Source organism: Cygnus atratus, chromosome 1 (genome assembly GCF_013377495.2).
Source record: "Cygnus atratus isolate AKBS03 ecotype Queensland, Australia chromosome 1, CAtr_DNAZoo_HiC_assembly, whole genome shotgun sequence".
Classification (NCBI taxonomy): domain Eukaryota; kingdom Metazoa; phylum Chordata; class Aves; order Anseriformes; family Anatidae; genus Cygnus; species Cygnus atratus.
In genome coordinates, this window is record NC_066362.1 from 34,303,493 (window position 1) to 34,447,671 (window position 144,179).

At 36.8% G+C, this 144,179-nt stretch overlaps 1 protein-coding gene across 5 annotated transcripts; it reads left to right on the top strand.

The window, feature by feature from the left end:
* The first annotated feature begins 17,364 nt into the window (after window positions 1-17,364).
* SLC16A7 (solute carrier family 16 member 7) lies at window positions 17,365-104,093 on the top strand. Of its 5 annotated transcripts, none has more exons than XM_035544064.2 (6): window positions 17,365-17,593; window positions 32,489-32,518; window positions 66,187-66,429; window positions 91,079-91,222; window positions 92,790-93,602; window positions 96,185-104,093. In XM_035544064.2, the coding sequence occupies exons 3-6, from the start codon at window positions 66,216-66,218 to the stop codon at window positions 96,454-96,456; spliced, it is 1,443 nt and encodes a 480-aa protein (XP_035399957.1). In that variant the 5' UTR covers window positions 17,365-17,593; window positions 32,489-32,518; window positions 66,187-66,215; the 3' UTR covers window positions 96,457-104,093. The 5 variants fall into 5 exon arrangements, with proteins under 5 accessions (XP_035399957.1, XP_035399955.1, XP_035399956.1 ...); XM_035544063.2 differs by lacking the exon at window positions 32,489-32,518 and adding an exon at window positions 53,173-53,357 and having other exon boundaries at window positions 17,376-17,593; XM_035544065.2 differs by lacking the exons at window positions 17,365-17,593; window positions 32,489-32,518 and adding exons at window positions 29,417-29,520; window positions 53,173-53,357.
* The last annotated feature ends 40,086 nt before the right edge of the window (window positions 104,094-144,179 follow it).

Consider the following 144,179-nt stretch of genomic DNA (forward strand, 5'->3'; position numbering starts at 1 on the left):
AAATCATAGTTTCCTTCAGCTGCAAAGGGGAAAAGCAAATATTTTCTGGTACCTTTGTTCATTCCATGTTATTGAAACCAAACTGATGTTATCTTCCTCTGTCTTCTTATCTAGTCATGTTTGAACATTTTTTTGGATTAGGAGAAAATGAGCCCAGCGGTAAAATCTTATCTCAATTGGCTACGTCTACAGTGCTAAAAATACAGGACTACAGAGCAAGCTCAAACTCTGAACCCAGCCGCTCATAATACTTAATTATTAACATAATCTCTGGCATGGTTTTCACCTGTACTAACCAGCACTCCTAGAAAATGCTTGGGATTGCATGAGCCAAGAGCCATTCTCAGCCCCAGAGCTTTCTCTACCCTGCTATCCCTTACTAACCTAATTCTCATCCCTCCCATCTCCTGCACTATTCCAGCAAGTCTTGTACCTCAAACAGAGCCACATGCCCTGACACTCCAGAACCTGTAGCAGGTGCCCTCAGTAACATGGTCAAAAAAAAAAAAAAAAAAAAAAGATGCTGATGGGTTGCAATATTTTTTTCATTTTTTTCATCATTTAAAAAAATGTACATGAAAAGACATTATTGTATCTGTGTATCCAAAGACACCATCCCAGGCACAGAACCAAGGTCAAGAACATGGTGTGGGTGTGGCTAGTCTATGTCAGTTGGCCTTAGAGCTGATGACTGCTCTGCTGGTGTTTTCGGGTTTACCTGTTTTCAAGTGCAGATGCCACCAGTTGTTGCCAGGCTGGGGATGTAGGTCAGTGGTATTGGTTATGCAGAAAGTCACTGAACTTGGCAGGGTTTAGCTATTCATGGGCCACACATTCTGAATATGGAGTCTAGAAACAGGTTAACGGGAAATGCTGAAGGAAAGTATGTAAGACTTATCACTTTTTTTTTTTTCCCCCCAGGTTTGGAATCTAAAGAGGTTTGGAATCTAAAAAGGTTCTCTAACCATTGGATTCAGGTGCTAAATCCTTTCCCTAGACTAAACACATAAACACATAAGCATTCAAATAGGGCTCACCTTCTTTCCTTCTTTAAAACACACCACATGCCATCTACCCTATGAATGTAGCCTATTTTGTAAATATATTCCGGGGAATTACTTACTTTCCTTCAAATCCAACAAACTTAATTCCATAGTTTCCACATCTCAGTAAAGTGCCCTAACCATAAGGCTATAGCTTAGCCTGGGGCTCAAAGTGGTACCCAAAGCACGCAGCTAGAAAGGTTAGTTTTGCATCTACTCCGTACTAGGTGGGTAATTTGTGCTGTTGTTGTTAATATTTTTGTTTTAACCCTAAAACTAATGTAATCTCTACTAATCATCTAGGGAGCAATGATTAAACTCCATGTATAATTTCTTTCCATCAGAATGTTCCAGCTATTTTGTAAAGTGTACACACCACCATAATAACATCTCTTTCCTCAGGCACTGTTTCTGAAGGAACAGGTTCTGGCTTGGCTTAGGTTGAACTCTGCTGCCAATTCATGAGACTGTCCGATGTACAGTTACTACAGTAGGTTCTTTTGGCAGCAAACTTTAGATTTCTAAATCATAATGGAATTCAGATGCAGAGAAGGTAATGCTGCTCTGAACAATGTAATTTTGTAGTAAAAGTACAAAGCTTTAGACTGAAAGGGAGGGGCTAATTGAATAAGACATTTCCAGAGTTAGAAGTCACTCAAGTATATGTACGTTCTGATACATGGGTATTTTAATCTGTTTCAGGTGCCTAAAGCAGGGAACCTGAAATTCAGTATAAGAGCATGATAAAAAAATAATTTCTAAAAGTCATAGCAAAAGACACCCTTCCATCAGAATAGTAAAGGCTATTATTTGTATTCAAATAGCTGCAGACAATGGGGAATTCAGTCCTGAAGGAGATCAGAAATCTATTCTTGGTTTGTACAGGAAGCTGAAGGAAAAAAAGTAGTGCTGGGATGGAATCTGCCTGGCATCTGCAAATGCCATAAAAGTTTAACGATTTTGAAGGTAATAACTCTGGTTTTTGGCATAATTTTTATGGTGTGCTTCAGAAATAGTTTTCTGCATTAATCACCCTAAGACTATTATATCAGTGGTTGACTGCCATTGTAAACAGCCTCAATCAAAAACCAGCATAAACACTATACATTAATGAAGTTATTTGTATTAATTAATAGGCAGCTTGATAGCTTGATCTAACTATATAGTGCAGCAAAGAAAAATACTTCACTCTCAAAGGTGTATCTTGAGTTCTTTGAATAAATAAGATTTATCCTTTCTTGAGCCAATAAGTAGCTAATAGGTCATTAATTAATTACAAGAAACAGCTTATAGCTTGGGAAAAAAAAAAAAAAGAAAAAAAAAGTCATTCTTATCTCCAAAAGTAAGTTTAATTTAAAAAGATCAGTGTCAAAATAAGGTAAATATGTGAATAGGAATAGACCAAACTGGCTGTGAACCTCAGAGGTGGTTGATATTTTACCCCATTTAAATAAAAAGAAATCACAGACTTATCAGAGAGAAGTTCTGAAATGTATCCATATGAAGTGAGGAATTGTGGGAAGTAAATATTGAGGAATTCTGGGAAGAAAAGTTTATTTTATAACAACATAGACAGCAATAGCAGGAGATCAAACTTGATTGCCTAAGATACCCTTTCATATCCTGTTTCTGAGATCTATAAAGAACAAACCTCTAGTGGTGCTGTGAATGCACACTTCCTCTAAACAAAATTTTAAGTTCTCACTAAGGCACTTTTATGACTTCCCTAGAAACCCTGAAACTGCATAATCAACTGTTCTTTTAGTTTAAACAAATATCTTTATATAACATTATAGATGGAAATGAACTCTTAATACCTCTTACTCATTTTGATCTAAACCAGGCTCTAATTCCATCTACAAAGTTCTAAACCATCAGGTTATGCAAAAATGCCTATCCTTAATTTTCTCTCTGTGTGTGTGTGTGTGTGTAGGTGGGACAGAGAGAAGGGAGAGTTTTGTATTGAGTAAGTATTAATGTGGTAGGGAACAGAACCTGTTGGAATTCTGACTGAGATCTCTTAACTCAGTCTATGAAATACACAGAGACATGACATGGAAATAACAGTCAGGGAAGTCACTAAACCTCATGAACAGAAGAATGGATGACGGCCATGTTGTCAAATTGTCCTTGTTTATACAGTCATGTTTCAAATTTGCAATGCAACAGCATCTTAATTTTTTTTTTTTTTTAAATCTTCATATAAGCACGTTAATTCTTTAAGAAAACAAACAAACAAACAAACAAACTGTATTTCCAGCATTTGGTAAATTTGAGAAACAAGAAATAGCTCCTCTCCCCCCTCCTGTAACTGCAGTAATTTAGTAACACAATGCAAAATTAAACCTGTCCTATACTGAACATATCCATTGTGCCAAGTTTTCCCAATAGTATCCCTTAATTCTGTTCCATTCTTATCCATTGAAAGACTGCAGCTAAAGCTGTTGTCATATGAGCAGAGGTGAGGAGAGATGATGGCAATGTTGATGACAAAAGTGTAAATTCCTCAATAAATGCATTTCCAGTCACTTCAAAATGATGTAAGTGCTAGACAAATGTGTACATTACCAGAATTTTGAAAATTTAGTTACACATAAATGTAGAGCTATCATTATAGGTGTTCAAACTAATGCTCCTGACATTTATACAAGATTTGGAAGTCCCTGCTTACATTCCCAACTTTCTCCTAGATCCTAGGTTAGCAGCCCAACTTCAAGAGGAAGCAGAATTATAATATAAAGCAGAAATGGGAGGTCATATTTAACTTTCACTGAGCTGTTTTATATTAGTGCTTATAAATCCAGTGGCTCCTGAAAGGTTCCCTGAACCCAAAACAAGCAATTGCTCTCTCTGTCTCAGTAATGAAAGCTTACACAAAACAGAGTGTCTCCAACATACAGATACCTTAGCCATAGATTTTCCACCCTTAGCATGCTCCACACCTATTACGGTACTTTTTGAACTCAGATCTGTTCCTTTTCCATTTGAGGGCAGGAATCTGAATCAGTTTCTTTCATATTTTAAATGAATTCATCCTCCCAAGGTTATAGATATTCTGAGGGTAATGCAGACAAGAGGGAAGATGACAATTAAGTTACTTCTGCCAGAATTGTTCTAGTCCTTATAAAATCATTTATAATGGCAGTTAAGATAAGAGAAATTTAAGATTTAATTCCTCTGAGGTTAACTGAAAAGTAAACTGAAGGTACACAGCACAGCTGGACATTCTAACACTCCAGTAGAAAGAAATACTTGACTTTCTCAGCAGGCTCGTCTCGACTGGCCCATCTCCTTTACTTTTTCTTACCTGTGTTCTAAGAAAATTGTTTGTGCAAGGCCACACAATACTTCGATCTCCAACAAATTGATTTTTTTTTCTATTGGTCCAGAACCTAAATTACAAAACAAAACAACACAAAAAACACTGCCTTTTCAGAATAAAAAATATTTCTGCTGCTTAATTCAGAAGCAAAATTGAAAAATCAATTCTTTGCAAAGCTTTAAAACATAATCAGTCATAATCATTGACCTAAATGTGCTGAAGTACACAAGTGAATTGAAACTATATTCCTCTATTATTGCTGAGATCTGTCACAAGTGATTTTAGAATCACTTATTGATCCTTCATTATTAAGATTTAGAAAAGCACTCATTTGTAAATCTGGATGCTTCTGATTACATTCACAATAAAAATATTAGGATACCACCAAAATGAAATCCTCAGACAAACATGAATAAATTATCCCAAATATGATATAAATATAAAGAGAATTTTCCCCATCAGAAATAATAATTATTAATAATTATAATATAATTATAATATTAATATACATATAATTGCTTATTTTAGCCACTCTAACTTCATCCCTTTCATTCAGATTGACAAACTGCATGCCAAAGAACTAATCAAACACAGTTCTCTGAAGATGCAAAACTAATCATATAGTCATATGTATATAATAGAACATGACTGTTCATTTATAATAAATAAATCAGTCTCATTGTGCATGCTGCATACAGATGAGTATAATTTTTACATCTTTCTCTCCTTTAAAAATTCTCATTGAGAAATAAATGGAAATTGAATACATTATATATATATCCAATTTGGTCTGCTTTGAAAATCATGCCTTATTGCATTTGATAATTGAAAATGATCAGTATCACTAGAAGAAGACTGGTAGATTTTTTTTTAATGGATATTATTTTCTTTTCTTTTTTTGTAATGTGAGAAAATCTTTAAACAGTGTAAATTCATTAACACCAGAAAACTCCAAAAATTTTCCTTTTCACCTTCTAAGAACCTTTAGACCTTATCATTAGACACCAGGAAGATGGACACAGATTTCACTTGTGTGTAAGAAAAAGCTAAAGCCAGCATATCCTGAAGAGCAATCAGAGCTAACCATGGCTAGCTATTTGATGAAGGCTGTAAGAAACACAGAATATAGTTTTCATACATGGGAAGGAAAACAAACAAACAAACAAACAAAAAAAAAAACATGACCAAACATCAACATTTCCTTTCAACGTAGAAAATAGCTGGGCATCAAATATTTCTACCTGTGCCAAGTCTGAATACACTTGGCAAAGGAATGTTGCATGCAGGAGAGAAAAATATCTGCTCCACGAATATCACAGAACAGCTACCAACTATGTGCAGCTCTATGGCAGCTGCGTTGTTGGCCTGGGTTCATCAGCCATATCTTTGGACTTGTCAATCCATAATCCTGCTTCTGCAGACCATTATGTTGTTGAAGACATCTGTAAGTAGTTTTGTTATCCCTTATAAAAATGAGAGTGCAGTAAAATTGTGCCTTTTTTCCCTATTGGCTATTACTGCCAAACTATTCCGTTCAAAGCCCACTCTTCAAGTAGTAGTCAATATACATTAAAGTATAGTTAAGTGACAAAGAGAAGTTTTGAGACTTTTTAGGGGTATATGTTGATGGGCATGTAGTAATAAGGATGAAATTTCTGTTAATATATCTAAAGTAAAACCAAGGAAGACAATATAACTTGTGTCTTCTCAGTTCTTACCATTCTGTGTTGAAGACTACAGCAGAAAGACCTGTCTGGAAATTCATAAATTCTCATCAATAACAATGATTTCTCTCTCTCTCTCTTTTTTTTTTCTTTTTCTTCAACTTAACAAATAATGTGCTTATCTAGTGCAGAACTATCAGCTAAAATTGGAAGCCTGTGGTAAGTCATTATACGACAGGACACAGAGTGAATATAATGAACTACTGAGTAATCAAAAATCAGCTAAGGGTGGTATGATAAATCTGTTACGAGTCCACTGCTCAAATTTTCCCTGAAAAAGGATGGCAATATGCAAACAAGGCAAAAGTTAGGACGGAAGCCATTTCACTTAACTTTAGATATTTAGACCACAGACGTCTATCTCTGTACAAACACCCTGGACTGTCTTTGTAGTCAATGGAGGCAAATGGGCTGTTCCATAACACAATTCATCTATTGTGTTTAATTCACCCATTTTAGACCTTTCCAATGAAAGTATCTGTGTCCTTGAGGTGCCTGTTTCTACCACTGAAAATAAGGGTAGTCTAGAAGCTTTTCTCAGATATAGCTGTTAAATTGCAAAGGTTCCATTTGGTCATACAAATCTCACAAAAAATAGCTGAAATCCAAAATGTGCCTGGCAGGGGAAGCCTTTCCCAACCAAACGTTTTTATGTGTAGTGTTTAGGATCTTCCTGCACATGCAGAACACTACAAGCCCTTTGGAAGGAACTACTGTATCTTGCTGAATCTGTCACTGCATCTGTCATTGCAAGTGATCGATATTTAAAAGATAAAGGATTGCAAGTGTCTTTCAATCCCAGAAGACAGGTCATCTTGCCCTCAGGTAAGACCAAGCATATTTTCTGTGAGGTATATCAAAATGCATGTTTACAGGAAAGTCATTATGTGGTTTCATGAATTATTACTGAGAAAAAAATGTCCATATTATATAACCCACATTTGTATTGTTCTGCTGCCTCAGGTCTGTCAATAGGTAGGCCTTTGAGAATAAAAACCCTGACAAAACTGTATTCAAAACCTTTGGCCATGCTAACTGCAGTAATTGTAAAATGTTCTTGCATTCCATTTTATGGGCATGCGGATTTTATATAAAGCCCATGTCCATTGTTCCAGTGATTTGTGTGGGACAGAAATATCTGCAGATCTATCTGGCTAATGTCCAGGCTAATGGGAGCTACAGAGTAATGGTCTGCCCCCGTAATTCACTGACTTCTTTCAGAGATCCAGTTCTCTGTACTTCCTATTAATCTACTAATGAGTCAAACCTTTTCTGAAGTATACAGGCGCCACTTCCAGACTTGTTAGAATTTGTTTGTATCTCCCTGGTTTTCATCAATGTCAAAGTACAATCCACAGAATCAAGCTATTCTATTTTAAGAAGTACTTTGAGAAAGGATGCCCTTATCAGGATTCTTTTTTTTCAAATTTGATAGGGAAAAAATATCCATAGCACATAACACACAACTTAATAAAAAGTAATTCTATTGACATTGACACACACTAAAAGAAAAAAAGTATAAGGGGCTGTCTCATATCTGATACCACAGTTTCATAATGGAAAGTTGAAAAGGTTTAGAAGACAGTATTCCGAGTATCCATGGCTAACACAAACTACCATACCAGAGTATACCCCACAGACAACATTGGGCAGTGTCACAGACAGTTATAGGCTTTATGAAGAGAACTCTACTGCACTTCTTTTTGAGCATTTTTTTTTAGTAGGCTTTTGTATTAGGTTATGTAACAATTTTTGTAAATCATTAATACACTTCATAAATAAGATAGACAAAGTAACCTTTTCAAACTTTCTGCAGTTGTGCATAGCTTGTAGATATCTGTGAATACATTTTCATTTTCAGAGAGAAATGGGGCTTTCATAAATTCTTTTTGTTCAAAAAACAATTAAGTACATAAAATAGTGTACCATCATGAAGAAGTTGAGATACTAAAAGAATTATACCTATAGATAACCCAGCCACAGAAGGACAGCTTGGATTATCTTTGCATAACTGAGATGTGCCTCTGAAGCCATGGCCTTTTTAATGACTCACTAATATTTGATGGCAAAGTTTGTTTATCATATACCTAGCATAAATCATTTTCAGAACTAAGTATGTCTCAAAAGCTAATATTTTTAAATACTTTGTTTATGATAATTTCTATTTTAAAAGCTACACAAGCTCCAAAGGGAGCTTCCAAGTTTGTTTCCAACTAGCTGTTGTAATTCTTGTCACAGTATGTAAGGTTCCTACATAGCTTGTTTGTTCTATATTAGAGCAGCTAATGTCTGAGATTTAAGTCCTCCTCCTTTTGGCCTCATCTTTATCTGTTCAGGAACACTGGCTGGCTGCCACTGCTCTGCAGCTGTCTAGGCTCTGTCTCTATAGCCGTCCTGGGTCTGTAGCCACCCTCTGTAACCTTAGTCCTACCATAACTTGTGGATTGCGTCCTTTGCAATTGCTTTCCATTTTTATTTGATGGTTGGATTCAAACCTGCTTTATGGTATAATAGCTGCTGACCCTTCAGATCAACCCAATGCTCTAAAACAAAACAGGTTGGAGGTGCTATGTGAAACAGAAATCTTTAGACAAAGGGACAAATGGCTTCCCCTGATATATACATAATATAATCATTAATTATGAATATAAATATATATTTGTAAAAAAAGTATTTCATTCACATGGAACAGGTATGAAAGACACTTGAACACAGAATTCAAAGCAACCTTCTGCATCAACAAATGTAGCCTCCTGTTATCACAGACTATCAACTCAAATAATCCTGTTAATATCTTAATGCTTTGAAACAGTCCAAGAAATTCCAGAACTGACTTCATTAAATTGATAGATATTTTCAGGATACAGGCATGCTGAAGATTACCAAAGACTGCATTTATTTGGTGTATTCAGTTTACAGTATTCTGGTGTACAATGTGCACAAACCACAGAAAATGACAAAAGATTTGATAACTTCATGGAATCCCAATTTACCTTGGAAAAAAAATCTAGAGAGATATTTTATTACTTTTCTCAGAAATTTAATGATTACAGTGGAATATTTTTCAGTGTCTGGGTGCATCCAGATGCAAAAGATGCAAGATGCAAAACTGTCAGTATATTTTCACAAGATGTCATATTTTTTCTCTGTGTTGAGATGGAGCCTAGAGCACAACCCAGTTCACTCTGAAACATATACAAGGCAGTTCACCAGCTGACAAGGCACTGACTAGGCTCTGTGGATTGGATTAACTCTGTTGTCTAGAACAGGAGTTTACATGCATAGTTTACACTTAAGCACTTCCACACAGATGCCTAGAGGTGTCTTAACCTCCACTGGAATCTTACCCTAGCCCACTGTAAACTGCTGCAGAATTCATTATTTGATGGGAAGTAAAGATTTCAATACAAGATACCATAGTTTTGTATTCTGGCAGTAAGACAATGACTGACAAAAAAATCGTAATATGAAGAGAGCAATTTTTATTACTGATTTTTTGACATAGCAGTACAGTCCCCCAGTTCATAAGTACAGCGACTCACTACCAACAGGAAAAAAAAATATATTTTTTACTCCTATACAGGCTGATGCACACGAATGACTGGACGTACCTGGAGACAGTAAAGACAGCACAACAGAGAGAAAGCAGTTTACTTAAACAAAATGAAGGCCAAGGACTTAGACCTTTCCCAGGACTGCAAAGTAAAGGGTAAAAATACAGAGTGGAAAAATGAAAACAGAACAGGGTGACGCCAAAAGAACAGCAGAAGCTCCAGCACAGGCCCTTACAAGATAAGAGAGTCACCAAAAAGAATACGAGAACACCTGCAAACATACAGCTGTCATACCATCCATTGCTTATGGACAAGAGGGTTTAATTAGCAATCTGAGGCCTTCCCAAAAGGAGAGTTGAATTTTGCTTCCTCATACTTCCCTACAGAGCCATACACAAAGTATCATGTGGTTCCTTGTTCCAAAGTCTCCTGGTGTTGACTTGTATGTTGAGAGAAGGACTTGTTGGGAATGTAGCCCTCAAAACTTAAACACACTACTACATCTGAAATCTTCCATCATTCCTTCAAATTGCAAAACTACATTTTTGATCTAATCAGTAAAGAAAGAAAATACTTCATATCCTGGGGAGTTTTATTTTTGAAGCATGCAAAACATTAACAAAAACACACTTTTTTGTTAGGTTTGTCACTATTGCAGAGGATAGTTGCAAAGAAAACCTTTGTTTTACCAAGAAGACATAAAGACAAGAAGCAAAAGCTCTTCACGTATGATTCTGAACATATAGTCCAGTGCTTTCAACACAATGAACAATAAAGGATAGTACTGAAGATTAACTGTACATTAAATAGGTCCACAGTATTCAAGATGTTCATGGTATTCTGTAGACCAAATTACAGTCAACTCAGGAGTCGGCTTTTTATTTCACCTTGAGTGAAGAATGTGATCCCATCAGGGTACACTTATTGAGGCTTAATGTTTCTGCAAACCAATCTACACTAAAGGGCCATATTCAGACTATAGTAGCTGCCAGCGTGCTAACATCTACATAGTAGGATGATTCAGATATCTTCCCTTGGGTAACCCAGCTCTTATGCAGTCAGTGGGTTAAATGGTTCCAAGAGGAAGTTCAGAAAGCTCAAGTAGGTTGTCTTTACCTTTCAGCTGGCAGTACAGAAAGTGTCTTTGGGTACACTAAACCATGATGTTTGTTTGAACAGTTAGATAACTCATGTATCTATGCAGAACAGGTACCTCCATCCCTTGAGATTCAGAGCACTGAATTCACTTTTTGAGCACAACCAGATAATGAAGGATGCCTCTCTTTATTCACATTTAGGGAATGTCACCAGAAAAAGGTTCTAGGACCCAACTTTGTTTATACCTCCCACATGAATGCCTCCGTAACAGAGAGTTATGTGGCTGGATACTGAGCTGAACAAGCTATTCTTCATTTTTCTTGTTAAATCTGGATCACAGCATAGAAAAAGACTGAAATATTCAAAGAATTAATGAGATAGAGAAAAAAGTTAAAAAGACCTGTTTATATTTTAACAATACAGATCATTCCCTGGGAGTGATACTTTCTTAGTTCTAGCTTCGTATATTCCCTGTGTATTATTTGCACTGTTTAGGACAACATGTCAACATCTTGTTAGCTGATAATTCCTCATATATTGGAATTTTATATGAAAAAAATTAGGTACATTCTAGAATTTTATCGAGTAAGTTATTTTTGACTATTTCTCTGTCATCTGCTTAAAATAAGTCAGAAAGAAAAGTCTCCCGCTACTTAAAAAGTTTCGTAATCTAATGAAGTTAGGTATAGCTTGTAACACAATGATAGTAACTTACATTTCTATAACAGTTGAACTAAGTAAGTGATATAAAAAATGGATTTAGACTGGCCCAAAGTCTATCTCTAGGATTATATTCCTACAACTACAAGACCAATCAAGTTTCAAACTAATATCTCACGGTCATTTTAGACTTGTAACGTGTGTAAGCTTTGAAAATTTGGTCTGTTATTATTTTCTTATTTTAGCAGTCATCAGATAAGATATGAAAGGAAAATATCCTAAGCAATCACCACTCAGAGTTGGAACTTACAGAGGCACACAATTAATTCACATTCAGTGGCATAGTAAAACACATTAAAACAAGACATTAAAAATAAAAACACTTATTGCAGTTACTTTTAAAGAATTACAGAGAAGACTGTTCAAAGGACTCATTATTTAAATAACCAGCAACATGGACACATCCAAATTTTGTTAAGGGGTTTTGTGAATATAATATGCTGCATTCATAACGAAAGTTAGGATTTTACTTAATAGTGGTAGCTAACATCTAAAAAAACATTTGATGCATGTCTTGTTTTTTGCTCTTTCAGTGTAAAAGCATAGAATGATTTATAATTCCTGTTATACAGACAGTTTTTTTAAAGCATATTTCTAAGCAAATAGGGCAAAAGCCTCCCCCCAGCCCCACCCCATGTGTGTTCACTTGCATAAGAATTCACATTTCACTGACATCAGCTGCTTTATGTGACCCACCTAAGTGTGTTAACAAATCGAGAAAGATGTCGTTCTAACACTTTTTTTTTGGTAGAAAGATGCCACTAACAGATTTCTATTCTGTGGCCACCTTGACAGATCAACATCTGATGCTATCTCCCTACCACCATTTTTCAATGACACCTCAGAAAACAGCAAGAGAAGATCATATGGTATCATTTTCCTTGTGTGTTCATGCAGGATTTCACGCTTTCCATAGGTATGAATTTGGGAACTATAAAGTGACTTGAAGCAAAAGATTTTTTGTAGACTATTTTAATTACAGCTACTAAGAATGCCTTATTCTTCTCCTACTCATAGAGATGGACTCTCTCTTCTCTGTGCTCATATTAAGGAAAATATAATGGTTCAACTATTTTTAGAGAACCAGAAATTACTCACAAGAAAAAAAATAAAATCATGTTCTTCACAGAGAACCATGATCAATGACAGGAACATTATGTAATGGTTGCACTTGCAGTATAGACACAACAGCATGTAGAACACGAAGTGGGTGTAAGTATCTTTCTGTTTTGGCAAGCATAATTTAATACAGGGTCATGGTGTCCCTGGGATTGTGGTCAGCTGCTTTTCAGCAGCATGATCTATCTTCACTTAACTGTGATAGCAACTTCTATAAATGAATATATCAAACTGTGTTTCCAACAACATCCTAAATACTACTTCAGACCTGACAGGCACAAACAGTAAACTGCTGCTGTATTTTCAGCAGTATTAGATGCAGCACTGATCTGGGAGTTGAGTTCATCAGTGACCTGAGTTGTTACCTCCCCTCTAGAACAGAGGTTTATTATATCTCCCAGGTTTCCAGATTGCTTTTCTATTATCTATTTATCTTCTACACTTCTACTGACTACCTGTTTCAGCTGATAACTGCCAGCTGCCTCAAATTCTCTCTGATGTGTGATAGAGATCTTTCGCAGCTGAGTCTGTTGCTGTTGTTACGATGTGCTGTGTTCTCTGTTCCCAGGAGCTGTAAAAGACAAGAATTTCATTAGGCCTGGAACAAGTGTGGTTGATGCTTGTAGAGAAAACTGACCTCAATAGAAAGACACCCATTGGCTGTATTTTATCATTAGAAATTTTACAGTCTAATCGTAATCATATGAATTTTATCACACACACAAAAAAAGTGTACATATCTGTTTCACTAACAAAACTAGGTTGAAAGTTTTTTGTTAGTGCCTGGGCTTTCTGCGTGCACGAGTGAAGGTGCAGTGGGACACAGGCTGACAATTAGTCAGAAAGTGGCTGAGGTGAATTACCGATATGATTTTAATGATAACACTGAATATTTGCTGGAAATGGGGAGCACGCAGACCACAGCAGCTTACATATGTACATGACAGAAGTATGAGCAGTGTGTGTGTGGAACAGGAATCAGTCCAGAAAAAATGTAATCAGAATGTAATCTTATGTATGCTGTAGGCCAGAATGATGCATAGATCCTTTAGATACAGATTCTGTGATTAGAAGACATAATATGTAATGTAGCAGAGGAAAGTGAAAAATTTTGCATTCAAATGAAACTGCAGTACAAGTGGTGGTGGGGAATATGGCCTAATTCAGTAGGAGACTTACCCAAACTGTCAGTGGACACAGAAATACCTTTAGTTATTCAACATTTGAAGCATTTTCTTTTTTCTCTGATGAAGAAAAAATACGTAAAAACATTTTCCATTAAAATCACTAAAAAGACCTCAAACTGTTATGAACCCAAAGGGGAAAGTGTATAACATGCAGCCTCCCCAAAATCTATCTCACTATCAAATGGATGTGGAATGAATAACCAAATGCTTAGTGATATGGTTTCGTGGAGGACTTGTTAGTGTTAGGTCAGAGGTTGGACTCAGTGATCTTGGAGGTCTCTTCCAACCTGGATGATTCTGTGATTCTGTGATTCTGTGAAATGTGTAACTTCTTTTCACACATACACTAGATGGGTAAGTTTGTTTAATTTCTTCAATTATATCACTGAAAAGTACACAATTCCCCCTCCCCCTTGACACATACACACGTGCACACACAGCTCTGAACCTTTGCTAGCTTCTTGAAATTCACATGTAAATTATTAATCACTATCACTAATACATTTTTTATTCTTACCCTTCGAGGGTGGCTGTGAACATTTTTACTTTGAATAATGGGCTTCCTACACTGAAGGTGCTCAGAAGCTGGAAGGATGTAGGATGATGACAGCTGTACCTGGATCAGGGACCTGACTCACTCCTGAGCCCTTGTTCTGCAGCACTCACAAAGGAGTTCATTTGCTTTAAAAAAATGGTGCCACTGAAACCAGGGTCTGCATAAAAAATAAAACCATATGCCAACTTTTAATCTAAGGGCAAATCATAGCTTTTTGTCACTTTAAGCAGGACACTAAGCTGTATCAAAACTTGTGCAGACTGTAGGCCAGAATCACAGCTATAATTGCAGGTAGCTTATGTTCAATTTCTGCCTCAGATTAGAAAATTCAAAATGTGATGAAGCAGACAGAAACAGTAAGTCAATTAAGATGCACACACATTTCCTAGAGAAGCTGTTCTGAAAAGAAGTGTAGAACGAAACTGCATGGGGCATATATGTATATACAGAATATGTGTATATCTATATAATGGTTAACAGGTTATCATCTACTATTTCTGTATAACTATGGTAATGTATAAATATTTATTATATATACACACAAAGTATAGCTATTTGTACTGCATGTGGCATTGTACTGTATAGTGAGTTGTATGTACTATGCACAGCAAATACTATACATGATTTATTACATACATCACTGTAAAATTTATTGTCTGTAATATGTATTGTATACATTTATAAATGAAGAAATTCTATAATGACATTCATTGAAGTTAAGGCACATCAGTGATGGAAATAGAACTATGCAATGAAAAAACAGTATCATTTATATCTTCATGCATCTATTGTTTCAGCTCTCCTTTTGAACTTTTGACATTCTACATAACAGTATGTGAACTGTGAATATTTCACTGTAAAAGACAATTCACCCATGTTCTTCTGCATTTTACATGAACCATCTGAGATCCTCTATGGCCTATGATTTTCTTCAGGGCACACAAAGTGTTTCAATATTGAAGACAGCTTACCACTGCTATAATGCCAAGCATAAAGATTTCAGCAACAGCAGCTTGAAAGACCCTAATTTAAACAATTGCAGTCCTGTAATTGTGGGCCTGCCTGGAAGTGACCATCAGTTTGACCATGGGCATTTGTACCAAAGTCCCCTTTGCTCGTAGACCCAAGAGTCACTGCTTGGTGTTCACTCTCCCCTCTGCTTGGTGTAGTGGGCCTCTCTCAATTGCTTTTTGGTCTTCCAAAGCCTGCAGTGCAACCCGATGCCGGGACAGACACTGTGACTGGGGATTCTGGGCACAGGCTCCCTTCCCACAGTTGCACAAGAGATGACTGACACCGCTACCTACATCAAAGCAACTGTGACTTTCACAAGCTGCCCTGGCAGTCACCGTGGATGTTTGCCTCTAAAAACGTCCATGGACTCAGGGAAGTAGCTCAGGTACTACTCAGCTTATGCGATGCCACAAAAATGGCTTGTAATTTTGTGGTCTGTTTTTTGGTCAACACAGCAACGAAAGTGTTTGCTGTGTCACCCAGAGAACTACTTACTACTCCTTATATGACTACCGTGCCAGGATCTGCCTGGAGACTGGAGTGTACTGGCTGCTTTACAAGCACATGACAAATTACTCTCTCCTTCTGAATCTAAAGAACTGGCAGTGGAAGCTGATGATGCATTATAACAATAATATCTTAGAGAAAGAAGGAAATGATAAAATATTACATTACTGAGCTTTTTGAGTCTGTCTTCTGGTTTAATGTTTGGTTAAAATAGAAAAATTCCTCACATTTCTCACATAAAAGCAAACAAAGCAAATAAGCAATGGACCCAAAGAAACCTGATTTTTATGAACTTGTGTGCTTCAAGATGGCAGTCCTCTGTGCTTGGATTCTTTGACATGTAATAGGCATCGCCGTTCATGCTGCAGCCTTTTCTGGGGTGCCATGCTCCTTTGCAGATTATTTTCCAAACTTCTTTGTTCATTTTGGCTGATGCTATCAAAGGGATGCAAATGTTATTACCGGAAAATAGACTAGCCTATCAAGTCCTTGCCCTGTTCAACAGCTGTTCAGCAAACTGGAATATTCCCAACCCCAGTTCTCTCTCTTCCTTCCTAGATGTAGCCTCAGTTCCTGGTAAGCCTGTAAAGATCCTATTCATAAAGCTCACACCAAACAATGCACATGCAATAAAGTTATATATATATATATAAAAGAATCCTGATAACCATATTTACTTTTGCAACACCACATCAACAACTCTAATTACTCTCTATGCTTCGTAGACTACTTTAAACGTTCCGCATAACATGCAACCCCTACCTGTGTGAGTAGGCATTATGGTAAAGGTTCTAATTATGTAATTATGTCGTTATGTTCTGCAGATTTCCCCATAAGACTTTTAGCCTCAAGGATAGGATTTTCAGAGAATTTAGTGGCCACTCTCATTAATATGTTCATGACATACACAAAAAAGTTCTTGTAACTTTTTCGGGGGGGGAAAGAGAAGAGAGGATTGACTTTTGGAGGGGAGGAAGAAAAGAAAAGGGGATTGAAGGGAGAGATGACAAAGATTTTCATCAAGAACTCATTGTTGACTGGCCCGTTTGATAAGATGAAGTTCCCATATTTTGGACAAAAAGCTCGCTGAGATTTATTCTTTTTTAACATACAAACTGAGTGCTCCTTTCTGCAACCTCCGCGTGGAACAGCAAGCGATCTCAAACAGCCCCATAACGCAAACTCCTCGGCACCCCGCGCCCCGGAGGGGCGGAGGACGGGGTGGTGCCGGCCGCGGGGGGGCCGGACCCGACTCGCCGTGCACAGCGAGGTGCACAGCGCGGTACGCGGCCGCCTGGGGCGCGCGTGGTGCCGCGGCCGCCACCCGCGGCGAGGTCGGAGGGGGCGACTCCGCGACCCAGCGTGGGCAGGTGGCGGCGGCGGGGGGGATGATGCTGTCGGGCGGGGGCCGGGCGCTGGCTCGGTGTCGCCGGGCTGGGCGCCGCGCCCCCGCCGGCCCCGCGGAGCCGGGTTGGGCAGCCCGGGAGGCGTCTCCTCGGTAGCCCCCGCCCCGCCGCGCCGGTGCCGAACCGCCTCGGCCGCTCCCCCGCGGCACCCCCGGGATAGCGGCGCCCCGTCGGCCCCGCAGCAGCAGCAGCACCCGGGCCTCCCTCCCCGCGGCTGTGCTGCCGAGGACGCCTCATGGGGGAATAAATAAATTAATAGCCCCGCTCACCCCCCACCCCCCCGCGGCAGCGCGAAAGGGAGCCGGCGGCCGCGGGATTAGATCCAGCCCGAGCTAGAGAGCAGGTAACGTAACCTACCCGCCAGGAGGGAGGAGGAGCAGCGAGGCCGCTGAGGTTGCCCCCGCCGGGGAGGGCTGCGGGGGACGGAGACGGGGCTGCCGCAGCCGGGGGGCGCCGGCGTTGTCGTCGTCGTCCCCCCTCCCAGCCCCCCGGTTGCCCCGCCGCAGTGTCAGTCACACACACGCCCACGAGCCGCCGCCCACGCAGGGACGGACGGATGGACAGACAGACAGAAGGACGGACGGATGCGCTGCCTCCCACCCCCCACCCCGCGGTACCGAAGCATCTGCTGCCAGAGAGACGCCCCGGCGGGCTCTGGGCTCTGACAGCGGTGCCGAGGCCGCGGCTGCGGGGGTGGGGAGCGTGGCCCCGTCCCTCCCCGGCTCCGCCAGGCGCGGGGGGCAGCGCGGGCGGGGAGTGAGGGGGGGGGGAGTGCCGGCGGTGGGGCTGCCCCGTGTGGCGTCATCAGCGCCGTGAGTGAGGGGCCGTGACGTCACAGCGCGGCGGTCGGGGTGACCTTGGGCAGGGAGATCCCGGCGGACCCCGGTGGAGGCCCCCGGTGGCCCCGGGCCGGGCAGCTCCGAGCCGCGCAGCGCTGGTGGTGACATCCCCAAAGGCTGCTGGGTCTGGTTGGGGGCCGTGCGGCGAGCTGCCTGCGAGGCTGGTGCTGGAGCAGGGAGAGTGCCCTTTCTTCATCGTTATTTCTACTTGGCCTCTGTAGCACAGAGGGGACTCTGGCCAGGGGCAGTCGTAGGCTTGTCCCGAGAGAAAAGCATTTTTCCATGCCCACAGTGATTTCTGTGCCCTGGCTTTGTGGTTGCTGAAGTGTCCCCAACAAGACACTAGAAACAATCATACAACAGCCCAAGAAGCTATGCTGTTCGCACTTTGAAGACCAAAGTGCCCCCCAGTGCTCCTGGGAGGGCAGGTTGCCACGCAGTCCTGAAGGCCCACAGCATTCATGCGGATTCCCCACTGCTTCTCAAGTCAGAGGTGCACAAGAAAATAAACCAAAGTAAAATAACATTTAGAGAGAGCAGTTTTTTTCAGGCACCAGCCTGAGCTTTCAGCAAAGAAGAAATGTTATTGAAATTATTCTTGCTTTTCCCCAAAACAGCCTTCAATAATCTGAGGGATGCTGATGCCTCATGGAAGAGTCCATTCCTGTTTTGTTGGTGTCTATAATAATCACTCATGTTTCCATAGTGACATCCACCTGTGGGCCTCAAGTTACTTATCAAATAGTAATGAAAGAGGTGCTTGCAGCTTCCATTGCACGAATGGGGCCATAAACTTAACTGCACACCAATCGCGCCAACAAAATATTGCCTCAGCTCTGTCCAGATGAATCATGATAAGAAAGTTAGTCTTCAAGACAGAGGGAGGTAGACTGATATCTAAAGGAAACAGAAAACTGACAAGTAGTTCAGTAAAGCTTGCAAATGCTTTTATGTATACATTTTAAATCTGGGAATAAAGTATAAATGATTCCCTTCTTATTTTTAAAGACAGCACTCTCCTCTCTCCTTCCATGATTGCCTACTTCGAATATTTTATGTGAGAATGGGTTCTGAATATCTGCTCCTTCCACACAGAGGAAGAAATTATATTCCAATATTTTTATTATTTGTGCAAGTTATTACAGAACTGCACATATCTGTAATCACTCAGCTAACTTAGTTTGGAACACAGTCCTTTAATGTAAGTGGCTTCAGAGCACATCAGCTAATTGTTTTGAGTAGGGCAGAGAGTGGTAGCTGGAGGTTATGTTTTTGTTTTGTTTTGTTTTTCCTTTTCTTGTGGTTGCACTGAGTGATTTTGGTTGATGAATTCAGCATTATTTTTTGAATGTGATAGAAATGTGGGTCTTAATGGATTGCAGAAAACTGAATTCCTACATTTTATGGATAAGAAGACTCTGGATTGCATACTGATACAACTGATCTGAAGAGGTATTTTACATGCAAAGTGATAAAGGAACAGTAGATAGAAACTTTTTGGGGAGATTTTTTTTTTAAATATCCTCTTCAGTATTCCTTGTTTCTTAAGTAAATTATCTTGTCTTCTTTTTATGACAAGCAGGTGGTTTTACTTCCAGTAACTCTGATTATTATTGGGCCCTTTCCAGTTTAAGGAAAGATATTACAGCTCACCTGATTTTTTTCCTATTGCAACATCAGGGGATACTTGTGAAGAATTGAATTTTTCTTGAGTAGATTCCCGCTTTAGCAAATACAGTGTCTGTACACAATTCTGAATTATCTCTATCCCTTAAACTCTTTGCTAGAGTTAATGCTGTTCATTTTATTATTTGAAGATCAAGAAAAAGAAGAATAGTATTTGGTTATGCTAATTATCTGTGATGTTAAATGAATTTCATGTTTCAAAAAAAAAAGGGTTAGGTCATTGCCATTAATCACTGATAGAGAATGTTACTAGTTTCTGTTCCTGATCATGTAATACATATGTGGCCTAAAGTTTGCACAACACCAAGGAGTAGATTACATAGGAAAATAGGACCTCACTGACCAACTGTTTTATGTATCAAGTGAGAAACAGGCTGCGTTCCACATATGCATCCCAGTCCAAACCTTCATTCCTTGGCTTGTATGTATTTGCGAGCCATTGTGCCAACTTTCATAATTTTATTGCGAACCTTGGAACAGTCAAACGAAAGTAATGGGGTTATAGGAGTAAGGGGATAATATCCATGACTTCAGGAGTACAGGCTGTTGAACTTACTGACTGGGGAACACTGCTTAGCTTTACAATCTATTGTGTGCTTCCAAGAGTTCTTATAGCTGTTGTTCTTAAAGTTAAAAAGTTAAGTGATCAAAACAGCCTTAAGCTTTGAAGAACAAAATGTTAGCTCACCAGATCATGGTGGCTGACAAACACTTTCTCTCTCTCATTTATGTCTGGAGGGAGGTGATTCATCATCTCCTTCTTTTGTTGATTATATTTTTGATTTTAGTTTATACAGTAGTGCTAAATAGTTCCTTTATTTGTTATCATCAAGGTCAAGTCACCAGTTACTTCCTAATATTTTTTTATTTTCAGGAGATGGAGCTTTCCTGTCTTGTGACAGTTGCAGTAACATGTAATCAGGCACGTGCATGAAGAGTGTTTGCTGGGGGTGAAAAAAAAAAAAAAAGAATAACAATTTCCCAAAGGATATTGACATAATAACTAGGGCAATTAAAAAAGTTCCCCCAAAAGAAAGCGGAAAACTGTTGGAAAAGAATGGGACCTTAGCTTGACACTTCATGGTATACTCTTCCCCTTGGTGGCTGTAAGACATAAGATCTTAAGAAATGAAATTGATCTTAATTCACGAAATCAGGAAGCACTAGAGAATAAACTTAAGCCTGAAATTATTATTTATATATATATATATATTTAAGTTTAGCTGCTGATGTGTTCTGTTTTAACTTGGCGTCATGGTTATTCAACGTGAAGTGCTGAATGCATTTCAGTCCTACCCAACAAGAAAGTGGTGTTCTGAATAATGGTGGAAAACATACAGAATTGGCGAATAACTTTATACAGCAGGAAACTTGTACTGCAAGCCAACTATTGACAAACTGTAGAAAGCCCAAACATTGCATGAACAGGAATATTTCAGAGTAGGTGGATGTGACATTCCGTTCATATGGTTACCATGAAAGATAATGACAGTGTGTGATTTGAACAGTTAAAGTATAAACCTCTGCAGACTAGAGTTGCCCAAACACATGCAGGGTTATTTAAATGGTGCTTGCTTTCCTTCATTCTGAATACCCCTCAAAAGAACACTTTCCAGTTGTTTTGACAGGAAGATCAGTAGTTATTTCACTTTTAGTTCTCTTTCAGGTTTTCTTACGGAGGACTCAGCTGTAGGTGATGATCAAGGTGATGATCAATGTGGTAACATTCAGAAAGCACATGCTACGCAGAACACAGCTCAGAACATCTCCTGTATTCGTGGTTTCTCTTATCTTTCTCTATATTTTTAAGGTGTTCTGATCCTTTAGAATAGCTTCCCACACCTGCTAGCAGACTCCTGCTGTTCCTTCAGGCATGTGCATGTCCCTCCCATCCTGTGGCCTCAGTGGTAGCAGACTGTTGGCAGCATTCCCGGTTTTGGCACACAGGGATAACAAGTATAACACAGAGTTGTAATTGTGTTCAAAGTGTATTCAGCATCAAAGAACTTTTACCATTTGCTGTCACTATGATGGTGATAATGATAGTACGATGATGTATGTTGCCTCATGCATGTGGTCCATGCAACAGAAATTGGTAAAATGAGTCAGAAAACAGCACTACATAATCCCTAAGCATAGAAGTGATTTTATTTTCAAATAAATATATTTTTAATTTATATTTTCACATTCATGCTTAACAACATGCTTCCAAGTATAAGAAGCTACCAATCATTTAGATATTCTTGAAGTCTATGGAACAAGCAAAAAGGAGAAAATAAAGGATGAAATCTCAAATTGTTTCAACATCATACTGTCAACTTTCAGGCTTATACTTCTCAGTGCTTGTTTTCCAAATTAAAAAAATATTGAAAACAAATGCGTACATTACAGTACTAGAAGAAACAAGCCAAAAAGAATTTACCATTGCTTAGAAAAAAGCACACATGCAACATGCATATTTTATTTTTTTAAACAAAACTGGTTTCTCTTATATCTTATTTGGTTAGTATTGCAGATAGAAAAAATGTATTAGAACTTTTTTAACACTAGAAATGAAGTATCTTGTTGCCTTTTTTCTATTCTCTGGGATAATTATATAAATATTTGGCAGTGAGGGTTAGAATTTTTGAAGTGACAGGGCTGTGTTAGAACTACCAGTTCTAACAACTTGGTTTCTTAGACACTGCTGCTTTTCTCTGCTGACCACATTGGGAGACAGAAATTGAAAGCCTTAACATGAAGGACATTTAATGTTTTGCAACACTATTGAATTAAAATGCCATAGGAGTTGCAGTTACTAAATTGGGCTCCTATAGTTTGCATTCTTAATGTGGCCCTCAGGACAAATTTCAAACAGAAGGGAAAAAAAAACAACTTGATGCAGATAAGCTCCCCATGGGAATGTAGGTGTCTGATTTCTTAACAATTGGAATTGTACGTGCTAAATTCTTTGATGATTCTCCTATTGGTGTGTAAGTTCTCCACTGAACGGGTCTCTTCTAGAAGTCGACTGCTTTTGCATGCTATGCCAGGGCTGGATTTGAGTCTGAAACTTGATGCTGGACCCTGTGTTTTCAGCATCTAAGAATGCCTTCTGCTGATGTTAGAAAGAGACCAAGGAGACATAAACTGCAGCCTAGAACTGATGACTGATTTAAAGGTCAGAAAAAAATATGCCTGAGACAGAGACTCAAGCTGGCTCAGCAAGGAGATTGCATCTGAGAGCAGGTGGAGAGAACAGAATGGACTGTAGAGGGAAGTTGGTGCTGGAGTCTGAAGAAGGCAATGAGCCTATCAACCCATTACCAAACACTTTTAAAGATATACATCTTTGTAGTAATTTGTACATACTATTAAACTAAGGCCTTCCTTTCTGCGCTGAGGAATATATGAGATCTCTGCTCATTGTATCACACAGAGGTCCTAACTGGCTGTCTTCCATTAGGCATCCTCTTTCTCTTCCTCTCATCAGCACTATAAAAGGGGACTCAGTAGGCCATGATTAGAAGTCACAACACCAGGTTTTAGCAAGGAGTGACAAAAGCTTGTATATTTTGCGACCTCTGGGTTGTATATTTCAGGAAAATGCATAGAAGAGAATATGCCATAATGGCCTCTATGTATAAAGCATGAAGTATGCATTGTGTTGGTGAAGAATAATGGGAAAAGACATCCTTTTCTCTTGTTCTTGTGCAGATATAATTATGTTGGCTAGAGGCGTATGGGCTTTTGTTCTCATGTTTTTCTGCTATAGTTATCCAAAAAGAGATGTTTTGATATGGTTATGCTGGATACGAGAGTATTATTTCAATTTAGCTTATTTTCTCATTCATACACAATACTACATCATTATGAGTGCCGTACATGGCCCGTTTCGCTTTTAGCTATATTAGAATAGTGGAAGAGGTTTATAAGCAAAGCTGATGAATGTAAGGGCCAAACTGACATGAGGCTGAAAAATCAAGGAAGGGCATTTAAAATTGACACCTAAACACACTGTGGTATTTTCTGTCAATTATGTTTAGAGATGCACTCAAACAATTCAACAGTACTGCTAAATTGGCAATTCCTCTGTTTCTGTGACTCCAGTTCTGAATCTTGATCTGCATTCCTTGGTGCTGTTGCACTGTGTTACTCTTGGTTTGCACACAGTAAGGGTTAAGAGACTCTTCTGATTTCTTCTGAAGACTCAGCCTTTTGGATCACTTGCTTTGACTTGCCTTATTTTTTTAAATAAAAAATATTTCTTGTAATTATTACCAAAATCATAGAATCATAGAATTGGAAGGGACCTTAAAAAACATCTAATTCCAGCCCTCCTCCCATGGGCAGAGACACCTCCCACCAGACCAGGTTGCTGAAAGCCCCATACAATCTGACCTTCAGCAGTTCCAGGAATGGGGCATCCACAACTTGTCTGAGCAACCTGTTCCACTGCCTCACCACCCTCTTGAGTGAAAAATTTCTTCCTAAAATCTAATCTAAATCTACCCTCATTTAGTTTAAAGCCATTACTCCTTATCCTAGCACTATACTCCCTGGCAAAGAGTCATTCCCCAGTTTTCTTGTAGGCTCCCTTTAGGTATTGAAAGGCTGCTCTAAGGTCTCCCCGGAGCCTTTTCTTCTCCAGGCTGAACAACCCCAACTCCCTCAGCCTGTCTTCATAGGAGAGGTGCTCCAGCCCCTTGATCAGCTTCGTGGCCCTCCTCTGAACTTGTTCTAATACTTCCATGTCCTTCTTGTGCTGGGGGCCCCAGAGCTGAACACAGCACCCCAGGTGGGGTCTCACAAGAGCAGAGCAGAGGGCGAGAATCACCTCCCTCGACCTGCTGGCCACTTTTCTTTTGATGCAGCCCAGGATACAGTTGGCTTTCTGGGCTGCAAACACACATTGCTGGCTTGTGTTGAGTTTCTCATCAACCAACACCCCCAGGTCCTTCTCCTCAGGGCTGCTCTCAATCCATTCTCCACCCAGCCTGTGTTTGTGCTTGGGATTGCCCCAGTCCATGTGCAGGACTTGCACTTCTTCAACTTCCTGAGGTTTGCACAGGCCCACTGCTGAAGCCTGTCCAGGTCCCTCTAGATGACATCCTTTCCATCCAGTGTGTTGACCCCACCACACAGCCTGGTGTCATCAGCAAACCCAACCCCGCTGTCCCTGTCACCGACAAAGAAGTTAAACAGCACTGGTCCCAATGCTGAACCCTAGGAACGCTGCTTGTTACTTATTTCCACCTGCACATTGAGTGGTTGACTGCAACTCTTTGAGTGCAACCATCCAGCTAATTCCTTACCCACCGAGTGGTCCGTCTGTCAAATCCATGTCTCCAGTTTAGAGACATGGATATCATGGGGGACAGTGTTAAGTGCTTTGCACAAGTCCAGGTAGATGATGTCAGTTGCTCTTCCCCTATCCATCAATGCTGTAAATCTGTCGTAGAAGGCCACCAGATTTGTCAGGCATGACCAAAGGTATTGACTACCCTTGGTGAAGCCATGTTGGCTGTCACCAGTCACCTCCTTGTTTTCTGTGTCCCTTAGCATAGTTTCCAGGAGGATCTGCTCCATGATCTTGCCAGGCACAGAGGTGAGACTGACTGGCCTGTAGTTTCCTGGGTCTTATTTTTTTCCTTTTTTAAAAATGAGAGTTATGTTTCCCCTCTTCAGTCAGTAGGAACTTCACTGGACTGCCATAACTTCTCAAATATGATGGATAGTGGCTTAGCAATGACATCCCCCAGTTCCCTCAGGACCCTTGGATGTATGTCTTGGATGTATCCCATGGTGGTTACATCCACCTGTGGATGTATCCCATGGACTTGTGCATCTTTAGGTTCCTTAGCTGGTCTCGAACCTGATCTCCTACAGTGGGCCTGTAGCGTCCCTCCTATCATTCTTTCAGTCCTTGCCTTTGCCTTCTTGGGCCCAGGCTATGTGGCTTGAGCTCTTGCCAGTGAAGACTGAGGCAAAAAAGTCATTGAGTACCTCAGTCTTCTCCATATCCCGGGTGACCAGGTCTCCTGTTTCCTTCCAAAGAGGGTCCACAATTTCCTAAGTCTTTCTTTTATCATTGATGTATCTACAAAAGCCTTTCTTGTAGCCCTTGATGTCCCAGTCCAAATTTAATTCTAATAGAGTGTTGGCTTTTCTGACCTGTTCCCTGGATGCTTGGACAATGTCTCTGTATCCCTCCCAGGCTATCTGTCCACCCTGCTTCCACCATCTGTAGGCCTCCTTTTTCTGTTTGAGTTTGGCCACAAGCTCCTTGTTCATCCTTGGAGGCCTCGTGGCATTTTTGCCTGACTTCCTCTTGGTTGGAATGCATCACTCCTGAGCTTAGTGGAGGTGATCCTTGAACATTAACTGTCTTTCTTGGGCCACTCTTCTGTCCAGGGCTTCATCCCATGATACTCTACTAAGTGGATGCCTGAGGAGGGCGAAGTCTGCTCTCCCAAAGTCCAGGGTAGCGAGCTTGCTGTACTCCCTCCTCCCTGCCCTCTGGATCCCAAACTGCACCATTTCATAGTCACTACAGCCAAGGCTGCCCTCAAGTTTCACATTACCCAACAGCCTCTCCTCCTTGATGAGAATGAGATTCAGCATAGCACCTCTCCTTGTTGGCTTCTGTATCACTTGGAGAAGGAGAAACGATTTCTCTGTTTCCAGACAAATACTTTCGTATATCCATCTTCTTTGTCCTTTGATGTGTCATGTGTCTTTCTTTGTCCTCTTTCTTTCTGTAAGAGCATTTTCCTTCTCCCCCTTTATAATAATATATGTTATATATTATATATGATAATAATACCTCAAGGTAAAAGGTGAAGTTACTATTCTACTCTGCTCATCTTACAAGCATACTGTGTTTAAAACTGGAAACTGTCACAAACATACTCACTTGTAAGACAGCTTTTATATGGCATAGTTGATGCTTTTCCATAGTAACAAGTATTTATGTATTTTTTCATGCTATCTTTAGGCTTACAAGTGTTTACATTCTTTACCATTTTTTTTTTAATTCTGCCTTTCATATTCTGCCTCCTTATGGTGAGGATAAAGAAAAATAGGTAGCTTGAGAAGGATGACAAGTGTAAGAGGTGAAAATAGAGTAGAAGGGCAAGAGATGTTAACCTGAGGAAATATTACTTTGAGGAATTTCACAGAGGCAAAAATCTTCAAGCTAGGAGAAGTAGAATAAGGGATCATATTTTCTGAGTTGTATTTATTTGTCTTCAGATATTTATTTATGTATTTATTTACTGGGAAAGGAGTGGAAAGAATGTTGGCTTTTTCTTTTATTACATCTGTGTGGTAATTGTAGGCCATAGCTAGCAAGGTTTTTGTTTTTGATGAACTGTTGTGTTATCTGTTCACAGTGGGCTCACAGTCTTGGCTGTGCTGTCTTGTATACCAGTATATCTGTCAAACAGAATGCTAATAAAAGATTGAATACCAAATACAATATGAGAAGGGTTAACAATAAAACAATACAATTCACAAACAGTAATACTAAAATCTTGAAAATAAAAAGTGTTGAGTTTTATGGTCGTTGTTTAGCCTAGTGGTTGAGAATATCTTGGATTCCAGAAGTACTTTGCAAAAATACACATTCAAAAACATTACACTTAACACTGTAAAAATGATTAAAGATCTTTAAGATTTCCTTGAGTAATAATAGCTGGTGACCTCAGGAGTGGGAGGTGTGGACTCTGCAGTATGGATTTGTTTAGGTGCTTTAGTGGTGGGCGGGTGAAACAGGCATTATTCTCTACTTACTGCTTGTACGGCACTGTGAAGCCAGGTAACTGCATGCAGCCTGTGAACTCATTCTACAGTGCGTGTTTTCCAGGTTCATCTGCACATGAACAGGTGGCTGTCCCTCAGTGCCATGAAAAAAGTGCTCTGACATATGAAATGAAGAAATGTCATGGGTACATTGCCATGTCCTATACTGCCCAAATGCATAAGGGAGTGTTGATCCAATTGAAGGTTTCCAACTCAGAATTATTTTTGTGATTAAAAAATGAAGAAATTACTTCCAGTATTCCGTTTAATAATAAAGCTGATTGTTTTATGGAATCTGAAAAATACAGTTATATTGTATTTATACTGTAATTGGATATAAAAAAACTGTCATTTCCATGATTAAAATAAGTTCTTCTGACTCTGACAGCATTAACAGCTGTTAATGAAACTAGACATTCTTGCTTAACTAGGTAATCAGCTTGCATTTCTGGGTGTACTTAAGTATTGCTTAAAAGCTGTATATCTAAAATAATGATTTAAATCCTGTTGTTCTCACTCATGAATGCATATACAGGGCCATTTTTTTTCTTTTTCTTTTCCTTGTACCTATTTCCTTAAAAAGTTAGCAGAAGTATTGTAGTTGACACGTACAAGCTTATTTTAAAATTATTATACTAAAATTGCTAGTCTAATAGAATAGGGTTCTTTCAGAATATTGAATTATACTTTTTATTGAGGACAGAGAATATGTTTTTGACCCTAATAAGGTAGTTACACTTTTTTTTCCATTTACCAGCTTTATCCCAGTTGTATAAATACTTTTTTTTTTTTTAATGCAGAAAAATAGTCTCATCAAACCTAAATTAGGCACCTAAATTGGGTTCTTTAATTTCAGTGTTATTGGGTCCTGGATAAGGAGGTTGTTATCTCTTAATAACTGGAGCTTAAATCCTACTTTCAAGCCAATCCTCTCATCTAACTAACACTCTTACAGGATGAAATCAGAAGTTACAACCATAGTCCGAACAGCCTAGTTTAAAAGTACGTTGAAAAGCAGATACAGTTCTATAAGCAGAGGATGTTTGGAACATTTCTATGACCAGGTTCATAGGAGGACTAATGGATAATAGATGGAAAAGGAAGAATATTTCTTTCAAGGAGAACAATGTGAAAGAAGGCATGGGGGTGAAGGAGGGGAACTTGCTCTGCGTGTTGTCAGTACTGGAGAGTAAGGAGATGTAGATTCTAGACCTAGTAAGAACACGAAAGTATTGAATACTTGGAGAAGATGTTTCACTGCTATTGCTTTGTCTTACCCCATGAACTGTCAGAACTCAATTGATGACCCTTTAGACGTGACTTAATAGTAAATTTAGCCTCCTAAAGAATGAAGGACTCTAGTAACGAAGGAAGTTTTTATTGATCCAACCAAAGCAGAGCAGGTTCTGTTTTCCAGTGCCAAGTGGCTAACACTTACTTCATGGCTATTCTCACTGCTCTGAGGTTGAACTATTTGGTCAGTCCCTGCCAAGTTCATTAATTTTGTGTGTTCTTTTTTGTTACGCCAATCAGGAAGGGAACAGTTTGCATTTGTGTTCCTAAAAGACTAGACCTGAGTTATTTATCCGAACCCCACACAGTGTGGAACCTTTTGTATTTGGTTGAACTCATGCTCCCATGGTCAATTTCATCTGTCCCACGGACCTTGCCTGAGGGAATCCCTGTTTATTTCTTCACTTGGTAGACAAGTTTACCTGGGGCCTGCTGGAGAGATATGGGCTGCCTACTTTCGACTGCAAAAGGGAACCAAGAGAAACTATTGTTTGTCCGAAAGAGAGAAGAGCTTATGTAAGACTTTTTTTTTCTTTTTTTTTTCTTCCCTTCAGAGAATTGGCAATTTCTTGTCTGGATATTGTTGCAGTGATTCTTCAAGCAGGAATAGGAATGCTGGTGACAGCAGTGAGAAGATGCAAGGTTTTGAAAGTAGAGAAAGGAAGGAAAGGTACATGATCTATTACATCAGGCTGCTGGGATTTCATTCTCAGGCAGTCCAGCAATGCATCAACTCATTTGCTGCCCTGCTCTTAAGGGAAGGCATTGTAGCCCAAGATACCTAAAAAAGCTGTGTGCCTCAAAGGGAAAGGACATCCTGTACTGTCAGAGAACTGGCTTTAATTTAAACCCTAAAATGCAGCAGAATAAATATTAGATCAGATTGAGCAGTTCTTTTGTGGACCATAGGTTGACTTTTGAGAGGCTGTTTTTGCTAAGTTTACCATCTTTAAAAAGCACATACATGCACAAAATAGCTGCTGTAAAGCTATAACAAAGTTGTACAATCTGAATCTTTTGTCTGTGGTTGTTAAAGCTGTTATATTTCTCTCAAATACTCAGGGTGGCTTGAAAGAAGCTGATTAGTTCAGAGAGAAAGAAAAAAGAAAAGTGAGCTGTGAGGGAAAGGTGCTGCTGTGGCAGTATTCAGGCCAGCTGGGAGTTGCATAAAATTTGTATCTCTCTTGAGGAGTCTGTGTTGGCAGGACTTGTGTGGATTTCTGCCCATAAAAATAAACCTGCTTTACCCTGGTAGATACTACAGCCAAGAGTCTATCCCTCAGGGCTGAGGGCTTCTGCCAGCACAGCTGCCCCTCTAGGCAAAGTAGAAATAAATTATACTTTAATCAGTAAGCGGTATACCTCCTTCTTTTCTTTAAATAAAATTACTTCATCAATTGCCGAATACTTTTGTCACTATGCTTATGTGAAGTAATACATACCCAAGTACAAGTATCACGTAGGCACTATAATGTACACCTACACTTACTGCTTATTGTTTTTCATCATTTGGATGAAAACTGAGTGAACTTCCAACAAATATAACACATATTTAAAGATTTATGTATGTAAATTGTAAACCTAAAAACTGTAGACCATTTGTATTTTCTTACAGACTGGACACAAGTGTTTTTCTTTAACATAATTATGCAACTACAAATACTTGCCAAGTTAAAACTAAGAGTTACAGGAGACTTTCACAAGACTAATACCATTAAAAGTTAAGTTGCCAGAAAAGACAGTGATACAATTCTATTCAAGCTCATTTTCGTTTTCCCATATATTTTGCATACTCTCACAGCATAGTCTCCCCTCTGAAGAACACCTTTTATTTTCTATAACTCACTAATCCTCATGTACACACACTCGGTTCTACAGAATCAGGCTCAATGCATTATCTGATCTGACTACAAAAAGATATTTTTCTACTCTAAAAAAATACACTTGCCTGCAAACGCAGTAATCCATGAAAGATAAATGAAGGGATTCAATACCGGAATTTGAAGTGACCTGAGTAAAACAGGAAAACTGCAAACATATTAATGATTTGTTCATCTATGTCCTTCATTATCTATTTAAAAACAAAACAAAATACAAACAAACAAACAAAAAAACCCATAAAGTTAGTGGCTATGTTTATACTGCTTTATTTAATGCATTAGGTGATACTGAGATAAGAACAGCTGTTAGCTCTGCCCTTGTAGAGTTACAGCCATCCATAGCCTTAAAAATAATTTTGGAGGTAGTGCATTCTTTTATCTTGTGTATGATTGTGTATACATTCATATAGATAATGTAAGATGGTCAGAAGACTAGGGGAAACATTAAACATCACTCTTGTGGTGAACAAGCCTGAAGTCAGTTGTGGAGTTTTTGTTCACTTGGACTTTGTATGCTGGCTTGAATGTGTGCTTGAATTACTAGAGCTGTAACAGTAAGAGGGGTGAACCCACCAGCCTTGGAGGTTGGTGGATTAGGAAGGCAGAGTGGACGGCAGGCTGGCAGCATGTGCTCCTGTGGGGCAGGCGGACGCAGTGGTGACTGCTGTGGAGGGCTGGCAGACTGGTAGGGAGCATGTGTTTTCGCAGCAGTGCCATTGCTGTGAGTGCCAAATTAGAGGTAGAGAGAAGGAAGCTACTGATATTTCTCTTCAGCCTGAGCGTTTGCAACTTGTGCACAGAGGTACGCAGCCCTCAGTGTGCTGCAGCTTGTAACCAACCCACCAACGTGTTTGACTCATTCTGAAGGGTGATGTGCAAGAGGGAGAGTTGGTACCACTGCCTCTTCCCCATTCCTCACCTTGGAGGCAGATGAAAACCCTTTTTTTTTTTTTTCCACTGCCCAGGTACAGCAGCTCTGCCTGGTCCTGCTGTTGTCTCTTCATGGTTGATTACGGTCTTCTCCATTCACTTCTTGCTATCTCTTAATGCTAACCACTAAAAACGAGTGCCTGCAGAAGAATCGAGCAAGAACCAGCCCAAAAGGCTGTGAGTTCACACAGTGTTGGGCAACGTAACATGCAACGTAACTCTCAGATTAGCATTTTCTTCATACCTAACACACTCAAACTTGTTTTTATTAAGTACTATCATGCCTTAAGGCATGTCTTATTGCTCAAGCTCTTGTGTATCTGCAGTTATCTAAGTCAACAAAATAACAAAATGTCAGGCCTGAATGATAACACTTTTTATATAATTCACAGAGAATAACTTTAACTGAATATTACCTTTTTTTTTTTTTTTCTGCAAATTGATTTACTAGGAAATTCTTGGCCTCATTCAAAAAGTTTGCCACTTTATCTGGCAAACCGTTACTCTTTTTCTGGTCAGTAGTGAGCTCTTTCTCATGCATATCCAATATCTGTATCATCAGGAACATCCTTCGCTGTTTTGTTGCCTTGAATAAAATATATTCTGTTGCTTCTACTTCAACATTCACAAGAAATTATATTTAGTACCACACATTTTATAGACTTTAAGAATGATACATATTCAGCTATTACAAAGTACAGTCTCACAAAATCCCAGAAAAAAATATGAGACAAAGTATCTGTACCTTATGCAAATTAATGCCTTATTAGCAATTTAATCAGTGCAGTCACAAATTGTCTCTAAAATGCTGCCTCTCCAATTTTGCAGCTCTGGGCAACTGTCCAGTCTTTACATAAGGTAAGCTGTCCTCTATGTTTTTCTGTAAAGTATTGAACATTTTTTTCAAGTTATAATGGTGTTTGTTTGGATGGTTTATGTGATGACTTGGTTGAGTAAATTATGAATTAATATGGCACATATGAAATTTGTCACTTTTTTTTTTTTGTCTAAAGACAGCTAGAGATTTGCTTTTGCTATAAGACTAGACCTGAAGATTTACTTTCAAAGAGGATAGTATTAGTTGACTATGGTATGTACATAAAGCATGAGGTAGTGTATCTTTACTTTCCCTTTCCATACATTTTCTTCTGTGTAGCCACGATAGCCACAAAAACATTAGTAATGCAGCATTTCTGAGTTGCACATTTTAAAACGTAGCATTTCTGAGTTGCACATTTTATAAACGCAGCAAAAGAAAATCCTGCACAAAATATGAGTATTGTAGAACATGCTGTTCAGAGACTTCTTACTCAGCCAAAATGAACTTACTTTTTTTCTGAGCAATACAGAAAAGATTGCAAAATTTCAGTTTTCAAAACCATGCTGTCAAGCTGTGGTTCTATTTCAAGGAAGATCACAAGAACCATTTTTAGAATCCAGAACACATACTTTTCAATTTCTTATTTTATTAGGAGGTGAATAAACAAGAAAAATCACCTCCTACTCCCCAAAACTTAAGATTTAAAAGCATTTGACTGGAATAAGCAAATGGGTTGTTATTTCAGTCTCCTGCCATACCAAGAAAATGTATTATGAGCATGTAGGCCTGGTTTCATCTGATCAAATGCAGAGTTCATCAGCATAGATAGCTATAATTGAGCTCGTTATCTATACTCACTTTATATAATGGTGAGATATAGACACTTTTAGGCAACAAATTCTTTCACTGTAGCTTAGACATCTAAAAAGGTCAGTGAGATACATCCCAAAAGCCCATTTCTGCCCATTGACTATAAGCGGAACGCAGATACTGAGATCACATGTAAATGTCAGCACTGTCAATGTCAATGTCTGTGATGAATCCCTTCCTTAAATCAGAAAGAGTGACACATTGTGTGTAAGCCAAAGAATACCTGGAAGTGCTTTATTACAAATCTTAATCTTTCCTAAAATACGAAAAGCTAAAATTATACAGCAGTAGAATATGCAGGAGAAATTGAGACTCTCCACCAATATGTGAGGTGTTGGAGGGAATCAGACCAAAACGAATAAATAAATAAATAACAGAAAACACTGTGACCAAATCCCTGTTATTAGAACAAACCATTATTTAGCTTTAAGCACTATTAATACTGCTAACATAAAGCATTCAAGAAAGCCGACATCCTTAAATTGTGATTGAAGGACAAATTGTGCTGGAGTATTAAAAATATCACTTGGCTGTATGCAAATGGGATTAGTTTTTAAGTGTCTGTAAATAAGCAGGCATTGTACTGGAACAGACATTAGTGAGTCGCAAACCAGAGTGCAAGGCGAGCATCTGAAGTAAATAATCATTGTGAACCTACTTAGATTTTTACAGTTTAATCCCATGATCTAAGAATAAAATCTCAGCCTCTTTCTGGGGTCTGGATCTCTTCCAGGAGTGAGTGGTTAAATTTAATGAGTATGTGCGTATGTGTGAGTGGGCAACAAGGTGCAGTAAGGCAGCTACATCAAGGCGTCCACATCAGAGGTGCTCTCAAGTAGCTAGATCCATATTTAAAAATCTACTGCAATTATTATTCACAAAATACCCTGCTAGATTAGTCCTGTACATTGAGTTGAGCAGTAGCCCTACTATCTATACATTTTTATAGACAACAATCCAAAACAGTATTAACTTTATTTTAGTCAAGTTCAAGCTGGCAGTGAACTGGAGGCCAGCTGTCTGCCACCTTTGTGCCCTGTGCCAATTAGCTCTGTCACTCAGAAGCACGCTTTAATGTGAGCTCTGACCTTCTACCTCATGCTCAGTTCCCTGAATTTAGAAGATTAGGATTGTTGTAGGAGCGGATTTAAGCCATTCTGTTTGCTATCTGAAGTGGGTGGACAAAAGCCGGTTCTGATCTGCCACCGTGGTGCCAAGTTAATGCTGTTCTGTTCTGTGCTTGCTGGTGTTGACTGTGCAGTGAGTGTCTCCAGAGGTCAGCTGCGGATTCACCTTCTAGGGACACTGAAGTGGTACTCAGTGTTGATGCTCTTTTCTGCATCTGCTGTTGATGGTTGCAGAGATCTTGAGGTTGCAGCTGATTTATCTTCCCCGGCCCTGTCTCTCCTTGGGTGGGACGGGGAGCCTGTGAAAGGAAGGGCCCCCCCTGAAGGCCACAGTTGTGGGGGAACAGCTTTGCTGACACAAGTGAGATGCTGCACCCAGAACTACATGCAAGTTGTCAAAATCTTAACAGAGGGTGTCCAGCACAGACAATGGCTCGCTTCCTATTTCTTCCCAATAATAGGAAACGCAGTATTGTTGTTACCACATGCTCTCTGTCAGAGTTCAACAACCTGTGTTTACTTCCCTTTTTTGCTCTTATGTGCTTCTGTCAGCAAACACGTTCCCTTCCTGCCGTTGCCCTCAGTGCTGAGATGAATGCCCCTTGCGAAGAGCCCTCCCTGCAGTTCTACATTAGAGACTTACCTATCCCTATCCCTATCCCTGCTACATATTATCTCCACTATATTTCATCCTTCCTGAAGGAGCCATTTCAGCTTCAAATTAAAGTTTTAGACAGTACAGAGATCAATTAAATGATAATATATCTCATGTTTAGGCCGGTCTTTTTCTTTGAGTAACCCTTGCATTGGGTGCCTTTACAGGAGTTCTAAAAATTGTCTCAATTTCCATGACAGATAGCCACAGCTCTTATGAATACTGCTCATCATTAGCATCATTATTTTCAGATAAATAAAAAAAAATGGTGTAAGAATTGCTTCTTTCCCTATGAATATTCCAAGTGCTGGGCTGTGAAAGTTGCAACAGTTTTCTCATATAATCCGTCCCAGAGACTGCCTAAAATTCATAAACAATGCACTTCTAAGACCTTTGAGACTTCGATATTTGTTGCACAGTGGATATTTGGGACTAGAAGTTTCATTTTTTTTAAGCTGAGTCATCAGAATGTTTTTTTTTTCCATTTCACTTCAGTGTGCAATGAATGAGACTGGTGAAAAAAAAACAACTGTAACAACATGTACACTTTTTGTTTGCTTCTTCAGCAAAATAGTTAAGGTCATTATTGAATTAGAAAGGAAGATGTTTTGAAGTGAACTTGTATATGCATTTTGCTTAGAATTCATGAGTGGAGTTGTGATTTGTTCCAAGATACAACTTGCCTTTTATATGCGCATTTATTTTGTCATCAGTATGGCAAATAATTAGATTTTTTTTTTCCTATACAAAAATGGTGAGTTCTTGTACAATTTAAGAAATAATAAAAAATAAATTCTGGAGCTCTGAAGCAAATTCTGCATTATTGTCAGCAAAGCACAGCTTTTTGATTAATGTAGTGGCTAGTATTGGTTATTAATACAAAGAAGTTTCTAATTACTCTACAAAGCCTAATGTGGAATTTTACTATGCCTGTAAATGGAACAGTCTAAAAAAGTCTAAGTTAATTGCATATTTATAGTCAATTGCTGGACAATTTTCTTCAAATGAGAAAAAATATTAGACTTTTGGAACTTATTAGCTGGATTGAGTGCCTGCATTTTGCTTTTAAGTTTCTGCTTATGATCTTTAGAGCATTTTGTATTAAATTTTTAATTGGTTGAACAAAATCATATTAATGCTCTACATTTTAAATGTCAAGTTCACACCCACCATCTCTGTAAATGCTGAACTCCTGCAGCATTAGGAATAAGCGATATGCAGATGTCCCCAGATAGTAGCAGTCATTTTAGAGGCTATAGCATTTAAATGCACTTTTGAATGCACACATTTCTACAGGGGATGATAAAGAAAAGTCCTGTATGTCACACAAAGAAACTGTGAAAGAAACCCTATGCAGAGTTCATAAACAAAGGATGCACTGCTGTGGGATCATGTTCTGAGTCTTGAGCTTCACCATAACCTCTTGTGCCTCAGTAATTTGAGATGCTTGTTGGTTTGGCAGTTGGTCACACGAAATAAACCATCCAAACATCATGTGTGATCATCAGCCAATCAGGTCTCCAAAGAGTCTTTAAATGTTCAAACTGAACAAAGGCTCTGTATCTACCAAGTTCAGATTATTGTCTTGGACAGCAGCTCCCTGCCAGGTAATGTGCTGTTTTTCTATTTCCTTTTAGCTTTACTTTGTGTAATAGATAGTTTCAGATTACTGTGGTAATCCATGCAAAACTAATTGACTAATTAAATGCAAGACAAGTCAATGCACCAGCATACATTGCACAATATTTGCTATCAGCTTTTTAATGATTATATATAGCATATATTGACAAAAAAAGAGTGAAGTGCTTTAAAGAAGAAATATTCTTACACTCTTCCTACCTCTAAAGATTTATAACAAGGAGTAATACAACTGAATGGTGAAACTCCCTGGTCTTGTCAGGCTTTATAGATTTGATTGGCATTTTTTCTTCATGTATTTTGCCAACATTCCTGAGAAAATAGAGTTCAAAGAAGAGACTTCTAATGAGGAAATTGAAGAAGTAGCTCAGATCAGTGTAGCTCAGGTCAGATTTCAGTACTGATGGACGTGAAATGTAAATTGGAGTTAGAATGAAGGATGTGATGGAAGTTGCTGTGTGGCTATGTGACTTGGACTGAATTAGCAGAGTGATAAGATGGTGGTAAAGAGCACAAGCAAAGTGTTTGGCAGAAGCACAGCTTTTAGGAAACTCAAGAACCTCACAACTCATATACAAAAAGATGAATGAGGGCAGGAAGAAGATTTGAAGACAAGTTGGACACGGCTGAGTCAACAGGCAAGGTAGATGATCTCTGTGGCAACACGTGTGGTAATAAAGAGTAGAGCCTAGGCTGACAGGGAAAATTAATCTCATATGTTCTGAAGTAACATACAATTTATAAATGCAATATCAATTTTACTTACAAGAAAAGTCTTTATCATATACATCTTATTTTCATAAGCATTTGGGAGGGCAGCAATAACATAAGCCTCTTGCATGGAACAAAGTAATGGAATGAAGGCTATTCCGCCTTGCTGAGCCCTTACACAGTTGGTTCTTCTGCAGTGCCAGGGATTATATAAAGAATGATGGACTGCTTTTAAAGCAAGCACTATGGGTGTCTATTTCACTGACACAAGTAACTTTGTTTCAGTCTTTTGCAACCTCAGAACTCAATGTCCTATGACTGGGTTTAGCTGTAGGCACTTTAAAATTATTAGATTCCTTTGAAGCAAATGAAATAGTAATTTCCCGTTATGTTTTTCATATATAACAAACTCCCCCCCAAAAAACCTCCAACCAACCTAAACAGTTTTGCTAGTGGTTGATGCATTAGCAGTTTTACAGTGGCTGTTTATACAACATTGTGGACAAGTGTTTACTGAGCTCATTTCATGGAGATAGGATGGTGTTTTTAAGTTCTGTTTTTATTTTACCTCTGTTATCAATGTTTACAGCTTCAAGGTCTAATTTGGTGCTTCCTGAGCTCAAATCAGAGCGCAAAACTGTCTTAGATTTCACCAGAGATGGCTCAGAGACCAGAATTTCATTGTCATCTTCACAGCTCTTCTGAAGCACTCTAATGGCTTCCCATATAGTAAAGCATAATAACTAGGTCAGACTACAAAATCAAAAATTACTCAACTGGTCAGTGGTGACAGTTTTCACACTTAACTTATATTGAGTATTTTTATACCTCTCTTTATATGTTTTTGATTCTTATTTGTTCATTATATGTTTCTCATTAAATCTACGTGATGCATTATACATAAACTGTTTCTGAAAAAAAGAAAATATTGGGAAGATTAGAAAAAAATATTGTTTTTCAACAGGCGCTGGAACCCCAGTGTTTTTTCACGTAGTCCCATCCTGATGTACAACTGATGTATTGTAACTCTCCAACAGTAAAAACAGTCATTTGGTATTAGTAAAAATAAAAGAAGATAACAGAATAGTGTTCGAAGAGGATAAAGGTAGAGAGGCCGCTGAATCGTTACATAAAGGAGTCGTGTTTGAACAAGTGTGATGCAACATGCAACCTTAGTGAAGCTTCAATATGATGACAATTCCTTTTGCTTTAGCTTACCTCCTAAAATGGTTTTTCAGATTGTTACACAAAGTTGACTTGCTAATACACCTCTCTGTCCCCTTAAAGAGTTAGAAAATGGAAAGAAATAGAGTAGAAAAAAAAATAAAAAAATCAGCCTGCCTTTTCTTCCAAAAGTCACAGAGAAAGGAAGCACTGTGCTTGACCCACATAACAGAAGAATGCAGGAGAGTGAAAGACATGTGTGCAGTGTAGTTGCAGACATTATAAAACAATCACTGCATGATGTTTAAACATTGCTTTATGGTGTTTCCACTGAGATATTCCATTACTATGTGATGATAATGAATCATGATTGAACTTCACTAAGAGCTCTTGCCATGACTGCATACTTCTCTAATTTTTTTGTTTTGTTTTGTTATGTTTTTTGTGGATTGCTCATGGAAACAAGGGAGAGAAATTACTTGAAGAAAATAACTAAAATAGAATTGGCAAAATTATATCGGCACTTAGATGCAGACAAACTTTTCAACACAATTTTATTTGAACTTGTGAATATTATTTTATTCAAGTTAGAAGTGCAACTTTAAATATAATCTTGTAGGGAATGTGAAAGAATGCCTTTAAAAATGTCCCTGGGCAGTGCATATGTGTTGACAAGAGTGGTTTTTTTTTTCTCATTTTTTCCATTTCTGTAGACATAGCTTACCTACAGCAACTAATTTGAGAAATAATATTCCCAGCTAAAGAGGGAGATTGAGAGAAGTGTTTTATATTATTATTATTATTATTATTATTATTATTATTATTATTATTATATTTTACTGGTAAGGTGCTCAAGATCTGTAAAGCATCTCAGTTCAGCTGACAGTGTTTCTACCAGATCTTACTCCTACACACTCAGATGGCAAGTCTTTAGAGAAGGGAAAAGTGGCATCTGGTGATTCAAAACAATACAAAACTGATGGAATCAAGTTCTTGTAGATGACAAATGGATATGGCCGTCAACCTCAAATAAAATTACCATATGTGATGCATGATCCTGAAGGTCCTGAAAATTCTGGCATAACATTCAGCTGTCTGCATTGTCACATTTAAAATTCTGTACTTTCATTATACTGCAACAAATTAGTATTATAGGTTTAGAAACAGTGTATTATAATTGATGCATTTCTTTGATCATAAAAATGTCACTGTATGTGATGTACACTGATGCACAAGCTAGGAACTATACATATGCAAATTAAATAAGGTATGAAAATTATAAACTGTGTAATTTTATCTATAGTTGTGGTTTTGCACTGCATTTTGAACTCTGTGGGGATTGTGATTTACATGGATAATAATGCACATATAAAACTAGCGATAAATATCTGGTGTATGAAGAAACTGGAGAAGGAGTAGTAGGTTATAATAACAATTCTAATTATTTTAGTATTAGTAATAGTAAGTTGACAGCTGGTAAGCTGATAATGAACTTTTAACTGCAGGACTCAAGTTTAAGCACAGAAAGATCAAAAAAGGGAAAGAATGGGCTGTGACTTTGGAAAGAAAGACAAGATGTAAAAATGGCAAAATTTTATTCAGTGAGGTAACTCCTTTTTCTGGGTGAAACTCCATCTGATTTATGCTCTGTTTATCGGTGAGGGTGAATAGTAGCTAAGAGTAAGGTAAACTCAACTGTAGTTCACTGCATTTGTATAAAGGCTCACATCCGAAAAAAATTAATCTGAATATTAATTTTATTCATATGAAAGAATATTTAGTTGTTTTTCATAGAGCACATTATGTGAAGTTGTTTTTTTTTTTTTCCATCGGTACTTCCTTCAAGAGGCTCATCATAGTGAAACTTTATACTGTAGGGCCTATTAAGAATATGCACAAGTACTAAAGTGCTGTGTGTAAGAATTCACAAGAATTGCTCCTTTAGTTCAAAAACTGAAATATTTGTTGATAATGAGGTGGAAGCTGTAAAAATGCACTTCTGTTCTTTGACAGATTCTCTTTGAAATCAGTAAACAATGAATTAAAAGGGTCAGATTGTACATGTATTTCTGTAAAACCGACACTTTAGTTAAAAATAAATAGTACGAAAATAACATTTAATGAATATTATTCAAAATCAATTTTTCTAATTCATAATTTGTATGTTTAAAAAGGATTTAATACAGAGCTCTGTTTATACACTGCTGTTAATATAGATTTTTTTTTTTTAATTTAAAATCGACTTTAAAAGAAGAAAAACACATAAAGAACAAAATGTCCTACCAACACTTGTGGATCTGTATGGGATTGACAAGTGTCTTTTGCATAAAATTTCTTAGAAGCTGCCAAATATGAGCTCAATGTGTCTAGTCATATGCTGAGGTGTTATAACACTTTTTGTATAAAGATGCAGTGCCACAGACAGTAATGCAATGAAGCAATATTTCTCAGCCAAATCCTATTTTTCAATCCCCTTTAATTTGCTTGTTACATTTTATATACTTGGGTTCAGTTTTTACATTAGTATATAATAGTGCCTGGCAATTTAAACCCTGGCGTAAACCTATCACAGAGGATTACTGTGCTCTGATGTTGTGTCTACGGTATGTATAGATAACTTTATCCATAATAAACAGTATATATGTTTTAAGGCAATAAAACAAGGTGGTGATTTTTTAAATTGACACACAATCACTAGTTGGGTCAGTGGGATTTTGTATAGAATAAGAACCCTACAGTTCCCTTAGATAATGAGAACCAGCATCAATGTTTAATTTATTCATTTCTTTTCACTTGGAAAGTCAAAATGAACTGGTATCTTCATTTCTGCTTCTATAAGTTTTCAAATTAGTTTTACTTTTTCGTTTTCAAGTAATACTTAATTTGAAATATCAAAAGAACAAAATTAAATTCTAGGTGTCTATACAAAGATGAGTATGAATAAAAGATAATTTCTGTTCGTTGTAAATTTCAATAACAACAGTCTAATTTTAATGCAGTTTAACTATTTCAGAAGTCATTTGATGGTCAAAGCCAATATTGCTGTAAAGCAGTGAGTGGAAGCAGTCATCCTTGTGTTAAATGGGACAGATGATGACCTTTTTGCATTTATCATGTGATTAGAAGTGCAAAGAACTTTCTCCTTCAAGGACAAGATACTTTAAAGTGTCAACAGGTGTATCAAGCTCTGTTCACAAAACTGGAAAACTTTATGGCATTCTTTCACCTTGTCTTAAACAAAAAGGATTTTAAAGAACTCAATAATTAAATTCCAGCACAAACAACTGATCTGAACTTAAATGAACTGGACTATTAAAGTAGTGGATAGGCAATTTAAGAAGTGCTTTGAATTCTAGGACTCAACTGTGGTTTAAAGCCAGGTCCCCTTTGGAAGACCAGTGCTGCATTAGTTAGGATTCCTTCTGGACAGCATGTGATGCAAAAGGAGCTGTGAGATGGAACAGCATATCCCCATCTGTTGCTGGCCAGCTGTCCTGTACATCCCCCTCATTTTCATGAGATCAGCCTGACAGCAGTAGTTATGCTCTCAAGCCATGATGCAGCTGAGCTGCAAACAGGAAGCAAAAAGGGGAAGATGAACTTAGTAGTCATTTGGCCTGTCCAGAAATCAGTCCCTGTGTGTGTTGGGCTTTCTAGCTCTGATCCAGAAAAAGATAATTAGCCTCTGTTTGTGCCACTGAACCACTGAAGAGTCTTTTCCTAGAGGCAAGCTACAGTCCTTGTTGGGAGAGATAATAACATTGTTTATTGAATATTTTTTTAGGGAATTATGTCTGAAGAAATTAGTATTTTCCTGGTAACTACCATTTTACAATGCTTAATAATGAACTATTTTACATTTCATTAAATTTATCATTGCCTTGTGTCAAGAAAGCTCTTATCACTTAGCCTCCAAAGACTAACTCCTGCATTTGGGAATAATAATTGCTCTCCCTTCTTCAGAATGGTTAATTTTGCAGTATGTTCAGGAAATACTTACACTACTGACAGTAACTGCAAAATGTTCCAGTCCACACAGTGTCTTCTTATATCTAGATCTGTGGGAGAAAGATGAAATAATAACAAACTGCCTCTTTAATGCTTGTTCTAAGAGAAAGGAATAGTGGCGTTGCTATACGTCTATTTGAGGAATAGGACTTTTTTTCCACATTTTGGAAACCTTTTAGAAAAGGTTCAGAGTGCATTTTAGGAAAGTAGAATGGGATGCAATTCACTCCTTCTGGATTTGCCTTAAAAACAGGCATCATTAAAGAAAACAAACTTTACAGTGTAGATGCACAGGAAAAGAAGAATTAAAATATTGTAGGAAATTTATAGGAAATTCTTATAAATCATCTTCTGAAACATATTGTTGATTTTTGTGTCCTTAGTTCTTCCTTTGAAACCTTTTCAAAGGAGCAGGAATAGTAATGAGTAAGTAGTTTGTTATTAGCTTTAAATATATATGGAAAAGTATATATATATATGTGTGCATTAAGAGAAATCTTCACTAAAACTCTAATAATTATATTGGTTGTACAATTGAGAATCCTTCATTCTATAGACTACTTTCCTAATGGAAGCTAGGTTCACTGGTTTTACACCACTTTTTATAGTCTGTGTCCCTTGCAAGAACATGAAAGCTAACAAATGATGCCAAATTAATGTTCCAGTCAGCCCAGTATCCTGTTTCCAAAAGTGTTTAGCTGGATATGCATAGACTGTAAGAAACTGGAAGTGTCTAGTATGATCTTGTAATAAACATTTGGTGGTTTGATGTCCACCATGTTCCGTGACAAGTTTCCCTTGTCAATCTGAGAAGTGTTTGTAAAAAAATACTAATTTTAAATCTACCTAATCCTTTCTTTGTGTGCCCCCTCTTTGTATTGTGAGAAACAGCAAGTGGTTCTTACCTTCCTTCATTACATCATTCAGATTTTATAGTGTCACAGACACAGAACAGCAAAAATATGTGATTAATATCATTACATCATCTTCAGACTGCCTGGGAAGAGCCATCTCATGTGTTTTACTTCATTCACAGTTGTCTCTGGTGACCGTGCGAAGTGTTATGTCATTTTTTTCTTCTCCCCCATTCCTGTCAGAGTCATTGAAGCTCTTGCCTTGGCTGACAGTAAACTTCAGGTATTTGTGAAAGAACAGTATGATACAAATGGATTTTGAGAAAAAAAAAAAAAGAAAAAGGATACTCATTTGATAATACAGTATGAACGTTTTTGGCTTGGTCTTTGTGTTTGTTTCACAGCCTTCACTTTCTTGGGAATGCAGACACAGAGGAATTCTGGTGTAGCCTGGTACTCAGGCCACTGTCAGAAGGAAAGCCCCTGGCAGGCTGCACACAGCAGCCAGTGCTCCCGGAACAGTTAGGGAGGTAATTCATACCTATGCTGCTGGCTGGCCCTTGCTAAAGTTGTCTGAGTTACGGCTCCAGACGAAAAACTTAATCTACATTTGAAATGGCAGGTGGATACACCATCAGCCTGAGATCATTGTAATGTGATGGTGGTGCACAGCTCAAGCAATCAGTACGGCTAGTGTGCTAGGTGGAGAGGTGTTAGAAAAGCAAAAATAGAACAGTTGCTCTGTGGGGAAGAAAGTCTCTGACACACTTTGGTTTTGTCCTTGTGCGCAATGGGATTTGTGGCAGTCCTAAGTGATGTGAGACCTTGAGACATGCAATACAAAGGCAGGACTAAGGAGGTGTCTGTGATGAATAAAATATGATGTGGGGGACAACTGACTGTACTAAATTGAGAAGTTTGCATGAGGGGCAGCCAGAGAACCCTTCATTTTGCTGGTTTTTTTGGATTAGGACAATTGAGATGTGGCTACAGGAAGATGAACTGGCTCTTTTTGAGCATCGTTACCTAAGATTATCTACTCAAATGCAGAAATCTTTAAGCTGTGAAACAGAAAGCCTTTACCTCAAATAGTTTTATAACAACCACTCATCTTAAAAGTAGACATCATTAACATCTGAAAAGATCTGTTTGAATGAGGGCAAAATTACACCCTCTGCAAATCAGAAGACAAAGCATAGTTTCAGGAGGAAGCAATTTTTCATTTTATGCACCTTCGTCCCCACAAAACAGGCAGTTCAAAAATATATTGAATAGTGAAATAAAGAAAGATGGGAAAAGAAGAAATCTTGCTTAATGACAAATCAAGAATCTATAAAATGAATTTTAACCAAATCTGGTGCTACAGACACTTTTACTTACGTATATAAAGACCATCACTGTATTAAAATGACTGGTATAATGAAACAACCATTTAAATGCTTCGGCGTGTTCATTGCTGTATCTTAAGTGGCTTGGATTATCTGTCTGTCTGTCTATCTATTGATTTAGTAAGATGGGCTTTTCAGAGATGATGAATTGAATTTTAATAGCACTATGATATATACAGTTACTGATATGTCCTCAGTCTGAAATTCAAAATGACTCATTTTTAACTTGGAAATAAGAAAAGACAAAAGCAGGAAGGTAACTCCATAGATCAGGAATTTTTCCATTAGTAATGAACTCTCTTTCACATGTTATTAGGAAACTCATTTGTATCCATAAGTATGAAATGCACCATTGGAGCAAATATTAATATTTTTTGCTTAGTAATTCATCTCTGACTCACAAGGAAGACTTACTATAATGTATGAAAATATAAAGAGTTAATTACAGTCTATTGAAAACCCTTGTGGGATGCATTGTATCCTTCACATAAGACACATTGTTTTCCATCCCACAGTAAGTACTTTATTTGTTCAAAATGATCCCATGGTATTCATTTCTGACTTGGCAAGAATGATTTAGATCAACTGTATGTACTAACATCTGGCTGCATAGTGCAGCTGAATTACTCATGCGATAGCAGTAAGAGAAGAAAATGGCAAGCAAATATACATAATTTTAGGCTCAAGGGCCCAGTATTCTTGTGCAATGCTGGTTAAACAGACCAACAAAGCAGAGACAGTTTGAGATGTGTTAATATGGGAAAATGTAATTAGTTCCAAAATAAAAGTTACTGTAATTTAAGCAGCAGATATAAACAGGAAAAATTGTGCTAGGCCTGTATGTATTCAAATCATACTGTAAGGCTGGTGATTTGCTGGGTATCATACAGTTGAAATAGAAGTTTCAAAAAGAAATTACAGAAACAAATCTTTCACTGGTAGATGTATTATATGTCATCACAATGAAATATATCAACAACAAAAATGTGTCTTTGTTAGTTATTGCAGTTGTCCTATCGGCTGAGTCACAAAATTGCATCTAAAGACTAGGGTAACAATTGATATCTGTTCTTGAGGAACATTTCGTTTCAGACACAGAGGTGTCTGAAGGGCAAGTTAACCTTAAGTTCATGGAGAAGTAGGTATGCCTGAATTTCCTTATCTCGCTAGGAAAATGTCCTTTAGCTAAATATAAATTCTTCATCTCTCCTTCTGTGCTAACCATAAGAGTGCAGAAGCTGAAACTGTTTTTTTCTTGTCTGCCAATATTCAAGAAAAGCAATTACTATTTTTTTTGTCTCCCAGGTATTAATTTATCCATCCATCCATCATGCATCCATCCATCCATCCATCCATCCCTCTCTCTCTCCCTCCCCTTCTTTCTTTCTGTTGTGGTTTAGCCCGGCTGGCAGCCAAACACCACACAGCCGTTCGCTCACCCTCCCCCCTCCCTCTCCGGGATGGGGGAGAGAAACGGGAAAGTGAAGCCTGTGAGTGGAGATAAAGACAGTTTATTAAGACAGGAAAATAATAACAATAATAATAATAATAATAGTATTAATAGTAATAATGTGTACGAAATAAGTGATGCACAATGCAATTGCTCACCACCCGTTGACCAATGCCCAGCCTATCCCCGAGCAGCCGGCCCCCCACCCCGGCTAGCCACCCCTATATATTGTTCAGCATGATGTCAGATGGTATGGAATACCCCTTTGGCCAGTTTGGGTCAGCTGTCCTGGGTCTGTCCCCTCCCAGCTCCTGCTGCATCCCTAGCCTGCTCGCTAGCAGGACAGAGCGAGAAGCTGAAAAGTCCTTGGCTTAGTGTAAGCACTGCTCTACAACAATTAAAACATCAGCATGTTATGAGCGCTCTTCTCATTCTAATCCAAAACATAGCACCCTGCCAGCTACTAGGAGGAAAATTAACTCCGTCCTACCTGAAACCAGGACACTTTCTTCCCCTTCATCTGACACACAATTCATTTTGTCCTTCTCCAAACAAGATTCTACTGAAGGTTTGTAACATCCCTCACTTTCAAGAAAGAAGCTCAAGGTGGCAAGCACTGACTTTGAGATCCTAAGCAGCACTGACCATGACATCTCCCCAAAGTCTCTCTAAATAATTATTTTGACTTTGGTGCAGTCTTTAATTCTTTAACCCCAAATTTGTCATGGTTTGGTTCTGCAGCTAGTGTAAGATCTCTCGGTTTGTCTAGTTATCTGTATGACATCTTGTTTTCTTGCTTTCTAAGCATTGGTGTTAGAGAAATCAAGGGATATCTTGTGTGTTTTGGAAGCCTAGAGCACATTTTTTAGTTGGAGGCATCTGCAGTTCCCCACAGAGGGGTTAGGGGTGTGTAGGTGTCTCTGCATCACTCAGGTAGTAAGTGAATCCAGCAACAGCACAGTATTTATCTCAGATGTTCTCCATGGTAGCAGACAATAACTGTTTTTCAAGATGCAAGATAGCCTAATGTGTGGGTACCTGCTAACAGGACCAGTGCCATGAAGAGATGTATGTTGGTGGCTTCTTATACAAAACCTGAGATATGAGCAGAAAGCGTAGACTGGCCTGATGGCCACATGCCTGATGGCCACCTGTACATGGCATTGGACAAAAAAGCATTGGCTGTTGAATTTGTGGGTAATTTAAAACTGGTGAGCTCCGAAAAATAGTTTCATTGTCTAAAATGGCAGGTCAGAGGGGTGTACTCTCACAAGAAGGCTTGCTTCCACTGTTTCCTCATTTCATATGACAATAGTGTCTGAGCTTGCTTTCAGAGCACAGCTTGCGTATCTGTTCATTATGAGCACCACAACTGTACTGAACTGGAAGGAGGATTTTTCTGAACCTATAGCGGAAATGCCTAGCTACAGACTTTTAGCTACTTCTCAATCTTTTCTTTCGTTCCACTGTATGAACAGCACAAACGTGATTCTGCCTACTCAGAACTGAAAAGATTCATCCAACTTTAGAAATGCTAGATTTCCAGAAGATCCTTATGTCACCATAGACATTATTTCTGAGTGGAGATGTCATGGAAATATCTTATATCGTTACAAATTATAAAAGTTGCTTTGCATTTTTTTTAAATGCTGAAAGTCATCCATTAAATTTCTATGCATATTTTTACCTTGATTTCTTCTCTTCCAGTCAAGTTCATAAATCTTTATATCAATAACCACAAATGCCTTATTTATTTAAATAAGTATAAGGATAAAATGCTATTTTGTTTCACAGAAGATTCAAAGACACATCTTTGAGATGCAAGAGACACATCTCTTGCTGTTTTTTTAAGATCTTATCATCTCTGTGACTAGAGAACCAACTTTGTTTCTTTCCTATGCCCTGTAAGGGAGGATGAAGTCAATTAGAGATAATAGATTGATGCTGTCATGATATAGCAATCAAAAATCAAGACATCCTTCTAGTCTAAAACCTGCTTTACAAAATGTTGTGTCATCTGCTTGCCTGCAATACTGATAAAAAATTCCTTTTTTATGAAATTTATGTAACCTGCAAACTACCAAATAATCATGGAAATACTTGAAATAACAGCAATAGGCCCAGCTTTTGGGACTCAGTCATTTACTGTGACTTTCCTTTCAACTTTTGTTACATGTGACTTTCACAGGGTTTCTTTTATTACCCTGTGTAGTTGCCATAATAACAGCATGTCTGTTGTTGGAAACCTCAAGTTGTATTTGTTGCAGGCATACCATGCAAGTAGGAAAATTGTACTTAAGCTTTGACATAGTGCAGAATGACTTGGTTCATTTATCTGGATTCAGCTAGCTGGGGGTGGTTCAGCAAGTTACTCTGTTAGTATAAAATTTACTTCCTTGTAATTTTTGATAGACCATTAATTACCCCTGTCAAGGAGTAGCAAAGGGATTTGTAGTTTGAGTCCTGAAAAAAGGGATTTGTAGTTTGAGTCCTGAAATTTCTGAGAGGCAGTGTGTGGAGTAAAACTAAAATGAGGCTTTGGTGTGGTTTGGTTTGACTCATTTTGACATAATTTCCAATGCTTGCCATTGTGTGTTAGTTGCTTTATTGCTTGTGTTTCATAAACTATTACGTACCATATATGACATGGTTAAATAGGCTTTGCTAATTATATCACATAAATCAACATCATGGATATGAGATAGTTTGATCCCATTCTTCATTTTCAGTATCAGTGTGAAGTTTTATATATTTCCACAGAACTAAAATTTCAATTTTTTAAAAAGAATAACGTTTTTAGTGGAATAATTTAGAGTCCTCATTCTCTTAGTTTAACTCACTGGAAATTTTTCCTTTGGCTGAAGTACATATTGTTCAGTCCTCAGAGCTGTAAGGTTTGACAGGGTAAACTTTTAAGGATATGGAAATATTGTCTGTTTCCTTTTCTACATTGTCAGCTGATTGTTCTCAGTAATTTCCATTCATTGCTAGTAAAGCTGACACTTTCCTTTAACATTTTTAGAAAAAAAAAATCACTGGCATTTGAAACGTCTGTGGGAAATGTACTCCATTACTGCTTGATGAACTCTGAATTAATAGATCATTTCTAAATAAGATTATTCTGCCTACTCGAAAAAGAAAAAAAAAAAGAAAAAGAAAAAAAAAAGAAAAAGAAAAAAAAAAGAAAAAGAAAAAAGGAAAGAAGGAAAGAAACCATAAGGAATTGAAACAGATATGTGAATTCTTTCTAAATGCTATTTATTTTTTCTATGATGATATGATGAAGAAAAAATGAATTATGGGAAATGGTATTACAAAAGGCAAATTAAAACACACATGATAATATGAAACATACTAATATTATTCAGAATATTAGAATAAACAGAGGAAGGTTTCACATAAATATTTCATTGCAATTGGGTTATGGCTTAGTTGAGTATTTATGACAGATATTTATAACCTGATGTTGGGGTAAACCAAACCAAGCCCCCTCCCAGTTTCCTATCTATTTGATTGTTGGAAACTTCTTAAAGAGAATTATGAAAAGTTTTACGTAATTTTCTTTCAATGATATACTGAATTTTTTATTCTTACCCCCCTTCCCCATTTATAAAGCCTCTGAAACTTGGGGGGTGGGGGGGTGGGGGGTGGGAAGGGGGAGGAAGAAAGGTATTACTGTCCTCTGAGTCTAGTTTTAAACTCACCTGTCCTTCTCTAATTTGATTCAGATTTTGATTGTTCTAAGATAAAAACGATGAGTTTTCTTCATTGTACCTGATCTTTTCTGTACTGACAGTGCTCTACTGGCCAGAACTATTTTTGAGAAAGGGATCAAGCCCATGTGTCTGTATTTCTTGCAGGAGATAATGAACCTGATAATTCCAAAGAAACAACTGGTTGTGTGCTGGATGCCACACCACAGAAATTATGTTATATTTGCTTCTTGAAATACTGTTTAATTAGACCATCTGATGAAGAAGCTAAAAACTTAAATTTTCTTACAAACCTTCATGAAATTCTTTGTTGATAAGTTCTATTTAACACTCAGCAGTTTGGCCCAGATCTACTTCCTTTCCAAGATCCATTGAATGATGTCACTGTTGAAAGCTTTTTGGCATACCAGTTCTCCAGAAATGCTGTGGCATTCAGAGCTGGTCATCCGAGGTGAGAGTGGCTCTTGGAAAAAGTGCTGCAGTGTGATAGCAAGCCATGAATAATTTTAAAATACCTGTCTCTGTCGATACTATACAAAAGAAACATGCCCTAACTATTTGTGTGAAAGTACAGAAGTTTCTTCTGGATTGACTAGAAAAGAGGAGAAAGGAAGAAAAATCTATTAGGCCATAAAGAGAAGCAAACCCCATTGAGAGGAGAGAGTTGAGTACTTGTTTTGTAGCAGGTGTATGTGACTATACACACTGCTGAGTCTGTCTGCATTTTCTTACACAATTCTTCACCTCCATGCATGACTTAACACAGAATATAGTACAGGCAGGGTCAGTGATGGAGAACCAAAACCTCTAGTCATGAGGCTGAAAGGTGACCTTGTGCTGTGTTGCCAGATATTTTATCTGAAACCTGAACTTAGTCCTCTTGCTATATCCTTGAGTGTTAGCACAGTTAGTGAAGTATTGGAAAAATAAATAAGTTTAAATAAGCTGAGTGTGGCAATATAGAAACCAGAATGGATGAGAATCGAGGCTTCAAAAAAAAATTAATAATAATACTATGCATAGCATGCTATTCCCTTCAAATGAGTTACTGTTTTGTTTATAGCAACTTTTATTTTTTAAAAGTAAATTGTATTTTGGCACACAAAAAAATAGGCTGATATGCTCTTCTTCTCATGTCCTTTAACAAGTGTTTGCTCATGCTGCAAAATACAGATTTTCAGTAACTTTGTTAGTGCAGAATGTATGGAATTTGGATATACAATTTCAGCTAAGTGACATATGACACAAAGCCAGCACTGACTTCAAGTTTTCCAGTAAATCCATACATTTGGAGATGGGGATGAATACTGGGTCTTTTACAGATTAGCCTCTTTTCATTTGCAACAGGTAAAAAGGGGAGGTTATGGCTACATAATGATTTCAGATTTTCAAAATCAAGATGTCATACTTTTCCAATAGAAGAGCTTGGACATGGATTCTGACTTGACCTGCTAAAGATGGAATCTGTTGATGTAATAATAATAAAAGAGATACATTTCTTTGCCTAGGAGAGAGAAGTAATCTGGGATGAACTGTAGAGAGACTGTTGCTATCATATAATCAATAAATTAGCATTGCTATTAGGCTTCATTCACTCCCAATTAAAATAGTGATTGTCATTGAAATTGCCAAGTTTATACTGAAGACATAGGGAAATATTTTTGCAAAGTATACGTTGGCCTTAATATTTTATAGTATCTCATATTACAAAAAATTCTCTTCATATGAGATGTTGACTTCAATATTTGTTTTGCCTCTTTTTCAGCTAAAAAAAAAAAGGCTTATTATTGTTTTCCTTGCAAAATAAATTAATTTGTAAATTTTGAATGTGTATGCTAGACCAAATAAGAAAGTTGCATTTAAAAATCTGTGGGTTTATTTATTTATTTATTTATTAGAAAAGAGAGGGTGAGAAAGAGTGTTTCTGAAATAACCTTTCTCTCATTGAGTTCAGGAGGAATCTTTTTAGGCTTTATTGTATGGAATGTTTTTGGTAACTATTACCTAAATTGCTGAAAGTTATCAGTTTATTTTTATCATTTTACATGTAAGGTTATTTGCATAAACAAACCTTTTATGCTGTCACAAGAATCTGTGGGGGAAAAAAAAAGGCCTTCTGAAATATGGAGTTCAACCTTACTACCACTCTCATTTCGGAAAGTTTTGTGCACTGATCTTTTTCTGGTCTTTTTCTGTCTGCTGTGCCTGGTCTTTTTCTGTCGGCCATGCTTGTTCCAGAGAAACTTCATGGTATCACAGCTCTCAAAACACACAGATGCCACTACCTACCTGCAGGTAGCTTGCCTGTTGCATTTTAATCTTTGTGCATAACTCCCGGTACTGTGCCATGGCGATAAACACTTAAAAATGCAGATAGATTAAACAAGATTTGACATTGCCTTGCACAAAAGGCAGTTTTCAAGGGCAGTGATAATACAGTGTTAAAGACCTTGCCATCAAGAATACATATTCTTTTACTGAAGACTGAAAGAGAAAAGAAGCCAATAAACAATATATACTACAACAATAGAATCATTGAATTCCTCTAATGGACAAAACAAAGCTAACAGAACTGCTAATATATAAGCAGTTACACTGAGAGCTGTTCATGACCTGAATAAATTGTCATCATTGCTATTTGCCATGTAGAAATGTATTTGGCTAGTTCTCATCATCCCTTAATACAATACAATTGATACAAAAAGGAGTACAAGCTTCACATGTAAGCTTGATATACAAGCTTCATACGTATAAACCTATATTTATTAGCAAGTATGTAAACTTCAATAATCAAAACCTCAAACAGCCACTGCATCAATGAAGGCCCTTAAATTTCTTTTTCTAGTTGATTCAGGGTTCTAAAATCCTACTGCTTAGCATGGTCAAAAATGCCCTGTCTTGATTGTGCTAGATGTTTTTCTGCCTTTGGGGTCCGTTAAGTAAACAACATGAGGTTATTTGATAGGTCTGGGCTGTTAGACATTAGTAGAGTACACCTAGTCGGTGCGGTGTCACATTGTTGGCCATGTCAGGTGACCCTGTCACTTCTTTTTTAGCTGCTTGCACAGTGATCAGAGCATTACCTAACATTCAAGTTTGTTTTCTTTTAAACAGAATTCTAGCCAGTGTCTTTTCTATTTCAAGAGAGTACTTCAGTTGTGAGACTGTTCAGGAGAACACTGCTGCTCCATCTAATCAAATTGTTCAGTTTTGGAGGAAATAATCTCATTTTCCATGGCTGCTGAAAATGTAACTACAAACAAAATTTAGCTTGAGCTAGAGAAGTTGCTGCTTTTGAGGTGAGTTGAAGTTCTAGAGGTTTTCCTGTAGTGGTTTCTTTCTGATACAGACATGTTAGGCATGTGTAACTCACAACCAGTTTGCAAAGGTCTTAAGCCTAAATGTTTTCTTTGAAATAAAAATAAATTTATCCTAATTCTTAAGCATTTTGTTGAAATGAAACATGAAAGCCTTCCCTAAAATTACTAGAAGGTTTGATGCAGAATGAGAGAATGGCTACAGGTCACCTGAAATGTAAGTCATTTCCTTGACTAGAAGAATATGCTTTTGTGTAATGCAGGGAGTTAAAAATAAGTCAGGTGTATACTTATTATTATTGGTACACTCATTATAAATATAGATTATGAAAATAATCTATAATTATATATATAATTATATATAATATAATTATATATATATATAATATATAAAATTAAGAAAATCATTAAGGTGAAAGAATAAATATAACGGAACCAACTAAATGCAAGACATTTCAAAGAAGGAATTAAATGTGTCAATCAACTCGACACATACCAATCAACTCATACTGGAGTAGAAGCATGTGCCGTGGTGAGAGAACTAATGTATGCCTTTGAAGACTTTAATGTCTTTCTGCTTCATGTTCCCTGTCCTGGTTACATCAACCTATTTGCAAAATAAACATCATACTGCATATTTTTCAAATTCAGCTGCTCAGACAGCATTGTTATTCAGAAGAAACAAAAACCTACAACCAGTTATTATACCTAAATTCATCTGTGTGTATCATTTTTCTGTGAAGTAAGTGGAGTACCCTAGAATGCACATAATAATTCTATTTTGGATATTTATTTATTTATTTTATATATATATATATATATATAATTGATGAGGATAAAGATTCCATCTGGGATTGTATAGTAGCCATTTTGTGTCAGTCCCATGGTGCAAATATGCCCTAGAGCCATCTTTGCTTTGCTTTGCTTAAATAAGCACTTTATTTCAAGTGCTTTATTGGCAATTAACAATGATTTTGTAGCTACATGACAGCATATGGTGGAGCAATATCACGTTGTTGCACATCAGAACAGGTATGTATGACATATTAGAGCAAATAAAACTGTGCTTTGCTGTGTTAAGAGACAAATAATTTTCTCAAAGGGAGGTGCACTTATGCATATATCTTCATCGTAAAGACTTGCAGCTATGTTGTGTATGTGAGGTACATAACTGCAAGTTATCTTTTCCTTACGCAATTCTGGAGGAGGTACAAGTAAAACCTTATTATCTAGCTCATGTCAACATCACTGCTATTTTTAAGTCGATTTTCATAATTGGAATGTTTTTTTTTTGGCATTATATCGTTATTCACAGAGGATGTTAAGTCTTACTTCGCTTTCTTAGGTTTTCAGAGAAAGGTAATTTAAAATTTTTCTTTCAGTTCTTTCAGACTGTGTTAATCTGTAAAGAATTATGCTTTTTTATACTTTTTTTTTTTTAATCTACCTTAATGAACCTTGGGAGATGTTCCATTTGCAGAAGCCAGGATACAGTGAATTTCACTGAGTGATGTGAAAGCTTTAAAGTGTGGATGATTCAAGACTCAGGTTATGGTCAGAGCAGCCTTTCAGAACACTAATTTAGGAGCAACCCACAGCAATGTTTGGCCACTGTAGCCATACAAATTCATTACAACCAAACTGATTCTGAGTGTGGAGCTTCAGTATGTTTATTTTATATCTAAGAGCAATTCACAAATTACAGCACCTGATATATTACTATTAGAGCTCAGCACAAAAGTTCTTCTAGTTGTGGATTTACCAGGTTGCTTTTGAGTAATGAAACAATGCTGGCCCTTGTTCATGTGCTGTGTCCAAAATGAGTAATTTATCAGCTAAAACAGAACTATCACAATAGCAATTTCATACCACATAATTAATAGGCTGCCACACTTCAGAACTCCTATTTGCATATCTTTTTGGGCCTGTAACCCAGACGATGGTCTCTTTAGACTGTCCATTTGTATTAAGGAAAGGAGTTACTCTTAATGTTTGAAAGGAGCCCTTTTGTAACAGGCTAAGATGCTTGATAAGTTCTGATCAAAAGGCTTAAGTTCTGGAAAAAGCTGCAGAGCCACCATAAGCAAGGGAAACAGGTGGTGTATAAGGTAAACACTGTTCTGGGCTCAGTGGGAAAAATCTTATCAGAGAATCAAATCTGGACAAATACAGAAAAATCTGAAAAAGAGGGAAAAGTAAATACTTGATTTCGAGAGTCTTTGTCATTTCTCATGTCAGCATGAGAGGGAAGGGGTTTCAGAATTGTGTAGTGCTTCTCTTGATCCCTTTAGTGGCTGGTCATCTCTTCATCTTGTTAAGTGCATCAAGCAGTGCCAAGCAACGACTTTTCACTGACACTGTGCCAGAGCAGAGGCACAGTCTTCATACATGTATTCTGGATATTCAATGAAGGCAGAATGTAAAAGTTGCAAATGATACAGGTATAAACAATATGATTAACTCTTGATGAATTCTAAAACTTTCTGCAAAGTATTCAAAGAATGTTTTAGCTCCACCATTGTAGAACAGCTCTGTGAGAGGTACAGCTGTATGATACACTCTCTGGACAATGTGTACTGTGCTAGGAAGGTGTCCCCCATAATAGACATGAGAGGTTTTTTGATCTCCCCATGTCCAATTTCTCACAGTGGGTGGCAGAGTACACATTAGAATTTGATTAAATCGTCTTGGTCTTTAAAGTTATGTTGTATATATATCAGCAGGTCACCTCATTAACACTTGGACAAAGTACATAGTAAGTTTGTAATTAAACATCCTCTTCCTTCCCATGGAAATCAAATACAATCCTATCTTCGTCCTTCCCTGTATTTGTTTATGCTAAAACATTGTCATTGCCTAAATTATATTAGTTTTGGTACATACTTCAAATGAATTTTTTATCATCATGTTCCAGACTGGACAAATAATCGTCATACATGTACCTACTTTATGTAGCACAGTGCCATGATACTGGAGGAGGACTAATTTGCCTAGAAGGGGTAATAAGCTAATATAGCTGTTCTGCTCCTACTAGCCACGTTTAGTCATCAAGAGTGTATCTCTGCATAATACTACACTGTTTCATGTAAATATATAACTCCCCGCTTACTTAGCTGTCTATTCAGTTGGAGCTTATCAAATAAAAATAGATCTTTTACAATCTTTTACTAACATAAATATCAGTATGAGAGAGTCAGTAAATTGGATGTGCTGGACATTGCTGTCTTGTTTAGTGCTAGGTGGTTAGAGATGTTACCTTCCCCCTGCACAGTCCTCAAAGTGCTATTAAAATCCAATTTCCATACTAAAGGAATGGCAAGTGCATCTGCAAGGATGGGTTCTGCATGGCCACAACACAGACATCATATTAGTATATCTGCTTGCTAATCTATTGCATGGAACTGGAGGTGGTTGTAGTGAGCATACCTTGCTCTCAAGTTTTGCTTTTCCAGAGCCCTGGGAAGCACTGGTCATAAGATAAATACAATGGTAATTAATGTCTCCATCTTGAGAAGACTCCTGGGTAAATAGTGACTGTAAGAAAAGTGTTCACATTTTCAGAATTCTTCCACTTTATTTTATGAGCTCACTCTGATTCAATTCTCAAATCTTTTTTTTTTTAAATAAATGTATAAAAAGTTTTAATCTCTGCTAAATTCTGTTAAGGCACATGGATGAAATAATTATTTTTGTAATTTCTACTGGCCTTATAGGTTTCAGTAATTCTTGAATGACGTCTGGATTAATTTATCTCTTGATTCTATTGTGCTTGGAATCAGTGGCTCACATTTTAACCTTCACTCTCAGAAAGAGCTCAGGCATCAAGCCTTTATGGGCAGAGCTATATTGATTTAATTTTTCAGTTTGAATTAACTATATGTTTTTAATTTTATTTCGTACAAATAGATGGCTCACTTTCTTAGCTTCCACAAAGCTTTAAAAATTTTACATTAACTGAATAGCTTCTTACTTATGACCTAAATTCTTTGCAAGTTTTTAGACCAGATATCTACAACTGCAGAAAATATTCTGGCTTTTCCAAGATCCAGTAGTTCCCAAATAATTTCTTTTAAAAGGTATTTTCCTCCTTGTAAGTTTTGATGGTTCTGTCCATTTCCTTCTTACCTGCCTAAGTGGTAAGTTTCAGTACAGTACACAAGTTAACTCTAGCTAAGGTAATGTATAATTCTTTAGATCTCTCAGTTCACACTTTTGTTTCTATCTCATCAGAAACATTACTAACTTTTTCCATTTTATTAATAATATAGAAAACATTTCTTAAACCAGTAACAATTTCCAAACTGGCAGGAATACTTGAAGTGTGAACCCTTCATAAGCTTTTGCAGTCTGGAGATACTTTCCGGGCTTGTACTGTTATTTGATCCCAGTCATATGTTCCTAGGAACAGAATCCAGATCAGTTTGCTTCCTGTTACGTAATCTAAGTAGTTGTCACTGAGACTTAAATATTAGTAACTATTTCCACCCATGGGAGTCATGTGCTGCACAAGCATTGAAGAAAAATGTTTTCTTATTATGTCTGAGATGATGTTTCCAGAACAGGATTTAGGTGAGTGCTAGGACATATGCAGAAAGTACCCTGGGCAGTAACGTAGAAGTAAAGAAGACAGCCAGGGCTTGGATTCTAGCCTCAAGAGCAGAGATTAACTTTGATAGCATTTACAGAAATTTATGTCAGCAGAATTTGAATTGGAATCTATTGCATCTTCATAACATTAAATATTAAACTGATAGATGGATGTGAATATTATCTTCAGTAGGAAATGAATTAAATATTGCCACTTCTGAATTATATAATTATGTAAAAAGATATGAATCTTGATTTTAAGAACTTTAACTAGTTGCACAGACTAAGAATAGACTATTTTTTTCCCCATGATCAATATTTTGCCTCCAGCCTAGTACCGAGAGAATTGTATTAAAATGAATATATGTTATTATTGATAATGGAAAATCTGCTACTTTGGAAAGATTATGCTATTTATTTTTCAAATAACGTGCAGCAGCAGTGCAGATAACTCCATTAACACTGACTTGAAACCTTTGTTCTTATATTTATAAAATATTACGAATAAGTGAATATATAACTCTCCTCCCTCCAAATATCAGAACTCTTAAAAGTATCTATCAAACATACAGCTCCAGATTTATACAAAGCCATTTCTGTTATTCTGGATATTCTTTTTTATAACATTCATTCAATGTAAATTTTAAAGAATATACATGTGCTGATGTACCAAAAAGGCTTATATTGCCAGTGGTTCAAAACTGGTTTCTAAAGTGTTAAAATAATAAGCTTATAGATAAATATGATGGAGTACTCCCAGAATTGAAAGGATGGTAGGGGTGGTTAGAAATAAACTAATAAGCAGATCAATATTCTTGCAGTGCAGAGAGCTGACACTTTGAGCTATAACAAACAAGTTTAGCTGAGCTTATTAAAACTTGTTCTTTAATGGTACAACAGAGGTTGTTTTTTGTTGTTGCTGTTCTTGTTTTTTAAAGGTTGATTAGTTTGGGGATTTTTTCAAGTGCACAGAATTTTTCATCAGCCTCAATCAACTTACTGTTAAAACTAATTAATTCTTCGGACTGTATCACTGTCATTTTCAATGTAGCCATCAACATTTCATTTCAGTGTGCTCCAATTTGGGTGGGATGCCAGCTCCTCTGGGTTAGATATTCTATTGACTGCTTTTTTGAAGTAATTAAAACAGAATTGCAATCACTTTGGTTGGAATTCATTTCACTTAACTTTACTCATCCAGGCATTTAGTCATCCAGAGTAAGCCAGTCATTTAGTTTTCCCATAAAGTCAAAGAAAAAAGGTAGTAACAGAAGGCGTGATGAATGGAAGTCCTACCCAGAATGACTGTGAATACAGAACTGGTTTCTAAAGTTCTAAATATGATTTCCTAGAAGGAAGAGGCGGCAACAACAACATCAACAGCAAACTAAATCCAAGTAATTATAAATGCTGCATTAATATTAGTTTTGAGAAATTGTTATTCATCTCACTACTGACTCAGTAGTGCTCACAATCTGATCTCAATCATGTAGCAACAGTAGTTTCAATGTAATTTTGTCAGATGGAGGTCCCAGTTCTGTAAAAACCTGACCTTAGTGACTTAGTAACAGCCTTTGGCCTCAGACTTTGTTTAAACATCGATTAAACAGTGCCTTAGCGTGAATGGGATTTGCTACTCTCTCCCAGTGCAATTTATACACTTTTGCTTTTTATAGGACAATATCTTACCACACAGGACTCACTTCTGTCTCAGTAGTCCTATTTTGAGTCCTCAAACCGGGACAAACAGAGGACGTGCCTTTATTCCAGTATTCTTGGTAAAAGTGAATTAGACCTTTCATTATTCCCCCAGGCATCAGGAACTCACATCTGTAATCATGCTTGTTTTACTCAACAAACAGTTCTTGCTTTTCCATCCAATTATCTGCTCAGCTGGTGCTGTTACTAAGACTCAGTCCATTACAACACCAAACCCTAAGAGGAAAGAAAGTTACTAGGATTGTTCATTTATTTTATCTGACAGGAAGTAGCTTTCCCTTCCTTCTGCCTCCTTCCACAGAGCCTGCCTCTGTTAACCTTCCACGCATTTGGAAGAAAAATACTGCTATGCCTGCTTTGGCTGTGTGAGGGGCTGTTACTTTCCCACGCTGTCTTCAGGCACATACTTGTCTTGGTACTGCTTCAGTGGGATGAAAAGTATTCTACAATATTGATTCTCAACTATAAATTATGGATGGGTTGACTAACGGCATGTTTCTTTCATAAATATGAAAATTTAGAACTACTCCTTCATCCCCTCTTCAAGGGAAAAAATAATTTGTCTTTTTTTTTAGTAAGATAAAACTGGGTATTTAGAATAACCATGGTAATATATTTTAACTTTGTTGGTTATTGTGCTGTTGGAGACTGATGTGAAATAGGGTTTAAAATCAATTAAGGCCAGTGATTTTTTGTTTTTAAGATTTGCCTAGACTTTTATCAGAAATAACAAATCCTAACATAAGCCCCATAAATACAAATGAATATAGTATACTATAGTTATAGTATAATGTACTTTATTGTCACATTTTGCTGTCTGGAACGCATTCACAGACATTGCCTTTCAATTCAAGCATGTTGGAGAAATTTTACAAAATCCAGCAGCTTTTGATAATGCTTGTTAACATGGGTACATTTTAGCAGGTTTGTTCTCTCACGGGGAGTATTTATCCTGCGGGTTAGACCCCAGTGGAAAAGTGCAGTAAACTCAGATTCTGAGTGTATGTGTAATATACCTGGGTTTTATTTATCACATGCCCTTCAGTCTCTGAATACAGATATTCACACAAAATGTAGCCTATTTTTCTCTTTCAGAAAGATTGGCAGTCTGGGTACCAGTGCTCATTAGGAGCTGTTTTGCCTCCAGAAGTGTGTAGTTAGAGATAAGAGCAAAGAACAATCTCTCTTGGTCCCTCAGCCCAAGTCTTTCCACATCCTCCCTTTCCCCACAACAAAATCCCAAGTCAGAGCAACACCATCTCTCAAAACTAATAAGATATATATATATATATTTTTTCAAATACTGAGTGTTGCTCACAGAATAATGGGAAGAGCTTATAGAAGTTGCTGAGGCAGTACCATTTGGTGAGATGATACCCCTTTCCCTTCTTGGGCTTGTTTTTTTTTTTTTTTTTACATCTTTAAAACAAGGGTATTTTATAAAAGTGTAATTCCTGTATAGCTCATTCTTTAGGTAATGCTACCACAAAATCATTGATTTCAAATATAGAAATGCAATTTATATTCATTAAGTTTGAGCTAGAGCAGCAGACTCTCCAAACCTATAAAGCAAAAACTGTACCACACCTGTGCTTCCAACTCAGGTATCAAGCTATACGATCAATCAGCATTTATTACCTAATGAACTGTTAAAACACACATGTTCTTAAAAATCTCAGGCTTAACTGACAATTTACTTAGACATTAGTCCACGTCCCAGCTCTGCCATTCATTTGTTTCAAGACTTAGTCAAGTTATTTAACCTGTTGCTGTATTTGTTTCCTGTGTCTGAAAGTGGATGATACTTCTGAATCACCCCACAGGAATATTAAAAGACTGAATTTGCTCAAATTTTTAAAACTTTGCAGTCCTTGGCTTACCACATGGAGCTGGAATGCCCTACACACATGCCAAATATTCTTACTCTACAACTAGGGACAGATTCTTCTCATACCAGTTCTTTTCCTCTGGGACAAATGGCTAATGGCTGCTGAGTTAAGGTGATAGCGCATGTTGAGGACAAGGCAGACAAAACAGGAATGGAAAAGAAAACAGTTACTCTAATGTTGCAGAAACACAAGACTAAAACTCCCAGTAAAATCAGCGTCTCTGTAAACATGAGAACAACACAACTCCTTTTGAGAAGAGTCTTGACAAGCTGTTGTATTGACAGCTGGTTCTGGCAGCTGGCAGCTGCAGAATATTAACAAAGCAGTCTGAACATGTTGATCATGACTGAATGAAGTCGCATCAAGGTGCATTATTTGTCTGTAGCATTTGCTCTTAGTTTGACCTTGCTGCTTGCTTGCTTGCTTCTCACTCTCTCCATTCCTTCCTCCTTTCCTTCTTCCTTTCCCTGTGTTCCATTTTTCCTTCTTCCTTTCTTTTTCTTTTTTCCTTCCTCCTTTTTCTTTCCTCCTTCCCTCGCTTTCTCTCCACCTCTCTCTTTATAATTCGGTTCTCATTTGCCCAATTAAATGTTGTTGTGATGAGAGACCCACATAATAATTGTGTAGCACGTCACATGTTTTTAAAGTGTCCTCTTGTCCTCTTTCTACTATTTCTTAGTAAACACATGGAGCTCTGATTACTGTAAGCTATGTATTTGTTCACTGCTTTCATAAATGGGATTTATACAGAGGAGAAGATCCTTGTGCACAGCCTGATTCAGGGTATGGAAAGGCTGAGCAGCGTCTCTGTACCTGACAGAGAGAAGAGGGGTTGATGGCTTTACCAGGGACATGCTTCAGTCACTGTTGCTCTGCTGCCACTCTGTACGGATGGCAAGCAGCGTCCCTCACCCACAGCCTGCCTGTAAAAGGAGGGGTATTAGCAGCGCTCTCGTGTGAGCCCTGAGCACACGGTGGAATTCACGCGACTGACTAGGGATTCTGCTGGTGACCTTTATTTACTCAGATGGAGCTTTTGTTGTTGTTGTTATTCAGGCACCGTGTCCTTCACTTGAACATCTTCACATGTGCCTGTTTTTACATTTTCTACCCTATGTCTTTTTATTCTTCATAGCCCATAATAAGCCCTGAGAGCTCTGGGAAGACGTTTCACTTGTCGCTGCTTCAGTCCTCCCTCTTCTGTCTCTCACCTTCTCAGCATCTACATCCACTCATCTAAAACACTGCTTTGTTTTGGTTGCTTAAGGATTTTGCATTTGTCTGTATACTTCCTATACTATCCAGATCTTTACAGTTAGGCTTAGATAAGAGATGGGGATGTTAACATGCTAGACTGTTCTAGAAGTTCAGTTTCAGGGATATTAAATGAAAATTTTACAGAAGAAAGCTGCTTTAGCTGCTAAGAAGGATACTTGAAATGTTGGACTTAATGTTTCTGACAAAATGAATACTTTTTTCCTTTTGGTGCAAATGTATTTATTTATTTATTTCCTTTTTACCTTTTAACTGGTGCTAAAATTGGCTATCACAATCGTAAAGAAATATCAGGGAAGCTATTATTAACTGTACTCTGTGGGATAAACAGGAGGTGTGAGATATGATGATCCAGACTCCTCTTTGTGGCAGGGTAACGCCTGGCATACATTAGCAGGGAGTATTTTACTGTAGCAGTGCTAGAAGCTGGCAGTGCAGTTGGCTTTGCAGCAGGTTACCTCTAGGCTTAGGCATAGGAACAGCCACTGCCCCTTTGCTCTTTTCTGTGATGCCTTCTTAGTTTACTGTGAAGCTTTTTAAGAGAGGAAAGCATTGAATTGTCAGAGCCTGTGCTGCTCCTCTGCAAAAGCAGATATAATGGGGTCTTTCCAAACAGCTTGTCTTTGTTGCTCTTCTCTGTACATGCTTGGACAACTCAGTATCCTTATTATAGTGAGGTGCCCAAAACTATTCAAGGTGCTGTCTCACCACTGCTACTTACAGGTGGACAACCACTTCCCTAGTGCTGCTGGCCGTGCTATTTCTAACGCAGGTCAGGATGCCCTTGGCCTTCTTGGCTGCCTGGGCACACTGCTGGCTCATGTTCAGCCGGCTTTCGACCAGCACCACCAGGTCTTCTGCTGGTCAGCTTTCCAGCCACCCTTTCCCAAGCCTGTATCAGTGTATTGGGTTGTTATAACACTCAGGAACCATTGGAGTTCTTCTGACCAATGTGGTGGCAGTGATTTTGCAAAACAGTTGTGTGTTGTTTTTAGAAAAAGGAGTACTTCCTCAATAAATTGGTAAGCACTTCCCATTTTTATGGGGAGCAATGCATTGATGTTGTGTTGCATTACTAAAATTTATAATAAAGATAGAAGTGTTTTCATAGGAATATGAAATATGAAAACAAATATGCTCAAACTTTGAAGTGTAAGAAAATAATAGTTAACCTTTTTTTTAGGATATAACCAAAAGTTTTCTCTGATGAGCAGAAAAACAGCTTTCTGGGACAGATAGAAAACTCTTGTTTTTTACTACCAGTTAGGTTACAGAAATAGGCTCTGCTTTTCGTGCCAATTTGTGTTTTGGTGTTTGTGGTGGCAATCAATTGCTACATGTTTTTTCAAGTACAGTGTTTTTTTTGAGATACTCTTCCTACCAATGGGTCCTGATTCAGCAACAGCAAATGGATGTTTAACTGCTTTGCCAATGTTAAGTTTCAGCAACCAGAATTGTCCCTACTTGTACATCTTCTACGGGCAGACCCAGGTTTTCCTCACTGATGCATGTCAATGGACTAAGTTGAGACCAGGGTAGCTGGAAACAAAGTACATGCCAAGGGTTCTTTCTAGGTATGCATATAAAAATATGTCTGCAGTCTGGGTACAGAGTGGTAAGTATGTATTGCTGCCAGCAGAAAATCTGTATGATATGATGCAGAAGCCAAATTGCCTGGGTTTCTGCAACCTTGCATAGAAGCCAGATGTTTAGTGGTTGATTTAGCCCCTTTGGAGGTCTGCCAATATGAACGTGATGTCTACAACCAACAGCAGTAAATTGGAGAATCAGAATTACAGAGGTTTCTATCACAGGAGTGGCCTTGTGATAATCTGAAAAGCAACACTTTGCTAGTTTTGTCATGTGTTGTAGGCAGTACTGCATGACATTTACCCTGAGAGTACTCTAGACGCTATCCTGAGAGGTTAATAATAGCTGACACAGTTCGTTTTTTATTTTTTTTGTTAAGGTAATTATATCATCCCACTGCTAATGCAGTTTGCTGTGAGAAACTGGGATATGGCATAAGTGGCATAGAAGAAGTCTTACAGAGACTCGCTGTTAATCATAAACATAACAAAAACCTACATACTGTTATAAATCACAGCTTTTTGTACTGTTGTGGTTGGAGACCAATCAAGAGTACTAAGTTATCTAAATGCCCAAGGAAGGAACACAGAGGAAGGAGGAATTTTCAGTTCACGCTGTCTGTGTAGGCGGCATGTCTGGATTGCACAGAAGAAAACACAGTAGGCTCCCAACTCTGTTTAGTAATAAAGGGGTTTTATGTTGGAAAAATCTCAGAACTACAAAATGGATTCTTGCTACTACATGTTTTCTAGAAAGGTAATGGGTAATGTAGTCATCTTAAGTATTTAGATATCAAGGTGATAATAAAAGTATAAAATTCATTTCAGGCCTTTGGAGTTCTATGTGAATTACTTATGATTTCTTGAGCTCCCTGAATTTCTTGATTGCACATCTCAGAACCTCTACAAAAAATCACTCTGCTGTCCTCTATTATGGTAAACTCTAAATTAGAGAATAGTTGTGGAAAGTTTGCAAGTTTGTTAGTGAAAGACTTCCTGATGTCTTTAAACATGTGGAAACAGCAAAAAGAGTACCACCACCTTGTTCCTGCAAGTAATAGCAACATCTACCAATTCACAGATGAAAGCGTTAAAAACAATACAATTTGGAATTGTAATATTTTATGTTTATTTTATGGATACACAAGGAATTTTGTCTTTTTTTTTAAACATGCTTTTAAAATGTTCTCATGAGTTAAGCAAGAAATATTAACAATTGTCAACAACTGGAAAATGGCAGCATATGATAAAGCACTGTGCTATGACTTGCTGTCATTGCTGATGATTTTTCTGAAGTACGTGCAAATGTTGCTAACAAAATAGCATTTATGAATAATTTACTATAACTTTTTTCCATTGTTTCCTGTACATCTGATTTCATTTTTTTTTCTGTTTCATACCTATCCTAAATCCATACTGTAGAGCATAAAGCTACATAAATTTACCCATAGAGGCACATTTGCTTTCCAAGTGACTGATTTTCTAAGTGACTAATTGCAAGCACAACTTCAGTGACTGAGGTCAGTCCTTTGTAGTAGTGGCACATACTGAATGGGATATTTCAAATATTCTTGACAAATATTTTTGTTTGTTTTTCAGAACAGGTTTTGCTTCTAAAAACAGGTCCCATGTGGTCCCATGTAAACTGGAAATTGGTCTCAGCTTTGAAGATTCTGCAGATGATGACAGAATACTGCAGTTTGATAAAAGAGGAAAACTGTATGAAACTTTGTCTCTTCTCTTCTTTTTCAGCCTAGTTGGAGAAGAGACAAAGACCAGAAATGCCACCAGCAACAGGAGCACCACAATACCCTCCTCCAGATGGAGGCTGGGGATGGGTTGTGGTCTTTGGGGCTTTTATTTCCATTGGATTTTCCTATGCATTCCCTAAAGCCATCACAGTATTCTTCAAAGAAATACAGGAAATCTTCCACACATCATATAGCGAGATAGCTTGGATATCATCAATAATGTTGGCTGTCATGTATGCAGGAGGTAAGATGTTTGTGAAATTTGCAAATATTGTGTTTGTCTATTTTTTTCCCTATGATCTTAAAGCAGTTGAAGTTAATTACTACCTGATTTTATCATTATTATCTAAATTTATTAGGTAATAATTTTAAGATCAGGTAAGAATTTACGTAATGCCCTTTTTAAAATAAAAATGTTATGAGGTAACCACCTGGAACATTTGACTCTTTGCAGTAATGGAGGTATTAAATGCATATATTATATATGCATATGTACATATGTATAAAAGTGTATACAGAGAAACTGAAAACCTTGTGCCAATAGCACTGTATCTTTACTCACTGAAAAGCATCACTCCAATATTTTTCAGAAGTGGTATCTATAATAAATTATGGTATTATCAGGTCCAGTAAACAACTTGTTGAAAGATGTATGGTCTCATTTTTATCATGGTAATTCTTTTATCACTGATTTCAGCCTAAGTGCCTAAGTCTTGGCACTTGAAGTGTCATAGCTGCTTTAGCAGTCCAGGAAGAGAGGTAGGTACACATAGAAGAGAATTCAGGCTATGGGAGTTTCTCTAAGTACCTGTTTTTCACCTCTGACTATAAAAAAGATCGTGCAGCCATCACAGTGTTGGCTTAAGCACTGCAGGTAAATATTTTTCGGTTAATGGAATGAAAAATGAATGTTTTTTTTCAAATGGTGGCAGAGGCAGAGACCCAATAAAGATGACGTGACAAGTGGTGTCAATAGCAATAAAAGTTTGCTGTTAAGATATTTTGATCCTATATCTATTCATATGGAGAATCCTGAAGGAATTTATAGGAACAGCAACAGTCATGAGAAAATTCACCGAATGAAGGAGTAATTTGAATTAATGCCTTCAAAAGCAGGGTAAAGGTTCATGTATGTCCCTGCTATGTGTGACCAGGTCACTCTCAAACCAGACTGGCTTTTATGGGTACTGCAAGCCTAGAAATGAGTTTCCCTGTGATGTGGCATTTCTTGTGCCCAGGCATGCTTGACTAGGACTCTGCCAGGCACATCTGGACAGACTGTCTACAAGCAATCCAGAGGCAGTCAGTGTGCATGGCAGCTGTGGGGATGGACAACATGTCAAGTTCAAGTCCCCTCTAAATTAGCTTCTCTGAAGGATGCATATCTACATTTGAGTAGATTTGCACTATAGAGTATACATGTGTAACTGTGGAAGCCCCTAAACAAGTGTGGACCCATATGGAAGAAGAGAAGAACACAGATGATGAAGAGCTGGGTTTTGCTTCCACTTACCTTATGCTGTGACTTTTGTTCTGGACCCTATTTCACTGTATTTTTTAATCAGCTAAATTTTCTAAGGGGAAATTTGCTTTATAGCACAGGTGTTGTTTGTTTGTTTTAATCTCTGAATAACATTTAATTTATGCCATTTCTGTCATATCAAAGTTCATCTAAGTTTTAATAACAGTACAGATGCAAATCAAAGGGCATTCAGCTGTGGTCATGTTTATATACCAGGTTCAATGTACACAACATTTAATGTAAAATGCAAAGCATTCAGTACTGCTGCCTTTTCTCTAGTACTTCCTTCAGTGTTATGAGTACCAGCATGCTAACTTCACCTGTACATTGATGTTAAACATTACAAAACAGTTGACTATTCATTCTGCTAAGACCTAGCCCAGTCCCTATGAAGACTGTCAGCACAGGAACAGTAGGCAAAGTTGTTTGCATATCTTGTTATGGACTCATGGTTTTGAAATGCTGAGAATGACGATCCTGCCTGATATAAACACTCTTTGAAGCCATAGCTTCTCTAGAACCACTTCCTAAAAAATAGGCCTTTTAGACAATCACTGGCAGAGTATGAAATAGCAATCAGGAAAAACATATCTGAAGGAAATCACTGCATTGTTTTTACTGTCTGAAGGTGGTTTGATTCCTTAGTATTTGATGTGCTGTAATGTGAAAGACACATTAAGACCATGAGTACAGGGTGTAGTGTTTACTATGAAGTGTGATATGTCTGCATGAACACTCTGTACATCATGCTATTAATTAAGGTAACTTGAAAACATCTAAGATCTGTCATCCTCATTAGAGCTTAGCATTCAACCTATTAATCATCACAGTGGGGTCAGTGAATAAGTAAGAGTCTGTGCCGACACTCTGCTTTGGAGGCTGCAGCCTCTTGCAGTAATTAGCTGGCATCTGTGTTTCAGTAACAAGGTATTAACTTACCTTTCAATTCCTGAGGAAAAAAAAAAAAAAAAAGGAAGCTAATAAAAGGCATCCAGTAAGGAGCTAAAAGAATGTTAATTATGTTTATCACTTACTTCATACTTAGAATAAATGGCATTAAATTATAGCAGACCATCTGGCAATCCATATGGTCTCCTGCAGTCCTGGTTAATTCCAGCAAATAGGTCAAGCACAGCATTCACCCCGTTAGGAAAGCACTAAGCAGAGGTGACAAATCTGATAAATCAAGTCAATATGAAACTCTTTTCCCTCTCTCAATCTAGCATAATATGCACTTTCATACAGTTCTTGTTGTGGTGGTGTTTTGTTGTTCTTTGTTTGTTTGTTTTTATTGTTTTTATTTTTTTTTCCCTCAAGCTCTCTGTTTTCTCCCCCCTTCTTGTCTCCTGGATATTTGTTAGAGTTTACTAAAAAGCCTTCCCAAAATGCAAGATCCTGTAATATGATCAAGGTTACAGATATTGGACAGCCTCCGCTGTTCAGCCTGTGCTTGAAAGAAGCATCCTCTGGAGAAGAGCAATAGTTCAGTCTCCATGGCAACTCCTTCTTCTGCCTCTCTTGAGCAGAGACTGTCAATTGTATTAGATTAGGGGTGATGGTTTTGTGATGGACTCCTACACACAAGGGACTGTGACTGAGACCACCAAACTTTTTATGCTGGAGGACAGAATCTGGGATAAGATGAAATTAGTTGAGCTATCTTGACAGGGTACCCTGTGTTTGTGTATGTATATGAACACGTAGGTATGTATGATATGCGTGCATATATGTATTCTTATATATATATCGACTATGTGTGCATACTTACAGAGCTGTATGTATGCTCTGATGCATGCAAGCATTAAGGAATTGAAGAAGACCAAATATATTTGATATCAAGTTCTCTCAGTTCATTCTCTTTTTCTAAACTTCACCTTTCGCTTTGTGCATCATTAACCAGCCAAAGATGATTAGAGAGCTTCTTGTCAGAGCTCAATCTGTTTCCAGCAAAAAACAAAACAAAACAAAAACACAGCACAAAATTTTTTTATTGCTTTCAGTGTAGTTTTGATGGGAGCCTTAGTGGCAGCCAGGAAAGCTGCGTGACAGGTCTGTTGATTTCAGATGCAGTTGACTTTGGGTTTTAGATTTCCTTAAGGAAAAAGCAGTTGGTTTACTTATTTGTCTTTAACTCTTTTTCTGTCATTTTTCCAAGGGCAAATTTCTCTTTGGTGTTTTTTATTTGTTTGCTTGGTTTTGGTTTTGGTTGTTGTTGGTGTTTTGTTTGTTTTCAAAAATTACTTCTTGGGCGTGACGTTGCATTGTAGGAATTAGCTTGAGAGCTGTTAAATTCTCCAAGCCAGACTCAGCTGTGAAATGTAGGATTGTCTTAGAATCATAGAATCATTAAGGTTGGAAAAGACCTCCAAGTTCATCTGGTCCAAGCATCTCCCTACCACCAATACTACTCACTAAATCATGTCACTAAGTACCACATGCAACCTTTTCTTAAACCGCCCAAGGGACAGTGACCATTTAAATTCTAGATGATTTTTCCAAGCAAATGATTAAAAAAGCATTTGGGAACCCTTTTTGAAGAAAAAAGTGCTGTAGAATTGTAAGTAGTGGTCATTACTATTTCTGAAAACATGCCTACAATTAAAAAAAATGCAGCATTTAATAGTTTCCTCTCTCTTTTTTTTTTCTGTGTTTCTTTAATTGTTCAAGTTTGAGCTTAACTATCAGGTAGTAACAAACTCTTAAAAGATTTTTCAGGTGACAACACAAAGTAACCTAAAAAAAGTTCTCATTATGACTTTGTCGAATATTAATTTGGAAAATAACGTATCATATGGTATGTTCAAAATATTTGTGATTTTATCTCAGTGGGTGTTTCAGAGATATTGCTGTGAAGATGAAATGGCGTGCACAGTGGAGATGACAGTTGCGAAATGCATGCAACACAAACAACAGATGGTTATGGATTTTTACTTTTGGACAGAATCTAGGCTCCTACACTTTTCTCCCTCTCTGGTAACGTTTTCTTATTTTGATTTTACAAATACTGGTACAAGGCCTTCAGTGCCCATGGATAAGAAGATTGAGAAACTTTCTTGAACTGACCTATGTCCTTTGTAGTCAGGGACAAACGTTTTTCTCCATCAGAATATGCAAAGTGTTGAATTTTAATAACCTCATTTAGAGTGTCCTTGAAAGCAGAACTTATCAACTTTCCAAATGCCTCATGGGCATGAGGGAATACTTCACATTTAGCCTAAAATATATGTAAAACATCTATGTCAAGTTAATTTGAGACTCACAGATAAAGGAAAAGAAGTCGTAATGAGGTGACACAGGAACAGAGCATTTTGAATCTTACTAACAAATGGAGATAAGTACAAAAAAGAAGTATCAAGAGTAACAAAAATGTTACAAACTTACAGTAGTTCAGTTTTTAAAAGAAGACCTGAATGCTAAGGAGTTCTGATAAAGCCTCTGCAGGGTAGTACAGCCACTTCTTACATTTCTTGGAAGCCTTTGAGATTTAATAAAACTGTACCTTGTAGGTCAATGTTCTCTGGTAGTAATGAGTGTTTTAAACAAAAAGAGGTTTCTGTCTCTACCCTAATAGAGTGTTAGTAAGCACCCCTAAAGTTGGATGTGGGAAGAAGGATGAGAAAAAACACCTGGTGTAGATGGTTTTATATATATATATATATATATATGTATATAAAATATATTTTTTTGAACAGGAGTATCATTCTGTCTACAGGAGCTAGCTGCTTTTTTACTCTTCAGCTTGTTGGCTGAACAGACAAGATGTAATTGTTATTCAGTGCCTTTTGGGAATCCAATTTTGTCAAGTTTTCATGAAACAGTTTTTACTGGGATCTGTTTAGCCACACTCAAGAAGCCAATCTTAAAGTTAAGGACATGCTGCCATTGAGAGAAATATTTTTGTCTTTTCAATAATTGACAGAAAGACATTTACAAGAAAATTCCTCCTGTACTTTTACTAACATTTTCAATGTCCACGACATAGGTTAATAGTAATGATTATCATAGAAATATTTGTGGTGACTTAAATTAATTCAATCCTGTAAGGAAAACAATTCTCATTTATAGACAAGCAGGCAACATAATAGACTACATAATTAACATAGTTAAGTTCTTTTTTCCCATTTAAGGCTTTGCATTTTTCTTGATCTTCATTTCTATAAGTAAAAGTAATCAATATTGACAGCTTTTTTATCCCTAAAGAAGATTCTTTTTTCTCTCCCACTTCATTTCAAGTAACGAGTCAAAGGCAAACAATAATAAATAGCATGCATTATAAAATACGTTTTCTAAGGGACTAAAACTTTGGGTTTGTTTTAAAAAAATATCGAGGGACTAACTTAGGCCTTTGATATGTTCATTGAGCTTGTAAAACTTAGACGAAGGAATGCTTTTTTTTTTTTTTTTATTCTTCTTTCTGTATACTAATAATGTTGGATCAGTTCCCATATAGTTTTTCATATCACTGGATCATACAATGGCTGCATTTGTGATGTGTGTCGCGTAATTCAAAGGTAATGAAACAATGGTGTAGCACAACTGGGAATCATGAGATATTTAAGCAGATACCAGAGAAGTTCTGTGGGGAAGGAAAAGTCTATCTACTCATGCTGTGTATACCATTGTAATCACACCAGCAATTCAAATGAAATAATAAACCTAGCACTTTACAAAGAACTTATTATAGAATTTTACTGGTCCATTGTTTTGGAATGTCTAAGAACTATTCCCTTGTTTATTTTGAAAGGTATAGCCAAGGGAAACAGAGCTGGACCGCGATATTTATAAGATATTATAAACCAGTATAAATTGGCAACAACTGAGGTTTTTACTGACATTCGTAACGGTATGCAGATACATAGTTGTTAACAGAGTTAACTGAACTTAGTGACAGGTTTATTCTGATGCCAGGGGAACTACAGAAATCAAAGAATGAGGTGGTTTTAAATTGTCTTTTAAGATTACTTCAAACAATCTTAATTGATTAACTGATTTTGACGATTTTTGCAGAGATTGCATGTAAACACACATACCACACAAGGAGTTTTCTAATCAGTCAGAACCTTTTCATCTAACTGAAGTTTATTAAGATTGCTATTACCATGAAGATTATTAAGATTGCTATTAAGATTACCCATGTCAAAGAGCACATACAACTACAGCTTCAGTAATAATATGTGTTTCATTGGAGCATATAAGCAGAAAAAAAGTTTACCTTTATTTTTCACAAATTTTGGCATTTTTATTTAATTATCAAGAAACAGATAAGTGCTATGGCTGCAATTTTACCTGACTTTTGTTCAGATTAATATGAACTATAATGAGACAACTGAATGGCATGGAGTTAAATGTGAAGATTGTGATTGAAATAAGTTGTTCATTTCATCATCTAGTTCAAACAATTCTTGTAGCACTTTTCCATGGACATGTTTTACATTAATTGTGTCGCCTTGGGTATTCTGTATGTACTGCTTTGAAACACTTTTCACCGCTTTGACTCTTAGAAAATTATAAAGGAAATAGTGCTACCCTTACAGCTTTTTAACAGTAGTAACTAGAGATCGTATGGATGGGATTCATGTGTTGTTTAGTCTTCCTCAGCGTAGGTACCTACATCTGAACCAGTTGTCTAGACAACTTCTGTTGTCAGTCAATAAAAATGGAAATTTCTGATTCATCCTTTGCTATGTTAAATGTCCAAAACACGACAGATGAATCATGTTTTAGAAAGACTGGCTGTCTTTTCAGTGCTAAAGGAACCTAGAGGAAGTTTTCAGATCTCTATTTTGCACACATCTTAAGTGATGCTACCCTACACAATTGTTGCCCTATACCAATATGTTATATTTCACTCTCTAGAGACTTCAAAATCTAAGTATGTTCCTGCAGAGATATGCACCCAATTGATAGTGATTTTGAACTTGTCCTGCTAAAGGTTTTATTAATATTTTTAGTCTTTCTAGATCTCTTGAATGTTGCATAGGTTGTAATTCTTCCATGTTTCAATGACACTGTTTATGTTGTACTAGTTTTGATACTGTTAAAACTCTCTGCTAATCTTAAAATTGTTTATTAGCTTGTAAATATCTAATCTTTCCTCAAACCCATAATTCCTCAGCTTCCATCATTAGCTAAACAAAAAACCCAGCTGGGAGAAAAGGTTGTTTGCTTAATAATTGACTAGGTCTACATTCTTCTGTAGCTGATTATAAGCTGATAGAAATCTATGCATAGAAATCTATAATCTATGTTATGTTTTCCTATGCTCTGTGAATGATCTGAAAGTCGAAAACATTTCAGTCTTTTTGAAGTAAGTTCCCCAAACACTTCCCTATCAGTATCAGCTGGCAGTACTAAATGTGTTTTGCTACAAATCTTGCTCATACCGCTCTCCTATGGAGGAATGCCTTTGCTTTTCCAGGAGCAGTAATTATGTGAGTGATTATTTTTTTCCTCTTTTACAAGAACAAGCTTTGCTGTCCCACACATGCTGCTTCCAGATTTGAAGATGTAGCCTAGATTTCGTCTTCTTGTTATTTTCTACATAGTAGAATATAACTTACTCAGAGGAGCAGCTTAATGTCAGGACTTCCTAAGGACTCTTTGTAATGGCTCTCAGAGTAGGCACAATTCAGGAAGAGAGGTTTCCTATTCAGCCTTCCCTAGAAGTGGAGTAATCTTGTGTCCTTGGAAGTCAAATTTCACTCAGAAACGCTTCAAGACCAATTCTGTTCTAAATTGCCTGAATTATTATCATATACGTAAATGGCAGAATTAATCCCTCCTTATTGTGATGTTGCTAAGCCTTGAATGTCTCTAATTAAGATGTTGTTATTTGCCTAATCGGAATAGTTGTAATTTTCAAAGCAGCAAGTAAATAAGCTAAGAGCAGGAGGCTTTACTTTTGGATCTTCTATTTAAAAACTCTCTTTGCAGGAACTATTTAATCCATAAGAAACCAAGACTGTTGCCATGAAAGATTTAATTAAGACACATGAAGTATTGAAGCTGGTGAGAAGCAGCATGGCATTACATATGGTGAATAAGATTTATTTATTCATTTATTTATTTGTTTTAGTTTCCCTGGACATCTCCTGAGCAAAATGCAGTAAAATAAAATAACTAAACTAGGTAAATAGATACATTATTGATAAACAACTTCAGTTCATGCTCAACATATGATGAATCTGCAGGTCTTTTTTGAATCTATGGCCAGATACTCTAGAATCATTGAGGGGGGGGAGGATGGAGTCAGTAGGAAAACTTAAAACATAAAATATGTAGTGATGAATTACATGTTTCAGTGACAATGTTATGCTGTTATCAGAGATATGCAGAATAACTGCCTGGGACTCTGTTCCACGTATGGTCTCCATGATGCTAATCCTGCAATATGTGCTTAATTTCAAATGCCTAAGTGATCTCATGAAGTTCAAAGTTAAGATTTATTTCTCGCTTCCTTCAAGTCAACATATAAACATATGCTAATATGTTTATGTATAGGTGTTTGTGACATAAATGTCTTTTGGCAGTGTACCTTCAATGACTTAAGTGCTCCCACAAGCACTTATTAAAATCTCATTTTTATTAATATCAACCTTAAAAATACATTATACATAAATGATTCTTTCCCCCAAATAAAATATAAAATATACAAGATTAGTTTTGAGGGTGTATAGCATTTAAGAAAAAATGGGAGTATTCACTTTATTAAAGTAATCATTTGATCAACCTTTTTGGTATGACTTATTTGTTAGTAATCTTATCTCTGCTTCATAAATAAGTTAAAAAAATAAAAATTCAAGGACGCAGTACAATTTGACCTTAAGTATGAGTCTTTCTCCTAACATAAATGTTAATTATTTGGATTCTGTGTAGTTCCAGTATTGCGAAGTGGGCTGAGCAGTGGGCTGAGCAGTCGGCAATCAAGCACCCTGACTGTAAGGATTGTTCTGATATTTATTGATGTAACACACAGTGTAACAAAATATCCACCGGTAATGACCTGAAACTGTATGATTCTCAAGTGAGAATACAGTTGACATGAGAGATGGTTTTAAGCTGTTGATAGCCTGAACAATCATTTCTAATTAACACATAGTGTAATAGAAACTTACAGAAAATCTCTAAATAAATAAATAAATAAATAAATAAATAAAATCCCTCCTTCCAATTGGTTGGACTTACACAAAGACTACACCTCTGAGAATGTGACGGGGGTTCATCCCAGAGCTATGTCCACTGTACATTTCGTGACTTTATGTACAATAATGAGCAATGCAGTCCTGTAGCTGGTCATACACTAAGCTGCAGTTAACAAACTGTAGAGCTGCTACATTTTTTTTAGATGATTTGGTAATGTTTAGAAATGCAAAATACTATTGAGTGACCTGGAACATGGGAATGCTGCATAGTTTTATTTCTAATTTCTTTAGTTAGTATCACAGAAGAAGTTTGAGATAATTCAGAGTGGGTTATTTGAAGATTTTTAACAGATTTAACTCAGCTGAGAATTCTGAGATTTGCATTTTTTATTTCATTTTAGGAATAAAATGGAAGTTAAAGTGTAAGAGTGCTAGTTCTAATTTATGTATTGTTCCTTAAAAATCAAATAGTATTTCACAAAGGTAATACATTTTTGAGTGATTTTTTGTGCTTCACCCAGTGAATTTATACCTGTGCAAAGAGTGTGCAAAGATATATAATCCATTCTGGTTCAGAAGCTTTTCATACTTACTTACTCAAATATAAACAGTAACTTGAGTGCACAGCACTAGACACTATACTCAGAACCAGTTGAAGTGGCAGGTGAGATTAAGACAGGAACAAATCTGGATCATGTAATTTCTTCTTGATCATTTCTCCAGATATTATTAAAAACAACAACAACAACAAAAAAACAACCAACCAACCAGACAAAAACGACAGGGTGTTCAGATACACATACTGCCTAAATAAGTCAATTTTCTCAATTTTCTAAGAAATAGCTTTTCAGTAAGATGTATTAAAACGTACTAGAGAAGCATAGTTCCTCCTGAAGGAAGAAAATAATTATTTTATTAGGAAACATAAGTAATATTCTCCTCACAAGCACATATGTTAAATCGTTGCAGAGGAAGGTGTATTTCACTGGATCATTTTAATATGTTCTGGCTGAAAAATATCAGCATAACTCCTTAGATGAAAGGTGGATCCAGGAATACATGATAACTAGGCAGCATCTGTAATACAAATCATAGGAAGCCTATATTTTAATGGCCACTAATTTATTTTGAATTTATGATGCATTACAATCATTAGAACTAAGCTGCTTTACATTACTTGGTAGAGAATAAGGTTTCTGCCAGTGCTAGGTTGTTTTATTTCTTCACAAAAGGTAAGGAAATATGACTGTTTCAAAAGCCATACAAATATTATCTTCAAGTGCAGTAAGATGGCTATTGTAAAGACACTTTATGTTGCTGCTTGCAGCAGAGCTCAAATAATCCTTATTCATACGAGCAAACTTGATTTAGACCTCCCCAGCCCCTCCCATTTTAAGAGAACCTTGTCTACGGGGATATATTCTCTGTTGCTATAAAGGAAGGGACTTTGTAGAGAACATTATGCATGTTGTTTCCATTGTAGTCCAGGCAAAACACAAATGCCATAAATAACTTTGCCCAGCTCCCTGCTAATATCTTCTTTTTTCCACTTGTTAAGTCCCAGACTTCCTCTAGTCATTTTTTCATGACTCTTACACTCCTTACTTGGTCATATTTTATGAAATATTCTTTTTACAGGGGAAAGCATACATTCCCCCACATTAAAGGAAGTCATCATGTTTTGGTTGATTGCGGTCTGTGGAAAGAGTATGTGTTGAACAAGTCCATGAAAGAAATGGCATATGGCTAATATGCATAGGAAACTTCTAAAAATTTGAAAGACACATTATACAAAGCTCTTATTGTAGAAGGAAATCAAAAAGTGTCAGTCTGATGACAAACTCAAATCAGATGACAAAACATATGTGAGGTAGGTATGGGAATATGCAAAGATAAACCGACATCTGCTCATATAAATAGATAAAATATACAGGTATATCATAGAATCATAGAACCATAGAATTAAAAAATAAATAAATCAGGTCATATGTCTGAGAGCGTTGTCCAAGCACGTCTTGAACTCTGGCAGACTCAGTGCCTTGACCACTGCCCTGGGGAGCCTGTTCCAGTGCTCGACCACCCTCTTGGTGAAAAACCTTTTCCTGATATCCAGCATGAACCTCCCCTGTAGTAGCTTCAAGCCATTCCCTTGGATCCTACCACTGGTCACCAGAGAAAAGAGGCACCTGCCCCTCCACTCCCCCTTGTGAGGAAGGTGTAGACTGTGATGTTCACTCTGTGATGTCTCCTCCAGGCTGAGCAATCCAAGTGACTTCAGCGGCTTCTCATACATCTTCCCCTCCAGACTCTTCACCATCTTTGTAGCCCTCCTTTGGACACTCTCTAATAGTTTTATATCTTATACTGTGGCACCCCAAACTGCACACCGTACTCGAGGTGAGGCCACACCAGCACAGAACAGAGCACGACAATCACTTCTGTCAACCAGCTAGCAATGCCATTCTTGATGCACCCCAGGATACAGTTGGCCCTCCTGGCTGCCAGGGCACACTGCTGGCTCATGCTCAGCTTGCTGTCAATCAAAACACCGGATCCCTTTCTGCGGGGCTGCTCTCCAGCATCTTGTCTCCCAGTCTGTACATATAACCAGGGTTGCCCTTCCCAGGTGCAGAATCTGGCAGTTGTTCTTGTTGAACCGCATATTGTTAGTGATTGCCCAGCTTTCAAATTTGTCCAGATCTCTTTGCAAGGCCTCACCACCCTTGACGGAGTCAACAGCTCCACAGCTCCACCCAGTTTAGTATTGTCCACTAACTTGCTCAAAAATACCTTCAAGTCCTTCATCCAAATCGTTTTTGAAAACATTGAGGAGGACAGGTCTTAAAATGGAGCCCTGGGGAACCCCACTGGTGACAGGTTGCCAGCCTGATGTAACCCCATTTACAAGAACCCTCTGGGCCTGACCCGTCAGATAATTGTTCACCCATCTTATTATGCTTTTATCTAACTGTATTCTGGTCATTTTGTCTAGAGGGATGCTGCAAGAGATAGTATCAAAAGCTTCACTGAAATCCAGAAAGATTACATTGACTGGCTTCCTTTGGTCAACTAGCTGGGTGATCTTGTCATAGAAGGAAATTAAGTTTGTTAGAAATGGCCTTCCCCTTTGTGAGCCCATGTTGGCTGTGACCAGTGACTGTGTTGTCCTTTAGGTGTTTTTCAATAACTCCCAGAATAATCTTCTCCATGATTTTACCAGGCACTGAACTGTAACTGACAGGCCTGTAATTGTCAGGATCTTCTTTCTTGCCCTTCTTGAAAACTGGAACTATGTTTGCTGGCTTCCAGTCAACTGGAACCTCTCCAGATTTCTAAGACCTTTGAAGAATATTTGAGAGAGGTCCTGCAATGACATCAGCCAGCTCTCCGAGTACCCTGGGATGAATCCCATCAGGCCCCATGGACTTGTATGCATCCAGGTGGAGCTGCAAATCCTGCACAAGTTCAGGGTTAACTGGGAGTTTATTGTTCCCGCAGTCACAGTCCTCCAACTTAGGACAGCTGGGGTCCCAAAGCCCATCACTGGTGTGAAAGACAGGCGAGAAATGCATTAAATGTCTCTGCTTTGTATATGTCCCTGTTTGATAAGTGACCATCCTCATCAAGTATCGGACCAACGTTTGCTCTGGTCCTCCTTTTCCTGTTAGAATACTTAAAAAATACTTTTTTATTGTCCCCAACACTACTGTCAAGCTCCAACTCTAATTGAGATTTGGCTGTCCAGATTCTCTCTCTACAATGGTGAGCAGCATCCCTGTAGTCCTCCCATGTTGCCTGACCTTGCTTCCAGATGCCATACACTTTCTGCCAAAGCTCTTGAAGAAAATCCTTGCTCAACCAAGCTGGCCTTCTGCCCTTCCTGCTTGACTTTCAACGTTTTGGATATGATTTCACTTTCAGCTCTATTGAGTAGAATGTTATTGTCATGTGTGTATATTTTGCTGTAAAAGGATAAGGAGAAATGAGAGAAAAAGAACTAAGAGAGAAAAGAGCTCATTCTTAAATTACTTACTGACTGGAAAATATTTTCTTAAATATTCATATTAAAAAATAATAATAATTTTGGGTGTCTAAATTTTAAGTGAATTGGAAAGTGTTCTGAACCCATGGAACACTTCTAAAATTCTGGAATTGTTCATTAAGTTTTCTCTATCTTACTTTTCACTTGTCTGAAAACAGGAAGAAAAAAATAAAAAAGTATTCTCACTTTAAGTTGACAACTGCATGTAGTCGTGCCTCTACCCCATCCCCTGCCACTCCACTACCCTGACTGCTCAGTCTCCTCTTTTGCAAAATAGTGGGAAAAATGCAAATTCTGCATGTGTTGTGATCCCATTAATATACTGCTATCTCCTGCATTTACACTCTAAATATCTTGGATGCCAAAATCTAATGAGAACACCCAGTTCCCATTTTGTACAATGTCTCTGAACAACAAATAAATTCCCTTCCCTTTCCCCCCTTCCCCTAGTACTTTGTGACCTAAATATTATTCAGATATATTTATTTACCTTATACAAATTTTCAGACGTGAGCTAGTTTACAGGCTATCAAGGAACTTGGGAAATTCCCACTTTTAAGCTTTTAAAATTGTTACCACTGAAAGTCACCATATGCGTTTAATCAGATATTATTAAGAATACAATTATAATGAAAATAATGGTAAAATAATATTTTAGAAAGATTTTATATAAAGTATATATTAAATATAGCGTTACATATGTGTTAAATAACAAATGCATTTGGAACTAATCTAACAGTATTATCGACAATGACCTACATATGATGACTTCTCAGGACTTCCCATTCTAAATAAATCCAGATTTATACTTCTCATTGCATATATTCTGAATATGACATTCATGACATTGATATCATTAATGACATTTAATGATCCACTCATGATCCATAATTCACAGTAAGTGGTCCACAGAAACATCGTAGCCAGTAGATTGAGTATTTTCAGTTTCAAATATAATTATACAGTGCAAGATTGAGACCAGACAGGAATATGATAACAAAGGAACTAGGCAGAGGAAGCATGTATCTTGTGCTCTCTTTGAAATTATGTATTATTGTCTGTTACTATGTGTAGGGAGTCATTTCAAAGTTGAGTTAGATGTAATATTGTTCTGGAAGAAAACAAACCATAGGATGATGTGTAGGGAGAAAATGGGATATTGTATGAATATAAATACAATGGGCAGTTTGAAGAAGACAGAGAAGTCCAAATGGCAATATTAATCTTAACTGAAGTTGGCTGAATTTTTCACGGTGAATGCATTACCTGAAAAACATACTGAATTGGGTTGCAGAGAATGTATCTTACATTCATAAGAACTACTAAATAGCCTGTTCAAGGTCTTCTGAAAGAGTTTGCTTTGACTTTTTGCTCTCTGTGATGTCTGCTTGGCTTCCAAATGACAAAGTTTTGTTCTGTTTTCAGGAAAAGTAGCCAGTGATTTTTAAGAAAGTGTATAAAAAAAAAATGAATCAGGGAATAATAAATAGAAAGTGTTGAATAACAAACATTTCTGAATATTGTGCTCATGTGTGCATGCACATATGCAGAGAGAGAAAAGACAGTTGTTACTCAAAGAGGAAATAAAGAAAAAATCTAGGAAAATATTTGTAACTATATATTTGTAAGTTAATAACATGGTTTGCAAAAATATCTGTGAAGAATTTAAATATTAGCAAGGAATGTTTTTTTTTTTTTTCAGTGATTAGCTCTGAAATTAACAACATAGCTCTTACTTTCAAGTTGCTATAATTGTAGCTGCAACAATGGTATACTGTAATTGCTGTCTTTTCAGTGTTGTGATCTGCAACAATACAGAAAATCATCCCCCCTTTGTGGCATCAGAATATACAGAACTTGTCTGGCAATCTGATTCATACAGGTAGCAAGATGTAAAGACAAATTGTATTGCTGAGAATTGTGATCTGCATTGACATGCAGAAGTCTGCATGTTGACCTTTAGTTACGAATTTTCAAGTTCTTTGAACTCACTAGTGAGTTCAGAAGTTTCCAGGTAAAAAAAAATACTTTTAAATTGGATTAATCCTCTATTATCCCAGGTGAAAACAATTCATTTGTGCCGTTTGGAGTCCCACAACCAAATGAGGAAAAATGGTTTAAAGTGTTATCTTAAATAAGTGTTTATATTTATTTCTTCATATTTTTATGATTAATTCTTGATGAATACTGCTTTGTTGTTGTTGTTGTTTGTTTATTTGTTTTATATTGTCTGAATATCTGAATATGTAGTTTCTGTATCTGGGCATAGCATTTTTAGCAATAGTTTATATCTTTGAGATATAGGTACTATAAATACTGTGTAACTATGCTATCCTTCAGTTTAGATTGGTATTATTTTTCCTTTGCTCCCTGAAAGTAGACAAATTAAATAGGATTTATTTTAATCTTTTCAGAAAGGTGATGCTACTTTTAGTACAAGTGCTCAAACACAGCTATTACCAAAGTAAACAGTCTTTCGCCTGTAAACATCCACAGAGAAAGAAGGAGCAGCCACTGACATGAATGAATAATATTTCAAAGATAAGACCTCTGCAAGAAAACAATTAAATATGTCCATTGGAGTATTCCTGTACTTCTGTACCTCCTGAAATTCCTGCTGAAACCCTAAAAAGGACAAAAATTTGATGAAGTTTACTATTAATACCTTCATGTTAACTATTTGCTATAGATAATTATTTTAATTAATATTTATGTATTAGTATTATTATCTCGTATTTTTGAGAGGCAAAATGATTAAGTCTTTGTTTGTTTGTTTGTTTGTTTTCATTTGAAAGAGAAATAACCTTTTGTGGCATGGGTTCATTGTGCATGTCACCAGTAGTATTATTTAGGTGGAATTTCCAGCACATTTTTAAGTTTGAAAAAGATGTGTTAACTTTAGATTCACAAAAGTACATGAGCTACTGAGTAGCTAAGTTGATTGCTGTTAAATACCACTCTGGAAAAACTCGTCATCTTTTGTTCTGCAGGAAACTTTCATTAAGTCTTCCAGGAGACTCACATTTGCAATTGAGTTTTCTAATGTTCATGTTGATGCACTACATTACATTTACTGCTTACTAAGTTACAAGCTGGTTGCAATGGTTTTCTGAGAAGAAAACAACAGGTTTCTGAGAAGACTGTTTGGGATTCACTTACCATGTGCTGGTTCTATTTCCAGCTATCAGCATTACAGAAGCATGCAGGCTACTGTGTGAGAAGTATGCCTGGTGTTACAATGTCTCTAAATACATTTCCCTTACAGGTGCTTTTGTTCCATCTTATCATTGGCTTGTTCCATCCTTTCTTTCTTGTTTCTTTTCTTTTTCCAAGTTGGAAAACTCATTTATTTGCAAATATCTACCCATGTGCTTCAGTTTACTTCAGTTTACTCTGGGATACTGAAGTTAACAGGAATACAAATATAAGTGAAGTTTTAAAAAATGCTGAAATGTTTTGGTGCTTCTGACCTCTCTCAAAATAAATATGTTAATGCAAAATTTGGACAACTAATTTTAACTTTTTTTTTTTTTCCTTTTGGGTAGTCAGTGACCATAAATGTTTCTGAAAACTGCTCAGTGTTCAGCAACACACAGATTTACACTCATTTCTGATTAAATGTGATAAAGTTTCGTATTGCTAGTTTCAAAAAAAAATCGTAAATCATCTTCAAGACTTCAGCTTTGTGATTGACTCTTTGAACCTTTCATGAAAAAAAACCACATAGCAGAGCATACAAAAGATAATTAATATCAAGCATTGATATATATCCATTTAAATAATAATCAGCATGTCTACCCCTTGATTAAAAATGGGTACTTTTCCAACTTTTTGAAATTCATATGTGTAGAGCAGTTCATTAACTTGGAGATGGGTTTTCTAAATTATGTGGTCCATAGTTCCATATACGTCAGTACCCTGGCAAACAAGAAAAAAAACTACAAGCCAGTCAACAGCTTTCATCAAAGTACGTAATGCCTCTGATATATCTGCGAAAATAATAAATAAAACAAAATAAAAACAAGTACAAGGATCTGTAATTTCTACATAAAAGTAGTTCATTAGGAGTATGCACCAGCAGTGTTCATCACTTAGTTATGTTTCTTCTGAATATTTCAGGAAATTCTCATATTTACAGCTGGATGTATATGTTATTGAATAAGTACATCAGTTCAAAATTTCGAGCTGTAACCTTTTTTTTTTTTTTTTTTTTTTTTCTGAAGGGGAATAAACTTGAGAAAAGTTGTAGGCACTCTGCTATCACCCAGGCTTCTATGGGATACCACACACATGATTATTGTATTTCTTATAAAAGTCCTAAAAAATATCTGAAGGTCAAATTTATAGAAACTTCATAAAATTCATTGTTCTTTCAGGACATAAGGTGATGACACTGAGGAAACATAGTCTGAGATGGGGAAGTGATGAGCAAAGCTCACCATGGCAGTGGATGGTTGAGCCATTGACTGCTTGCTTCCTGTCATGTAGTGCTTTGGGCGGCTGAGCTATTTAACTCATACTTCAGCTACCTGAAATCGGTATTAGCCATTTCTTTTTGGTGCTATTTATTGCAAGAACATTTTTTTCCTCTTTGCTTTCTGTCAAAGTTACTATATTATCTGGTTTTATGGAATCAGTGCAGCCAGTTGTACACGTTGTATGAAACAAGAAAGAAAATACTGCCAAATGCATAGAGGAGCTACAGAGAAAGCTTTAGAGCCATTGTTGAACTATGTTACCTCTGTTGCTGTTACACAAACACATAGGCTGTGTTCAAAAGGAGTTACCATTCCCACAAATGTGATAAAGAATCTAATACAACAAAGGTTTCCTGACTTTTTAACATGCATACATTTCTTTTTTTTACCTATCCACTACAGCCCTCTCTAAATACAACCCAAAGAGTAATGAGAGTAGTGATAGTATTTAGCCAAAGGTTTTTGAACTAGAAACAAAAGTGTCATAGATTGCTCAGTATTCTGAGTTAGTCCACCTTGAGAAAAACAAAGTATTTTTAAAACACTTTCCACCTTCATGAACAAATTTTCAACAGTATCAGAGTCAATTTTGACTTGCTTTTCCTCTGAATGACAGAGATGACATTCTGAGAGTAGTACTAAGTACTAGCATAAAGCATTTGTGGTTGAAGGAATAGTTTTAAAATGAAGGGTAATACTCTACTTTAGTAAAATACTGGAAACTCTTTGCCAAACAAAGCAAATCAGCTCCAGAAAGTGGATTTTCCATGTAGTAAGAAATAGAAAAAATACAAGTCTGACTGATATTAGCAAGTAGCTTGTCCTCATTTTAATTCTTGGAACTCCTCTGGGTTTTCCAGCCTTGTAGGAAACAGAAACAAAATACAGCCAGACTGGAAGGATAGCTGGTGCAATACTCTGCAGGTGCCAAAAATGTATGTGTGTTTAAATCATTTGACTTGACAGGATGCAATCTACGATACTGCATTTGTGCAACTTCAAATATTATTCCATTTATTTTCAGCTTCTTTCAGGATTTCACTTTATTTGAATAGATGTCAGATTGTTCAGACTGAGTCATTTCAGATTGCTCTGGGTCAATGACACTATGAACACTGTATGACATTGTCAATTTATGTTAAAAAATTACATTTGTATCAAAAAAGGTTCTTCTGTAGTTGCCTACTAAAGATAATGCAGGTAGGAAAGTAAAAAACATAAATGCAGGGGCTGTGTTAGAAAAAAATTACAGATGTGAATTATCTTCAATTGCATCTTTCATTATATCATCAAGAAATCAACCAAGAACAAATAAATTAAATTCTAAAACCTAGCTTTTTATATACTTTTTAAAAAATGTCACTCCAGTGAATATAAATGTAGAAAAGACCCAGGATGACTTCATTATTGAAATAAAATATAATTGTGGCAGCTTGATACTGCTACAAATATCTTGTTGGATCCTGTAGTATACTGCTACAAACCGTGTTGGAATTGTTCTGACTAGTTATTACATTTTTAAGCAGCAGATCATTCTTTTCATCCCTCACAGAAAGTGCTGTCTATTTAGGGGAGAACTAAGGTAAATATATTTTATTTTTCCTTTTAGTAAGAAAAAAAAATGGTGGAAAAGAGAGAAGCCAGCAAGAATTCTAGTGCCCTAGATTCTCTTCCTCTTATAAATTAATGGAGTGTACCTAATACATTTGGACTGATAAATGTTACTCTACCAGAGAGCTGAGCAAGATATAGATTTTATGCCAAGTAAATCTTCCTTTATTCTATTTCATGGCCTTCAAACTGATCTGATGGTATTACCTGTAGGTACTAAGAAGTGGAAATATTGTTATCATCTGTTTTGCATCCTTTAAGCTTTTAGAGATATTAGATATAAAGCCAGATTCAGATCATTTTTTATATGTATATTTTCCTAGGACTGGAAAAAGCAAATAAATACATGTGTACATGAGTGTGTATGTGTATGTGTCTCAGAATGTAACTTATGAGAGAGACTATTAAACGTATAGTGCATAATTTGAGCTCTGTATTCATTTCCACACAAAAAAAAAAAAGCAAGGAATACATTTCTGTAAAAAGAAAACTCTATTGTTCAAGTTCTGTTTAATACATATTAGCACAATAGACATCTTTTAAGAGAAAAAAAGTGATTATTTCTTCAGGCATCTGCTTTTAAAATCTATTCAGTTAGGTAGTCTTTTTTATTGCTTTTTATTTACAACAGTATTGCTTAACAGAAGAAGGAAGATTTAAATGGTGAGTGAAAAGTTTAACTTGGAAGTGAGAGGAAAAGAGATTATTGCTACCACTGCTATTACAAGTAATAATAAATTTTATTTCTAAGCAATATATTTCTATTTTGGTATTCACTGAAGGCCAGTCAAAGCAGCTTTGTCCTCACATTTTCCACAGTACAGGTAGACAAGTAAATGTTTTACTTAGCTATCAAAATAGGTGGCATGTTAGTATAAGCTTTGTATTATGTATGTACTAGCATATGTTTAGTATTTGTTAACATTTTGACCTCCCCTCAAATTATGGTAGTAGTAAATGTTGCCTTGCTGTAGTCATAATGTTCCTTAGCTGTTCCTTAGGGAGAAACAAACAAATAAACAAACAAAACAACAATAAACAAACTTATGATGTATAAGCATCATAAACAGTTCCCAAATGCATGAGCCAATTTCTGCCCACATAGCTGAAATAGCTTTTGCCATCTTTCCCTTGACATATGATGAAGAATATGAAAAGCTTCCGTTTTTTTTTTCATCCTCTTCTAAGGTGTTTGTTCCTGAGTGGCACAGTTACGGTTGCTATCTTACTCCTTCTTAGGGTCTGGTCATTACTTCAAACAGATAGATATAAAACAAAAATACAGCCAGGGGACCGTTAGCATATTATGATAATGGCCTTAAGTTTAGTTTAGGGAGTACACAGTCTTATGTGGCCAGTGGTTTGTAGGTGGTAAGGGAGAGATCAGAGTAAATATTCTTATGAGCTTCCTGACTTAACATCTGTTAGGTAGTTACTTCAGGCTTCAGGAAAGTAGAGTCACAGATCCAGTAGTCCTTTAGTGCATTAACATATGTTAATGTATAGCATGATTTTGGCAGTGATACATTATTTAAATAGCTTAATGCTGCTTCTCAAAACAAATGAACAAACAAACAAAACAACAACCAAGGTAACTGCTGCATGTGAGCATTGTTTAAGTAATTGTACAAGCTGTTAAATGTGAAGTGAAATTTGTGTATAGCTATAAAACATATGATGACAGGCGAACATCTGGAATTTAATGTAGATTCATATACATTTCTCTATGAATATGCATGATTTTATGAGACTCAAAACCAAGTATGTACACAGATGTCACAAGAAAATATTTAACCTACTCATCAGGTTGGAAGGGTTTCTAGATAACTTATGGAGTTAGCTTAAACTAATATAATGGCTTATAAAACAATATTTCCCAAATACACAAATTTTAAACCAATGACCAGAATATGCAAAAAATAGAAATAAAAATTGAGTTGTTTTAGTCAATACACATCATTACCTTGAAGAGAACATCTCAAAGAGAGTCTAATGTTTAAAATAATTTTCAATTTATAATACAGTCCAGATTTAGGTAATTTGAAAGGGCAGAGCTCAGACACATGAGGCAGCTTTGTCTTTCCTCTGGTGTCTTCATCCACTACCTACCTAAATTAATACATCTATATTTGACCTGTAGCTAACAGATCTTGTAAGTGAGGCTGATGTTGCATGCATGTCATCTGAAAAGCTGTAACTTACAATCCTGGCCCTGCTGCCACAGTTGCGATCCACAGAGATGCAGTTTTCTTGTTCCTAAACTATTTCTAAACTATCTCCCTGAAAGAATTGTGTGCTATGAAAATTGCCATTTCTGGATACCCTCCACCCCCTAAATAAAAAAATCCAAAAGCAAATATCTTCCCTAACCCCCTAAACAAACAGGAGTCTGACTCATTTTCCTGGCTTATAGAAGGAAGGAAGGATTGATGGAACAGTATTAAAGAATATGGATACTACAGTTGGTATTATTTGGGGGTAAATACTACAGCAGAGTTTATTTTTGTCCTTGGTTATGTTTGGAAAACTTTATCAGTGCTGTGCAATGCTTTGTTTTTGATCAATAGTTTTGCTGAAAATAAGTTTGAAATTTAGCAATATTATTCAACAATCTTTTTTATTACCATTCCTCTCTTTCCAACAGTTCATTGTCTACTATGTGTGGATTTGCCTCATCTTTTTCATATGGTCTCACACTTGTCCTGGCTATTCATGCTGTCTTTGTTTAACGAGAAAAGAAACAGATTGCTAACAGGTCTTTTGCTATCTGGATAATTTCCTAAGTACTTACATAAAGGTACAATTCAATGTGCTGCCTGTGGTGAATAAATCTGTAAATAGTATGGCCAAATATTCCTACTGTCATGCCTCTTCTGTAGATTTTTTTTTTCCCCTAAGGATGAGGTAAGGAACATTTTAAGTATGAGTAAAGAAAGGCAACATTTAATACTGCCATAATTTGAGGGGAGGTCAAAATATTAACAAATACTAAAAAAAAACGTTCATGTGCTCAGATCAATTTGAGAAGTACTTCCATCTCATCATAAGAAAAGGATCTTGAAAATAATAAAAAATAATTATTTTGGAATGTTTGAAGTGAAATACTGTTACTGCGATTAGCAATGAGAACAATTAAACTTTTTCTGTCAGGAAATTACATTAAAATTCATTTTTTTCAATAATATTGAAATAATAACAGTTCTTCTTGGTAGAAATGAAAGTAGTAGTTCTTCAAATAGAAATAAAAAAGTGTTGGGTGTCTCTGTAAGGTGTCATGTCAGCTAAATGTTTTGGTGCTTCTTATGTGATTTAAAGTCTTTTATTAAATCTCTGGGCTATTATATATTTGGTGGGTCATTCTGTGCTGTGGGATTCTGTGTGTTGGTTTCAATACAGTTATGCTTAACCTAGAATTCAGTGAGCAGCAGAGCTAACAGAGCCTGCTCTCTTGTTTTATATGTCTTCAGGATGAGCCCTAACACCCTCACTTTGAGTATCTTTTACCTTCCCAGTAAAATAGCCTTCCAGTTTATCATCCATGCCCCCACCTATCAGCCTTGCCCAGCTGCCAGGGCAAGAAGATAAAGTGCTTTTACATACAGTGCTTTTACTTAGGCAGAGCTGAGTACATTTCCCAGTGTCTGTGCTGCCCTTTTATTAACAGAGGCTTCCCTAGGACCCCGGGCTCCTTGGGACCTATACTATTGAATGAATGCACAGATTGTAAGATCTAAACATCACTGAAATCTTGTAGTAAATTAGAACTTTAAATGTTCAGTCAGTCAAGCTGAAAAGTTTGTCAGTCAAGTTAATTTCAAACCGACCTCTGGATTCACAAAAGGGGGACAGGCACAGGGCAACACTATGGTAGAAGCTTATTTCCTTAAGGAAGAAAGCTAAATTTTGATCATCTGGAGTATGCTTAAGACTTTTGTTGTAGATATAGTAATTTAATATATTTAAAGCAATTCAAGCAACGGAGTCTAAAATGCCAGTGTACCTGTGAAGCGCACATTCTTAAATTTGTTGGAATTTGGCTTCTTTACATCATGGAAACTCTGGCATTTATTCCTAAATAGTAATATATTTATAGAGAGAGATTTAAAACTGTTTTGCAGTGAAATCAGGTTCAGTGCTTGGCTCTCCAGTTTGTGCCAGCTACCCATTTTATATTTGAAATGTATTAGTTTTTATTACGGGTATTTTTATTTTTGAATTGAGTAAGTTTAGTTACTGTAAAAACAAGACTATTCATAATGGTTTGGGTCAAATATAGTGCTATCAGATGGTGTGCAGGTTTCCCTAAAAAGCTTTGACAACCTCTTAATCTTGATATGTAGCATGCCATCTATTCTAGTCACGGTCGTTTAAAAAACATATAATGCATGTCATGCTAAATTGCACACTAGCTGTTTGTTTAGTGTGGACATAATTACACTATAAACTGAACTGCAGTTGAAACTGAAAAACAGACTTGTAGCAATATTTTTAAAGTTTATAGGTCTTTTTGCTAAACCACATCTTAGATTTTCTCAGACAGCCTATAGTCATTTTACTTCCCCTTAATACTCCTCTCTGGGTCAGGTAAGGGAAATGAGCCTCAGGGGCCAGAGATTTACGTTCTCATTTGATGGTGTTTCTATGTCTATGTGTAGTTTTAAGTAGGGGTCCAAGACATGCTACAGTATCAACAAGATCTGTTAGTTTGCGTGCCTGGAGATTCCCTCTGCTCTGTTAACTGGAGTTTCGATATCCGTCTCATGTGAAATTCTTCAGTCCTTGCACTTTCAAAACCTCCATTGACTGATCTCAGTATTGATTCCTTGTGAACTGTAACAATCCCTCTTGCTTGTCTGATGTCTTTAATCTTTTGATCCATCTCCATGACTAATCAATATTTATATTGTCATGGAGGCAGTATATATATCCATATCCAGGCTTGTGTGTCCACAAACAGTTTTTGTTCAACAAATTGGCATAGAAACAGCTAAACATTTTGTAGGATGGAATAGTAAGACATTCCAACATATCCTGAAGAAAATGATATGTATGATGGAGTTACTTGTTACCTGCTAGTGTTTTTTTCTTTCTACCAACAGGTCCCATAAGCAGCATTTTGGTCAATAAGTATGGTAGCCGGCCAGTTATGATAGCAGGGGGTATCCTGTGTTCATTTGGCATGATTGCTTCCTCTTTCTGCAATAGCGTCTTGGAGCTTTATCTATGTATTGGGGTCGTTGGAGGTAAGAGTGTTCCTTAAAGTGTGTTATTATATTTTATTTTTTCTCATGCTGTTTTACCTTACTGAGCAAGAACCCACTGTGCAAGGCATTGTACAAATGCAAAACAAGAAGGTAGCAAGATCAGTTCACTTTAGCTAGCTGAACTACCTAATTTTTTAAATTAGCTGGTATGATGTTAAATTATTTCATAGGATATTCCAGGAATAACTGATGATTTTATTCAATAGATGTTGTATGTATGTACTGTTCCATGCTTCACTGTAATTATAGTATAAAAATTGATTGGCTTGTGACAGCACTTATTACAGTAATTTGTGTGGAATTTCACATTCATTGTTTTGCTTTCAATCACACTACATGTCAAATGGGATGGCAGAGGCTAGCAGAATTCTAGTGAAAATGCAAAAACCCACTCCCAGCTTTCTGTAGGTTTATACATACATATACTCCCATAGAAAACATGACAACTTTCAGCTCAATGGCTTTCTGTTTAAAATCCAAGTCAAACCCCAAATAAAATTATTCAAATGTCATTAAAGACATGGATATTGCCAAAAGTGATGAACTAAAGTAGTCATAAAGCCAGTAAATTAAATAACCTCTTTACCAGAAGTAACTTAAAAGAACTATCTCCTCAGAATAAGGAAGGCAAATGAGATTAGAGGTGAAATATTGGCATGTAATGAATGAATAATACTTATTCTTGTGTTCCAGCTTACCTTTCTCTACACTGGGCCTAAAGGATTCCTCCTTTTTTCAATTTTTTTTTTAAAGTTCTAATTTACTACATTTTAAACTTGCTCCCAGTTAAAGAGTAAAGTCTGGGCCCAGGAATGGGTCTGTCGGAGAAGAATACTTCTTTCCTGTGCCATCAAGCAGTTTCATAGCTACTTAGCCTTTATTGCCTAGACGTCTTAATGTGGAGAGAAGGCCTGGAGGTGCAGCTCATGCACTTGGCTGATGTGGATGTGTGGTCAGCTCCCATACTTGTCGCCCTCTTCTGCAACTCTTCCACCTTTAGTGGGGACTTCAATACCTGAGGAAGTAGAGCTGAACGTGTTCCAAAAGAATTAGCCATTTTAAATTCCACTTTTACACACAAGTTCAATCTTAAATAGGCTGGGAAATATAAAGTGAGGAGATTTACGCATTTAAATTCACCCTACTTTCATTGTAGCTGAGATGACATTTAATAACTTTTGTGAAATGAGCCAAGAGAGAATTATAGCTTAGTAAATAAAAAACAGAGAGTCACGGCACTGACACCATCATTCCTCTGTCATTCCACTGTCTCTATCATTGCTGAAACACAGCAAGGAATTTGGGCTTTTATTGCAATGCTACATGGGGAAATGACAGAATATCACTGTGACGTAGTCTTGGCATTTACACACACGGAAAGCCATGAAGAAGTTGTATTTTTCATTCTCTTATGCTAGTTGGTTTTCATCTTCACTGAAAATCACTAGATTAGATACTGGTCATTTTAAAAATAGCTTGGCAAATGTATGATATATTTTGTTTAGTGCATGGCATGCAATAATACTTTGTTTTATGTGTTGTTTAGGTCTGGGTTTGGCATTCAACTTACAACCTGCCTTGACCATGATCGGCAAGTATTTCTATAAAAAGCGTCCCATTGCTAATGGACTGGCCATGGCTGGAAGTCCAGTGTTTTTGAGCACATTGGCACCTCTCAATCAATTCCTCTTTAATGCATTTGGCTGGAAAGGAAGCTTTCTCATTCTGGGAGGACTTCTTTTGAACTGCTGTGTGGCTGGGTCACTTATGAGACCTGTTGGACCAAAACCAATCCCTCCTGTGAAAAAAGATGTTGAAAAAGGCACAGGAGATTCTACCTTGCACAAAAACAACAAGAAGTCTTTTTGGCAAACTATCAATAAATACCTAGATCTATCCCTATTCAAACACAGAGGGTTTTTGATCTATTTGTCAGGAAATGTCATTATGTTTATTGGTTTCTTTGCTCCAATAGTATTCTTGGCTCCTTATGCCAAGCACAAGGGAATTGATGAATATTCTGCTGCTTTTTTACTATCTATTTTAGCCTTTGTAGACATGTTTGCTAGGCCTTCAATGGGACTTGTAGCAAACTCCAAATTTATCCGGCCAAAGATCCAGTACTTTTTTAGTTTTGCCGTCTTCTACAATGGCGTTTGTCATATCTTGTGTCCTCTGGCAACAAACTACACTGGCTTGGTGATATATGCTGTATTTTTTGGGTTTGCATTTGGAATGGTTAGCAGTGTTCTCTTTGAGACACTGATGGACCTCGTTGGGGCTGCCAGATTTTCCAGTGCGGTTGGACTGGTCACCATTGTGGAATGCTGCCCTGTGCTCATAGGCCCTCCTCTAGGAGGTAAGAATTTCTTTTATTATTTTTTTTTCCAGACATGACAGCATAATCTTTGCAGTTTAGTACTGAATTAATATAAAACTTGTACCTAGTGTTATGTAACACTTTCTCTGTGACTAGGAATGCACTATAGGAACACTGCACTACATCTATTAACTTTGCACTTTACAGTTTCAGACCCAAGGGAAAATCTAAAGGTGTATTGCATGCATATGCAATAGATAGATTAAGAGCATATCTCGACTGGCCCATAAATCCAAGTGATAGATGTATGCTTTCCTGATAGCACTTAGTGCTATCTTTGTGGCCTTAATTTACATGTATTCAGTTCCGCTTTGTTTTTCAGCAGCACAATTCTTACTCTCCTGAATTGATCAAATCCTCTGCTCAGTTTTTATGAAGATCTCAGTAAAACCTCCAACCTCATCACAGCTAGAGGAGCACATGCGTACGTTTAAAGTAGCAACTTTAGTTTGTCTGAATGAAGAGGATTTGTGTATCTAGACAGAAGAGACCAGTAGAGAGGTGCTGGAAAGGACAGGGGCAGGCTCACCAGCCCAGGCGGGGTTCCAAGTGCTGTGCTGTGGAGCGTTGTGCCCTGGCATGGACTTCACACCACACCTCCAACCATCATCAGTTGTTCAGCCTGTTTCTATAGCCAGTAGATATGTTTAAGACAATTCAATCATCCTGCCTGGATTGGAAGATCTTAACATTACTGACTTCTCTTTTCACTGTAAGTAAGGAGATCTCAAAAGGAACTTAGGTGTATAGCTTGGTGTATAGCTATTTGTAATTTTGGGGCTTCTGGCACCAAAAATGATGAAAAGCGTCTTAGATTATTTTCTCTTTGCTAGTTTATTTTTTGGTAAGTATTTAGTAATGCTGTTAGTGAGTTTTATAATCATAAGGTTTCTTAGCATATAAAAGACTAAAGACATAGATGCTCAAATCTTGTTAAAAAGTATAGGTTAAATGTGTGTGTATGCGTTGCAGTGTAAGCCCAACAATAAAAAAACACAAAGATACTGAGATTCCCAGTCCTGTGAACATACACCACACACAAATAAGCAATGCCAGAAAGGTTAGCAAGACCATATGTGCCTAAAAGCCATTACACACGTCCACGTATTTTAAGGATTATTCTCAGTATCTGTATGAAAATAGCATTCCTGAGTGAAATTTTAAATAAGCCAAAGCTATTCCATTTACTTCAATAAAATAATATGTGTAAAAGTAAATGTTCAGTAGTCCACAAGATATTCCGTATTTTCCTCGTCTTTTAACATATGAGTTCATTGTGTTAATGGCAGAAGAAATGCATTCTTCTCACACAGACTCTTCCTATGCCACCTAGTGGGGGGAGTGAGCCCATGAGTTATAGAGTCCAGCCTTTTCATTCCAGCTGTGAATTGATATTAATATTAACTCTAAGGATATCAAATCTAATATTAATGCTGCAATAGCATATGTGAGTATTTTTCAATATATTAGGTTTGCAGACGTTTTGAAAGGCATGCATTTGTGCTATAACTGTATGAGTAATTGATTTCTTTTGTTAAATAGAGACAATGGGGAAAAGCTAAATTCCAGTTTTGGCTAGTTCATATCCTTCAAAATACTATGCTGAATCTCATTTTTAATGTTTTGCAAGACTGCTTAGAGATAAAAACTGGTAAATAGTACTATTTACACTAATAGGTGAAATATACACTTGCAGTACTACTTGAGTTTTTCCTAATACTAGGCTTGTGAAATAAAGAAAAGACTAAAATAGTTTGATGGTTTGTAAATGTGTCTCAGGTGAATTATGGCATTATGGCTGCAACCCAGTAAAAGCATCTAAATAGATACATTGTAATGGACAGATTATCTTTTGAATTTCAGTGCTAGTGTAGCTGAGTTCAGAGCTAAATACTTGGGTATGTACAAATGTTGATTAGGGAGTTGGAAAAATCAGAAAGAATGGCTCATAAAGTGGAACCACACTTAGATTTTATTTTCCTTGTTGTGACCAAACTAATCTGAGAATTGTGAATATAATTTTAAGGTACAGGCTTCATCAAAACTCAGCAGCTGAAGATGATGGCTGAAGGGACAAGCCTATCTCTTTCACCACTCACTGGAAAATAAAAATGAAAAGCAAGCACTGGATTCACAGTGACAGCAGCCTAAGAAGGCACATTCCTCCTCATCCTATTGTCTGTATGCAGCTTCTGTGAGTGTCAGACAGTCACTCCAAAACAATAGGAAACAAAATTAGGAGGTGAATGAAATAATAAGACAATGAAAGAACGAAAATGAAAGAACTGAAACTGTCTATCATTATTCATTAAGCTTTACTTATTTCATTCTTCAATATTTTATTGTTGTGTTTGATTCCAGTGACAATTGGTAGTTTAACCAATACAGGTTTTGTTAGAGGTCCACTCTGTGTTCTATAGAATTTGAATGCATTGAAAATGCTTTTCTGCTCCAACTTCAAATCCAGGCCATATATAAATATTTTCCTAGAGAAATATTTGGATTGTATTGAGTATTCTATTCTAAAAATGCTTTTCTCTCCTCTTGTTTTTCTATTCCAGGTTGGTTAGTGGATGTTACTGGTGAATATCAATACATGTATTTTGTCTGTGGAGTGATTGTGATTGTGGCCAGCATCTGGTTGTTCATTGGCAATGCCATTAACTATAGGCTTTTGGCAAAAGAAAAGAAGTTAGAAGATGAGAAGCAGAAAGCTGAGAAGAACACTGACTCGAAGGAGGCAGAACCATTAACAAACAATGAGAACGAAGATGCTGCCAGCAGAGCAGACAAAGCTCTTGAAGATCCTTCAGAAAGAGAAACCAATATTTAATCTGCAATGTAGCTCAGAAGGCAACATTTATGACTTCCATTAGAAATATGCCTTCAACACACAGGCCAGGTTTTCTGGTAATAATGATCAGTCACAATATTGGATGGGAACAGATTTTTGCCCCATGGCAAGACTCCAAGTTAAATTACTATCTACAGTTTATTTATTTCAGAGATACAAAATTGAGGTTACAGAGGTAGTGACTCCATGCAATGAGCCCATCCAAACTATGACTCTGGACGATCAAGAGTCAGGTAAACCACACATAAGACTTCCAGTGACAGTTTTGTTTCAAAAATACATCTAATGCAAAAGTATCTCTTACTGTTATATGGGAGGATACTTTTTGTTCATCCTTATTGTTAATGTCTGCAAAAAAAATCTGCCCAAACTGTACTTACCACTTATGTCAAAAAACAATATAAGCTCAAAGGTCTGTTTCAAAGGACACAAGAGTACCTGAATGAAGCACAATGGAAACTTTTTTTCTCATTTGTATGCCCACTAGATCAAAATATACATTATGCCTGTATAAAGAATTATAATATGGATGTAAAAGTTAAGGTTGGAAGACAAACAACTGATGGGTACCATCTCTAAAATGCAATAAACAGCTGAATTAGAATACGTTCTGGAGGTTATTTCCTCCTGTGATAGGTGGCTATGTTGTACTTCAACAGATACATTTGAACATGAATCACTAATTTGAACTAACCTAAATGAAACAATTTTGAACCAGGATTTACATTGCTAACAGGAGCATCAATTAGTTTGTTCAGTTGCATATTCCTGTATGGTCGAAGGAACTGGACCAGACTGTGAAGCTTTCTTTCTACAGGGACTAGATTAACCCTGCTGACTAGATTTAACCTGCTGATGTTAAAAGGATCCAGGCCACCCTTGGCTTTTGTGGCCTGAATCAGTTTCATGGCAGTGACATCAGTGTAAATGCTTGGGTTTATTGGCAAGTCATCGGTTGATGGTCTCCTAAGAGGAGATGTAAGGTCTAACTGATCCTGATCCTTGCAGACAGGTATCTTCATACTAGTTCTCATCTCCTTTTCCCATGCATTTAGTGAAAAGCTACTTCTTTTTCATATTGCTGGTTTAAACAAGAATGCTGCAAGGCACATTGACAGTGCCAGTCTGGGAGCTTTGTATCAACATACCAGTTTTTTGTGCAGGGTATTTGATCTTGTGTCTATGGTTTCACACATTCACTTACACTAATTAAAATGTACACAATTTTTCCTTATTCTTTATGTAAAGGAAAACAAAGCCTAAAATTTTACTTTACAAAAATGATTTAGCATTGCAATCTTCTGAAGGTATTAAATTAAAGTACTTCTATTCTATTTGTAGGTAAGGAAAGGTGGTATTTGTTTTGGAGAGTTGTATATAAATACTTGGGACGTTGTGAAAATTAAGGGTCTGATTCCTAAAACATGCACTGTTTATGCAGGATACACATACATTCAGTTTAGGAAAAAAATAATATCTTTCATTTTAGCCCTCTTTTAAATCTCAATAAGTTGGAAATATGTTGGACTGACAGATGTTTTAAACACACTTTGAAGTGCCAATAACAAAAGAAGAATAGTAAAAACTAGCAGATGTTACTGCTTTTGAGAAAGCAGTTTCTTAAGAATAGTGTTCAATACAATTAATTTCATTCTTTTTTTTTCCTTTTTTTTTTTTTTTGTCCTAAAAATATTGATAGTGCTTGCCTCTGTTTTGCAGGGTTATCATCATATTTACTATGATTTTCCACAGTAGTGCTGATCTTTTTCATTATCTCAGCAGTTTTGGGGAAGAGACATCATGAATCTACTGGCAACATGGTACAGAAATAAATGTCTTTACCTAATTATGTGCAGGAAAATGAAACACCTCCTACAAGTTCTGTAGGTACACCAGCAAGAAAATAGTTGCATTTCAGAGTTTTGGGAGAAAATAAGGGTTACATGCTCAGATTTGAGCAGTGAACTGTGTAAAGGAGAATGATTTAATCTCAGTAAAATTCCAGTTCCTTTGACAACCCTCTGTTTCAGAGAAGAAATAAATACATTGCACCTCTTTCCAAGATGTAGTCCTGCCAACACCCCATGAGGTAAAAGCATTTCTCTGGTTTTGGCTATATGGGCTTAATGGGCGAATTCCAGGATCCAGTCTGTGAAGGCCCTACATGCCCAGAATCAGAAAGAGAGGAAGAGTTTCATAAACACTAAACTTTCATACAGTTAGGAATATCAGTTATAAATGTTGGATTGCAAAAGATGAACTGAAACTTCAGCTAAAGAGTAGTCATCAGGAACATCACTCTGTTCTTTCTGTTCTTGACAGCAAGTGGTAGGAAGGCAGAGATTATTTGAAAGGAGTTGAATATAGAGGCAGAGCCAAAATGACTGAGGTGCTCATTATCTCTTCGGAAAAAATAATAAAAAAAAAAATGATTAAAAATACAGGGTAGAAGACAGCAAGTGTCATCTTTTGATTTAAGCCTGTTAAAAGTTGCTGTTGGGTAAATAAGAGATTCAGAAGAAAGATGATAAAAAAAAGGCAAAAAGACTCTTAGGAAACATGCAGGCAACTAACCTGTTCTCTGTAGGATTGCAGAATACACGTGGCATAGGAAATAAGGGAAAAACAAGCTTCTTTGAGCCATAGACACACCTGACCATGAGTAACAAAAATGATGTTACTGTCTCAGAGGAAATCAAAATTTATATAAACACAACCCTCTGCAGAGCTCCTGCTCTTTTATTACCAGTCAATTATGTTAGGAATGAAAGAGCTGCTTCACCACCACTCACCAATATACAATTTTTAATCATATAATAAGGTAAAATGTTGTAACAAGCAACTGAAACAATATGAAGTGTGAACTGACTCAAGTGAAACATTTCCTTACACCTCTTTCATTATTTTTCCTTTTAAAACTGGCAACAAAACAAAACAAAACAAAAAATCAGAATACACTTGATATAGAGGCCCTGAGCAACCTGATCTAGTGGGGGCATCCCATCCTATGGCAGGGGGTTGGAACTACATGATCTTTGAGGTCCCTTCCAACCTGAGCCATTCTATGAGTATTATGGAATTCTGAATCCAGAGTGGGATGAAGAAGATTGGAACCATATCTATGCAAAAACTGCCTGGAATTAAAAAAATATGTCTTCCAAGTAACAGGTTCTAAAGAGGCAATTGCTTTGAATATGTAGGTCTTATTTCTCTTATTTCTAAAAGTAATAATAATAACAAATAGCCTTGCATCAATTCTATACTAAGCAGCAAAGTCTCAAAATGAGTATAACTTGCTTACAACCCGCTGAATATCATTCTTACTAGCACTAATTTTTACTACATATCATTTGATCATAATTCTGCTTTCAGAATGAGACCTGGGTATACACTGTCTCTCTAAATCCTCCTAGTTTCTTTTAGTTACCTCAGCCTCCAGTGTGGACCACTGCAGGGTCAAGATTAAGAGATGCCTCTGCCCTACAATCAAGAAATGTGCTCTCAAATTTGAAAATGTACCACATGCATCTGTTAGGCAGTACGGAGTCTGTAGTCTCTGTCAGTCAATGCAAGCAAATCCTGAGTTGGTCTTAATCTCCTTTATACTTCAGCCTCTTCAAACCTCTGCCATAGTGTCACTGAGTTAAATTATCATCTTAATTGTATCTGATCAATCAAGTAATGCCAAAATCTTAAAATTGGTAGGAAAGGAGATTGATCAACCTACATCAATTATATTTTTCCTTTTTAACATCAAGGTTAAATTTCAAACACTTTCAGAATACATATCCAGGTACTTTTATCTCTTTAGGTTTTTTTGACAGCATACTTCTCTAGTAGCTGGAGGGTTCTTCTGCATTGCCTTTCCAACTCTGGAGAAAGACTTCTCACCAATAATTCTCAGTACTTGTTCAAGAACAAACGTTCACCCTTGCCACCTCTCACCATTCAACTGTGCTTGCAATTGTTACCAGTTCTGTATCTCCCTGAAGTTCACAAAAGTATTTTTTTATAAGAAATGTTGTAGCATAAGTAGTTAGACTGCAATACTTTTATTTCAGGAGTGTGATTTGTGAACTGTTTTGGAAAAAGTTATCTTCAAATAGATTTTTGTTTGTTTGTTTTTTATTTACTTTCTCCTTATGAGAATAAATTCAATGTTAGTTGGTGCTGAAGTTAATGACAGCAATTTCACTGACTTCATGATTCAAAATTCACATTAATTTTAATTATTTTTTTTTTCATGCCAGCATCCAGTGTACTTAAAAAAAAAACAACACTTGACAGTGTGTACATAATTGTTTCTTCCAGAGAAGTCTGTAGAGAGTCACAAGCTGTGCTGGCAAATGAGGAGTTTCAAATGTTTTTTGTACAACTGTTCATAAAGATTCCATGAAGCAACAATGCATCTTATACTCACTTAAGAATCAGGATTAATCTTACTTAGTTTTACCAATGTAGAAATCATATTGATTTTATTTCCCATTAGAAATGCATACCTAATTGCAATTTTTATAATTTCATTTCCACTCTCGTTGCTCTTGAAGGTTCTCCCCACCCCCAATTTTCCATTCTGATGTGACACAAAGATCTCAGACCTGGCATGTAGTGACTTTTATTAAATGCTTTCTTTTCATTGTCTTTCCTCAATTGCCTGAGTAATGTTTTTCACTTGCTACTTTCAGGTCTGTATGGTTGTGGGGAGGTATTATTCAGATATTTGGTAACCTACAGATACAACATAGCTAAATTGGGTGCAGTCATCAGGATTTCATTAAACAAAGCAAATTACCATTTTTTTTTTAGATGAACTTGCTGTAACTGATACTGACAATTTTGCCTAAAACAAAACTGGCAATTTTTGTTAGTTTCTCTATAGATTACTATTTTTCTACTCACAATGAGGGATATAAAGGGAATTTTTAAAAATACTTATTATTATCAGAGATGACATCAATTTTAACAAGGCTCTCTGGATTTTTTGGGGGAGCGGGTACTTTTCTGATATTTGTGCATATATACTTTAAAAGCCTTTGCATGTATAGACACCTTTTAAATCACAATTTGCATAAGTATTGCTATATAATTTCAACATAAATTGCATGTTATTATTTTGCAAATCATTTTTTTCTCTGTCATCTACCTCTCAATTACAGTTCGGAGACTTGCATGACCCTGGAAGAATACAGCTAACAAAAGCATAGTGGTAAAACATACAGATTGTTATAAAGTCTCCCCAATATTTTTGGCTTACAGTTATAGTCTATTATATTCTAAGGCAGTGCATACTGATGACCAAATTCTTTGAATCAATTGGAATAGTTTTTAGTAAGTATGAAGAGTTAAGCCATACTGGTATAGTTTTTACATTACTGAACTGGTGTAAAAATTCAAAGTGTCATAAAAAGAAAAAGAAGTGTAAAAAGTGTCATTTAAGTATCCAAAGTCTACTGCCCTTTCTGTGAGATGATGCTGCCTTTTTTTTTTTTTTTTTTTTTTCCCCGATATCTGAATTAATGGAATCAACTAAATGGAAACATTACATCATTAATACATCCACAGAGTTTTAAAAAGTATTACAGAATACTTCACATTCTTCGTCACCCCTAAAAATAAATAAATAAAATTATTTGATTTGGAAGTCATACAGAATTTTAACTTTCTTTCTCTTTGTCGGGTAGTTGGGGAAGATGATCACAAAACATTGCACCGGGGCCAAGGAAAAATGATTGTTGTTCATATCCTCTTTACAAAAACAGAGATGATTGTTTCTTCAAAGATACTCTTTTTAGTCTGCAAACCATTCTTGCCTTCTAGGACCTAGTACAGAGTCCACTGAAGCCAATATAAACAAACTATCAAAGTGAAAGAACTTTACGAAACATTGGAAATGATCTGGCTTCAGTGGAGGCTTCAGCCTTATTTTCTCCATATCAAATCTCAGGAATGTCAGATATAAAACAGCAAATGCAGGATTTGTTGCAACTGGCAAATTTAGCTATCCCTGCATAATATTCCTAATGAATCAGTTCTTAAGTTAACGCACAATATGTATTGTTTTAATAGTCTGTAAATAAACAAAAACAAACAAAAAACATTCTGAATGTAGATTATAAATATAGGGGATATATTTGAATATATATCTGATCAAATCTGTTCAACCCCTAAGGAAATTATCTATTTCGTTTCAAGCCTTCCTTCAACAGTTTAAAATCCTTTTTTATTATTATTATTTTTTTTCCATGTTTTTCTGTCCAGAGCAGTTAGTTTGTGTCTTTTGGAATGTACATATTAATATATATATATAAGGGAATATAGACGCACACGTGTATGTGTGTATATATGTATTCCCCTATATATACAACTCTAATTTATATATATTATATATATTTGTGTGTATATAAAATATATATAATGTTTTAGAGTAAGTTGCATACTGTGCCTGATAAACATATTTGTAAACAGATAAAAGACTGCAGCAAATGACAGAAAATTTTAAATGTTTTCTACAAGAGTATATTTTATTATTTCTCAGTTCCTGGTGGTTTCATTTATATTAGAAATTCATTCAGAAAACTGAAATATTCCGTAACACTAATATTTCAATCATGACTCACTTCAAAGTTGGCTTAAAATAATTGCAAATTTTCATTGTTGTTAGACTGCAGAAATCCTCCATTGTAGAGATGTTGGTTGGTTGGTTTTGCTGTGGAAGTATTATCTACTTGATCTCTGAATAGACTGTAAAATGTAGACTGATTTTTTTCTGTAGGTCAAGCTCATATGAAATAGTGATGGACATGATACTTTTGTAAAAACTATGGAAAATGAGGATACTGAAGGCCCTGCAAACACTACTCCCATAAAATTAATATGGGAAACTCTCCAGAACACGAGGCTATAAAAAAACTGACAATTTTTTGTATCTTTTCCACATTTTGTTTTTATTTTGTCTGCAAGTAGGCAAGTCAGTGAAATGTCTACATTTGTCTCTGACTCTTAAAACATTCTACCTTAAAGCTTTTTTGAGAAAATTTTCAGAGTGGTACATAAAGCACTTAAATAAATACCCTTCCTTAAGTGTGACATAGGTGTATTTTCCGCTTACTGCTTACGTGGAAAGTTCACCATGTCTACAATCTACCAATAGAACTTGGTATTGCTATGCAATAATTCAACATGCAGTAGCCATTGTTGTTGACTAACAAATTTTTTTCTTCCTTTTTGTATTTCGCAACACTGTATGGTTTTTACTTGAATATATTGGCTAGGCTTTTTGTTTTGTTTTGTTTTGACAATCATTTATTAGCTAGAGGTGCTATTTATGTTCCAAAGAGATCTGGGTGGATGGTAACATTCTCTTTCTACATGCCAAATGCATTTTTGACCTGACAAAATTCATTGTTCATAATGTATATTAACCCTGTAAAATGCTTATGCACTGCATTAAATTGTATTTAAATGCATTCTTGCTCATGAACCTTTATTCTAGGCCTGTACTAGTGTCTAATGTCCAGTTTGTCCATATATATTTATGGAAAAGTACAAGGAAAAATGTGTATGATAAGCAATTAAAAAAAAAGAGAGAGAAATTAAAATAAAATTTCCATGTAAAGTTTCTGAAAATAAGAGCTTCTTTTTTTAATTATTTATTTTTTTAGTAGTAAATGTTTTGCAATTTTAAAATGTGCAGATATTCATAGATATATTCGTAGAGTCACTATTCAGATTTAGCTAAGATCTCAAAATCACTTATATTTGCATACAGAAACAGAACTAAAAATTTTCTTATGTAGGAAGGATACTACCAGCTGTAGAATGTGCTACCAGCCCTTTGCTATCCCTAACTCCTCTGTAATTACAACTAAATGTTATAAATTACTCAGAAAACATCTGGACACCCATTAGTCTGATTGGGATGTTTTTCTATATTCCATGTACATGCAATATCATTCATTTATCACTATCAGTCATTTTCATACAGAAGAGGAATTTGTCCATATGGCTTGAAATAGTGGATATAGAAAACTCTATTCCTTCTCATCTTTCTAAGTGTTTCCAGGTCTTATGTATTTGTCTATTGGCTTAAGGTTATGGTTGCTTGCCCCGGTTAAATTAGTGTCTATTCATAGAATGTGATTGGGTATTTAAAATTAGAGATATTGATTAATATCCTTTGCATACAGTTTATGAACCTTCTACACAGAAGAACAATAAGCTAGTAGGAAACAAAGGTGCCAAATTTTTTAAGAAAGTTGAACTATTGAATACAAAAAAATAACCGAATATGAAAGCAAATGACCTTTATTTTTAGATTTCTAATAACTGCAAAACCAATTTTCAAATAATGTTATCAATAATTCTCTTGATATGGAAATGTTGATTCAGCTATCAGAGTATATTTAGATTTTGTTTAGATTCCAGCCTCGTATAATATTTACATATTTGAATATGTGTAATATTCATAAATAATCAATTTTGAGACATAGACCAAAGACTAAATTTAAAATTGAAAATACAGAGTGGTAAAAGAAATGGCAGAATGAGTGTAGTCCAATACTGCTCTTTCCCATTTGTTTTCCATGTGAATATAATATTTAACCTTAATCAAAGACATTGTTGCTATCACTTCCATGGCTAAACGTATGTTGCCTCAATGAATCCAGTTGCTTGACTAAAATACATTTCTGATTAATAGACACTGACATACTTGACCAAACATACTTGTTTCTGAGCATTTGTATTTTGATAGTTCAGTGGCAAGATAGATGGAGACCTCAGTCTGCATTTTTCTTTCTCTAAGGTCATCTGTTTAGAGCTTTAATATGTAAATGGACCTGGAGGGTAATCAAGTCGTTCCTCCTCTTTCATGTGCTCTTCTCCTCCTGACTTTTCCACACTGGCCATGCTGAAACACCCATCAAGTAAAGTGATACATTTTAGCTGCTAGACATTGATTTTATTTAAAAAGCAAATCAAAGCTAAACAAAATGAAACAACAACAACAAAAAGCACAAACACCTAAATAACAACAGTAAGAAAAAATATTGTTGTTTTTTCAACATCTTGGAAAATTAAGAAGTGTCATATGTGATAAAAAGCATCTCTCAGAAATTTCTTGGAAATGGCCAAGACTCCATAAAGGGAAAAAAAAAAAAAAAAGCATGACTGGAGGACGTATTGTTCAGCTTTTGTAAATGCCATCCTTATATACTGAAATATATTTATAATATAGTAAAGATTAGATGCTATTGCTTTGATTTTTTTCCAATTTTAATTTGAATGCTTTCAAGTGGTAGTATCATCCCCATCTTGGTATATCCCCTTCAAGGGGAGCCACAAGGATCATCAAGTTCAACTTCTGGTTCCGCACAATATCATTTGGACACTCTTTATGTCCTTCTTACGCTTTGGCTCCCAAAACTGCACACAGTACTCAAGGTGAGGTCACACCAGTGTAGAGCAGAGTGGGACAATCCCTTCTCTCGACTGGCTAGCAGTGTCGTGCTTGATGCAGGGTATAGTTGGCTCTTTCGGCCGCCAGGGCACATTGTTGACTTATATTCAACAGAATCTATCAGTATTTTGCAAGGCTTTGTTTTCTTACAAAATATATGAAGTTTCTTTCTTTTAATGTCTTTTTTTTTCTTTTTTTTTTTCTGAATTTGATTATATATATATGTATGTATGTATATATATATTTTCCCCCCTGTAAATTGTTCAATTACAGTAAATCAAGCAATAGCTGGGAGTCCATTTTCTGTATAAAACTGTTGCCAATTTACTGTGATACCAGAAAAGTTTTGGTGCCTTCTATACCAACGATACATACTCCCAGTCAGGTCTTATGGCTGTTGCACTTCCTTTTTTACTTTCATATCAGTTTCATAAGCTGGAATTGTGCACAAACTATTTGAATTCTTTAATGTCTATGAAATTGGAATGAAAAACTTGCTAATACATCTTTTCTTATTTCTTAATTTAATTCAGACACCAGTTCATCAACACAATTTATTTTGATTTTATTGTCTTCATCAACATTCATGGAAGCCTGCAAAAGAAAAAAAAATGCTGTATATAATAAAATTAATTTAAATAGTATTTGAAATTCAGAGCATAAAAGTCATGTGAAATATTTAGGAAAATATTTAGGAATTATTCAAAATCTTAACACTCTAAAAAGTTTCTATTACAATAAGTTTAAACCAAGCAGTAAAAGAAATAACTAAATTTTATGTGGTCATATTTTCCACCAAATAAATATTTACAGAAATGGTCCTTTTAAACCCTAAAGCCATAGTTAGGCATCAAAAGAAATGGCAAATTTTTTTAAGTGTCATACATATATCAGTTTTTACTGACAAAAAGTTTATTTTGGAGGAACAGTGATTCATTTTGCCAACCATCATAATACACTTTGATTAATAACTGCAATTCCATTTTGCCTGAATGATAGATGAGTAGCATTTAGGCAGTGCAATTATTCTGTTCAATCAATGAACTGAATAATTGAGAAAAAAATGGTTGAGGTTGAATGTAACTTTTTTTTTTTTTTTTCCTTCAGAAAATGTGTTTCTTTGCCTTAATTACAAAACACATGTTCTCAATTACATTTTGGATCTTTTGAATGGAAATAAAGGAAGATTTGGATACTACTTATAAAACAACAGGATTCATTGATGATCATATTATTCATTCATACAAACAGACGGATACAGTTCTTCTGCCTGTACATTCTGTGAATGTACTCATGATTCCCTCTTCAAAAAAAAAAATTGAGGATTAGTGAGTGAGTTGCTGTCCTCTGCTCTACATAATTTTTACTGCCACAGTGACTGGTAATCTTTTGTTCCATTTCACATGGATGAACTCTAGCACCTGGATTATAAGTCTCCCAACAGTGAATATTTTATGCAAGTGAAAGAGCACCAGTGAAAGAACTTTCTGTTACTCTCCAGCCAGAAAAATCCTATGGAATTGTGTTTGGGTAATATTGTAGGAAATTCATTGTTTTAGAAAGATACAGTATGCATCACTTCTGAAAGATGAAAAAAATAGATTGTATTGATGATCTCTTACTTGGCTGATGTACATTGCAAACAAAAGGTTTAATTTTTGGATATTAATAAAATTCACAGTCAGATATTTTGTATTTACATGGACACTAGATTTGTTGTATCAAACTCAGAGCCTGAGATGATTGAAAATGACTACCTCACACAACTAGATATTTCTCTTCCCATCCTCAAATCTAGAGATGTAGAAGTTCAGTCTGTATACAAAAAGTATCCAAAAAGAAAATGTGAAATACTGTCCCAAAGTAGCAATTATTTTCCAAGAGATTTAATCTGTCTAGAAAGATTTTCCCCACAAGTTAGCAGCGTCACTAAATGATCTCAATTCAGGGATCAAGTGAAAAGATACTAAAAACTCATTCCTAAACTGTGCTTTAACAAAAGCAGCAGCAGCAACCTGGAGATTCAGTGCAGCTGGTAGAGGGTGGCAAGTGGGCTTTTGGCAGAAGTATGTAGTCACAGGCTTTAAAAAGTGTGACATGCTTAATAGCCTTCAAGAATTTGAGATTAACACAAGTTTGCAGCCAGCAGACCGCTTGAAGTTCTGCATTTGCTGCAGGGCATCATCAACAAGCATGAAACACCTTGGAACTATTTACAGCTCTATTTTGTATATCAGTTAATAACTTATTCCCACATCTGTGTCATCAGTCTTAGCAATGAGTTGTCTGTTTACCAAAGCAAGTCACTGAGAGGCCTCCATGATAACCTTTCTCTCACTTTCCTCCAAGTGCAGATCAGACAGCTACCTGGAGAGCCTGGGGTGAAAATCATTTGCCTCTGTTTTTTTTTTTTTTTCTTTTTTTTTTCTCCACTTTCTCCAGCTTATAGCTAAGCATACACAATACAAAATAACTAACCAATGCCTTACATCAGCTCTGCAAATTGCTCAGTTCAGTGGCTCAGCTCACTGAAAGTTATGTCAAAGAGTATCTGTTTTAAACACAGTCCAAATTCTTCCTCTCTTTGCCCCAAACCATCTCAAAGGACAAACACAAAGCTTTTAGGCTAAACAGTTTGGGGGTGTGGGGGGTGTGGGAGGGTTCTCTCTCTGTTAGTCATGAGATTCAGTGTGCACGACTATATTCCACTGGAAAAAAACATCAGGTTTTTAAATATGAGGAATTCTCTTTATGATGGATTTTGCCAAAGACCTTAAGAACTTCACTTGGAAGAAATCAAAAAGCTTTCTGAATAGATTTTTCCACTTCAGGCAACCTGTCCTTATGACAGTTTCATCTCTGCCAAGAAATTTTTAGTCACTGTATGGAAGAATACATTTGGGGATAATAATTCTGACCAATCACATGTAGCTGTGAAAATCATTAACTATCCCATGATGGCAGGATCTTGGGTGGGTGAAAGGAATATGAAAAAAAATGACTGAATTTAAGGAGAATCAGAATTTGCACACCCAGGAGTCTTTCCTCCACTCCTATAAATTATCATTTCTCTTGAAAGTCCATGCAGACTTTCTGGAAAAGCTTGTATATTTAGAAAGTTTACCTTTAAAATAGGACCACAGAATAAATAAAATGAAGATTAAAATGCAAGATAACTGGAAGTTGATTTGTATCTGTCCAGTGGATTATTTTAGGAAGTTTCCTAGTGACTTTCTGGACTATTATCCTACATTTCTAAGCATACAAGAAATGATGTCTAAAGACCTTTCGGGAAAAAAAAAAAAAAAAAGAGAGAGAGAGAGAGAGAGAGAGAGACCTATGAATTCAAGGTGTAATATCAGTGATTACTGGTATTTTTATGTTCTCAAAACACATACTGTTTTCTTTGTCACCTTTGTAGCAGCTGAAGAACCACTTTCCCTGCTACAGAATTGCAGACAATATGTTCTCAGCATGAGGCTGCTAACGTCCCTGAAGAAAGAATACCAGAACAGCTACTCACTTTCTAACACCTCCAAGCTAGGAATAACTTCATAGTTCAGAACACTCACAGCCACATATTAAATTAAAGACAACTGTTTCTCTGCTCAGTTTCTTATTTCTGTCAGGCTTATTATCATAGGAGACAATAGATATGGATATTTGTAATACTGCTAATACGTTAGGTAAAGTATATATAATGCTCTTTAAAGCTGAAAATGTAAGCCAAGTACCTCAGAAACAATATCTAGTCTGCATGAAAACTTACCTTGCTCACAGTCACCTTTTTTTTTTTTTTTTTTTTTTTACTATGAAAACAAGCATCTGTAAGTCCAAATGATTGCCCCTAAATTGTATTGACTGGATAACACTATACTGCCTTGCATAACTTAGAGGATGTGGAACAAGGGAAAGTTCATACAGCTGCCAATTCCCTTGAGCATTCAAAGCTGCTGTGATGAGACAGTTTCTTTTTGTCACCAACAGTTGAAGATAAGATCAAATGCTGCAAGGTTGGTATAAAGTTTTCTTTTCCCACTACATCTTTCCCCCCATTTCACAAGTTAAAGTATGGTGTCTCAGAGTTCCCAGTCAGGGTCAGAAGGGGTAAGACACCTTTCCCAGGGACATGTCAATAGCATCTACCATGAAAGGTAGTACCTGGGCTAGCACTTCTCTCACTGTTTCCTTTCACAGAGGCTTTCCCAATCCACTATTGTGTCTCTCGAAGTGCAATCTACCTGAAAACATACATAAGAGTTGCTGAATAGGAATAATTTCATAGCAATACAGTTTTGCTGCTGCATGACAGATTGTGACATATGTATGCTGTAGCAATTGGGATTTTCATGGCATATTTGTAGAGACATGTTAAAAAAGAAAAAAAAACACCACTAAAAACAAACAAACAAACAAACAAAAAACAACAAAAAAAACCAGAAGCCCTTTCATTTACACAATGTTAAAGGTGGAGAAGTAGCCTGGCTACATCACCAAATAAATTTATCTCTAAACCACATTACATTGTGCTGTTTCTACCCACCTGAAAGCAAAAATGTTTTGTACGAAGGTGAGAAACTTTGAAGAAGGTGTGTGTGTGGAGTCCTTTCAGGCAGCAACAGATTGATGAACAGTCCTTCAAACCAGACTCCGACTCTTCCTTCATAAGGCTACAAGAGGGGAAGAGAGAATGAGGAGGTCTCTATTGTCACATTCTGCTATTGCTTCAGCTTTACCAACCTACATATGTCTGTGAGACAGTCATAGATGAATTGCCTGTTGGTACTCTACAATAACAATACAGCGTCTTCTCAGGAACAGGAAATAAGCTGTTCTCCAAAGCCTTAATTTCAACAGTGCAAAGGCAAGGAGAAGGGATAAAGGAAACAATGGATGCAATCCACAAAGGACATGGTAAGCTATGTTTGTTAGTTATAGTCTGATATATGAAGTTCAAAGTGTAGTGGTGTCTTCACTTCAGTTAACAATAGTATTTATGAAACTCATTGTAAACCGATGAAAATCACATTCGCTGCCTTCAGTTGCATTACGTGAAAGCCCGACCCTCAGCTGCAATGTTGAGTTTCTATCTGCTGCAGTGTAATTTTGAATGCTACTCTTTATTTAAATACTATTTCTATTACATTATAGAATAGCTGAAACAAACCTCTAGGAAGCTAGTTGAAGCACTTTTACAGTTGTGTTTTATGGTAGGACATGTCCATTCTGATACACGTTCTAACTTAGCCCTGGATTTACAACTGAATTTCTAAATACCTATGAAGACCTAGTGGGGAAAGGGGAGAGAGAGGTAATATATATATATACACACATGTTTCAATTACATGTATCTATAAACAGAAAGAAATACATATACATTTATAAAAGATGTTTTATCACATTTATTTACACATTTTACTTGGTATTCAATCTTGTAAATATTCTCCCCTTCCTCCCCTCTGCCCCCCCCCCCAAAAAAAAAAAAATAACAACAATGACAACTCATTTGCTTAATTTGATCTTTCACATTTAATGAAAACTGGTATATAGAAAAGATCAAGCAAGTTTTCCATCAGTGTTAAAAATCCCAATCTAGTAAATTAAAAATCCCACTGTTTAATACAGCTTTTATATCTCTTCACTTTCATTTTCCCTAGCAAGAATGTGTAAAGGTCCATAGGAATCCACTGTACTGAGTATATACTACCTGCAGAACTCTCCAGGTAACTTTCAGCTGAATTTCCATTTGATTCATTTCAATTTTAAAATATTAATTATTAAAAATAAAATGTTTCATATTTCAACTTTTAAAGCTTTCCTGCTCATAGGGAACAATCCTCATTTCATTCAGGCAGTTTCTCTATATACATAATTAACTGTCTATTTTATATTTCAGCTCCTTAAGCTCTTCTGTAAGGAAGATTATATTAGAAAAAAAAAAAAAGCCGGGGGGGGGGGGGGGGCGGAATATTTGAAAGTATAAGAAATTTAGTCTGCTTGCACTGATCATTAAATGAGATCTATCCTTACAATCTGAGTCATCAGGTGAATCTTCTCAGAAGATTAAAAGAATGTCCCAGAAACATCCTGGTAATTGAAGTTGTGTAAAGTCAAAAAGCATACTTGCTGCTCTGTTCATGAAATCCACACTTTAACAAAAGAAATGAAAGGCATCCTTGGACTTCTCAGACTTCAAGACTCTTAAGCTTTGAATTGAAATGAACAGAAAAAAAAGTTAGGTTTAAGCCTATAAAGAGTGATTCAAGTCTTCCTGTAAGATATCCAGACTCTAAATGTTTTAAAATAATTTGACAAGGCACACCCAAGTACAACAATGTGTACCCACTCCAAAACAATCATATTTAAATCTCATCAAAGACTATGTTAATGTGCTGGAATAACACTTTATGCAGTTATCTGAGAATTTTAAAGTTTATGGCCGTCTACAAATTTCTGACCCTTCAGCGTGTTTCTGTTCACCTTATCTCCCAGTGTGCTGCACAGCGCATTGCAGTGAATACCTGTGCTAAGTCAGTGGTCCTCCAGCTCTGATTCTTTTATTCCAGTAGCATTATGGAGAATATTTCCATCTTGTAACAAGTTTCCTTGAGCCCCAGTAGCATACACTTTTCCACAAAAATTTTTGGATTATTCCTTCTACAGAGTTGTATGCAAGGGAAAATAATTTTTTTGTCAGAATAAAGGACATAACTTTAAAAATAAAAGTACACTCTTAGAATTAAATGAGATTTGACCGGTGTATAAAAGAGATATGTCACCTGATATTTGTTCATTTGAAAATCTCACCATGTAAATCATATATCATCTAAAGCATTTCAAGCCTGATACTAAGAGATGTGAATTAGTCATAAATAATATTTCAGGGAAAAACAACAGGATTTGATGTGTCACATGTTTAAACTGTGAAACTGATTGAATATGGACAGAAAAGCATAAGTATGTGTTACAGCAAAAATAGATTTAGATAAAATCATATCCTTAACACTTGCTTAAGTAATGCTGTCTTTGAGACTCTTGTCTGATGTGAATTAGAACAATTACATTAGTTTTACAGAGCACAAAGACAGTATATTTCTTTTTTAAAAATAAGTTGTTTGTTTGTTTGTTTGTTTTCCTACACAATAATTTCACCCAATTAATAAGGAAACAAGGAAAAGAGCAGAAGTTCTATCTAGAACCAATGGGATTTGATGAAGGAATATTTTTAGTCGTAGTAGAAGACAATCCAAGCAAACAAACAAAAAACACCAAGAAAAAATGAAAATACAAAACAAACAATAACAACAAAACCCAGAAGCTCTTGCTCTCCATGAGAGCAAATACAACATTTTCAGTAGAAATACATTAGCTACACGATAAATCTGATTGTGTACTCACAATAAACCTAATATTTTTAATGTATGTCTTGTGCTATTGAACTAGTTTTGTACTATTGGAAAATAACCACTACTATTCTCTGAACTGCTCTGTTCAGAGTTCTCTCTCTGAACTGCTAGTATTTGATACTTAATTCATTTCACACATAAGCCCCTTTTCTCCTTCTGGTTATTAATCCTGTTAATAAAGGGGATTTTCGCTGTCCTCATATCTCTAAGTGAGGTGAGATTAATTACTTGTAGAGACATCTGTCTCTTCTCCAAACTGAGACTAAGGAATACATCTCCCTCTTCCTCTCTCTCCTTCTTCCACACTCATTCTATCTTTGTAATTTCTATCTTTCATTTTTCTTCACTGTTCAGGTTTCACTGAAAAAAATATACCAGAAACTCAACATCATCAACAACAACAATAAACAAAAACCTCACCAAAGTAAAAAAATCCTTTAAGAACTATTCTCAAATAAAAAGAGCTATTTTCAAATAAAAAGAAGTATTTTTTTTTACTGCAAAAAGTAAAAAATTATTATTATTATTATTATTATTTAGACCAGTCTGCTTCAAAGCTGTTTTCACTTTCACTGTCATCATGGATTTCTCAGTACAGTGACCACCTGGACCAATATGACAGCAGAAATCTGGTCTGGGTGCCTTTTCCCCTACAACAGTAGTGGAAAACAGAGGAAATGATGTAAGAGCCTTCACATAGGTTCTGTATCTTTTGAAAATTATCATGTTTCAACTCTTAGTTATTTTCTTGGCCTTTACTAGATTCAATATTAAAATTCAGCAACCTGAGAGGATGTTATGATATGCTATGTTATTCTTCTTGAAATATTAAAGTGCAAGCCTTACATTTTGTTTGGAAGTTTACTATTCCCCATAACTTTACCCATGAAAGGGATATATGCAGATTCATTACCTTGTTACAAATTACCTTATTACAAATAATTCTAAAAATCCAAGACAAGACCGGAAAAACAGTACTGAAGAACAATGACTACTGCATTTGATTCTATATATTTATATTTATTAATGTATGTATCTTTATACACAATATTTAAAGTAAAAAATACAGAAATTAAAAACATTCTAAAAAAAATCAAGCTAGAATTCATTCATCATCTTTTTGTAATAAGAGAAAAATACAAATATTTCCTGTCAATTTTGTTGGTCCAATCTAAACTAAACACGCTATTTACAAAGAAAACTTCTGTTCATAGTGTGAGCTAAAATGATCGCATTTAAGAGCATTTAGACCTGGACTGACACTCCAGTTCACTGACTCAGCTTTGATTTTTAAGCTCACCAACAGAAGACACAACTAGTATGTCAGTCCACATATTCCAGGTAGGCTAGGAAAGTTAATCAAGTTCCTAACTCTCACACGTACATATGTAATGAAAGTACCTGTAATTGAGCTAATACACTGATAATCAAGAGACAAAGCCATTAGCACAGATGTCCAAGGGTCACCAAATGAGAACTGCTACACCCTGTGTGTTTTGAAATTAGTTTGCCTAACTGTCTCATCAAATCATACTTCAAAGATGTACTTTTTTTTTTTTTTTTTTTGTGATAAAAGACATGTAATTACTAAGTGTGAGGCTGGGTCAGCCTTGGTAGGGAAGACAAAGGAAAACAAAACTGGTTAGTGCCATATGTACTCTCTTTGTCACTAAAGAAATGACTGAAATCTGTGTGACTATTTCAATCTTTCCCAGTTTGTAGATATTATTCCTTCTCTCCCAGTCATGTTGCTATGATTGCCTATCTCTTTTTTCTGTCTTTATTTTTGGACTTCATCTTCTCACCCCTTCAAGGATGTGCCACTCTTTACTATAATATCTCAGAGGTGGAAGGAAGATAATGGTACTTATTTTTTCCTCCTGATTATCAATAAAAAATATTCACTGAACCAGGAATATTAAAACAAACAAACAAACAAACAAAACCACTAAAATAATGCAGGAGTCAAATACTATGTCTTTGAATCAGTCCCAAACTTAAGAACTTCATTTTTTTTACTTGCAGGGTTTGTTTGTTTGTTTGTTTGTTTGTTTCATTGTTTTTGTTTTCCTAGTAAATCATTTTCTTCTCGATTTATTCCTATGGAACTTCTACTACAGAGTTCTCAGCAGTAAGTCAAACTCCTGTAGGGTTTGGAGATTCTAAGTTTTGGTTTTCTTTTTCTTGAGCAAGGAAAATAAAATGAATGCAGGATAACTGCATCAGAACTGTAGTGGAAATAAAGTATCCCATCATGAGGCAAAGTTGCATAATTGTGTCTCAGTGACACAGACTATCAGTGATATCAGACTATGGAAGCCTTGTTTGTGAGCAGTAGAGCTGGATAGATAACACGATGACCTAAGGCTGGCAGCAGGAAAACTGAAGTGCCTGATGATTTGTTGAACTTTCATTCAATAACAGGTGCTTAAATTTGTCCATTATTGCATCTGAGAAGAGTGACATATCTAGGCCAAGATTAAAACATCCATTTGAATAGGAATGGCCAAATGTAAATAGAGAAAAAAAGAATGTTAATATTTCAAGGAGCATTCTCTTATGTCATGACCACAAAGCTGTGATTGTGGGGGGAACCCCATTATCTTAGTCTAGAGACAGAAGCCCCCACCAGAGCTGTCCCAGAAGAGCCCCAGCCCCACAAGCCAGGTGCCCCAACATCAGCAAGGAGGCTCTCCCCCCATGCCCAAGGACACTGTCTGGGATACAGGGCTCCCAGTGGGGAGAAAGGAAGAGATATTGGGACTGCACAGGACTTGCTGTGGAATGGTTAGAAGATGTAGTGAAGGTGAGGAAAGGGAGGGATTAAGGTGGTTTGGAGAGGAACAAGCATGGGAAATCAGAGGCAGAAGGCGGGGGTGGTAAGGTAGGTTAATAAAGAAATAATAAGCTATGTAGACACACTGGTTACTTGTAGTATTGTGATGTACATGAATGCAGCATCTCTCCATATTCTGCATTTAGGACAAATAGAAAAAAAAAAGAATAAATTGTCCTGATCACACAGCACTGAGACTCTCCGAGGGATTCCAGAATACAAGTGCAGTCTGTCCTGCCAGTAGTAAGAGTTTGTGCTTGGAACAGTGTGACTCAGTCAACTTCTAAAGAGCATGTTTGCTTATTTTTCCATTTGGAGAGAATATTAGTAAATTCTATCACGTGAATGGAACCTCATTTACTGCTGTGAAGAATCTTTACCTTCTTTTGACTTACATTTGTAAAATTCAGTGATATTACAAAGGTAATATCTTCTCTTTAGTAGATATTAAGAATTAATTTATGCCTCACAGCCATATTACTCCCAACTGTTGTCCTGTCAGATCTTATAAATGAATTGAGGGTGTGTGGAAGGAAGAAGAAGTGGAGGCATTCAGTCTGGATTGGAGACCCTCAAGGAAACTATGCATGATACAGGAAATAGTACTGGTGGTTATTTAATATCACTTTTCCTTTGAACAAGACAATTAGATAATCTCCACTTGCTGCTGGATTAAATGAAAAACAAGCAAACAAACAAAAATACAAACCAGCTTTTTTGAGAATTTGAGCAGATTATTAATTAAGGTAATACCAGTTTTTTGTGCCCCATTGTTTGTCTTACATTTAAACAGCCTGTTACACATTAGAAGATAGTCCTGCAAATATCTTCTTAGATTAAATTCTGTTACATGCTTAGGTGCTTTCAACTTAAATAAGGCAGATATTTTTGGTGCCTTTAGACAATTCATCTTCTTCAGAGTTTATCATCAGAATCAGGCTACTGAGTACTACTTGGTATTACAAATATAACAGCTACTACTTAGAAACTGGAGCCTGAAATTAATTCAGAAGATTGTTAGTCAGAATTTAGCTGAATACAAATTATTCTGTGTCTGTGTCTGATGGCAGTGGTACAAGAAGCTTGTCTTTTTTATCCTTTTATCTGAAGGATCACTAAGAGCAAAACCCTGGTTCAGTGTTCTGGGAGAAACTGGAATTCAAATCTATGCTTCCTAGGAAAACTTAACTTCCAGCATAAGAGGGACTTGGGAATGTTTAATATCTCTCCTGTGTAATCCCTGTGATGTTGAATCCTTGCCCTGTAGACAGAAGATGAGAAAAAATGGAAGAAATAATTGATTCTTTAGTTTTATATTCCCTACCGAAGAGCCTTGGATTTTGATCAGCGAGTATTATTTTCGGTTTCATTCAATAGCCATGCAACGCAAATTGCAGAACTGCTTGAGGAGCTTGAGTCTAGTACAACTGAAGATGATCAGTAGCCTAATCACTAAATGGGAGTTTTTGACACTATTTCCAGAGGAAGAGGAGGGAAAATATTGCTTTTCCAGGTTATCCAATAGTCTGCTAAAAACTTTGGAGGAAATAAGAGCGAGAAATGTAAATGTAGATCTCCCCATTTAAGTAGGCAATTAAATACATACTTCCTACTTTGAGGGTGAGTGTTCTAATCACCAGGATGTGTAAGACAGGTAGTGGCTGTGCCTTTCATTCATGGATGTCTTATTCTTGGTCATTAAATGTGTGGAAAAATATCTCTGAAACAACTCAAGTTACGTTTAGGTCATTCCCATAGTCAGAATTAGAATTATATTCAATGATGCTTAGGTGAAAGTTAAGTCCAAACATGTAGGTGCATGCACAATAGTGAGAAGTGAAGAAATCAAGAACTCTCAGATCAAATAATATCTGCAAAAACACCTTTACATGCAAGCATCTACTGTATATAGTTTCATTTCATTTGTAATTCTTAAGTTCAATGTCATCTTACTTTTGTTGTTGTTGTTAATTTTCTAGAAAGATCAATATTAGATACCTTCATGTAACCATGAGATCATCTTTTGTTTGTTTGCTTGATAAAGAGCTGGGACTGGATGCATGTCTAATGGAAAACTAAAAACATAAAAAAGGTCGTGTGCAGTTATTGTACAGAGTGTCAAAAAGCCTTTATTAGTCACAAACATTCCTAGTGGGTAAGCAACTCAAAGAAAATCAGAAATGCTTTGAGGAAACAAAAACTTGAAAAGAAAATAAATGTCTTCTCCTGTCAGTTCAACTCACAGACTCCCTTATAAAAGTAATTGTAAGTGTACAACATGTAGATCAACTTGGTAATGCAGTTAACAACCACTGAGCCTCTAGAAATTTACTCCACAGTCACCACTGATTTGCCACTTCTTCCAGAGAAAGCTTCCATTTTCACACCTACCACCACCGCCTTCTTCCCCAGAAAATTAAATAATATTGTGCATTCAAAGTGTCCCCATGCTACTGACTGAAATCATTATAGCACCTAAATCTGCTAAAACAGCAAGGTTATATTTTGAATTTAACCTTACTAAACATTTTTTGTGAACATATCCAAACTTTACTCAAGTGCCTTAAGGCAAAGATTACACCAAAAAAAAAAAAAAAAAAAAAAAAGAGAGAGAGAGAGAGAAAATAAAACCTCAAATATTAGCAAATAATAGACTTAATTTCCTCTCTTCCAGTAACATGTGACGACATTACATTGACTAAACCAGACATCTAAAACCTATAATTGATATTAAAAAAAAAAAAAGAAAGTGAAGAAAATGACTTTATTTTCTTTTTACAGAAGGTTATCATTCTAACTTTCTTTCATCATATTAGAGCATCAGGCAGATAATGTAATACAAATTTATATGCAAAATCCAATAGCTTTCCCAATCCAGTTACTATATCTGACAGTGTAAATCGAAGGCACTTTAAACAACTGAAGTTACTCTGTGTTTTAACCAGTGAAAATGAATCAGTTATAATAGGTCATGGGTTTTCTTTAATGATTCAGAATGTATTAGCATCGTTTGTATTGCTGTTTTTCTTTTGTTTCTCTGTGAAATGAAATAGTATTACGGATATTTTCAAATATCCATTCACAGAGCAGCTGCTCATATTTCCAAGTATTCTATTTCTAACCATTGTCAAATATAAATTTTCAGTTAGCTTTTCCAGTATAAGGGTCAGATTTATTGAACAGTAATTTCTGAGAAGTCCCTAAACATTTTTATAATCGTCATCACTTTTTATTGACTTCCATTCTCTCATACCAAAGCCAACTTAATGAACCGAGTACACACCACTAACTACAAAATGATTATGAGTAGTTTGACAGAGAATTCTTTCAGCTTTTTGTGGAAAACAAAACAAAACAAATAAGAACGAAAAAAATAAAAATATGGTTGTACTAATTGTTGCTATTAATGCAGTTGATATTCCCGAGGTCATAGGATCCTAAAATAGTTCAAATTAAAATGTCTTTAGTCCAATCTGCTCAAAGCAGGGTCATTGTTTGGGTCCTGAACGTTGTCACAGTCCTGACTGTCCCTGACCTGCTCTTCTAGGGCCTCCCCTCCCCTGCCCTGCCCTTCATCATGCCTGTCCCCAGGACTGTCAGCCCCTGCCCCAGTGAGGCCATAGCAGGGCTGGGCTGCAGCTCCCCACAGTCCTGCCCTGCCCGACCATAGGCCCTTCTGAGCTAGGCTCAACTGTGGGCCCAGCCTGGCCTAGGCTCATCCCCACTGCCAGCTTTGGGGCTGGGAACCTTTGGGGCTGGTGGTGGGACAGGCCTTGGCTGGGGGGCCCTGCCATGACAGACCCCGTGGAGAGACCCTGCCACTGCCTGCCCATGGGAGCCACCAGCCTCACAGCACCCTGAGCATCTGCTCTGGGGCGCAGGTTGCTCAGGGTTTTATCCAGTTGGGTCATGAATGTCTTCAAGGCCAGAGATCACACAGATCAGTGTGATCTGTCACTTTTCCACCACCCTTTATTTTCAATTCCCTATAATCTTTAAAAAGTGTTCCATTTTGATTTATCTGAATCCAATTCTTCCTAGAGAGGCTTGATCTAATTCAAAAGTTTCCCCATTACTTCATAAATCTTCATAAACAGATGGAAATCACTTTATAAAATGGAATACAGAAAGATGACATTACCCACCATTTAAAATGTTGTCATGTCGATTCAAATCTGAAATGTAAAGTTCCCTATTTCAGTAATTTCCATTTCATTGGAAAATAAAGTTCCATTTCTGTAATAGTACTACAGATGAGTCAAAGTACCGTAGATGAGTCAAAGATTGATTCCAAAAGTCTGTCACAGGCACAGTGCCGGTGACATTTGGTGAGCTCTTTCTTGTCCAGCGAGTCACACAGTCACATACCCCTGTAATGGGGCTGAGGGGCCTCCTGCTCTGCCTCCAGCAGCCTGGGGCCCTTGAGCACCCCAGGCCTCCACACGTCCCAGTTCCAGTGACACGCTCCCCTGGCCCCCAGGCACCTGCCCCACTCTCCAGCTGGTCCAGCTCGGTGCCGGCCAGCATCACACACTGACAGCACACCCTGATTGTGCTATGTGCTGGCACCATGGGCACGTGAGACACCCACCTTGGTCCACTTCAGCACTCAGAACCACTACACTTTTGGGAGGGTTGGCAGCTTTTGTCTTGTAATCTGACAGACAGCACTTCTTGATGATGATGGTCAGCTTTAGATACACACGATTCTTCTCAAGTCCCTCCTGTGGAAGCAAGCTGGGACACCACATACTGTAAACATATGTGAAATAAGAAAGAGTGGTACTGACACTCCCTACTTTTTGTGTTAGCTGACAAATATTTACCAATGCAATTCCAAATCTGCTGGTTGCTTTTGTTTGTCAGTGGTCTAAACAGCAAAGGAAAGGAAAACTTTTTTTCCCCTAGAACAAACTTTTTTAATAATCATTTTGGTGAAGAGGAAAATATCTAATTCTAACCTCCAGCAAACACTAAACAATTGCCTGTTACTGAACGAAAAGAAACAGAATGTTTATTTAGAAGAATACATTGTCAAGGAAAAAAAAAAAAGTAATAATTATATAAAAAGATTCAGAATGGAAAATAAACTATAACAGAAACAACAACAACAACAACAACAAAAAACTAAACCAAAACTAAGATATTATTTTCACTTTCTGTCTTGCATGTTTTCATCAGATCTATATAATGATCAGACAGTACTGCTGCAAATCTGTGAAGGTAGAAATCCCACAGTGGTCAAAAATACTTCCCTGTTGTCACACAGGGCTATGAAAGTCAAACTTTCTTGAGTCAATTTGTCAGTGGTTGAATGATGCAACAGTACTCTAACTCCATTGATTTACATATTTTTCTATAAAACTCTGCATTTTTCCAAGCAGAAAGATTCTCCAACTCCATACATGCAATGCTGGTGGCTAATGACACTGTCAGTCAATACATTTTATTTAATCTATGTAGCCTCTGTTCACATGTTGTCTTGGTTTACAAAACGAAAATGAGAGAAGTTAATGTTTCCAACTCAATCATTCTTCACAACTACATCAAAAGACCCTGAGAAGACATTTGTGACTGTTAGCCTCCTACTGTGTGTCCCAGCGATGAATCACATACAGTGACAGAGGCTCATGGATACCTTAGAGTGTTTGCACTGTGTGGTAGTGTGTGCTGACGGATTTGCTGAAATTCAGTTTTATTTCTGTGAGTACTAAATCCACTGACATTATAAGTTATAGTAGTAAAATGCTACAGTTTTTTTGTTTTGTTTTGTTTTGTTTTGTTTTTTTACTTCATTATAAAGCAAGAGTTTCTTGATTAAATGTGATTAAATGTGACCTAATGTCTTGTACAGGAACTTTAAGAGAAACAGACTACATGAAAGATAAAAGTTGCTGTGAGTTGCGGCTCAGAAGTCAAATAAGCAAAGTTATTTTGTTGAGAAAAGGTAGCTTGACATGCCTGTAAAATTTATAGGAATGAATCTGCTTCAAAACCTCCTAGGAGTTGGAGAAGGAAATTACATTTGACATAATGGGAAACATTTGAGATTTTAATGCAAGGCAATGTATTCTACATACTTTGTATCAAGAAACTTTTTCAATCTGCTCCTATCTGTGGGACAACACTTCTGATGGTTTTTAAAATGAGAGAAGAAACCTTACTCTGTATAAGGGACATTGAAAATATTTGTATGCTTGTGATGGAAATGTGCTTTTTAAAATAAAACTTTATTGGGAAGTTCATTAGAAAGTTTCCTTACCTATAACTGTTTTACCTAATAACAGAAATCAATTATTTTGGTCAATTTATATTTATTTGTGATTGTGTGAGCAGTGGATACAAACAAAAAAAAACAATGAGGATTATATATTTGTAAAAAATGTTTTCTCTTCCAAGGATCTAGTTGTCATTATTGTTATTGCTATTGCTATTGTTATTATTTGAAAAATTGTGCCATAGAGAGAGATAGGTATCTTTCGGTATGGAGTTCTCATGCATGTAGACCAACATGCATGAGACCAACATATCTCTATGTAGGTCCATAGAGATATAGCCTTTGACTACTATATTCATGGCTTTCTGAACTGTTCCTGAAAAAGTTATGAATGCAAAATTCAGATTTATCTTTAGCTGCTGATAATTTTTTTTTAAGTGCATGTTTGCATAATTTATGTATTTTATTTTTTCTCTGTATTTAAAAGACTTCTTTACCGTGAAATAATAAAACTCATATATGAATCAGCTAACCTTTGTAGAAAGTTCACTGAATTTGAACAGAAAAATACAGATAACAGTGCAATTATATCAAACAATTATATATATGAGTGTCCACAGTTATGATCGTTATTCAGTACTCCCAGATGAAAAGATAGCATGAAAAAAAATCTAAGAGAAAACGAGGTCATAATGTTTCCTTGTTCATTTTGATACGAAATTGTAATACGGGAGTGTTCATGAACTGAGGCAGAGTAAAGCTAAAACTCATTACTAGTCACAGATTCAAGGGCTAACACACTTTCATGGAGTCTTTGCATTCAGAGAACATCTAGCATACTAAGTAGTTGTTTCCAAAGGTAAAGAATGCCAAGTCCTGTTCATGTAATAGACAGTGTACTGAAGTTAGTTGCTTTTTTTAAATCTTACCAGGAAGGAGCTAGTGCTAATACCAAGAGAGCTGTCCTGAAAAATATGTTCAAAAGAACAATACACAAAACCTGCTCTATTTACTTATTATATTTTTGTGGAGTCCCTCACAATTTTAAGCCCGTGGGAATAATTAGAATATCACTACGTATTAACATTTCATTGTACATTTTTTCTTCTACACTCAAAAGCCTCTGAAATTTCAGACATTAATTTCATTGGTGTTTCATTCCATAGCAAAATTCAGGTTAAAGTCTTGGAAAAAATGAAGGTAATCTTTTTCAGTTAGCACCAAAAGTGGGGAAAAAAAAAGCACCTTCACAGTTTTAAACATCTGAAAACGACCATCTTCTTTTCTTAAATTTTGAATGTCTGCAGGTCCAGCACTGACTGATATTTGGAGACAGATGTATGAGAAGAGTTTCCATCATTAACATTTAATCAAAACAAAATAAATCATCATAATAAAAATAATAATGTAATAAATAGGTGAATGAAGGAGCTTACCCTACCATATCCAGGTACTAAAAGAGCTATAAATAAAAAGCAATTTATTTTTATAACCTTCTCTATTAATTCACCATTTAATCCTTCTTTCTTGGATAAAATTAAACCTACCCTAAATCAGTTGGCATGTTTTCTGTTAACTTTAAAAAAAAAAAAAACAAAAAAAAAACTATGAAAAAGAAATTGGAAGTAAGACTTTATATTCTCTCATGAAATAAATCAGAGCTTGAGCTAAGAGCTAAATCCTGTAACAACTGCTCACAGCATGCTCTGAGAGTTTGCTTTTAGAGAGACAGGCTCCCTGTATCATTAAGGGAGGGAAAAAAAAAAAAAAAAAAAAAGATTCAGAACTCCAGTTGTCACCATCTGAGCAACTAATGAGGATTGCTTCTGGTGAGCTACTATGAAATGGAGTGAACTACTCGTGCAGGAAAATATTGAAATTCATGCCTTCTCTGAGGCATAGGAAGAATGGGAAGGGCCTTTGCTGACTGCTGGCCGGCTTTTGTGGGGGTCAGCCCTTTGAGGGGCAGAATGTAGACTTTCCTCTCCCTAGCACTTATTGACATTTTCTATTTGGCTAGCTGATGCTTCTACTTTTCTGTTTTGACTCCTTTGAACATCATAGACCAGGGGGATCACTTCTATGTGGAACAGAGGGTAACAGAAGACAGGTGTTACATATTCTTGGAAGTACTACATTTAATTTCCTTTTAGCCTGTTGCACTATCCATCCACTTCCAGCTGTGAGCAACTTAATATACCTGCACAGGCTTCTGGAATATTCCATTTCTTTCCACTCTTGGGTTAATTACTTCAGTTACTAAAAGAACACCATCTGCAGCATTTTAATCTATACCTTCCATCCTAATGCCAAGGCCATTCCATTCTCATGTCAAGGCAGGAGCGCCAGTTGGGTCGCAGCTATGGCATCCGCTCAACCTCCTCACACATCTGCAGTTTGCCTTGGACTTGCCCTCATCCAGGCATTGAGCCTGTAATGAGATCATGGCTCCAACTGCAGTCTACAGCTACGGGCTGCTCTTTTAGAAGAGTGATTAATGACAGTAAGATCTGGTCTGTGTTTGCCTTTATACATTATATCAGCCACAGTAAAATGTAAAGAGTAAGAAGGCTTGACTAGTGTGCTTCAACACAGAATTGCATCCAAAGCAAGAAACAAATTAAATCAGATAGCTTTAGTTTTGTTTATTTATTTATTTTGTGTATGTGTGTGTGTGTGCACTAATGCTGCTACAAATCCAACAAGTACAAACACCCCAACTCGTACTGATTTTATTTCATTTGATAATGGTAGGCTTTTGAAGCTTTCTTTACCTAAAAGTGGCATCTTTCAAACAGAGAATCAAGATGTTAGGCAGAAGCACTCATTATTGTTTACTGTTCATTTTTCATAGCAAGAAAGAAGAGCACAGAGGAGTTCAAACGCTATCATCTGTACAAGACGATACATTATTGTAAAATGCAACTTGCTGTTATTGCTGGTATTATCATGAACAATGTATCCATTATCGCTTTGTAGAGGGCTTCTTATCCTGTTATCTTGCTTTGAGTCTTGCAAAGTGTACTTATTGTGGAGGGCTTGCTTTTTACTCAACTGGTAGTGTACTCCCTCACTTTTTTCAGTTTCTTTCATCCAAAGAAAACAACAGCAGTACTTTTTTTTTGGGTTGAGGGGCAGAGGGTTTGACTTAAATTTTGTTTGTTTGTTTGTTTGCTTTTCTGAAGTGCTTTGTTATTACAATGAGTTCAAAGATGAAAAAAATTAATCTAATGTGGGCTAAAAAAGGGAGTTTTGTGGGGATCTTATCTCATGTCCACCTTGGTGCAGAATTTATCTGCAGTTATTTCTTTGTTGTGGAAAGGATCAGAAGTTTGTTTTAGCTGTCAGTACTGCTCTACCTATTTTATCCTTTTGCCCTGCCCTGAAAATGTGTTTATGCTCACAGATACAGAAAAGCCATTCTCCCTGTTTCGCACCTGACCAGATGAGGAATAAGCATACTTTGGGACAAATTTATTCCAGAGAGTAACTGGTAGTTTAAAGAATTTTATGCAGACATCCTAATGATTGAGTCTTTTGTACAACCCATTTGCATCACATAGACTGATGATGAAGTCCTTGTTATCAGTATATACCCTGTCGTCTACACATATATAACAATCCTCTGCTCACAATGTTGCTCAGTTCTGTTAACCTGATTATTCAGGGAAGGAGTACAATGTTAGTGGGAGAGAACATGCAGTTGAAGCAAAGAAGGGTTTAAGCTTTTGTATGTCTTATTGTCAATAAGCTTCAACATCTACAAGCCATGCTTGGTTAATTTTGTTTAGTAAATTATATGAGTTACCAGAGGTGGAGCTCAGATGCTGTACCAGCAAACCCATTACATTTGGACATTATGCTAATTGCTGAGGTATGCCAGATATAAGGATTCAGTATATCAGGTTGCTAGAAAGTAAGCTGTAATCATCATGCTCATTTTACTTATAAAAATCCGAGCTGGCAAGAAGCTGAAACAACACTGTAATGAAAAGCAGTTGACTAATTAACTCAGCAACAGACTTTCACTAATTTATTAAAAAAAAAAAAAAAGAATTAAATGTCATAAGTTGTGAACCATAAGCACTAAGCACTTTCCAATTAGACATTTATTTAAGAGAATTGCTTTTATAGGATTTTGTATTTGTTTGAGGTTGTTTTTCTCTTTGAAGGATATTTTAAAATTCTATCAGCATCCTTTGAGACAAAGTACTCAGAGCAATGTGATTTATATGCAAGGTGTGGGCCACGTTTGTGACTCAGGCCTTCTACATCATTGATGAATCATAAGGGTGTCAAAGGACAGCAAGAAAGGTCCAAGGGAAACGTCCTCTGGCATGGAAACTCTCAAGTCTTTATTGGAAATGAAAAACTTAACCTTGCTCTTTTGCGTCATAGAGGAAGTACGTATGTTCTTTATGTTCAGCCACAGAAGGGTGCCCCTAGGCTGCCCTGCATAGCACAGGGGCTCTGGCGTGTCCCAGGCATCAGCAGGCAAAGCAGAGCTCATTATCCCTGCAGCGGGTCAGGTGCTGACCAGGCACTTCACTCCACACTGCTGCCGCTTCTGAATGAGGCAGTGGGGCAGCTACTTCAGCCTTCCCATGGGCTGCATAAAGTCTCATGCTGAGGAGTACCACACCTAGCCCTCTCCTCCAACAGCCTCGTGTGAGGTGGGGGCTGCAGCCCACACCAACCCTCACTGCCAGCTGTGGGAACAGTCAGCCCAGCAGTCAGACTACCCAGCAGACTTTTAGTCTGCTCATCAATAGGTATTTTAAAGACATGGGCAATGGAAGAGGGGGTAGAAACCATTCTGATTTACAGTGTGACTGACTCAAAAGTGTAAGCAGGGCGTCACACTGAATGACTTCATCGCCAAAGATTTCAGGACACAGTATTTCCTAAACCTCTACTGAAAGTAAGTAAAGCTGTGGTTCAGATTGAGTTGATTGCTCTCTTTTGCCAGAGAAAAGTCCAGGTTCTGTATTATGTCTCAGGTTTCTATTCTATTTCTTAGTTGTTTTTCTTTTTGTTTGCCTTCCCCCCCCCAGGTTAAAACTTTTCTGTCCCACTTCCCCCATTCTCCTTTTCTCAGTCTCTTAGCTGTGACCAGATAAGTTTTGCACAACCCACCACAGCACCTACTTCATCCTTCTTGTGGTAGTGACTATCACAACACCTGCTCCCACATCCCACTTTCGTGCCTTTTTTTTTTGTGGAGGGTGCGTGCATGTTATGGTCTATGCAAATACTTGTCTAGAGTGAATAAAGCCATGGGTTATACTTTCTTTATTATCAGATTTTCTTTTATTCTTTATTATTATTATATTTATCATCAGATTTTCTTTTTTAGTTCCTTTTCTGGCATCTGTCCAGACAGGTTATTTTTGGACATGCATATCATCTCAACTTCATGGCTTTGATTTAACAGAAAAACTTATAGAAAAGATGATTGCTTAAAGCCATCTAAAAGGACAATGGAGAAAGCAGTATTTCTTTGACTTTATGTGTTTGTAACAATGGGCATTCACAGCTCTCCAAAGACACGGTGTAAATGTTGTTCTAACCCCAAAACTTTGTTTAAAAAGCATACAACTTTGCTTCTTAAATGACTATTTTGGAATTTAGTGACCTGCACTTAGTAAGATGAGATGCTGATAGGAACACAGTAGGACAGTATGATACAGTGTTCAACAGCCTTTATATTGTTAAAGGGGTGTTATACAAGTCATAAGAAGTAGTGTTTATCTATGACCCTCTTTCCTCCTTCCTTTCTCTTCTGTTCTTCATGGAACAAAGAACCATGTGTGGTATATCTCCTTCCCAACCCCTCTGACTAGTCAAACTAGTCTGGAAGCCCATAGCCTATTAACTTATGTTCACACAAATATGGTTATAAGCAGCAAATGTTGTGCAACATCTGGTCTTTCAACTTGTCTTATCATCAAACTATACAGTGGACACTCTTTGAAGAACAAATGGTCTCCAGCAAAGTAGCCTTCTGTGTGCAGGATACTCCCCACATTCCTCCACCCTCTAACTCACTTTAATTGATTGTTTAGTGCTTGGAAATCTATCTTCCTGCTCTTTTTGCAATATTTACATTTCAGACCACCTGAGGCAGGTATGCAGTGATAAAAACAGTGTTTATATTGTGGTATGTACAAATAGCAGATAAAAGCTCTTCCTTAGATATTCTTGCAAACAAACAAAATAAATGGCAAACACATGGCGTAATCAGGTAACAAACAGGTGAATTAAACAGGAAAAAAAATAAAAGGAGCAGCTGCATTGGGTACTTGGTTCATCAAAAATATTAGGAGCTTTTTCTTCCACATTCTCAGTTTATAAGTTTGCATTACCAGAAAATAAAATGCCTGCTTTCCTGTCCCCCATACCAAGACAGAACAAAACTTTGTTTCTCCATAATTGGATGTAGAATGATGTATGTAAAAATAATCAAAATTTCCTTGAATCAGCATGTTCTTCAGTTTGCTTGTTGCATGAGTGAATAAGACTTTAATGAATCCGGCCACTCAACAACTGAGTGGAACACATTACATTGCTTCATCTCTTGCTGCAACAAACTTTTCTCTGTGGGGAAAGCAATGAATCCCTTTCAAGTCAGCTTCAGATGAACTCCCTTTCCCTTCTTTCCTTTCCTTCCTTCTTTCCTTTCCCTTCTTTCCTTTCCCTTCTTTCCTTTCCTTCTTCCTTCCTTCTTTCCTTTCCCTTCTTTCCTTTCCCTTCTTTCCTTTCCCTTCTTTCCTTTCCCTTCTTTCCTTTCCCTTCTTTCCTTCCCCACCCCCCCACTTTTTTTTTTTAATTTTGATTATGAGGATTTATAGGATTGGGTTGGGGGTACAACGACACGTGACACTTATTTTCAACATGAAACAGAGGGGCTTTACAGTAGTTCTACTCTTCAGAGTTAAATTACTAGATCAAAAGTTTTGAGCCTTTTAATATTTTGAAAATGAAAATGAAAATTTAGGAATAGACTAAGAACCAAAATTAGACCCCCAGTCAAGCATTAGAACTTAATGAGTATACCATATCTTTATTATTTTCATGTTAATGCAGTTAGTCTGTAAGAGCCTATTGAAGTTATGCATAGTATAGGGAGACTCAAGATGATTTAGACCTAAATAACTTATGGTTTAAAGAGGTTTAAAGAGATACTGTAGAAAATTTGCAATATGATTCACATTTTATGTCTGGAGAATTGAAAAATGAAAGATGCATCTGTATGAAGCTTTTAGTTCAGATCAAGACAGGCTTCTGAAAGTGAATCTACTGGCCTTCTTTGCTGTCTTTCATATCAGGACATTCTTGGAGTTCATGAAGTCAATTGTTTTCATATTAAAAATAAACTGAAAGTCATGCTTCAGGAACATATCTAGTGCACCTCGAACAATTAACATTCATTCCATAACATCAGACTCTGGTCTGAAGTAAGAACCCCACCTCAACCTCCAAAATGCATATGGACATCAAGCCTTCATCATCATGTGATTCATTCTTGAAGATCCACTGCTTTTATTCCTGTGACTTGAAAATGTAGATAGAGCTGGAGATGGTTATGGTCCCCCAGGACTATCTTAAGTAAAACCAGGCTTGCAGTATTAAGCCTGAGTGAAGAATTTTTAACAGTAAAATTTAATTTGCAGAATCCGACTGTTCTGTTTTAATTGAAACTGGGCTCTTCTGATTAAAAAAAGATAAGGGGATAGAGTGGAAATATTGAATCACAGAAAGGAACATAAGCTGCACACTGCAAGTTACTCTTTCTGTTGAAGGCTGACTACTGCTTATTAGCATTATGAATCAAAAGTCTAAAGCATTTTTCTGCATCATAAACTGGTCTGTCACACTATTTCTTTTTCTTCATTGTCTGGGTGGTTGTGTGCAATCAAGAAAAACAAAAATAAAATCTGAGCCCCTGTATATTTATTAAGCCAGGAGGATGCTTGCTGTAGAACAGATACGATCACATATTAGTTACAGGAGAAGCCGTCTGGAGTTAATCCATATGCATTTTGTCGAGTACACTAAAAGTCAAGAGGACAGAGATGAAAGAGAGAAAAAAGCTTCCAACTGGAAAAAAATAAAACAAATAATAATAAAAATACTTTGTTACGCTGTTTGAACTAATTACATACCTAAAATGCAAGCCATGCATCAGAAGATGTAGATGTTGTCTCTGGATCTGACTTCATTTCATAGAATCATAGAATGGTTTGGGTTGGAAGGGACCTTTAAAGATCATGTAATTCCAACACCCCTGCCATGGGCAGGGACACCTCTCACTAGATCAGGTTGCCCAAAGCCCCATCCAACCTGGCCTTCAACACTTCTGGGGAGGGGGCATCCACAGCTTCCATGGGCAGCCTCTTCCAGCGCCTCATCACCCTCAGAGAAAAGAATTTCTTCCTAATATCTAATCTAAACCTGCCCTCTTTTAGTTTAAAGCCATTACCTCTTGTCCTAGCACTATACTCCCTGACAGAGAGTCCCTCTCCAACTTTCCTGTAGGCCCCTTTAGATACTGAGAGGCTGCTCTAAGGTCTCCCCGGAGCCTTTTCTTCTCCAGGCTGAACAACCCCAACTCCCTCAGCCTGTCTTCACAGGAGATGTGCTACAGCCCTCTGATCACCTTTGTGTCCCTGCTCTGGACTCGTTCTAATATTTCCATGTCCTTCTTGTGGTGGGGGCCCCAGAGCTGAACACAGAAACCCAGGTGGGGTCTCACAAGAGCAGAGTAGAGGGGGAGAACCACTTCCCTCAACCTGATGGCCACTTTTCTTTTGATGCAGCCCAGAACATGGTTCACGACCTTGGACAGAATATCAGAGACAGCATGGCCTCTGATGTGATGGTCTCAGTCCTCTAACAGCAAGATCTTCAAAGAGTGATTCAGTGCTCCTGTAGGTTTGTCAGGGAGCAGCTACAACCAGCCAATGAGAAAGAGTAGGCAAAGACTACATCTAAGGTGATTTCAGGTGCCTTGACAGTTGACTAAGGGCTGCTCATTAGGAATTTGTTTTAGCTAGGTTTCAGAACAGGTACAGGAAACTTAAAGAGAAAAATATCTGGCTTTTTAGATAAACAGAGAAACTGCCATTATAAAAGGGTAATGGGGACTCTATCTGTTCAAGACAATTGAAACTCTCAGTTTTCACTAATAGTTTACAATATTATTCACCGATCATGGTGAATGGCAGTGACAAACTGCCTTTCCCCTCCATAGACCCATCTACAAGCTCTGCAAGATTTATGGGACAAAAATAACAACAAGCAGAAAACAAACAAACAAAAAGACATTCCTGTGGCATGAGGACTCTGAGTTCTGTTTTCTTTGAAATCCTTACATTTTTTTGTGGTGAAGAAAAATATGCATGCATAAACCTGGACGCCAGGATCAGAAGATACTCTAGAAACCATTCTGTGGAACCATAAGTTACATTGTCTCTTGCAGTTATCACTCTTGAATGAGACCACGGTGATGGTGAAATCTTGGCCAATTATTCTTTAGACTGAACTCAGCCTTTTTCTAGTAGTCTTGACCTCTTAGTGGAGGTATAACCAATCCTTGTATACCACTCTCAACCTAACTTTGAATTTTTATGGTGTTTACAAAGAGTCCAAGAGTTTAGAACATCATATGCAGAGTACCTGGGAGCCAGTGGGTAGAGAAATTGGGGATCCAAAATTGGAGTCTTCCTTAGAGTGCTACCAGGGTTAGCTGGCATGGAGAATTCTCTTGGTTTCAGCTAGGACAGAATAAATTTTCCTCATAGTGGGTATGGTGATGTGTTTTGGATTTACAATGAGAATGAAGTTGATAACATACTGACGTTTTAATCGTTGCAGAGAAGTGCTTACACTTAGTCAAGGACTTTTCAGCTTCTCATACTGCTTTGCATGGCATTTCCTGCCTTCTACTGTCCTGCACCTTGAAGCTTTAGGAAAGTTCACAGGAGTCGAACACTACAATAACTCCAACTCAGAGAAGCACGGCAAATTTCTGTTAAATTGAATAACTGAGCCAGACTTGGGACTATCTCAAGCAGGTAAACACTAACACATTTGTACAATGTAGATGTCCATGGGTCAGAGAGGTAAGGACAAACCTGTGAACATTTATGTTCTTATACTCATAGCCCCCTCACAGGTCTTACTCTGAGGGACTTTTTCAAAGATGAAATCATTACTTTTTCACATCCTTGAGTTTTAAACCTTGAGCTTCACAGGTATTGATAATATACCCTAGCAAATGTACGTTGCTTTAAATGAGCAAAATTAGAGTTTCTTGCTGCATGACTAATTAGCATAAGCAATCTCTTGTCTCATAGCAACCTAGATCTGATGATGAACACCTGCCAGCCCAGATGGTTTGCAGAGGAATTTTCTAGTTTAATAGAATAAAGTACTGTTTCTGAGCTGCCTCAAACTATTATTTAACAGGAATTTTGCAAGAAGTCTGAAAAGTGATTATTGTGAAATCTTAACAAATAAGCATCTCCAAAGTTGTCATGTTCAACTGTCATCACTTGTCAAGGGATGGGGGGTGGCTTTTAAATAATGCATGGCTGTTACATCTTATTCTGTCTGTGTGTGCTAACAATAGTATTGAATAGGCATAAACTCAAGAATGCTGCCACCTCACCCCCCCCCCCCCCCCAAAAAAAAATAAATTACAATAGCACCTGCAAAATTACAAAACTTGATCTCTCATCAGAGATAATTTTTCAATATTAATTGAAGTCTATATTACCAAAAAGCTGTAGGAATGAACTTAACGAGTTCTAGTAGATTTTTGCAAGGTTTCAGATAAATGTTCAAATGTGCCAATTCTTAAGTATTTATTGAATTGAGTCTTGTAACTTATGGCAATATTCCCATACAGGTATGTGAAGAACTCCAAAACATATGTGTGCTAGAGATATTGTTTCACCAACATATTAACTGTTGAAATTCTGATCTCACTGATGTCAAAGCCACCAAGATTGCAGTCCACTTCTGCCCATAAACCCACATCTCAAACTCTAAAGAGATTAAAAAATTTCTCTGAAGAAACCAACATTAATAGTTTTGGTGAAAACTCTTTACCTTTTTCCCTTCTGCATTTTAAAATTTAAAACCAAATTTGACTCAAACTAACAGACAGACTTTTCAGTGGCTACATATTTTGCTTCAGTTTTGATATTATAACTAGAAGAGTAAACTAAATATTTGATAATACAGAGAGAAAAGAAATCCTTCTTGGAAATTTGGTCAACTCTGTATTATATCTCAGGTTTCTGAGTCTGATATTCATTAGTCAATATCAATGATTAATTTGGAAAATGGGCAGGCAGACTGATGAAGAAAATGCTTAGCATTTAAAAAACTTGTTAATGATTGTCCTGCTTGCCCATCTATCTCCCTTTTATTGCATCAAACCATTCAATATGAAAAATGAAGAGCTTGTTTAAAAATACTGTGTTGCTCTGAAGCTCCAGAAATGTCTTTGGCAGGTACTACATACACTGACATATTCCTAAACTGCAATTAAGCAGTTAGTTTTAATGATCCATGTATCAGAAAAAAAAAAAAAATCAGTTGCATTTTGTGATTCAAGTATTGACTTTGCAACACCAACAATAAAGACCTGTTTTTTTCCTCAGTAGTCTAAACAGACACTTGAAAAAATATGTAAGGTGCATAAAGGGAGCTTACATTTCCTTCTCTAATGGAATCAACACTTTAAATTATATGTAGGATCTGAAATGGGAGTATTTCACCATTCACTGCGTGCATTATACACCGTAAGTGTATAATATAATCTGCTAACACATTCCAGAGGAATATTTGCTAAAAATCTTCAACTAAGAAAGAAAAATAGACTACATTGTGTCCTGTGGAACTTGGCTACTTAAGAATGGAAGAACAATATCAGAAAAAAAATAAATCCATATTGTCCCCCAAACTTTGGCAAACAACAAGGCAAAAGAAATAGCTACACTGACAAAATAAATAAATAAATAAATAAATAAAATAAAAAAGATTCAGGGAAAGCTGGGATATGTCAGGCTGCAAGATTAACTCAGAACATTTCTATCAGAACATAAAATGCCTATTTTGGTTAAATTGCAGCAGAACTAGCTATCACTATTAAAATTCCAGGATTTTATACATATTTTCTCTTTTGTTCTTGTTTTTCTTTACAGAATAGAGAGGGAACAGAACTATATTATTTTAGAGGAGTCTTTTCATTTGTTTTTACAGAAACAGCAGGTATAATTGTATGATCCAGAAGTGATTAGTATGGAATACTAATAATGTTTAGAGCAAACCTCCAATAGTGGGCAAATTATAAAACCCCTTAACTCAATTCTCTAAGATTAGTTATTTCAAAATTAAAATAAACAAACAAAACAGGTTTTATTGAAATTTAAATACTTAAGGTTAGATTAGAACAGAGGTAACGCTACCCTTGTAAAGATTCTGAACAGAAGCTGACAGGGAGGTCTTTGTATTTCCCATTTTCCTGTTTGATGTCTTGTGGTATACTACTTCATCCTTAGACTATTTGACAACAAAGTTTTCTCAGGCTTAAATTGTGGCCTGAAGCACATAGGGCAAAATAGATGATGTCGTCAAAATCAAACCTGAAAGACATTTCAGAAAGTATATAATGACAATAAAAAAACTGCAATCCAAATATTTCTTCAAGCCAAAATCTTTGGAAGTGGCAGAAGCACTCAGATATACATGTGGCGGGGAGAGGGAGGAGAGGGAGATGTATACACACACACACTTGCGTGTGTATTTGTATTTAACAAACAAACAAACAAAAAAATGAAATAGGGTAGAATAGTCAGAACAGGATGAGCCAGATTATTTTGGATGGCAAAGGGCATCCAAATTAGGCAGATAATGTGACCAGTTGCTGAGATCCGAGCAGACCTCCATACCTGATCTATTTTCAAGTTTTGTGTCAGGTTAAAAATTGAGCTAAGACATAAGTTTTGTCCTGAGATGAATGGATTGGAACAATATATAGCAAGAAACTTATTATCTCAGTGTATTGGAATTCTTGTATAAATGACTAAATATAGACACATACACATTGTTGAACTGTGCTGTGTGTAGGAGTCAGGACTGTGAACATTATCACCCTTCCAGTTCAGTATTGTAGAATTTAGATACGTTTCTCCAGGATAGTACTGAGAGGCCACTGCATTCTGAAGTAGCAACATATGAACCAGGAACAATTCTAGGAAGTTAGACTGTCAGATATACATTTAGATAAATATTTTTTTTTCTTCTAAACAAATTTTTCCTTCCTCCTTGATTCTTTATCATGTGTGCATGTTCTGCGTGCTGTTCATCTCAGGATTTGCCCTGTGTTTGGGTTTTCCCTGTTCCAAAAACTGACAGTTGCCTCTGCTGATCGTCAGCTCTGCTTACACCTTCTCTTCAGAAGTTGTTCTCCTCCTACTGCAGTACCACAATATTTTCAAATGTCTACTCTCAGAGGAAGTGTGAAAACAAAACAAAATAATAATAATAATAAAATATAAAAAAAATAATAATATCTGAGTGCTTTCAGAGCTACATTTAATTTCTACATTCCTGTCTGGTCTGCCTGGGACTTGTTAATATTATAAATAGAGGCAGCAAGGCAAATTGAAGAAAGAGATGAATTGCACTCTGTCAAGCTGCATGAGACATAAGGGTATCCATTTAGTGTCCTTGTGGGGAAATCATGAACCTTTGATTTAAATTCTTCAGCTAATGGTCAAACAGCAAGATTTGTAACAGCAATAAGAATACATACTAATGAATCAGTCTAAAACACACTGAAACTATTCCATTCTGTATTCAAGTTCCTTGGTATTTTCATAACAGTATTTTTTGTGTAAACTTAGAATGTCAGTTCTAAAACATGGCATCAGAAAATGCATTTAATGCTTTCTGTGTCATATATTTCATCCTCCAGTAATATAATCAACCCATAAGATCTGCATAACCAGGTCTATCTATTAATCATTCGATATATTCTACATTCTCTTCTTTCACACAAGTTCATCGAACCATATTCTGGGTGAGCACTGACAAAATAAAACTAATGCAATCTACCTAGAACCTTTCAAAAAGAAGTTACAACAGGATAACATTTATTTCATACTATTTGGAAAAGGGTTATTAGAACTTTTATTAGAAGAAACACTAAAAATATACACCTGTAAAGGCACAACCACTAGATGAAATGACTTCTTTGTAGCTTAGTCTCTTTTCCCACTGTAGGATCAAGCTGTCTCCAGCATCAACATCAGCTCCTAGTATTAAAAAGAATATCACGAACAATATAAAAGCTCTTAGTTGTATTTTTTTAGACTTGTAAGTGAATCTAACTGGCCACATTCCAGGTGTGTGTGGTTTTTTTGTTTGTTTGTTTGTTTGCTTTCCACAAACATTGAAGGAATGCAGTTTATTGGCATCAATACTTATGGAAAACAGTATTAAATTACTTTTTAATATTTGTGCTGAAGTGGTTTGATCTCTCTTCCAACCAGGGAACAGAAATAATTCTTTGCAATTTAGATAGTTTCATTACAATATGGATATTATTATAATGTAGCTGAATTTAGAGTTTTCTTAATTGATCCAGAGAGTGTAAAACATCATTATTGGACAGATACACTCAGAACAACAAGATAAGGAGAAAACATCATAAATTCATTCAGTGAAATGTGTTATATAAATTATCCATTCTGCTCTGAAGATTTGGAAGTCTGTTTGCTGAAGCTTTCTTAACATGTGAATGAAGCAATAACTTAGCTGAGGAAGAGAGAATGAAATTTTATGAATATGTTTGTCTGACTCCATAAATGACGGCAACAAATCAAATAGAACAACAACAACAATAGAAATTTAGATTCATTGGTTCCAATTATTGTTTAAGCACTTTCTGCACCTATCTTGACAGTCACTTCTAAGAGCTATTGTAAAAGTTACCTTTCAAGAAAATCAAATCAAGATATACCTTACAAGCACTACCTGTATAGTGTTATTGAATTTGGAAGACAGCAAGAGATTTGAGGAAAATGTCATAGAAAGGTTACAAGGAAACAGTCTGAAAAATCAGGAATGCTGAATGGACAAAATGCAGGGTATTGAAATTATAATTTGAAGGACAGAATCTGCATTTCATCTCAAACATGTCTATGCTTTGAGGATTTTTGTTCTACAACCAAATAAATAAATACCATAGGTGTATAGACTTAGCAGGTCTTCTAGTGCTCCCATTACTGCTAGAACAGGAAATGCAGAGTTACCTGAGTTTTGTTTCTTATAGTATTTTTCAAGGAGAAAGAATCTGCAGGTGATGAATTCTTTCCAGCTGACTATTCTGAAACCACAATGAAAAGAAAGCAAAAAATCCTGTTCCCCCCTTTTCTCCTAATAAGTTCTGAGTATGAAAGCAGTACTGAATTGCTGTCTTCTGTGAGATCTAGATTTCTTAGCAGTTCTCCAGGATTAATATGTTTGGCATGGAGAGTAATATGCAAATTGAGATCTAGAACCACTGCATAAAGTCATGTCTGAGCTCCTCAAATGAAGGGGACCAAAGTACCTTGCCTGTTTCTACCTGGAGTTTGGGATTTGATTAATATTCACTGTAGAAGTACAACTGTAATTTTTCTTCTTCATTTTCACTAATTAAAAATGGATCTGTACTGCAGTCTCAGGACATCTGTCTAAGCTCATAACTTCAAACCTAATGATATCTGTTGGCTTAGAGAGTCTGCAATGATTTATTCTGGTCCCGCTTCAGCGTAACTACTGAACAGAGGCTGGATCTGAGAAATCTTACATGGTAGCAGGATTCACAGTCTTTGCAATGGAAGATATCCAAACTAAGTGCAGGCTGCAGAGATCAATTAATCATATTTTCTCTATGCCAGAGCTCATGGGCACAGTCAAACTACATATATTAAATAGTAGAAATAATATTTGAAATTTTTATATAAACATCCACTGGCAGCAGTGAATAAATGTATCTTTCATGCTACTGAATAAACTTTCCAGTGTAAGCACAAAGAGCATCTAAAATATTAATAGGACGTTCAGAAATCCTGCAACCAAGGGAGACAAAAAGCAATCTTGTTTATATTTCCAATGAGAAATAAATGGGAGAAGATAAGCCTGTTTCCAAATACAAAACCACCTTTCAGGCCTCACTTCTATACGGTAAATAGTGTAAACAATCACACATATTGATTTGCTTCTCAGTCACCATTCAGAATGCAGTACTCATATAAAGTCCACTTTTGCCTACCTTAAACAGTTTATGATGTATTTATATTTAACCAGTACACATTGAACTATTCTGTAGAAAGGAAAATGGCTATCAAAAGCTAAAGCCAAATTCCAAACTCTTCCTACTCTGTCAGTGAATGAAGTAAGCATACAGAAATTATCAGTGCAGAATACAAAATAAGCAATTGTTAGTTATAAAAACCTTCCATTCTCTGCTCATGATCCATATGAATTTAAGCTCCTTTCTTAAAAGAAATCCTTTAAGATTTTTACTAAAACTTACATAAGAGTCCTGGACCTTGACTGGTCTTCTACATAATAACAGGATAGAATGTTTGTTCCTTTATTTGGTTCTTCTCACATTGGGCTTACACAGCAAGGTTTTTAGTGGGTGGGCTGCACGGGTGGCCTCTGTGAGCAGAGCCCAGCAGCTGCCCCATGTCAGATCAGAGCCAGCTCCAGTCAGCTCCAAAAGGGACCTGCTGCTGGCCAGAGCTGAGTCAGTGAGAGACGCTGGGTGGGCCTCTGGGAGAGCAGATTTAAGGAAGGGGCGAAAAAAATGCTGTACAAGAGCAGCTGGGAGAGGGGAGGCTGTCCCCCTGCAGCCCATGGGTCCCACATGGAGCAGATCTCCAAGCTGCAGCCTGTGGAGGAGCCCCCGGTGGAGCAGGTGGATGTGGCCTGGAGGAGGCTGCAGCCCATGGAGAGCCCCCGCAGGAGCAGGCCCCAGGCCGGAGCTGCAGCCCCTGGAGAGGAGCCCACACAGGAGCAGGGGATCTGGGTGGAGCTGCCGCCCGTGGGGGACCCGTGCTGGAGCAGTTTGCTCCTGGGGGATGGGCCCCGTGGTACGGAGCCATGTGGGAGCAGTTCTTGAAGAGCTGCTGCCTGTGGGCAGCCCCCGCAGGCTCAGTTTGGGAAGGACGGCATCCCGTGGAAGGGACCCCACGTGGAGCATTGGCAGAGAGTGACCGTGAAGGAACAGCAGTTGATGAAATGCTATGGACTGACCACAACCCCATTCCCATCTGCCACTTGAGGGGAAGAAGGCAGAAGATGGTGAATATGGGGGAAGGTGTTTTTCACTTGCTTTTAGTTTCTCACTGCTCTAGTCTGCTAGTAATAATCAATAAATTATATTAATCTCCCTCTGCTGTCTCTTTTGCCCATGAATAGTTGGTAAGCAATCTCCCCGTTTTTACGGAGAAGAATAATCTTAATCCCTTTTTCATCACGTTTTCTTCTCTTCTTCCTTTGAGGACAGGGAATGAGAGAGCAGTGTGGTGGAGTTCATTTGGTCGTAGGTGTGAAACCACCACAGTAGGACTGCCTTCTACTTTACTTCATAAATAAAGTAAATATGCTTAAAGATTTTCAGTTCTATCCTAACTCTTCGTTTAGTTTTCTCAAATTATCAGAAAACAAGCAAACAAACAAACATTACCTACCCAAGAATATATGGTAGAATAGCAGCCCTGATGAGAAGGACCTGGGAGTGTTGGTTGTCAAGAAGCTCAACATGAGCTGGCAATATGTGCTTGCAGCCCAGAAAGTCAACCATATCCTGGGCTGCATCAAAATAAAAGTGGCCAGCAGGTTGAGGGAAGTGATTTTCCCCCTCTACTCTGCTCTTGTGAGACCCCACCTGGGTTTCTGTGTTCAGCTCTGGGGCCCCCACCACAAGAAGGACATGGAAATATTAGAACGAGTCCAGAGCAGGGACACAAAGGTGATCAGAGGGCTGTAGCACATCTCCTGTGAAGACAGGCTGAGGGAGTTGGGGTTGTTCAGCCTGGAGAAGAAAAGGCTCCGGGGAGACCTTAGAGCAGCCTCTCAGTATCTAAAGGGGCCTACAGGAAAGTTGGAGAGGGACTCTCTGTCAGGGAGTATAGTGCTAGGACAAGAGGTAATGGCTTTAAACTAAAAGAGGGCAGGTTTAGATTAGATATTAGGAAGAAATTCTTTTCTCTGAGGGTGATGAGGCACTGGAACAGGCTGCCCATGGAAGCTGTGGATGCCCCCTCCCTAGAAGTGTTGAAGGCTAAGTGTCTTGAACAAAAGGCCTACCACATCCAAACTGGCTTCACCATAAGGGCATAGACAAGCACTACAAGGCAGTCCTGAAGCGGAGGAAGTTACTCAAGCGAGTGAGGAAACATTGGAAGCCAGCAGGTGAATGGGAAAGAAAACAAAGGAACTGAGGGGAAGAGAGAACTAAAGCAAAAAATTTTTTTTTCTCCTCACAGTGATGAAGCAGGTCCAAGATCAAACCATTAAGTCAGCCTCCAGATCAGAATTAGGTCCAGCAGTTTCCAGACAGATACTAAGCTGTGGACAGATACTAAGTTGTGGACTAGTTCATTTCTGTTATAGGCAGAGTAAATGCCTCCAGGTTTATCTTAAATACTGCTCCTGGGATGACTGTTTTGGGTCGAGGTTCCAGACAAGGCTGGTTGGGGTCCTGACATAAATAAACTCCAAGTTAGTAAAAGTTAGTTTTTGTTTTGTTTTGTTTTGTTATAAGAAGTGGAGCTGGACAGACAGCAAGTACTGAAACAGAGCAGGTAGAAAACCTAGCTGGGAATATTTTCTTCCTTCAGTAAACTGGATCTAAGGTATTCAGTAGATTATTAAAACGTCAGTAGATGTCAAAATTTATTTGACCTTTCTATAGGGGTGAGAAAGTTTTTCTGTTCTACTAGTTGAGAAAGAAATGAGACAACAAGGAAGGTAGAAGTAGAATGGTACAAAATATGACAACAGGTTTTGGAAATCATGTAGTGAAAACTACTGTTTTCCTACCTTTCCATCTGTTTGGTGGTTCAGTGGTAAGTGTCTCCCTTAGAAGTGCATACTCTTATTAGCTTAGTCAAACATGCTGATCAGATTTCAAAAAGAAATGTTGATGGGACAGAGACAAAGCTAAAAGGGAATGATTTGGTAGCTGCAAAACCAACATTTTAAAGGAATTGTCCAAAGCAAATTAAATAAGAAAAAAAAATGTTTTGGATGAGGTAGAGCTTCAGACTATCAGCCATTTAGGTAATTAGATCATTTTTGGTCCTTTGATCAAACGTTTGATGGATCAGTAGGACTTCTTTAGAGGCAGTAGGAGTGCTCAAGGGGCATCTGTAAGGACCCTCCTCCTTTAATTTTTTTTCCCCTCACAATTCTTTCCCTATCCATATTCTGCTACTTGCTTACGTATCTTTCTTTGATGGAACAAAATACTATATGCTTTTGTCAAAAAAGCATATAGTCAAAACCAGATAAAGTTGTGATGTTACCATTCCAGTCAAGCTGGAGGAATTACATGGCTAGAAACTTCAAAATATCTAAAGAATAGTAGGGGAGTGATAAAATATATATGATTAAAAACAGTGTTTTCAAGAGCTTGCTATTTCAGCTTCTAAATTCTTTCAAGATATTTTCAAATAAAAGCAACTTTTTGTGCCAAATTTTATAGCAGTGTTGTTCCATTTTCCTGTTCACTCACTTCAGTTGAAGATGACAAGCTTACTTTGACAGCGTTTTAATTAGTTTCCATATGTGATCTGTTTGTACCATGTGGCTCTGAGACTTTCTTTGTGTATGGAAAAAGAAGCAATTTAAACAATTGCAATTATTTGCCTGCATCAGTTCTAATGTTCCCAAAACAGATGGCTTTGACTTTTTTTTTTTTTAATTCTTTGTGTATGTAGAGAGATAGTGGATACATATAAATATATATTGCTATATATATTGAAAAACAATACATATACCAAACAACAATACTATATATATGTATTAGACGTATATATTAGGTATATATGCATGTGTGTAAAATATATGTATGTGTACTGTCTATATATAAAGCTGGTATTGTTGTTATATACATACATATGTGTGTGTATGTATGTGTATTGGTGTAAACAAAATTCTAGATTGTTTAGATAGACTTTTTTTTTTTTTTCTCTCTGAGCAATTGTATTAGAAGAAGAAACAAAGATAGACAGGAGGTCAACTGAAGGATTTTCAGCTGTTAAACTCAATTACGAGCAATGACTGAAATGAATTTAAAAATGTCTTTCCTGAAGGGTGAGTGTACTCTACACTTCAATATCTGACATGACACAGCTTGGAGGCTCTTTATGAGATGAACTGAGCTCTGCTTATTATTTTATTTGTTCAAGGGGGAGTGGGACTCATTGTTTTGTTCGGGGGGTTTCTTTTGCATCAGTTCCCTTCAGTTTTCATGGGTGTACTAAAAAAGCCATTGTCAAGTATATAATAATTTGCTGTATTCCCAAAATGAGCTGTTCATCTGACAGGAACAATTAATCTACAACACACAATGCACAAAAAGTGTTTTATTCAAAGTTGCAACAACTTTAAACAGCAAAATAAAATGTCGGAGGACAATTTAATATAAATTGCAGAGGAAGAAACCCAACACCTATTCTCAAGGACTGATTACTTTTTTTAAAAAATCCATAAAATTCAAATAGAAGAAAGATGTTTTCCTTTTCAGGTCCTTTCTCTAATTCAGAGTATGGGTGCTGACATATTCCCAATTATATAATTATCGGCTCTGCACAGTCTCTGGGTTTGCAGACTGCTTCAGACTACTCATTATGTTCTTTTTAAGTAATCACAGTAAAAATGTTTACATCTCTCTACTGATTCCATAATTAAAAGTCTTTGGAATTACTTCTAAAATGGTGTTTACTAGCTACAATTAAGACCAAACTGATTGTTATTAAGGGTTCTGTTTGTTTGGTTTGGTTTTGGTTTGGTTTAAAAAGTACTTAGGTACATACCTAAATTTGTCAAAAATCAAGATAACATATTAGCATGTTCATAGCTTTTGACCCTGAAAGCTGTGGTTAGAGCATCTAGCCCAACACCTTATGTAACAAAACTGGAAAATTTTATGTACTTATTTGTGTGCTAAGTTCTTCAAGTTGTTTATAACTAAAACTCATCTTCCAGAAGTCTGACCTTGACTTGGTAACTTCATGTTATGGTGTGCTCATTACTTGTGTGTTCTTTTCCATAAAAACTGTGTGGAGGTAATTCTGATTTATGGGATTTAAATATATATAAAAAAATAAGTAAGTGTTTTCTCTGATGGAAACACTTTTCCTGTATCAAAGCTTTATACATGGACATCATTTCAGTGGGGAATCAATGTGTATAAATACCTGAAGGAAAGATACAAAGAAGGTGGAGCCAGTCCCTTTTCAGTGGTGACCAGTGAAAGGACAAGAGGCAGTAGGCACAAACTGGAACACAAGAGGTTCCATCTTGTGGAAGATGTACTTCTTTACTAGGTTGGACTAGATGATCTTGGAGGTCTTTTTCAACCTTAATGATTCTATGATTCTGTGTTTTTACCATGCAAGTGACTGAGCCCTGGCACAGGTTACTGAGGGAAGCTGTGGAGTCTGCCTCCTTGCAGATTTTCAAAAGCCATCTGGACATAGAATCATTAGG

Excerpts from the sequence above, each read along its gene's own strand:
- SLC16A7 (XM_035544064.2), top strand. The coding sequence starts at position 66,216 with ATGCCACCAGCAACAGGAGCACCACAATACCCTCCTCCAGATGGAGGC. Across the intron at positions 66,430-91,078 it reads GGCTGTCATGTATGCAGGAG|GTCCCATAAGCAGCATTTTG; the intron begins GTAAGATGTTTG and ends TTCTACCAACAG. Across the intron at positions 91,223-92,789 it reads ATGTATTGGGGTCGTTGGAG|GTCTGGGTTTGGCATTCAAC; the intron begins GTAAGAGTGTTC and ends TGTGTTGTTTAG.